The sequence below is a fragment of the Trifolium pratense genome, linkage group LG7, assembly GCF_020283565.1.
Source record: "Trifolium pratense cultivar HEN17-A07 linkage group LG7, ARS_RC_1.1, whole genome shotgun sequence".
In the NCBI taxonomy this organism is placed as follows: domain Eukaryota; kingdom Viridiplantae; phylum Streptophyta; class Magnoliopsida; order Fabales; family Fabaceae; genus Trifolium; species Trifolium pratense.
Window position 1 is genome coordinate 41,660,517 of NC_060065.1, and position 142,219 is coordinate 41,802,735.

The 142,219-nt window shown below is 32.5% G+C and overlaps 11 protein-coding genes, 9 long non-coding RNA genes and 1 pseudogene across 33 annotated transcripts; 7 read left to right on the forward strand and 14 right to left on the reverse strand.

Annotated features, from left to right (window-relative positions):
• Positions 1–764: 764 nt before the first annotated feature.
• On the forward strand, positions 765–2,602 carry LOC123896425 (annotated as a pseudogene).
• Positions 2,603–6,166: 3,564 nt separating this feature from the next.
• Positions 6,167–9,022, forward strand: LOC123894960. Of its 2 annotated transcripts, none has more exons than XM_045945124.1 (4): positions 6,167–6,448; positions 6,920–7,518; positions 7,747–8,262; positions 8,435–9,022. In XM_045945124.1, the coding sequence occupies exons 1-4, from the start codon at positions 6,187–6,189 to the stop codon at positions 8,570–8,572; spliced, it is 1,515 nt and encodes a 504-aa protein (XP_045801080.1). In that variant the 5' UTR covers positions 6,167–6,186; the 3' UTR covers positions 8,573–9,022. The 2 variants fall into 2 exon arrangements, with proteins under 2 accessions (XP_045801080.1, XP_045801081.1); XM_045945125.1 differs by having other exon boundaries at positions 6,197–6,448; positions 6,917–7,518; positions 8,435–8,599.
• On the reverse strand, positions 8,875–13,761 carry LOC123894959 (mitogen-activated protein kinase 19-like). The gene is made up of 10 exons (XM_045945123.1): positions 13,405–13,761; positions 12,285–12,693; positions 12,051–12,178; positions 11,884–11,943; positions 10,989–11,138; positions 10,718–10,873; positions 10,365–10,576; positions 10,155–10,256; positions 9,834–9,997; positions 8,875–9,511 (listed from the first exon to the last, which is right to left on the reverse strand). The coding sequence occupies exons 1-10, from the start codon at positions 13,426–13,428 to the stop codon at positions 9,063–9,065; spliced, it is 1,854 nt and encodes a 617-aa protein (XP_045801079.1). The 5' UTR covers positions 13,429–13,761; the 3' UTR covers positions 8,875–9,062.
• Positions 13,762–18,510: 4,749 nt separating this feature from the next.
• On the reverse strand, positions 18,511–19,197 carry LOC123894961. The gene is made up of 2 exons (XR_006804028.1): positions 18,993–19,197; positions 18,511–18,853 (listed from the first exon to the last, which is right to left on the reverse strand). It is a non-coding gene; the product is annotated as an uncharacterized LOC123894961 (long non-coding RNA).
• Positions 19,198–20,281: 1,084 nt separating this feature from the next.
• Positions 20,282–25,130, reverse strand: LOC123894962 (ribokinase). Of its 3 annotated transcripts, none has more exons than XM_045945128.1 (6): positions 24,715–25,130; positions 23,574–23,849; positions 22,886–23,071; positions 21,999–22,194; positions 21,795–21,901; positions 20,282–20,614 (listed from the first exon to the last, which is right to left on the reverse strand). In XM_045945128.1, exons 1-5 carry the CDS (start codon positions 25,066–25,068, stop codon positions 21,810–21,812), a joined length of 1,104 nt encoding a protein of 367 aa, XP_045801084.1. In that variant the 5' UTR covers positions 25,069–25,130; the 3' UTR covers positions 20,282–20,614; positions 21,795–21,809. The 3 variants fall into 3 exon arrangements, with proteins under 3 accessions (XP_045801084.1, XP_045801082.1, XP_045801083.1); XM_045945126.1 differs by having other exon boundaries at positions 20,282–20,692; positions 24,715–25,114; XM_045945127.1 differs by lacking the exon at positions 20,282–20,614 and adding an exon at positions 20,724–21,263 and having other exon boundaries at positions 24,715–25,114.
• A 3,257-nt stretch (positions 25,131–28,387) lies between these two features.
• On the reverse strand, positions 28,388–34,395 carry LOC123894963. Its single transcript, XM_045945129.1, has 11 exons — positions 34,114–34,395; positions 31,546–31,643; positions 31,356–31,442; positions 31,102–31,258; positions 30,456–30,935; positions 30,043–30,185; positions 29,726–29,923; positions 29,472–29,562; positions 29,212–29,377; positions 28,869–28,979; positions 28,388–28,777 (listed from the first exon to the last, which is right to left on the reverse strand). The coding sequence occupies exons 1-11, from the start codon at positions 34,261–34,263 to the stop codon at positions 28,638–28,640; spliced, it is 1,821 nt and encodes a 606-aa protein (XP_045801085.1). The 5' UTR covers positions 34,264–34,395; the 3' UTR covers positions 28,388–28,637.
• Positions 34,396–35,702: 1,307 nt separating this feature from the next.
• LOC123894964 lies at positions 35,703–42,573 on the reverse strand. 5 transcript variants are annotated; one of them, XM_045945130.1, is made up of 12 exons: positions 42,215–42,573; positions 39,967–40,076; positions 38,812–38,909; positions 38,629–38,715; positions 38,374–38,530; positions 38,028–38,237; positions 37,459–37,577; positions 37,163–37,360; positions 36,944–37,034; positions 36,688–36,853; positions 36,259–36,366; positions 35,703–36,158 (listed from the first exon to the last, which is right to left on the reverse strand). In XM_045945130.1, the coding sequence occupies exons 1-12, from the start codon at positions 42,258–42,260 to the stop codon at positions 36,049–36,051; spliced, it is 1,500 nt and encodes a 499-aa protein (XP_045801086.1). In that variant the 5' UTR covers positions 42,261–42,573; the 3' UTR covers positions 35,703–36,048. The 5 variants fall into 5 exon arrangements, with proteins under 5 accessions (XP_045801086.1, XP_045801089.1, XP_045801087.1 ...); XM_045945131.1 differs by having other exon boundaries at positions 35,747–36,158; positions 42,221–42,573; XM_045945132.1 differs by having other exon boundaries at positions 35,772–36,158; positions 39,967–40,050.
• Positions 42,574–46,480: 3,907 nt separating this feature from the next.
• LOC123894965 (nicotinate N-methyltransferase 1-like) lies at positions 46,481–55,714 on the forward strand. 3 transcript variants are annotated; one of them, XM_045945135.1, is made up of 4 exons: positions 46,481–46,996; positions 47,247–47,583; positions 49,302–49,366; positions 55,300–55,714. In XM_045945135.1, exons 1-4 carry the CDS (start codon positions 46,634–46,636, stop codon positions 55,597–55,599), a joined length of 1,065 nt encoding a protein of 354 aa, XP_045801091.1. In that variant the 5' UTR covers positions 46,481–46,633; the 3' UTR covers positions 55,600–55,714. The 3 variants fall into 3 exon arrangements, with proteins under 3 accessions (XP_045801091.1, XP_045801093.1, XP_045801092.1); XM_045945137.1 differs by lacking the exon at positions 55,300–55,714 and adding an exon at positions 52,806–52,958 and having other exon boundaries at positions 46,490–46,996; XM_045945136.1 differs by lacking the exons at positions 46,481–46,996; positions 47,247–47,583; positions 49,302–49,366 and adding an exon at positions 51,227–52,284.
• Positions 55,715–64,572: 8,858 nt separating this feature from the next.
• Positions 64,573–65,611, reverse strand: LOC123894968. Its single transcript, XR_006804030.1, has 3 exons — positions 65,378–65,611; positions 64,926–64,994; positions 64,573–64,818 (listed from the first exon to the last, which is right to left on the reverse strand). It is a non-coding gene; the product is annotated as an uncharacterized LOC123894968 (long non-coding RNA).
• Positions 65,612–67,976: 2,365 nt separating this feature from the next.
• Positions 67,977–68,535, forward strand: LOC123894967. Its single transcript, XR_006804029.1, has 2 exons — positions 67,977–68,262; positions 68,357–68,535. It is a non-coding gene; the product is annotated as an uncharacterized LOC123894967 (long non-coding RNA).
• A 1,007-nt stretch (positions 68,536–69,542) lies between these two features.
• Positions 69,543–69,956, reverse strand: LOC123894969. Its single transcript, XR_006804031.1, has 2 exons — positions 69,823–69,956; positions 69,543–69,721 (listed from the first exon to the last, which is right to left on the reverse strand). It is a non-coding gene; the product is annotated as an uncharacterized LOC123894969 (long non-coding RNA).
• Positions 69,957–74,083: 4,127 nt separating this feature from the next.
• LOC123894966 lies at positions 74,084–76,891 on the reverse strand. 2 transcript variants are annotated; one of them, XM_045945138.1, is made up of 4 exons: positions 76,723–76,891; positions 75,278–76,251; positions 74,633–74,767; positions 74,084–74,530 (listed from the first exon to the last, which is right to left on the reverse strand). In XM_045945138.1, the coding sequence occupies exons 2-4, from the start codon at positions 75,776–75,778 to the stop codon at positions 74,348–74,350; spliced, it is 819 nt and encodes a 272-aa protein (XP_045801094.1). In that variant the 5' UTR covers positions 75,779–76,251; positions 76,723–76,891; the 3' UTR covers positions 74,084–74,347. The 2 variants fall into 2 exon arrangements, with proteins under 2 accessions (XP_045801094.1, XP_045801095.1); XM_045945139.1 differs by having other exon boundaries at positions 75,278–76,237; positions 76,723–76,875.
• Positions 76,892–82,224: 5,333 nt separating this feature from the next.
• On the reverse strand, positions 82,225–84,228 carry LOC123894970 (FBD-associated F-box protein At5g27750-like). The gene is made up of 3 exons (XM_045945140.1): positions 83,120–84,228; positions 82,831–82,965; positions 82,225–82,738 (listed from the first exon to the last, which is right to left on the reverse strand). The coding sequence occupies exons 1-3, from the start codon at positions 84,002–84,004 to the stop codon at positions 82,466–82,468; spliced, it is 1,293 nt and encodes a 430-aa protein (XP_045801096.1). The 5' UTR covers positions 84,005–84,228; the 3' UTR covers positions 82,225–82,465.
• Positions 84,229–87,739: 3,511 nt separating this feature from the next.
• Positions 87,740–88,270, forward strand: LOC123894971. The gene is made up of 2 exons (XR_006804032.1): positions 87,740–87,851; positions 87,954–88,270. It is a non-coding gene; the product is annotated as an uncharacterized LOC123894971 (long non-coding RNA).
• Positions 88,271–90,135: 1,865 nt separating this feature from the next.
• LOC123894972 (11-oxo-beta-amyrin 30-oxidase-like) lies at positions 90,136–93,143 on the reverse strand. Its single transcript, XM_045945141.1, has 5 exons — positions 92,698–93,143; positions 91,945–92,162; positions 91,607–91,848; positions 91,051–91,438; positions 90,136–90,666 (listed from the first exon to the last, which is right to left on the reverse strand). The coding sequence occupies exons 1-5, from the start codon at positions 92,996–92,998 to the stop codon at positions 90,241–90,243; spliced, it is 1,575 nt and encodes a 524-aa protein (XP_045801097.1). The 5' UTR covers positions 92,999–93,143; the 3' UTR covers positions 90,136–90,240.
• A 10,975-nt stretch (positions 93,144–104,118) lies between these two features.
• On the forward strand, positions 104,119–110,377 carry LOC123894975. Of its 2 annotated transcripts, none has more exons than XR_006804034.1 (3): positions 104,119–104,571; positions 104,671–104,773; positions 110,261–110,377. It is a non-coding gene; the product is annotated as an uncharacterized LOC123894975 (long non-coding RNA). The 2 variants fall into 2 exon arrangements; XR_006804033.1 differs by lacking the exon at positions 110,261–110,377 and adding an exon at positions 105,416–105,698 and having other exon boundaries at positions 104,120–104,571.
• On the reverse strand, positions 109,176–113,621 carry LOC123894973 (F-box/LRR-repeat protein At4g14103-like). Of its 2 annotated transcripts, none has more exons than XM_045945142.1 (4): positions 113,551–113,621; positions 110,776–111,792; positions 109,887–110,021; positions 109,176–109,666 (listed from the first exon to the last, which is right to left on the reverse strand). In XM_045945142.1, exons 2-4 carry the CDS (start codon positions 111,754–111,756, stop codon positions 109,385–109,387), a joined length of 1,398 nt encoding a protein of 465 aa, XP_045801098.1. In that variant the 5' UTR covers positions 111,757–111,792; positions 113,551–113,621; the 3' UTR covers positions 109,176–109,384. The 2 variants fall into 2 exon arrangements, with proteins under 2 accessions (XP_045801098.1, XP_045801099.1); XM_045945143.1 differs by lacking the exon at positions 113,551–113,621 and adding an exon at positions 112,373–112,484.
• A 4,940-nt stretch (positions 113,622–118,561) lies between these two features.
• On the forward strand, positions 118,562–121,180 carry LOC123896426 (putative late blight resistance protein homolog R1A-10). The gene has a single exon (XM_045946811.1). The coding sequence runs from the start codon at positions 118,562–118,564 to the stop codon at positions 121,178–121,180; it is 2,619 nt and encodes an 872-aa protein (XP_045802767.1).
• Positions 121,181–127,254: 6,074 nt separating this feature from the next.
• Positions 127,255–128,287, reverse strand: LOC123894976. Its single transcript, XR_006804035.1, has 2 exons — positions 128,113–128,287; positions 127,255–128,012 (listed from the first exon to the last, which is right to left on the reverse strand). It is a non-coding gene; the product is annotated as an uncharacterized LOC123894976 (long non-coding RNA).
• Positions 128,288–133,323: 5,036 nt separating this feature from the next.
• On the reverse strand, positions 133,324–134,947 carry LOC123894977. The gene is made up of 2 exons (XR_006804036.1): positions 134,303–134,947; positions 133,324–133,509 (listed from the first exon to the last, which is right to left on the reverse strand). It is a non-coding gene; the product is annotated as an uncharacterized LOC123894977 (long non-coding RNA).
• A 1,144-nt stretch (positions 134,948–136,091) lies between these two features.
• Positions 136,092–140,778, reverse strand: LOC123894978. 2 transcript variants are annotated; one of them, XR_006804038.1, is made up of 3 exons: positions 140,390–140,740; positions 137,346–139,477; positions 136,092–136,508 (listed from the first exon to the last, which is right to left on the reverse strand). It is a non-coding gene; the product is annotated as an uncharacterized LOC123894978 (long non-coding RNA). The 2 variants fall into 2 exon arrangements; XR_006804037.1 differs by lacking the exon at positions 136,092–136,508 and having other exon boundaries at positions 139,263–139,477; positions 140,390–140,778.
• Positions 140,779–142,219: the final 1,441 nt, after the last annotated feature.

Consider the following 142,219-nt stretch of genomic DNA (forward strand, 5'->3'; position numbering starts at 1 on the left):
AACCATATCCGCTTTGACAGGGAAAACCCGAGTTGACTGAGTTTGAGTTCGGGTTTTCCCCAATTTCAAAAGATAGGGTTGGGGCGGGTACATTGATACCCACCCCGAACCCGCCCCGCTTATACTAAAAATTAGATTTCACCTCTTTTAAATTAGAATCGCTTAAACAATTTCTTAAATTACATCTTAAATTACATTCATATGTTTATTTTTTATTTTTTATTTTTAATTTGAGTATTAAACAAACAATTTTCTCTATTTTTTTATTTATTTAAAAAAATATAGTTGAGAGAAAATAATTTTGGACATTTAACTTTTTTTAATAAAAAAATACTAAAATACAATCTAAATTCATGTGAGAAGAGGCATAACGGGGATACTCGAAACTCGTTGGGGATACACGATACCCGTTGGGTATGGGTTTGGGGTTATACTTTTTATCCCCGCTCGAATATGGGATGAGTTTAATTTGGGGAAACCCGAACTTTATCGGTTTGGGTTTGGGGAGGGCAAAATCCATCTCTGCCCCATTGTCATGCCTAATCAAAATTGTGCATTGACATACGTATAGTGATCAAACTAGGTCTTATATTTTGGGAAATCAACATTCAAACAAATTGTGCAATGTTTGAAATCAATTTATGCGGTGGGATCCAAAAAAATTCATGCGGTGAGCATTCTATAAATAGATATGATTAAGGATAAATAGGACCATATAAATTATTTTGCATGTCATATAGTATACATTGCCGATTAATAAGAAAGAAAGAAAGAAAAGAAAAGAAAGAAAAAAAAAACTCTAGTAGCCAAAGGGGGCATGGAAAAAATCAAGAACCCATCAGGCACTTCTCTTTTGGTACCATCAGTTCAAGAGTTAGCTAAAGATAACAAGATTTCATGTGTTCCACAAAGATACATTCAGCCTCAACTTGAAGACTCTGCTCTCTTTGCAGTAGATACTGTCCTTCAAATTCCAGTTATTGATATGCATAGATTGGTTTCAGAAGAATTTGGGAGTTCAGAATTGGTTAAGCTTCACCTTGCTTGTAAAGATTGGGGATTTTTTCAGGTCTATATAATCATTTTTATGATAAGCATTAGATTCTTATAAACACTAAACTAATTTGTTTATCCAAACAAGATTAATTGTAAGGGATTAATGTTAGTAATGTTTATCCATTCCTTTTTATTTGTCTTTTTTAGTATAAAGTTTTTCGATCAAGGTAGTGGATTGTTGTATTCTTTTTCCAATTTTACCCTCATTAAATTTGTCATTTACTTTCTTTTTCTAAATTCCAAATGAATTTAGCATATATATTCTTTCTCTCTCCATTAAATTTTATGAAAAATGTGAAGTGTAATTATTGAGGTATGACTATAATTGACAAATTGTACTTTAAACTTTCAAAACAACAATTAAATAAGAAAAAAAATTGTTCTAAAACGACACTTAACGAGGAACGTAGGAAGTATCATTCCAATTCCACGAGGGTGTTGGCATTTCATTTTTCCATATCTTATAAGAATATTGGCAATTGAATTAATTATTGTTAATTCTTTATTGTTGTAGGTGGTAAATCATGGTGTTAGTTCCTCCTTAGTGGAGAATGTGAAGATGGAAATTCAAGATTTCTTTAACCTTCCAATGTCAGAAAAGAAAAAGTTTTGGCAAACTCCCCAACATATGGAGGGATTTGGACAAGCATTTGTTTTAAGTGAAGGCCAAATACTTGATTGGGCTGATATGTTTTATATGACAACCTTCCCAAACACTCTAGAATTCCTCACTTATTTCCACAACTTCCTCTTCCTTTAAGGTAATTCTCTCACTTACGTGTATGGTTTTTATATTAGGTTTAATGCATCTTCACAATATTGTCCTTGTATTGTAAGGTTAACAATTGTCACTTCATATAGGGAGTTCAAGTGGTAATGACTTCATTTAGGGCGAATTTGATTCTTGGGGGAATAATTTTTTGTTAGATTTTACTTACCTTTTTGGTCTTTAACTATGTTTGAAAGTAATTTTTAAGCTTCAAATCTTTTAAGGCATAACATATATTTGAAAGAAAATCATATGGCTTAAATCATATATTTGAAGCCTTAAATACATATTCAAGCATAGGAAAAGGACTAAACGATGAGAAAAAATATAAAGACGAAAACATTACATAAAAATTAAGGTAAAGAACTAAAAATGTAATTTTACCAATAATTTATAGGGTCCTATAATTTAACTAGTGTAATTCGACAAAGTACGTACTCTCGATTAATTATTTGAGGCAAACTATTTACGTCACACTTACTTCTTCTTTTTTCGTTTCTTTTGTCATGTTTTAAATCGAAGATTATAACAAACGGGACATATCAAAGTATTGAGCATCGAGCAATGGTGAACTCGGAAAAGGAAAGACTTTCGATTGCTACATTCTATAGCCCGAAGCAAGATAGTGTTGTTGGTCCTGTTGAGAGCTTAATTAGTGAACAAAACCCAGCAAGGTTCAAAAAAATTGGAGTAGAGGAGTACTTCAAGAACTTCTTTGCTCGTAAACTTGAAGGAAAGTCATTCATCGATGTCTTGAGAATAGAGCATGGCAATTGAATTTGATAAATTATACATTGTTATCATTAGTGCTTGTCATAATAAAATAAGAGAGTTGTATTGTTTCACAATAAGATAAGATGATTAACTCTCATTCTAATATATGTTTGATGTGCATTTAGTTACAAATTTGAAAATATTAATTCTCTATCGTGTGCTTGAGTTTACTCAAACAAAAATTGATAGTGCTCTCTTAAGAATAAAACCTACACAACTTTGTTTTGTGCTTTTAACTCATTTATAGTGCGCAGTTTTGAAAGACATGAACCCTCATGCTTGAACTATACATTGTCCACAATGTTCATAGATAGAGAAGGTTATGTACTCTTAATTACATGGTGTATTTTTAGCTTTCTTGCTCTAAAAGTCACTCTTTATTTATATCAAACATTGTCATGGATAAAGCTCATTGGGGCAGTTAAGTGGATTTTGAGAGGTATCTACAAGGCACCAATAAGATATTACAAAATTTTATTTTTCGTCCAAAAAGGTGATTTTTTTTTCTACAAATTTTTTATGCATGCCGTTTTAGTCATGCTATTTTTCAAAATTGTTTAATTATCCTTTAACTTTTAAATTTTTGAATAATTTTTGTTCAAGCATGTTTAGAATAATATAAAATGTTAATTTATAATACTTTAGAATTTTTTAAAGCTAGAGGAATTAAATATGAATTTTTTAAATTTTAAACGATAATGATAAAATAACGAAAAATTTCGACTTAGAAATTAAATTTTGAGTTCTTTCTTTTAATTAAAAAATTTTATAATGTTCTAAGTATGTCTATACAAAATAATCATTCAAAACTATATATTAATTTAACAATAGAGATTAAAACTACGTACATAAAAAATTTATAAAACGAAAACATATCATTTTTTTTTATAGAACGAAAAACAAAATTTTGTAATTTTTTTAAAAAGAAAAAATTTATTGTTTCACCCTATATATATCTTTGCTCTCAATATATTTTTCCTTATTGATATTCTGATTAGATAAAGATAAGGTAAAACAATGTACCCAAAAAGAAAAAAAAATAAAACAAATATATACTCAAATGTACTATTCATATGATCTACTCAAAATCTCGACCTAATTTTGACTTAGTGTATTATTCATAGATCTACTTTGACTTCTTCTACTAATATATATGCAAATATTAACATATGAAATATTGTTTGATTTGTCTCGATAAGCATTTTTATAAAATATAATTTTTATAATTTTTAATAATAAATAACTAAAAATATTAATGATCCAAATTGTATATGATAAATGTAAATCATGTCATTTATTTTGGGACAGATGAATATCTCGTATTGAATAGAGAATTATCATATCACCACTTTATTTATAAATACCAGCAGGATTATAAGCTATTCTAGTATTGTCAAGTGTGGTTATAAATTTTAATATTTCTTGTATTAAAATAAATGACGTTGGTTTATTAATTACGTGCATTATTTATCTGTTCTATTTTGACCATATTTTTTACTAATATATAAATATAAATATTATTATAAAATGTTGTTTGATTTATCTTGATAAATATTTTTCAAGATATACAATTTTATAATTTTTAATGACAATGATCAAAATTGTGTATTGAGAAATGTAAACTAATGAATTGTGTAATTTATTTTGAGATATAAAGTTAGTTTTAAGTGTTACTAATTATGAAGGACCACTTCTGAAGCACTGTAGAGTCCACCTTCTAAAACGTTAAAAACAAATTTTGGAATATAGGGATAATGATTGATGTCCTCCATATACTACATGTGTGTGTCAAACAAAAGGATTTCTATGTTTGATTTGAGATCAATTCATGCGGTGGGACTTGATCTGAAATTTTCTTGCGGTGGCCATATATATTATTTGGCTTAATGAACACTATGATATTCTTAAAAAAAACACTATGATATATTTCTTACTTGGATATATATTTTTTTTTAATGGCTAAAAGTTTATTAAACCACAAATCAAGGCATAAGAAGAGCCAAGACAACGGAAAGTAGAGCAAAAATACAATAATGGAGCAAAGTCTAGCACTACAAAGAGCATATTCGGCTAACCTCTTTAACCAAAGGAAAGGAAAAAAAACTCCTACTAAAACAAAACATAGCAGACACAAAAACTACAACAAAGAACAATAAATACCCCAACACTCTAAAAACAAGGCCAATGATCATCATCTATTAAAGCAAATTCCGGGCTCCCAAGGCCAATGATATATATTAGTATATTATATTATTGAGATGGACAATTTGGATAAGTCTAAAAATTATCCACCTATTTAAATAAGATGTGTACGAAAGAATTCATCTATTTTGCATATAGATTATTTTTCTTAACGAACACTCTAATATACTCCCTCCGTCCCAAATTATAAGGGAAAAAAGGCCATTTTTTTTGTCCCAAATTATAAGAGAAAAAATCATTTTCAAGAATGTTTTTTCCTTATTTTCATAAAATTAAATGCAAATTGCATTTAATTTCTTCTCTCTCTCATTTTCTCAATAAACAACAACCAATAAAAATTATTTTTACATCTTCCTATGCAACTTATTCCAAGGAAAACCCACAAAATCATACTTCAAATTCTCATGTTTTACTTTTTCTTAATAAGTGTGATTTTTTTATTTTCCCTTATAATTTGGGACGGAGGGAGTACTTCATAGTTGGATATATATATATATATATATATATATATATATATATATATATATTAGTACATTGATAAAAAAATCTATGTGTTTCAGCCAAAGGGGGATGGAAAATATCATTAACCCATCTGGCATTTGGAAAAAATCTAGCTATGTATTGTTTGTTACAATGAGGGAAGAATTCAAATTTTATTAGAAATGTCACATATATCGTTAATTTTGCTGATGTAGCAATTAAATTGGAAAGACTGATTTAGAATGTTTTACATCATTGTTAAAAAAAAAAGAATGTTTTACATCATATAACTTTCTTAAATTGATATTAGAAATTTAGACTAGATTAGATTAAACTAGATATAACTTGCACATTAGCTATCAAGCAAAAACCAGCATACTATCGTGCAATGCACTGAATTTTGTTACTTTTTCTTTTTTTCGGTGAAAGGTATTTTGTTACTTTATGAATTTTGTTACCTTTCTTTTGACGGAAGAAATGAATTTTTTTTTTACAAAACTTACCTGCATTTCCATACATGCATTTCTTACTTTTCCACTCACAAAGAGGTGGTTATTTGTGTTTTTTCATTTTGAAAAAAATAAAAAAAAAATTATTTTTTAATAAAAAAACTACCTCTTTGTGAGAGGAAAAGTAAGAAATGCATGTATGGAAATGCATGTAAGTTTTGTCTTTTTTTTTTACAATAAAATACTTTTGACAGAAATGAATTTTGTCACCTTATAAATATAGTATAAGAATATTTTATTATAGAAATATTTTGTTAGCTTTTCTTTACACGTGTAAAGCAGAAAAATCTAAGAAATCGCCACATTTAAATAGGACACATCAAATTTAAAATATTGAGATAAATATAAGCACAATAAATATCCCTTATATCAGAGTACATTTTTTGTTAATCCAAAATGAAGTTATGGAAGCTTAGCTTTTATGTAAAAATATATGTAGCTACTACATGTTTATTTTTAATGTTTGAAGTAAATGCAACATTGAATAGTCAAGATTATGTATCAGTTATTGGAGATCCTGGTATGAAAAGAGATGAATTAAGAGTTGCTATTGAGTCTTGGAATCAATGTAATGAAGTTGGAGAAGAAGCACCAAATATGGGAAGCCCAAGAATGGCTGATTGTTTTGATGTCAATTACAATGAACATAATAATCAAAGTAAGTAACCATTTAAATTATATTATAGATAGTTTTCGGTTAAGAAGTCTCACATTGGTTGTGAGATGGCCCGAATGTGTGTTTATAAAGTGAGGGCAATCATCATCTTACAAACCGGTTTTATAGGGTTGAGTTAGGCTCATTACTCAATTATAAGATGGTATTAGAGCATCTTCACGATCCACTAGGTTCACGATCCACTAGGCCGCCTGCTATCAAGTTATGATCGGGCCATCCACCATTCATATTCACGCCTCAAGCGCTTAGCGCGAGGGGGTGTGTTAAGAAGTCCTATGGTCCGAATGTGTGTTTATAAATTGAGGGTAATCCTCATCTTACAAGCCGGTTTTGTAGGATTGAGTTAGGCTCAATACTCAATCGTAAGAGTTTCTATTTACAATAAAGCTCAATTACATTTTTGTTCAGCTTTCTGATTTTGAATACTTAAATATTTTTTATAATCACTAGCAGAAGGGGTGGAATTGGTTCACAAGGTGCAAGAATGGCAGAACAGGTTAGGCACATCAACAAACAAGAACCTTCATTTGATGACAGAAAATCCTGACATTTTTGCAGTTTGGAAGGAGTTATACTTAGGAAAAAAATGTGAGGTTTTAGATATTCCAAAACCATGGCAATTTTGGATGATAATGCTCAAAAGTGGTAACATGGATACATTAGCTGCAATTTGTCCAAACAATGGTTTCAAATCAAAGCCATTTCCACAAACACATCAATTTCCTTGTTTTGGAAAAGGGTGTATGAATATGCCATCAATGTATCACAACTATACAAAAGTGTATGATGAAGAAAATAAGAAGATTATGAGAGGAAGTTTCTATGGTTCATGGGACTTGAATGTTCAACATGATGAAAAACTAAGTTATTTGAATGATACTTCCTATTATTATGTGACTTGGGAAAAAGAAATTGGTAATGGAAGTTGGATCTTTCACCATGTGTTGAAGACTTCTTCTAAATATCCTTGGTTGATGCTCTACTTAAGATCGGATGCTACAACCGGATTTTCCGGTGGATATCATTACGAAACAAGAGGCATGACGAAAATTGTGAGTTGTTTTCCCTCTACTTGAAGTTTATTAGCATTTTCTGAGTGAATACTCAAATTCGTATTTAAAATTATAGATTTGTATCAATCTAGTCGCACACATTATGAAATATAGATAATGCGAGAGACTAGGCTGATACTACCTACAATTTCAATTACCAATTTGAATATTTAGTCTTTTCTTTGAATAATTTCAAAGTCATCAATTTTATATAATTAAATTATGTAGGTACCAAAGTCACCAAATTTTAAGGTAAGGTTCACCCTTGATATCAAGAAAGGAGGGGGTCCAAAGAGCCAATTCTACCTCATGGACATGGGAAGTTGTTGGAAGAACAATGGAAAGCCATGCAATGGAGATGTCACATCTGATGTAACCAGATACAGTGAAATGATCATAAACCCAGAAGTTGAACCATTGTGCAAACCTAACCATCTTGAACAATGTCCTCCTTATCATACCTTCTCAAATGGCACTCGAGTTCACCGAACCGATGTGTCCAAGTTCCCCTATGACGCATACCTTCTCTATCGTGCTCCAGGAAATGCAATGTACTTGGAAAAACCAGTGATATCATCTGATCCATATAGCAACCCGCAGCCTCAAGAGATACTCCAAATTTTGCCGCACGCGGTTTGGGGCGAATATGGTTATCCAACAAAGAAAGGTGAAGGTTGGATTGGTGATCCAAGAACTTGGGAAGTTGATGTTGGAAGGCTCTCTCAATCACTCTATTTTTATCAGGCAAGTTCTCATGTTCCTTGAGTTTTTAACTTCAAAACCATCCATGATGATTCATACAACTAATATTATGAGTTCATCTATCAATTTTGGCATGATCATTGATGACAGTGATTAAAATTAGAATTACTTGGTATTTTTTTAACAATATTTTCTGGGAACATATTTAATGCAGGATCCAGGTACTACACCTGTTGAGAGACACTGGCCATCAATTGACTTGGGGACTGAAATATACATAAGTGATGGTCAACTAGCAGAATGGACAGTTAGCAACTTTGATATTATAGTTCCAAAAAATCAAGCTTATTAAAATTCCAAGAGAAACAAATTACACATTGAAATTTTATATTTATATTCATTTTTATCAGTTTTATTATGGCAAAGTATTGTCACTTATTGCCATTGAAAATTTATATTTATATTCATTTTTATCAGTTTTATGATGGCAAAGTATTGTCACTTATTGTCATGTTATTCCATCACAAGTGTATCTTAGTATCAAAACATTCCTATTTTTAGTAGTAAATTTTAAGATCAAACATTGTGGAAATAGAATTCATTTGCAATTCCATATTCTTCTTTTTTACCTTGGATGATTTATGCATCAAAAGATGGAAAGGAACATTCAATTTTTTTTTATTAACCAATTAAATGATGTACATATAATTACAGGATGACAATATGAAAGCAGAAGTAGGAAAAGAAAAAAAAAACTAAACCCAACTAAAATTTAACCAACTTTCTTCCTTCCTAACTTAGGCACAAAGGATTTATAAAACCTCTCTTTGAGAGCTCCCAATCTATGACAATCCGCACTGAAGGCCACACTGGAGTCCGCACTGGAGGCCCCCAGAATGCCTGTGAGCAGCAACAGCTACTGCTGCAGCACCAGCTGCCCCAAATTGAGATTGTGCCTGCAACAATGTCGCATCAATAACGGTGACAGGATCATTTAACAGATCATTCTTGCCCTGCTGGTGGTATGGATTGGTATTACGATCGATAGCTGGTCTGGCAGGCACATTACACTTCTGTGGTGAGCGTTGATGTTTGCCTTGTGAATTATCCTTGTATGTTTCTGGTGTAGTTTTTGCATTAGTTTGGTGCGCGTGTGCAACCCTTTGGAAACAATGTGGTGAGATTGTTTGGGGAATAGTAGTCTTTTGGCAGAAGATCCTTGCATCATAATTATCTTTTGTGCTTCTCCCATCATCATAGAGAACTGGCCCTGTAACTCTACATGGTTTCGCTGCAGTGAGGAAAGAAAATTGGGTTAATAGTAAGATACAAATAATAGAAAAACGGGTTCATACTCATTTGGTTTATTTTATGTTCATATTGCCCTTTCCTCGGTATCTAGCGGAAAGAAAGTTAAGGCAAGTAATGGTTTAAATTGCTGTCCGAAACAACAATTGCAGCCGCGATACAACGGTTTTAGAGGTCTTTGCGACATCGCAACCACAATTGCGGCCACATTTTACCTATAGAAGTTTGCAGCCTAACTGCAACCACGACTGCAAATCAAAATCATGTCTGCAATTCAAGTATCACACTAATTATATAGTTCATACCTGCTGGTGCTCTTGGGGGAGGTCGTGAACCCTTTGATTGACTTAGAGAATTTGATTCAGCTGCTCTAGGAATCTTGAATGCCTCTTGTGTGATTTGTTTGTTTGCATATGGAGGAAAAGATGGTTGCATACTCGGAGGAATTGTACTAGAGAGAACAGTGGACCTTCCAAAAACAAAAGAAATTATTATATGACATATTCATCTGCAAACATATCAAGTTTAAAAATGCAACCAAACTCAACATGCAGAACCAACACTATATACCAAGAAACTGAATTCAGTAACTAGAGTCTTTCATGGTTAGTACATGTCATTCTTACCTTGGAAGGGACACATGCTTTCTTTCTGGAGGAATCACTGGGCCAGAATTACCTTTATTCTCTTCAAGATATGCAAATTGCTTTCTGAATTGGTCTATTGCACTGCAAGTATCAGGAAAATATCTCAGTAACTAACAGGTAACATGTATATTCATACATTAGATGTGCAACTGTGCTACATAAGTAAAAAAAGTCGATTGTTAAGCTGACCTAGGATACAGGAAGTTTGTGCCTTCAGTTCCATTTATGTAATCTTTAAGCAGTTGAGGATGATATTCCAGTATTTCCCGATATATTAGTTCCTTAATGTCATCTTTTGTCAACCTCCTTCTCTCGAACTCAAACTCCATTTTTGAAATTAGCTGAGAAGAAGGTTCTCTCTCAATTTTAGCCAAACCCTTAAAGAAAGGATCAGCAAGTGCCTGCCAACCAAACAAAATGGTTTCTTTCCGAATTATATTGAAGAAAAAAAGAAGATAAATTCCAATACAAAGATCGTGAAATACACTCCACTAGATACTGCCTACATGGAGGATAATATTGCATTTTAGGTAAAGAAATACCTCTTGAGCTGTCGGACGATCCTTTGGATCAAATGCTAGAAGCCTTTGCAATAGACGAAGTGCCAATGGATCAGCATTTGGAAATTTCCGTTCAAATGGGACAGGAAGTTTCTTCCGCATCTCCATCAAGTATTTCCTTGCCTTCTCATTTCGAACCTATAAAAATTGAATAAAATTAATCGTCAAACACTTGAATAGTGTTTTCATGAATGGACAACATTAACAAGCCTGTGAGAATTAAGATTAAGCAAAAAAAAAGAGTGTTCCATACTCCTGAGATAATTTCGGGTGGTGGTGTTCCAAGAAGATCAGTAATCAAATCTAATTGATGCACAACACTTTTACCAGGAAACAATGGCTTTCCTGTCAGCACTTCTGCAAAAATGCATCCAATGCTCCATATATCAATTGCCGGTGTGTACTGCACAATAATGCTAGCAAAATCAGAATACTAAAAATGAGAAATTACGCATTACAACCAAACCACTTCAGGGAAACAAGACAAACCGACACAGTTACCTGAAGCACAGATAAATTCAACTTCCAGGAGAGATCAATAGTCCTCCCTGAACAAGAATTATTATAATCTAGGGATTACTCTTTACTATTAAACACACAGAAAGCATTTTATACAGAAATAAGTGCAACATTTTTACAAGTTAGGCAAACACATTTTCGACTTCTCCTTATGTGACAAGCATAATTTACTTCATAAAATATAAGAAAAGATAACTATCAACAACAGAAAATATACCATATTGCTACCATAAAATTTTATGAACTTTCTAACCATTCTATGACTAGCAGGCGAAGCCTAATTTCCTCCATATGCCTTCCTATTATTTTAAGGACTCAGGTCCTCAAAAATACATTTTGGAAAAAAATTATTAAATTTCCCTTCATCAACTATTACTCTGCTCTTCCATGCTGGACATCCAAAATGAACACAATACTCAAAACTCATTAATCTTCCTTACACTCCAACCTCAACTTAATTAAAACTTCAGGGGTTCACCCAATTAGGAGAACAATAAATCGAAAATACAAACCTCAGAAAAACAGACTAGTTACACAGCCAATAAATATGATATGCAATGACAATTTCGAGAATAGATGACCTTAACAAACGACATGAGTTAAATACAAAACATTTAGCCAAACTATACCTTAGCAAAGAAAGACCCACATAGTTCGGGGGCCCTATACCATCTGGTAGCAACATAATCCTGCAATATGGACCACACGAAAGCTTTAAAAACCTCAGCGTCATTCAGAATAAGTCATAACTTCAACAAGCTCTATTAAGATATTCAAATTGAATAGACCACATTACCGTCCAAAAAGTTGTTGTTGGGGTATCATTGAATGCAACTCTTGCCAGTCCAAAATCACAGACTTTGAGTTTGCAGTTTGCATTCGCCAGTATATTCTTGGGCTTAAGATCTCTGTGATATACATTTGCTGCAACAGTACAAAACATTATATATTAGCTACTAAGCGTCACTTTTATGGAAACATGACAACTAACAAGAATGCATAGAAAGGCCAAAACCAAAAGAGTAATCACCTGTATGCATAAACTTCAATGCACGAAGCATCTGATAAAGAAAAAACTGTTGGTGTTCACGAGTCAAGTCATCATTAGCTTTGATGACTTGATGAAGATCGGACTCCATGAGCTCAAAAACAACATAAATATCTTTAAATTCTCTCTTTGAAGGTGGCAACATAATCCGCTTAATCTCAACAATATCAGGGTGTCTTAAAAGTCTTAGTAACTTTACTTCCCGGAGGATTCTAATGGCATCAGAGATATGCTCAAAAACATCATGGATCTTCTTGATCGCAACTTTTCCCCCAGTGTGCGTGTCAATTGCTGCACATACAACTCCGTAACTACCCTTCCCAATAACTTCGAGAATCTTGTATCTGTTGGCGTCTCCATACTCGGTGAAAAATTTTACCTCTTTAATATCCTGCACATCAATAAATTATTCAAAATATTATGTTCCATTCAACTCTTTACCAATGCTAGAAAATAACTAGAATAAACCGGAACACAAAGTGTAGGAACCAAACATAACTAACTGCATACAAGTATGATAGGTTAACCTAATATTTCAGCTTCACATAGCCACACAGCATGCAGTTTTAACCAAAATGATTTCACAGATCATCTTCACATAACTCGAAGCAACACACAGTTTGGCCATAAAAATAAATGACTCAAATGGACTCTAAAATTATACAAAAACTCCAGCTAGGAGTAATCAAATGCTACTGAACAATATCCAACCATAAACACCAGCTATTAATCAACAAATTTAGACAGAATTTAAATCAATTAAACAGTAATAACAAAAGCTCAATCAAAACTAGAACCTCTAAACAAAAATCACATAAAGTACTTAGCACAAACCCTCAATTTCATATCCATGAACCAATTTGAAAACACAAAGCAACAATTTTTATAGCAAAACTCCCCAACAAACACAACTAATTAACCATTATCCTTAATCCATTTTAAAATGAATAAAAAACATTACTTTTCATATTTTTCTGACACCCCAGTTACCAATTTTCCATATTTTTTCACAATTTTCAGCTCCATGAGTTCAAAACCCAGTAAGAAACCCTAAATTGAAAAGGGGCAATTATAAAATCTGAAAGGAAACTAAAAAAGTAACCTTCTTGAGTTGATCTTTCTGCATCTTGTTCTTGTTTTTTTGTTCCTTCTTTTTAGAATTAAAGATGAAACAGCAAGTAATGTTTACTAGAAAAGCTAGATCGAAGATCAAGGTCACTGTTCAAAATTCAGCAAATAAAGCAAAAAAAAACTCCAAAATTGGAGAGAGAGAGCAAGAAGAACGAGTTAGGTGTGGCAGAAGCAGAAACCCTTTCAGTTGAGAAGATCTGAATTCACAGAGAGAGAGAGAGAGAGAGAGAGAGAGAGAGAGAGAGAGAGAGAGATCCAAATGAGTAGGAAGAGAGAAAGACAATTGAGACGAAGCTCGTGCGAATATTCCAACTATATAAATATTCATTTTATTTCTTTACTTATTTTATTTTTTTATTTCCTTATTTTTTAGTTTTTGTATTAACAATCTAAAGTTGCTTTTTTTAGTTCCAAAGGGCGCATGTAATAAATTTGAAATTTTTTTGTCAAATAGTTTATTGGCTAAAAAATCTATGTTAAAGGTGGATAAATAGAGTGTCTCGAATTCAAACTCGGACTCCTTCATATATAGTGTGATATCTCTATCAATTGAGATAAGCTCATAGGAACAATTAAATTTGGATTTTATTGAAGGATTGACTCTAAGCAAAGTGTATTAACCATTTAAAATTCAATGTTGTGATTATTTATTTATTTATTTATTTATTTTTGTCTAGTGAATATTTTTTGTTTAAGGTAGTGAATATATCTATTTAATTCCTTCCAATTTTTGACGATTTGATTTAATCATCACAAAAATACTACTCAAAATAGTCTCTATTATTTCCATATTAGTGACAAATTAGATCCTAATTTGTGCTTAATATAAAAATATTAAAGATTAATTTAGATTTTATTTTGTGGGTGACTGAATTGATTGTGTTATAATTGTGAAATCAAAATGGATCTTCATTTTTATTTTTTTTATTTTTTTATCATATATTTTATTTTATTTTTGTCATGTAGTTCCGTGGCCAAAAAATGTACTTTAAAGATGAATAAATAGAATATTCAAAATATAAACTTCAACTCTTATACATATAGTGTGATGTCTTTATCAAGTGAATTAAGCTTCCGGAGACTTTTATTTCTTTACTCTCCGTTACATATGGAAATGAATTGCATGCAGTAGTCAAAATTGACCACAGGGTGATCACATCCCTTAAATATATTCTAAGAAGATAAGATGTAGATTTCATAGTTTTTAATGGTCAATCATTCAATTTTCAGTCAATTTGTAATAACTTTTTGAGATTTTGTGTTCTAAACACATTAATGGCCCTCATTTGTTTGACGGTGTGAATTTAGAATTTTTATATTACAATTTTGCAAAGCAATAATGTGTGTGATATTGGTTACGAAAAATTTATTAAAGAAAACGTGATATTATTAGAGTTTGGATTTTCTTTTCAATTCTCAATACTTATTTCCTTTCTCTTTATTTCTCTCTTAATTTCTTCTCTCTTGATCAGAGATTAAAGTTAAGAGAGATAGAGATGAAGAAGAGAAATATAGAAAATTGAGAAGAAAATGATCCAATTTGAATATATAGTTAGGTTAGATATACGATGTTTTGTGTTCAAACCCAAAATCTCTTGTTTGTGTAGGATATGAACTTGGAGAATGGATTCTCCTATTTGAAAAATAAATTGAGGAAATAATGTTTATATATAAATCATTGGATCAAAAAATATGTGCTAATACTTTAATTATAAAAAAATGAAAAAAAGTTTATCAATGGTTAAGATATATAAATTGAGAGAAATTGAGGAAAAAAAATGGAGAGAATCCTTTCTCATAAACTTGTATGAACTAGTATATGTACCTGAACTAACCGTTAGAAATAATATAACTATTGATGTGGCTTTATCATAAAAGCTTAAGCTTTTGGGATAATTGGTTACTTGACATGGTATCAAAGCCTCTATAACTAAGTGGTCTAAAGTTTGATCCATGCTCATTTCACTTTCTAATTAAAAAGTGGAATTTAAGCATATGGTAGGTAGACTTATGCATTATCCACGCTTCAAGCCCAAATGAGCTCTTGCGTGAGGGGGCGTGTTAGATATAATACAAAATCATATATGTGACTCTATCCTAACAGCTTAACCTTTTGGGATAATCGGTTACTTACACTAACTACGGGATAATTTTAAAGTTTGAGAGTTCGACTCATTCAGTAGGTGTGCTTTTGAATATTTTTTTTATTCAAAATCATTTATGTGCATATTTTCTTTATTCAGAAGGAAAGACGTGTTTTTGGATATTTTCTTTATTCAAAATCATTTATGGACATATTTTTTCATCTCATTTCATTTAAATAAGTGGTTTCTGCATAGTTTAAGTTTTTCTGAAATTTAAGAATTCAAATTCTTAAAGCTTTTCGATAGAAGTTCATCTTCCTAATGCTCATATTGTCCAGCTTTGACTGCTTGTGGAGATATTTTTAGGGATACTTCGGTTGCTACTCTTGGTTGATTTGCTAAAAATCTTGGTATCTCATATGAGTTCCATGTTGAGATTTGAATGAACAATTTCAATTGTCATCATCAGTAATGATGTGATTGAAATTGTTCATTCAAATGGTTGAAATTTATTTTGAATTGAGACTGGTTCTTTAATGGTCACTCTTACTTTTAAAAATCCATTATTAATTCCTTAGCAGCTACGAAATTGTTGGTTAAATTGTATTGATATAACTGTGAAGCTTGCCCTCGAAGTGTGCAGTTTTTTGTAATAATTTTTGTTGTTGTGCATTATTTTGTGCCTTCTTATTGGTGTTTTTTTTTCTTTTCTAGTGTTTATTTGGTGCATGTTATGGTGTAAGTTACTAGTGTAGTCTCTTGGTTTTGGAGTTATTGTAATTTTGAACTTGGTGTATTTTTCTATTCATCTTTCAAACACATGATTTTTTGTACACGATAAATAGTTTAATATATAAATAGTTTAACATGTATCATTTGTTTAACACCTATGCTGAACTCATGGCCATTTATCAAGGGCTGAAATTGGCTATGAACTATGGTTGCACCTACATTTGTTGTTACTCAGATTCCAAAACAACAATTGATCTCATTTCAAAGCCTATGAATAGATTTCACTTGTATGCTCCTGTGATTATTAACATTAAAGAGTTGTTGAACTTGGATTGGGAAGTGAATTTGTCTCATACTCTAAGAGAAGGCAATGCTTGTGCAGATTTTCTAGCAAAATTTGGCTCAAGTAATGATATGAAATTGAAGATTTGAAATACCCCACCGAAAGGAATGGACGACTTGATGCGATCTGACTCTAAGGTGACGCAGTACCATCGTCACTAGTTTTCTTCTTTTTTTTTCCTTTTTGCTCTGTTCTTATTTTTGTTTCTTTCTTTAGCATTTATAAAATAAAAAAATAAAAAAAAAAAAAAAAAAAAAAACATGTTAGCATTATCCATAGTAATTATTATAATTATAATAAACCAAACAACCAAAACGGATACTTCATAGATAACATGCAAATATATAAACATTTTCTTATAATCGCCAATTTCTGTTGGTATTTATTAGATTTGGATCTGCTGCCGTAAAAGTAGCCCGCACAATTTTAGATCACATCCTTTAATTTTAGATCGGATGATTCAAGTTATATATTAATAAAATTAACTATAATCAATCTTGGTCGTCAATTTTAAATTAGACAGTTAAGATGAATAACCGTGTGACACAGTTATTGTGTCAATTCCAAGTCCATCCTTATTGGCAAGACCCTAAAAGAGCAACTCTAGCTGTTGGACTATGTATCACATATAAATCTACTTATATAACTTATTCTCATTAATTGATAGATAAATATCCTCAAAGAAAGATATAAAGTATCTCTCATTTCGTAAAATAAATAAATAAAGTATGCCTCACCAAATTCTATAGTTTGTTTATAAACACATAATATGAAATGTTTGTCATCATTTCCATGTGAGAAAAATACTTACAACTTACATCAAAAAAAGATTAAACAATTCTTCGCTGAATTGTGTTCTCACATGATGACATAAGATTAAGAGGAATATTTTTTTTCGTGGAACAAATTAAAGGGATAGATACCCCAAGTAAACATTTCTATATTTAGCAATTATTATAGCATAGGTATACAAGTTGAAGTAAACGATGGACTTGAGGTCATGGAACTAAACTTATGCATATTTTAACACTTTCTCAAAGATAGAAAAAGGTTACAAAATAAAATAATTATCTTTCCTCCCTCCACACATACTCTCTCTTGTTTGTTAAGAAAATAAAAAACTAAAGAGTAATTTGATGTCTCTTTCATTAACCTTTTAAAAAATGAGAGAGTACTATATGAATGTTAATTCTATTATATCTACCATTTCATTATTTCATATTTCAAGCTAAAAGTTAAGGAAGTTTGAGGTTTTGACTTTAAACTTAGACAAATTAGAAAACTATTAATCTAATCAATCTAATCAAGAAAACGAGTTCAAGTGGTTAGTGAGTTTATTCTAAGAAAAATTGTTGGAAGAATCAGAGTTTGATTCCTGGTAAAAACAATTTTTTGTAGACTTTACTTACCTCACGGCATAAGATTAAAAAAAACTATTAATCTAATTACTAATTATTAGTAATATTAACAATTTAAAAAGACTTTTGCAAAGATTAGTTTAGTGCTAAATTTGATAAATTAGTTATGGATGTTCACCGTACCCAACTCAATTAATTAAGATGGTAGACTCATATCCTCTCTCTGATCAAATCATATAAACTCTCTCTGATCAAATCATATAAACTCTTCACTTATGCTAATCTCTGGTTGTTGGTTAAAGTATTTTTTTTTTTTAAAATAACTGGTTGTTGGTTAAAGTGACAAAACATATAATAGAAACTAGCATTATTACAATTCAAATTAAGTTCAAATAAACTCATTTGTTCTAAAATTGTGACTTAATTGTTATTCATAAATTTTCTTCATCTTTGGTTATTATAGGTCTCTATCATATGGCCTTATTATCCGACGTAGATAATCATGTCGTTACATTGTTGTTTCCGTATCTTATAAAAACAAACTAATTTGTCAACAAAGATGAAAGATTGAAAGATTATAAATCAAAATATGAAAGTAACAATATGATTTGTAATTAAAATCATAGGTTTAGAAGTAACATACTATTTTCAACTTATCTAATGTTGCTAAATACAAAAACACATATGGTTCGAACAAATCGCTATCATTAAAGGGAAACATAAAGAATCAGGACAATTTTTGTCGCCAATACAAGGCACAGATGATCCTGTGATATAAGAAGATAGGAGTGTTAATGAAAGGGGACAAAAATTATGTAGAATGTAAGAATAAAATTTTAAATCAATCGTTGGTTCAGTAGTGATTGGCTTTGGACTTGATAGGGGGGATCACGGTTAGATTATCTGCAATTGCGATTGGAAGAGAGTTGGAACCAGCCAGAACTGACTCATGAACCAGATTAGACGGTTCAGTGAGCCGGATTTTATACTAGTGGTAAAAACAAAAAATTAAAAAATTAAAAGGATGAGAGAAAAGACTTACCTGAGTTTGCATCACTTAAAACAAAATATAGGGAAATAAAGACGTTCATAGCATAAACATATTTGAGAATTTTTGGCATATTTGTTTTTCTTCTTTTGATGTAGCACATGAATTTTTCGTATCAATTTTAATGTTTTCTTTAGGAAATCATAAAGCTAGTATAATTATTAAATGTCTTTTACGTGTATCCAAATGGTGTGGTTGCTCCTTTAGAGCACTCAATTAAGGATCAAACAAGTAAATACTAGTTTTTATAAACCTTCCATTACCATTTATTTATTTATTTATTTTATATAGCATTTCATGATGGACTCAAAGCAACAATATAATAGTATTGAATGTCGACAAGGTTAAACATATGAATAACGAACCAAAGATATGACAATATATTTGTATATATTTATACATAAATTGAATTATCGTAAGACTAAAAGTTAATGCATATCAAATAGAGATTTCCATGGTTTATTTATTAACATCATTATGATTTGTATTATTATTATTATTATTATTATGTTTAATTTTTTTTCTTTTGTCTCTCTAAATATCTCAATATACAAGCTAGTGACAACAGCTTTTTTTATTGACACAGTGACAACAACTTTTATTATAACACAAATGAAATTAAGAGGTTTAAAGTTGGACCATTTTGTTAATGGCCCGTACAAGAGGGACTCTAGTTTATATGTTTAGAGTGAACATGTGATGTTTAAATTATTTGTGTTTGCGCTTAGCATAATATATTGAGAATCAAGACGATGAGAATCAAATAAATGATGCTGAAGAAGCTGAGAATGTGAATGAAGCTAAGGAAATGGAATAGGCTTATATGAATGTTATGAAGGTCATGATTTATGGCTTGGTAATGTCAATCAAGGATGCAATCCATGGCCAAATACCTCAAATGTCAATCAAGGAAGTATTGTTGGACAAGGTGGGAATGCTTGGAAAGCTGGACAAAGTGGTGGTAACATGTTTGGGTCATATTCCAAGTGGTGACATGTCTGAGATGATCGGCTTTCATGTCATCGCTAACACAAAATCATAGAGATGTTGTACCATTTCACCAACTCTTTGTCCTTGAGCATACTTTGAATAGCTCCTCCCACTCTAGCAACTTACTTGGTGCACTCGCCACCAAGATAAAATGTACACATCACAATTGAAGAATAGTCCTTGAATTGCAATTGTATTGAAGAAAAATTATCTCATCCCATAATTGACATTCAAAACTTGCATTATACTCATAATGCAGGAGCCAAATAAAAAACATTTCGAACAAATAAAAGGAGACCGAAAGAATTATAGACAGGGAAGAGGTTTACATGCAAGTAGTCATTCTAGTGCAATTTCATAATAAACTTATTAAACAAGTTTCAAATCTAAAACATCAATTTTTTATTCAATATCCCTAAGGGCTGACCTTTCGAAATCGAAACATGACTATTAGGGTAAACCCTCCAAACTAACCCTATTTTATTGAAATGACAAACGAACTACAACCCCAAAGTGCCCGTCTACCAAAAATGCTTCTTCAGAAAAGTTGTTTTCCTTGTCATTTTCAAGGGTCTTCTCTATGCCATGCACAGTTATTCAGTTCCTGCTACCCCTTATTGTGACCTCTAACAATAAAAAGTTATTATACTTTTATCAGTCACAGGAAAGCAATTTTGCATTTCAAAATCTTCACGGATTCACAACTATTCCTTAAATTAAAAATAGTAGGTAAGAGATATTACATATTTAAGCACTAGCAGCACATACCCTGTGTGATTGAAATAACTAAAAACACAAACCAGGATCAATAGTGTAAAGAATCATTTTTATAAATACATGTGTTAATTGCAAAGGAAGTGCATCTAAGGAAATTTAATAATTGTTATAATTGAATCATGAAGGTAACAGAATGACACAGAACATTCACATATAGTCAGAAACCCAAAAATATTGTTTCCAAATAGCAAGTATACCAACAATTATATAGATGGTAAAGATACTGACACGACGTTCTTTGTCTAGAAGCCTAAACTATAGTTCTTGACTAAACAAGAACAGAAGAGTAAGAGCAATGCTAAGGACAAACTCTCTGACACACTCTATTGAACACTTCCTCTTCTATTGGTCCACGTCACCATTATTTTAAAATATGGAATTGGAGACCAAATCTACTTGTTAGAAAATATTAACCGTCAAAATTCTGATAATCTACTTCCTCCCCACTATCTCCACTCCAGTTTTATTCTTATCGGTGATATCGTCTCCCCTGTTTTCCTACAGAGACAACACACTGAAGGATGTGTAAAAGAGTAACACTTATTTGATTAGGTGGATGTCAATGAGTAAAATGTAGATAATTATTTGTCGAGAACAATATATTTACAAGTCTCCTGAACAAAAAGTATTTGTTAACTCCATCGAAAAACAATATTTAAATCGTACTATTTTCCAAATCTAGCAATGGAAAACAAATTTTCATTGTTAAGATATAAGAGAGACAAAGAAATATATAGAGAAAAAGAAATTGAAAGAACCAACTACAAGGATTTCTCCTATCAAAAGCTGCATTGTCTTGCTGAGACGACGACATGAGTTCTTCTTAATTTTTATTTTATATTTTATTTTATTAAAGGAAGTAGTGGAACCGGCAGAACCGGTCAATGGGTATAGTATTTTAAAATAATGGTGACATGGACCAATAGAAGAGGAAGTGTTCAATAGAGTGTCAGAGAGTTTGTCCTTAGCATTGCTCAAAGAGTAAATATCAAGAATAAAATAAATGAAAAGTGTCAAGCAGAAATTGACCTTTTGCAAGTATCTTCAATGATGATTAAGAAGTTCAAGAACAGATTTCCTATCCGGCATACTGGGAATGGCTCCCTTGACTTGAACACAAAGAGAAGCTGCAGCAGCTGTTGTGGTAAAATTTTCACATATCAGTTAGCCACATGTTTCCAAAGAGAAAATTCCAAAAAAGATAACAGGCAAAATAAATTCTGCCACACATACCGGCAAATCTGAGGCATTCCTTTTTGGACTTGCCCTCCACTAAGGCTACAGCAAAAGCAGCTGTAAAGGTATCGCCAGCTCCAGTTGTATCAATGACTGTTTTAGCAAAGATGGCAGGTTGCTGAATTGGTTCTTCTCCTTCTATGAAAAGGGCAGATCCTTTGGAACCAAGTTTCACAAGAACTTGCTTAACTCCCTGACATTTCAGAAATTTAAGATAAAAAACACCAGAGATGTAACCACTGAGAGATAATGTCACACACAGACATAAACAACATTTATCTATCAGCCTAACAAAATCAAACAAGACTTCTGAAGAGAAAATGACAAATTGAAGGCACATTCAACAAATACAAAATTTAATTCAATAGTTTGAAGGGGAGTGTTAGTGCAATAGTTGGAGTTACAGCCATGTGATTGGAGATTATGGGTTTGAGTTGTGGAATCAATCTCTTGCAAATGCAAGACAAGGATGTCTACAATAGATCAGCAACGGATCCAACCCTCTTCCCTGAACCGGTAATTGAGTAGTGGCCTTTTCCCCCCACAATTTCACCATGTGGTGCATTTTATCAGATTTAAGGGCAAAGATTGTCAAATCAAAATAAATCCTTCTCGCCCTTTATCAGATTGCAAAGAAAGGCAGTGAGACCCAGAAAACCAGTAGTATTACAATATATGGCAATTCTGTAGAAAGATCTCAAACGAATATTAACATGATCATTTCTTTCTGTGGTGACACTTCTAAAATGAACAGGGAAAGGATTATAAATATTTGAAAAGTTGAGTGATCTTCTTAAGATATCCTTAGGCAATGGATATAGCATTCAAGTAGAACAATGTGCAACGAATTTCAATATGATCCCTAAGGTACTACTTAAACTCACCAATTTATGGCATTTCACAGCAGCCTGTGTAATGTCTTCAAAACTTTCAGTTGGCAGTCCTGTAAGGCGAGCAAGTTCACTTTCATTAGGACTAAAAATGTCGACAAAATCCAGCAATTCTTGTGGAATTGGTGCATCAAATCCCCCAGCATCAAATATTACTGGGACACCAGCATTCCTTGCAGCCTGTATGTACCAGAGCAAAATATATTTTGGCTAGTTAAGAATCTTGTGGCTAACAAAATACATTTTGTTACACTTAGACTCATGCATATACAATGATTCATGTTTAGATATATTTGATTTTAAAAAATTAATTCTAAAGACAAAAATTTCAAATCTTAGCTTCAAGCTAGAATCAATTCTTGATACAAAATCAACTTCACTCAAGAAGACTCAAACATGTTAAAATCAATTCTATTCTTGAATTAATTTTGCCTCTGCTAATGGTGAAACTAAACATACACTCGAGCTAGACTATTTTGAAGAAACGTCCAAAAATAACTTTATAGTAATATAAATCACTTCATAACTCGAGCTAAATCATTTCAAAATCAATGATATCTACAAAATCAATTCTATTCAAAATAACTATACCAGATCAAAACTATCCATTGCATTTGTCAACAAAAAATCAAACCGAAAAGACAATTTCACATTTTCCCAAAAGAAAGTGAAAAGTACAAACCTTTGCCACTTGAACATTAACAAAATCAGGAATCTCCCTCTGCAACAGAACAATCCCAGCTGACGAAACAACCTCCAAATGCTGAGGTGGCAGAGTCTGAGGCCAACAACTCATATTAGTTCCACCAACAATAACAATAGAATTCTGGCCACTAGACTGAAGCATAACAACGGCATGACCAGTCGGGGCAGAAGGCACAACAGTAAGATAATCAAGGCGAACGCCACCGTCACGGAGAGCATTGGCGAGGAGGTTTCCGTGAGCATCATTTCCAACCTGTATTGAGAAGCACAGTAGAGTCAACAAAAAAAATTATAAAAGGAATGATTTTGTGGAATTGATAATAAAGTAAAGAACCATTTTGGTTCCTAAATATGTGAGACTCTGCCACTATAGTCAAATTGCAAACACATTCACAAGTTTTTCTTTTATTTTCTTTTATTAGCAACAAAAGAGGCACTAGGAATTTGTTTGCAATTTTGATACACTTAAAACTATAGTCTACGTAACACTGACACTTTTAGATTGAAGATGTGTCTGGTGTCTGACATGCGTCAACGTCTGACCCTAACACGACGCATGTACTAAGTATTCAATCATTTTCATTTTCTTCTGAAATTACTACTATTAATAGTGTCTACGTATCAGTATTGTGTCTGGTGTCAGTATACGTGTCAGTGTTTCAGAGAACACTATGACCTATGTAGCTCTGACACTTCAGATCGAAAATGTATCTAGTGTTTGCTTAAATTATTATCAGTATCTACGTATCTAGTATTGTGCTCGGTGTTAATATATGCGTGAGAGCTTCAGAGCACATATGACCTATGTAGCTCTGACACTTCAGATCGAAGATGTATCTTGTGTTTTCTTAAATTAACATGGTGACTACATATCAGTGTTGTGTCTGGTGTCAATATGTGTCGGTCGGTGCTTCAGAGACTATAGTAAGTTTGTAACAGCGCCTCACTCATTCAGGACCAAAATGACTATTTGTTCTTCATAGTATAGAGGAGTTGACAAATTGATGATAGAGTATAACTAATATAACCAATTTCTAAGTAATCATAACTAACTAGTAAACTACCATGGACAATGTTGAACTAATTCAAATTAATATTCAATATCTAAATGTAACAACCTGACCGACGAAGTAAGTTGGATGTGATAATTTAGCACCGCAGGAAGCTTGATTAGCACCTTTCCCGCCGGCTAAAGTCTGTCCGCTTTTAGCGGAAATAGTTTCGCCTTCCTTGGGAAGTCGGTCGATCTCTACATAGATATCGGCATTGGCGGATCCCACAACGACGACCGGTGGAACCTGTGATGAAGGGTTTACGGCGAAACGGAGTTGGAGATTTTGGTGGTTTGTGTTGCGGAATCGAAGAAATTGGATTGGATTTTTGGTGGTGAAACTGTTTGTATTTGGTTGATTTGTTTGGTGCCATTGGCTTGGTTGTGAAAGCGCTGTTTGGTTCATTGTTAGACTTTGCATGTCGTCGATCTTACCAGTTTACTACCCCTATATATGCTCACGGTGGTGGGGTTGACTTTGTTAAAAGATTAAAACAAAATGCACGGACAGTTTAAGGGTTTGGTTGGTAAAAATAAGCTATAAGCCAGCTGATAGCTGAAAAGCTAGCTTACAGCGGATAGCTGAAAAGTTAGTTTATTGAAATTAAAGTGTTTGGTAAAATTAGCTTTTAAAGTGGTTATTAAATATAAAATTACATAATTGATAGTGGGTAGTTTATTTTTTAAAGTGGGTAGTTATTAAATTAAAGGGTAAAAATGGAATAAAGTATAAAAAGCTATAAGCTATAAGCTCAAATGCTACTTGAAATAGCATATGAAAAAAAGCTATAAGCTAGTACAAAAAGCTTGTTACCAAACACCTCTAATTTTTTGAAACAAGCTTATAAGCTCATATAATAAGCTATAAGCTAGCTTATTTGTGTTACCAAACACACCCTAAATAATTAACTCAATTTTGGGTAATCCCTATCGTATCATTTCTTTCTGGTTAAAATTTTTATCCTGAACTTGAGCTGGGTTACCAGCACGATGGGATAAGAAAAAAATTGCTGATTTATTCTATAAAATATATTTTAAAATAAAAAACTCATTTGGGGTTGGTTTAGTGGTGTTGGCTTGGGTCTTTGGATTATACTCCTCTCAAGGTCTCAGGGTTCTTTTGTAATGGTGGTTTTATTATTTACATATGAGATATATCATATATTTATTTAGCTTATCTAACTTATATAATTGAGTTATTTATTTGATCATGATTCATATAAAAATAAATAATTTTTTTTTTTGAAAACTTGGTATCCGGTCTTAGGACCAACTAATCCAAGGGGAACAATCTCACCGCCCACTTGCGGGGGACCCATTTAAAGCCAGAGTTTTTTCGCTATGTATGGACTTAGCCCACCAAAATTGGCACCAGGGGAATCGAACCTGAGACCTTGAGAGGAGCATACTCCAAGGACCCAAGCCAACACCACTAGATCAACCCCAAGTGGGTTTCATATAAAAAAAAAATAATTTGTTTATTTTCTCATGATTTTTATTTAAAATTTTATAAAACTATTTGACCGGTATATTATAATTAATTTGAAATTTATATAAGTTATAACTTATTCCGTATAAAATAGATTTTTTTTAAAAAAAATTATAATTTAGAACTTGTCTCATGTATGATAATTATTTTGAAATTTTTATAAGTTAGAATTTGTCCTGTACGCATAATTAATTTGGAATTTATATAAGTTATAACTTATCCCGTATAAAATAAGTTTTTTGAATTTTTTTTATAATTTAGAATTTGTCTCAGGTATAATTATTTTGAGATTTTTATCAGTTATAATTTTTCCGGTATATGATAATTAATTTGAAATTTATATAACTCAGAACTTATCCCGTATAAAATAGTTTTTTTTTTATATATATTATAATTTAAAACTTGTCTCATGTATGATACTTATCTTCAAATTTTTATAAGTTAGAATTTGTTCCGTATATGATAATTAATTTGAAATTTATATAAGTTAGAACTCATCTCGTATAAAATAGTTTTTTTTTTTTATAATTTAGAACTTGTCTAACGTTTAATAATTATTTTGAAATTTTTATCAGTTAGAATTTGTCATATACATATAGTTAATCTGGAATTTATATAAGTTATAACTTATCCCGTATAAAATAAGTTTTTTGAAATTTTTATAATTTAAAACTTGTCTCACATATGATAATTATTTTGAAATATTTATAAGTTAGAATTTGTCTTGTATTTGATAATTAATATTTATTTGCATAAGTTATTTTCATAAGTTCAAAAATAAGTCGAATCCAAATGGAGCCGTAGTATATACTCCCTCCGTTTCAAAATTATTGTCACAATTTGACTGTGTGCACTATTAATACAAGCTACTTTGACCATATTTTACCATATTTTTTACTAATGTATAAAGATAACTATTAGCATATGAGATCTTGTTAGATTTGTCTTGATGAGTACTATCAAAATATCAATTTTCATAATTTTTAATAATATACAATTAAAAATATTAATGATTAAAATTATGCATCAACAAATGTGCAGTAGTAAAATGTGACAATTATTTTGGGACGGAGGGAATACTATCTGTTCTGGTGAACATTCAAGGGGGTTTATTTTATTGAAGAATGATGTTGTACATAGTTCTTTGTGTAAAAAAATACATGGTTTTCCAGTATGATCAGAAAGAAAAAATATATATCTTCCTTTACAATCATTCAGAGCTAGTATTTATAGGTCTTTCCTCTTCACATTGTAGTGGGTCACCTTCTCCATTCCACCACCCCACTCCTTGTTGGATCATGGGAGAGTGGGCTGTTGTTTCCTGCATCATGCGTGATCATGGAGTAGTGGGGTGATATTTTCCTGATATTGAGTATGATCATGGGAGGACAAAGTAGTGCTTCCTTGCTTGCTTGTAAACAGAGAACAGTTTCTTCCCGCCTTTTCTCTATTTGAATTCTTTGGACTTAGATGTGATGGGCCGCTTGCTATTGGGCCTATACAAAATATTTCTTGGATCGTCGTCCAGTCCACTTGTATCAAATGACTGATGAGTGAAATCTTGATCTTTGTTGAAGTCCATTGGATTGTTCAATTTACATATTTTCATACTACACCTTCACAAATCAATGTGACCGCTAAGAAGACTAAAACCATGGTTTGTTCAATTTAATTAATTTGTTAGTCCAAATCCGAAAAAGATTATTGATTTGTGTCATGGTTTTGTCTAACATGCAACACTTGATTAAGTGGTGCATGGTGTACGAAGAAAGATGAACAACTTTGCAGCAAGAAAAGTGGTTGCTTTTCATGGATAAGGAAGAAAAAAGAGTAAAGAAAGAGAAAGCCAAAGAAGGGATAATACCATATTTCTCATTAATTTTAATGTTTGTTAAATATAAGAGGCTAAAAATTGAAAAAAAAATAATAAAATAATAAAATAATATAGGCTTTCGAGAGAGAGGGTAATCTCTTTCTTCTTATACTCTCTTTCTTCGGAAATTTTGAAGTGCATTAATTATTATTTGAAAAAGAAAAGTTTAGAACAATTGCAATTTGCAAGTGAGTAGAATATATTGTGTATATATTTGTGCTACATTTTTATTTTCTTGCTATGCAATTCAATGGTCAGTTATGTTATATGTTCTGTTCTTGTCCTTTTCTCAACGGAAAATAATTATAAGCAATTTAACAAAAAAAAAATATATATTATAAGTTCATTTCTGCAAAATTCATTAAGTAAACAAACTACTTGTAAAATGTTCCATGTATTAACTTTGAAAAGATAAAAGATCAAAGTAAATTATGTAAAAGATCAAGGACTAAAGTTATATCTTCACCAAAATAGGATCATCATGCAAGAGACATACCTACATCATCTGGGATGATAAAGTTACTAACTACATTCACCCCTAAGGTAATTGGGATCCTTCATTACATTTTACAAGCATTAAATATCCCTAGCAAGCTGGCATGTAATTGGTAACCAATCTCTAAAACAATTATACTGAAACAAGCTTTGGAAACCAATCTCTCTTAGAGGAAATGTACTTGTTAACCCCGTCTTTCTGCTCGGCTCCATAAACAAACCATTTTTCATTAACTTCAAGTTCAGCGACACCTTCATCATGGATTGTCACATCTGAATGATGATATGAATTAGTAAACATGCTAGAGCCTGAATCTCAATAGTATCATTCACAAAAGTTAAGCTAATTCGTTTTAGGAATTACCTTGTAACAAGAAAGCATATTCATCATTACAGCTCCTTAATTGCCAGAATGCCTTACCACTGTTGTCGAAGTACTCAGGCTCAATTCTCACTGCATCACAACATTGGTTCCCTACAATGTTAAAAGAAAATAAAGGTCAACCATTGCAATAGCAGAACATTGAATTCTTACAAAACAAAGAGTAACCATATCACCTATTTCCTATATTTCCCTAATTAGGTATTTAGGTATTGTTTTCAAGTACATACAACCACCTAAATACTACTATCATATTGAAGACATTTATGCATGAAATTGATTTAAAGTCAGAGCATATGAAAAACTCATAAACATCACAACATACGTTTAGGAATTGTGCCTTTTGCCTCAAGCAACTCAGAATGAGCTTTAGCTGCTTCACTTTTAATTTTTGAAACAAGAGCATCACATTCTGAAATTGAGAGACTAGCCCCATTTGATATAACAGCTTTTGCCATCTCATCCTGCAACTGTTGCTTAAGACTTCTTTCCTGTAGATAACATGTACACAATATGAATAACATGCATCAGTTAGCAATTGCACCATTTCAGAAACAAAAAAGAAAGCACCTTGTGACATCATACCTTTTCCTTAGCTTCAGCAACCTTAGATTTTGCTGCTTTCTTTTCTTCAGCAATTTTTGCATTTTGATCATCAATATAACTCCTTAGATTTCTGAGCATATAAAAGCAATTAGCCAACCACTTTAAACAAGATAAAGACTATTTATTATTGAGAACACAAGCGAAGAAAGGAAAAAAAAAAACAAAGATAAGCAAACAATGAAGTAACAGGAAAATTCTAAGAATAATTTCCTGTTTAAACTTGAAATACTTACATTGTGCCTAGAGCTTCATCACAGATAAAATTTAGAATGATAAGCTTTTTAGATATGTCCAAATCATTATATCCGCTAATGCCTTTATCAAGCCAATCCAACGGAAATTCTTTTAGTCCAAGATCAGATTCAGTAATTAAGTCCTTCAAAAGTGTCAACCATGAATCTTTTCCATCACTAGCAGTTAAGGATGAAGAACTACACCAAAGTGATCAAAAATAGCAAAAGCTTATTATAAGCATACTATACAAAATAAATACTCTCGCCCTTAAAAAAAGTGAAATAAATAAAAATTCAAATGGGATAAACAGACTCACTCAGTTTCTGACTCAGATACTATCAAAGTCAACAGCTTGATTTGGAACTCAACCACTGAATTATTTTGTCCACGTCGCAAACTTTGCTTACGTATCAATGCTCTTAAAATAGCTTCAGCTTCTCCTTTCTTCACATCAAGAGCCTAATTATACATGGGAACAAATGTGAGAAAACTTGATAAAGCAACTTTGAACGGATGTAAAAACATTATGTCTAGAGAATTTAATTCAATTTAAAGGAATGAGTCAATAATGACATATTGCAAAGTAAATCTAAGGGTTGATGTTTAGATTGCATGATATTAATAAAATGGTAAGTAGTTCTGATAGGTCTGTTACTGGTATGTAGTTGATATTAATGTTTAGATTGCATGAACAACAAACTGTATTCTAATATTCATAATAACGCATACCTTTCCAAACACTCTGCAGAATTCTAAAAACTGCAACGCATTCCCAACATCTTCTGGTGCAAACTCAACGTCTAATATATTTATCATCACTGTGCCAATGGGCAAAGGAACCTCTTCCTTAATTTTTTGTGCATGCAAAACTATAGGATTTGTTTGAGACTTGGCACTAGCATTGTCACCACCACCCATCACAACAGGGCCATCGATTTGACCACGAATCATGCCATGATTCTCCTCTACTTTTGGTTCCATTTCAGCATTTGCATTTCTTTTCACTTCGCAGTCTGAAACACCATTACAAAGTTTAGGCTTTTTCAATTTGTTGTTTTGGCAAGCATCATCCACACTGTTGCCATTAGATATTTCCTTTAACTGTCCCCGCTTCATTTTCTTGGTTTTCTCATTTTCCACCTTTAAAACTTTTTTTCCACTTAATGAGTTTTCCTCCCCAGGTTCCTCTGATAGATGCACAACAAGCTCCTGTAGTATATATCAAATATGAAAATAAAAACTACGAAAATCAACACATTTTTGCTTCTGTCATATAATTTGAATTGCATACATGAAGAGGAAACTTATTAACCATCAAACAAATTAACTTATGTCTCAACTACAGAAAAAACAGAAAGAAAATCAATCGACAAACCTTTTCCAAAGTAGCTTCCTTAATAGGCAAGACAGCAGAATTGTTCAATTCCAAACCTTCAGAAGTCTTCTTGCTAAGCATTTCTGACACGGAGTTAAAACCAGAGGCCTTGGCTGTATGAACTAGTATACCAGTAGGTTGTTGACCTCTTTTTTTCCTACAAGGTCACTCTTCTTTCAGAACAAACACAAAAAATGGTACAGAATGAAAATCACAACACCAAATTCAAAACACATTTTCAAATCACAACTTACATGCATAAACTACAGTTGCAGATGCCTTTGCACTTTGGACAATTCCAATCATTCAATAGATCTACCTCTTCAGCCTTTTCCCCATATCTAAATTCGACACACAAAAATAAAAATCACACCATAAATTAATCTACCTTTGTATCCTTGACAAAATAGAATAATTCTGAAAATACAAAAAGGTGAACCAGACCTATTCAAGAGGCATTTGTGGCAGAACCTAATGAGACAAGGCTTCCCATTTCTTGGATTCTTACAACCAGCAGAAAAATCTCTTGTTTTTTGCCGGCACTTCAATGTGGAAAACAAAGCAAACAAACATGTTAGCATCAAATGAACTTTATTAAAACTGGAAATTAAAGACATACAGTTTCTAGCTAGTCAAATTAAACCTCAAAATATTATCATCCTGCAGTTACAACAACCCATCAACCAAGTTCTCATTTTTCATATAATTCCCAATGTTCCATAATAATTCCTATACCTATGTTCAAATTATGCTCTCTCCAAAAATCATCATATCTCAGAATAACAAACAAACACATAACAAAACATCAAAAAACAAGAAATCCACACAAAGAATAAACCTTCAAACATCGTCACCCTACAACCCATCAAAGAAATGATTTGATTCTACACATTAAATTTGGGTTTAAAAAAAGGTATGCAATCGTATATGGGTCATTAGCTAACAATATACTCAATGCAAACTAATTCCGACAGCCTTTTATAATGACAACACAATAAATCAAACACCAATTTTAGCCCAATAATTAAACTCCATAATCAGATTCATAGAAAAACAGAAGATCAATCTTTTCAGTAATAGCATTCACAAAAAACAGTTCATGTCCCACTTCTTGAGGGTGCCATGCCAAGTAGAAGCAACATCAAGCGCACGAACACTGTTGTTGAAAATTTTTGTTTCCTTCCTACACTCACTCACAAGTCACACACACACACACACATCTTTGTTTGCTTGTAATCTTACTTCCTAACTTCAATATATTATCTACTACCACATTAAACAGTGACAGCTCATTGGAAATCGCAACACAAACACATTACACCGGTAATAATTCGAGAAAATGGAATAATTAAATGTAACTGAATCCAAAGAATATTGTTCAATACATTATCTACAGTTACCACACTACACAATTACAGCTAATTAGAAATTACTCAACAATCTAAACTAGAGAAGATTTTGGAAAGTACACTAGAGAAGGCTCTAATAATTGAAAAAGTTCAAAATCAAAATTTTGACTTAAAGAGACAGATTGAGATCTTCCAGGCATGATTTTCTGTTTTTCCTTTACTCATCATAATGACTGATTGTTTTGTTGATCTTATGTGGTGGTAACTTGGTTTTGCATGTAATTTTTCAGGAGGAGAAAAGGACATTGGAGAGGGAACTAGCAACAGTAAAAGTTTCTGCCAATAGAATTGCAAATGTTATGGCTAATGAATGGAAGGATGAAAATAATAAGGCCATGCCTGTCAGACAATGGCTTGATGAGAGAAGGATTGTGCAGGTATGACTATATATGAATATCTTTCCATGATAATCTCTGAAGTTTGTATTAACAGTTCATCCCTAAATACTACAAATCATTTTTGTTACTCATTAGGTGATTGTATGAACAAATCATCCCTAACTATTATATCCTGAAATAAATCTATAAGGGAAAATTTTAGTTTGAGGGTGGAACGTAAACTACAATTTGCCATACAAGAAAATGTAAGGAGACTATTGTTTTTCCTCTTTGAAAGTTAAAAGTTTAGAATACATTTTCTTACAAAATGTTAAAAGTGACATTAGCACAAAGAAAAAATATTATTATATTATCAGTGTAGCTTCGTAGTAGTCCTAATATGGAACTATGATTCCACTTTTTATAATTTCATTTGCTTGATCTCATTATCTGTGTGATAAAGTCTTCTCATTTCAATAAATCATTATCCTCAACGACATTTAATTCAAGGTTATTAATTTCCCCAAATCTCAAATATTATGTTATGATATTTCTACTATTTTTGTTTTGTTATCGCTTTACTGATTGATAAAATTTTCTGCAGAGGTTGGAGTTGGATTTTGAGCTTATAGCTTGCTAACAGAAGACTAGATCATGATACTATCAAAGAGTAGGAGCAGCTTGCATATTTGTTATAGATAGATTTGTTATAGGTAGATGCATCTTTCAATATAAGAGACTAGTTATCTACAATTACCACACTACACAATTACTCAAACAATGACACAAAACTTATCATTAATCAGAACTTATCAAGCACTAACACAAAACAATGACAGTTCATTAGAAATTACTGCATAATCATTAATCAGAACAAACTAGATTTCCTGCTGTTTCTGCAGGACACTGTAAAAGTTCTGGACCATTCAATTTTAAATTAGAGGCCAATATCATTTTATGTTTAAAACTGAGTTTAAAATCTACGCAATCTGATCTCAAATCAACGAACTCAATCTACTATAGTGTAAAACTGCATTAAAATCCAAATACCGAACATTAGACTATCGCATCATCGACCCGTGCAATAATATGGTAAAATGGAATATTGGGGTTTTAGTGCTACATAGATCTGAACTAAAAAACAAAAAAATGATTAATTGAATATAAAATATATTAAGTTAAGTAAACAAATAAATATACAAAATATGTACAATCAGAAACCCTAGGAGCAGAATCAAGCAAAATAGGGAAATTATGAACTACTAGTACTATCATAGAAAACGAACCTGGTGACAAGATTTACCATTTTCAGAATCATAGATTCTGTTTCCAATAACACGAATTCCACGTGAGTTGTTACGACTAACTTGGTTTCCAGTGGCATCAACAACATTGCTCTGATTGAGCTGTAGTGAAGAAGATGAATCGAGTTCCATTGTTGATGCAACACAAACTAACTAAGAAGATTGAAAAAGAAAAAAGAGAGAGAATTTGACTTTGGATTGGAAATGAAGAGAGAGAATATAAACCCTCCTTTTACGGTGTTGGCGGGAAGATGAACGTTTGAGAATTTGATTTTCAGATTTCGGCTTAAATTTCGAATATGAACCTCCTTTTACGGAACGGCTTTTTTTATGGAACGGCTTTTTTTATGACCTTTTTTGAAATTTAGAAATAAAATGTTGTGTCTTTTAGAAGAAAAAAGATGAGTTACAACTTACAAGCTCTGTTTGGATTAGTTTAGTTTTTTTTTTTTTAATTTATGCAAAACAGCTTATAAAAACAAATATTTTATGTTAATTTATAAGTTTTCACTAACAAAAAATGTATTTTTATAAACTATTTTTTCATAAACAACCTTAATAAACTTAAAATAATACATAAAAACTTATTTATTTATACCGTATATAAAGACAAAACATTTTTTTGTGTAGCCTTTTTTCAAAAATCCAAAAATACCCTTAATGGTTTTTTATTTTATTTTTTATTCGCACTTTTCTTTAATAACTTACAAAACAAACTACTCTTTTTAACTTCCAAAACCAACTTTTAGATGAAACCAACTACACACTAGCATTTTTATTCATTTATTCCATTCTTTTAGTTTACACATTTTCTCTATATTTATTCAACAAAATTCATAAAAAGATATATATAAAAAATCTATAATACATTTTCATAGTTGTTAGCAATGATTAATCTCCATCGAAAAATCTGAGGGGCACATTAAGTGGATTCTTCCCACTCAAGCGATTTTTTTTTTTCATTTGTAGGAGCTAAGTATAACATCTGACCATCTTCTTAAGGGGCTTCGGGTCAGGATGTAGTAGGTATAGATATTTTATTTATAAAAAATCTTTCAATTAGTCCATGTGAGTTTAACACAGTTGATAAGGACATTACACTATATGTGCAGAAGTCCGGGTTCGAACCCGAGACACTCCACTTATTCACCTTTAAGGTGAATTTTCTAGCCACTAGGCTATTTGACAAAAAAAATTCTCTCAATTACTCACGAGTGATTTTGATTTTACAGGAATTAAATGAAGTTATTCGAGAGTAATTGAGAGTTTTTTTTTTTTACGAAAATGCAGACTCTCAATTACTCATGAATAAATTCTCCTTAAAGAATTGAAAATTGGAATTGAGTGATTTTGATTTTACTGGAATTAAATGAAGTTATGCATGAGTAATTGAAAGAAAGAATTGAAAATTGGAATTGAATGATTTTGATTTTACGGGAATTAAATGAAGTTATTCATGAGTAATTGACAGTCTTCATTTATTAACACTTCAATCTTCATTATAATTTTTTAAAAAATAAATAAAAAATTATGTGGAGGTTTCAACTGGGAAAATAAGATGAATGTGTAACTTTGCAAAGATGAAGGATCAAAATATATTCTATGTCAAAGTCTCAAAGATCAAACATCAAAGACTAAAATTATATTTTGGCTAGCCAAAATGGAATCATCGTGCAAAGAGAAACCAGCAATATAATAAAATTTTAATGGCAACCAATGTTGATTGAAAAACATTACACCTCCATATTTGGTCAATCAACATCCTAATTATTTCAAAAATTACAGTAAAATAATAGAAACCAGCTACAAATTGAAACTAATTACATTGAAAACTAAGGACCCTTGTCTCCATCACCAAAAGATTGGAACCCTTCTTACATTTACAAGCTTTAAATAACCCTATCATGTAATTGGTAATCAAACTCTCCTAGAAGAAATGTACTTGTTAACCTCTTCCTTCTGCTCTGGCGCATACACAAACCATTTTTCGTCAACTTCAGAAGCATCTTCATCATTGATCTTCACATCTGTATTATGATATGTATTAGTAAATTAGTGAACATGTTATAGCCTCAATCTTTTATGGTATCATTCACAAAAATTAAATGAATTTGTTTCAAAAATTACCTTGTAACAAGAAAACATCATCATTATAGCTTCTTAGTTTCCATAATGCCTTGCCATTGTTATCTATGTACTCGCGCTCAATTCTCAATGTCTCACAACATTGGTTCCCTACAATGTTCAAAGAAAAGAAAAATGTCAACCACTATATTCACATAGTTTCAATATTTCTAACTGAGTGTGCATGTACCAAATTAAGTCCAGTTTGGATGATAAGAAAGCAAATGCTCAGTCTATAATTCAATCATAGAAAAACCAAAATTCAAGTTTTTTTCATTTTCCTGTGCTGTTTATTTACTGTTACAGAAATCTTTTCAACTTAACACAACCACCTAAATACTAATCAGATATTCAGATCGAAGAAATTTATGCATGAATGATGAAGTTGACTTAAAGTTAGAGCAATTGAAAATATCAAATGTCAAAACATACGTTTAGGCATTGTGCCCTTTGCCCCAATCAACTCCGCGCGAGCTTCAGCTGCTTCACTTTTAATCTTTGCAAGTAGAGCTGCATGTGCTGAATTTGAGAGGCTATCCTCATTTGATATCACAGGTTTTGCTATCTCATCTTTTAACTTCTGTTTAAGACTTCTTTCCTATAGATACATGAACGCCACAATATGAACACCATGTGACAATTTGTTTGCAGTAGGACATATCTAGAAACAAAAAACAAACCATTTTACCTTTTCCTTAGCTTCAGCAACCTTTGTTTTTGCTGCTTTCTTTTCTTCAGCAAATATTTCATTTTGTTCATCCATATACTTCCTTAGCTTCCTGAACATATCAATCCAAGCACCCAACCACTTAAAAGATTATTATTGAGAAGGCACAGGAATGAAAAACAAATTCAAAAGTTATAAAGATAAGCAAAACAATTTTCTGTTTAAACTTGAAATACTTACAGTGTGCCCAGAGCTTCATCGCAGATAAAGTTCAGAAGGCTGAGCTTGTTCGACATATCCAAATTGCAATATCCACTATTGCCTTTTTTAAGCCAATCAACTGGAAAGTCTTTTAGCACAAGATCAGATGCAATAGTTAACTCCTCCAGAACCTTCAGCCATGAATTTTTTCCATCACTTGCAGTTTTGGGTGAAGACCTACACCAAAATGATCCAAAATAAGAACGTTTATTACAAGCATACTATAAAAAATAAATCCCTCGCACCCTTAATTTAACAGCTTGGGATAAACTTACTCAAGTTCCGAATCTATCAAATTTAATAGCTTCGTTTGGAACTCAACCACTAAGGTGTTTTGTCCACTTCGCAAAGCCCTTAAAATAGCTCCGGGTTCTTCTTTCTTGATATCAAGAGCCTAATTAACAAATGTGAGAAAACTTGGTAAACCAAAACTATTTCACCTATAGTAACACCATTATTGTCTAGAGAGTTTAATTTCATTTAAAGGTATAAATAACTGAATTGACAAATTGCAAAATAAATCTATAACATTGATTTTTAGATTACATGATGTTAAGAAAATGAAGAGTAGTCCCAATTTTATATCATGACATTTATTAATTTGATCTTAGACTCCAACATCAAGAAGTTAAGTTAGACCTACACTAAACCAAAACAAAACCTAAAAGAAAACATACATTAATTGTTGACTGAATAAACAAGCTATGGTTTGTGACCATCAACAGCATTAAAAGATTTTGTAACAATTGAAATATTCAGTTTGTCAACTATTAGATGCAGCAGTAAATTGCAATTCAAACAAAGATTTCATAATAATATTCTAATATTCATAATGAAGACATACCTTTTCAAATATTCTACAGAATTCTAGAAACTGCAAAACATTCCCGACATCTTCTTGTGTGAACTCGATGTCCAGTATTGTTGTCAACTCCATGCAAGTGGGAAAAGGAATTTCTTCCTTAATTTCCCGCTTCACTTTTTTGGATTTCACATGTTCATCCTTTAAAGCATTAATTCCATCAGGTTCCCCTGATAGGCCCGCTACAAGCTCCTGTAGTACAAAACAAATACAAAAATCAACACATTTTCGCTTCTTCCATCATTAGTCTGAATTGCAGAGAAGAAGAGGCAATGTGTTAACCATTAAACAAAGTTAACTAAAATGGGGAGAAAATCAACCTACACACCTTTTCTGAAGTATGTTCCTTAATCGGCAAATCAGCTGAATTGCTCAGTTCCAACTCTTCAGAAGACTCCTTACATAGCATTTCAGAAACAGAGGTAAAACCGCGGGCCTTGGATTTACGAGCTAGTCGACCAGTGGGTTGTTGACCCCTTTGTTTCCTACAAAGTCACTCTTTTTTCAGAACCAACACAAAATGGTAAAAAATGAAAACCACAATACAAAACTCAAAAAAACACATATTCAAATCGCAACTTACATGCAGATACTGCAGTTACAAATGCCACGGCATTTAGGACACATCCAGTCACTCAACAGATCTACCTCTTGTGCTATTTCTCCATATCTGAATTCAATAAATTATTCTAACCCTTGTACTCTTAAATAAAATGGAATAATTCTGAAAATAAAAGTAAATTAAAAATAAAAAGGTGAACCAAACCTATTCTTGAGGCAGCTGTGGCAGAACTTAAGGAGGCAAGGCTTCCCAGCTCCTGGATTCTTACAAGCAGCACAAAAAACATTTCTTTTTTGTCGGCACTTCAATGTGGAAAACCAAGCAAACAAACACGTTAGCATCAAAATGACATTATTAAAATTGGAATCAAAGTCATAGACATATTGTAGCTAGTCATATTAAACCTCAAAACATTGCCATCCTACAGCCTATCAACAAACTTCTCATTTTTTTGAAAAAGAATTCTCATTTTTTATATAATTCACATAACTAGTCATATGCCCATGTTCATATTGTCTTCTTTTCAAAATTACCACATCTCAGAATTAAAAAACACATGAACAAAAAATCAGATAACAAGAAACACACAGAAAAAGTAAACCTATAAAGAAATTGAGCTAACAACACTTGATGTAAACAAATCACAACACTTTGTTTATGCAAACAAATTATGAACTACTTGTTTATGCTCACAACACTTCAACCAATTTTAGCTCATTAATTAAACCGCATTAAACCCAATTAATCCAATTCACAAGAAAATCAGAAGATCAATCTTACTACAAACTCACAATTTTACTTCCTTAATTCAACGCATTATCTACTACCACATTATCAAACAATGGCAGTTCATTAGAAATTATTCCACAATCTAAACCTATGAAGCTCCGACACAAACATCAAACACGACACTAACACATTAGACACTGACAGTAATTTGACCGTGTGGTTCCTACACTCACAATTTTACTTCCTCGGTTCAATGATCAATACTTCAGAAATTACTCCACAATCTAAACCTATCAAGCACTGAAAGAAACACAGACATCGAACTCAATATTGACACATCAACATTGACAATAATTTGAGAAAATAGAATAATCAAATGCAACCACATATGTCAATGTCGTGTCATATAACCTCAAAGAATAAGCTTTATTGAATATATAAATAAATAAATAAATAAATAAATAAATAAACAAATATAATTTATGTACAATAACATGCTATCATCAGAAACCCTAGAAGCTGAATCAATAACATGTTATCATCAGAAACCCCAGAAGCTGAATCAATATCAAATCAAAAAATCAGAAGGAAAAAAAAAACGAAAAAACCATAGAAGCTTAAAAAATCAACCTGGTGACAACTTGTGCCATTTTCAGGATCATAGATTCTGTTTCTAACAGCACGGGCTCCACATTTGTTGTTCCGATTCAATTTCTGTCCATTGACATCAACCTCGTTCACTAATTGCACCGAAGAAGAACCAATTTCCATTGTTGAGAAGAGAAGAGATTTTAGGGTTTTCAGAGAGAAGAGAATAACAAAATGGGTTTTGAAGTTAAGTGAAAAATGATATGTCGAGAATACCAAAAGAATGGTTTTTTTTTTTAAGGAAAAAAGAATGATTATTCATAAACACTCCTCGGATTAGGCGTGTCTCAGTGTCGGACAGGCGTCGGTGTCAAACACCGACACGACACCGACACTTATAATTACATTGAATTGTGTCATATTTTCAAATTATTATCGGTGTCGACGTGTCAATGTCCGTGCTTCATAGTCTATAAGTCTAAAAAATGGGTTTCAAAATTTCGGTTTCCCTCCTTCTATGATGAGGAGGAGGGAAGGGTGAATATTTTGAAAATTAATTTGGATATTTGTCAACAAAATTGAAATTTTTATATAATTTGAAAATGAAAAGTTGTGTCTTTTTGGTTTGGAATAAAAGGAAGGAATTTTGTTTACTTTTAATGATTTTATTTTTTGGATTATATGGTAAATATAGATTTTTTATTAGAATGAAAATATAGATTTTTTATTTGTAATATTAATTATATTTAATGATTTTATTTTTTGGATTATATGGTAAATATATAATTTTTATTATAATGAAAATATAGATGTTTCTTTGTAATATTAATTACATAGAATTAGTTCCATAGTGGACTTTGATTAGGGTTTGTAAAACGGATTGAAACAGTTTAATCTAGTTTTTATTTGTGAGGTGGGTTGAGATTTCGAGTCTGCCACCACTAGTTTGTCCATCCCACCTAATCCGCTAAAAAAATGAAACAGAACTGAACAGAGTCGGCCCCAACTATCTGGAAGTCGTGCTCGAATGTTAAAAATGGACACTGATAAAAAAAAATTAAAAAGAATAATCCTTTATTACAGAATGTTATATCTAGTACTGGATTACATGAAATAATCTAAACTATAATTACAACTCAAACATCTCTATTTTATTTATATACAAGATAGTTTACAATTATAAAGATAACTATATCTAAAAGTTTTTCTCTGTGCCAAAGCTTCTGTCAATGATGTACCTGTCTTATCTGAAGAAAAAAATAGAGTGTGGGTTGAGATAAAATCTCAAACTACCCTCAACCCTTCTAACACGAATACCCGGATTTTCTAACTGCCTATCATCAGATAAAATAGTATAAGATAATTAGTCCAGTTTCTATTCAACGGTAATAAATAAAAGTTGAACACACAAGTATTATTATCTTGTCAACTTTACTCTACAAGTCAACTGAGCGTGAGCGTTCTCAGAAGCCTTGCCTATCCGGATGGAAATATCATCGCGGACATCTCCTCATGATTCTTATTTCTTTGCACTTGTAAACTTTTCATACTTATGCCTATACCAATTCTAATACTTTCTAGATCGATAAATTATTGATCTCAACATATTTATATTCACAATAATATGTCATTATTCTCTAACCACAAAGGTTCATTCTTATCTTTCCTTTAGTTATATATTAAAAGGAAACTATGCTCATTGGGGGAAAAAGGGTATCTATGAGCATTATTTCCAATTCTCTAATCAATTAACAATTTTCTATTAATAAAATTGATTCTCTTTACAATTAGTTCTAAAGTTTTGAACTAACATTATCTTGTTAAGAACCCACGTGGGGTTGGTCTAGTGGTGTTGGCTTGGGTCCTTGGAGTATGCTCCTCTCAAGGTCTCAGGTTCAATTCCCCCTGGTGCCAATTTCGGTGGGCTAAGTCCATACAGAGCCAAAAAAAACTCTGGCTTTAAATGGGACCCCCGCAAGTGGGCGGTGGGATTGGTCTCCTTGGATTAGTCGGTCCTAAAGCCGGATACCAAGTTTTCAAAAAAAAAAAAACATTATCTTGTTAAGTTTCCAAACTAAGGGAACTAGTGCTCAATGGGGAAAATTGTCTATGAGCATTATTCTAGTTGCAATCTAATTACTCTTCAACTATGATTAATATTTTAATCACTTTCTTATAGTTCTATAATTATAAGAATTAATCCTAAGTAAAGAAAACTTAGATTACTACTCTATTGTGCCTCTACTAACATTAAAACCCTAAAAATTACACAAAAATAGCAGTAACGAACCTGCACCTCTTTGGGGTTTGATGGAATGATAACTTTCATGCATCATTTTCTCTGAATCAAATCTCCTCTTGATTTCTACTTCATTCCATCTTCTCCATTTTGGTTCCCAATTAAAAACCCTAATTTAATCTTGAGTCTTTAGCCCACAACTTCTTCTTCTATCTTCTACATTGAGTCTTCTGATTAATTACCCATTGAAACTCAAAAAACCACATGATTTTGCATGTAAGGCTGTTACAATTGGAATGGAGAAGAGAATGCATTTGAGATGAAGGAGAGTATAGATCGGATTCGGTGTACAGAGAGCCAAATAGGAAGTGAAATGAATTTTCTTTTTCTTTTCCAATTCTAAATTCTAAATTAGGCTTATACGTATATATGCAACTATTTAATGACTCTTTTTTTTAACTTTAAATTAAGCTCCTTCAAAAAAAAAAAAACTTTAAATTTAATTTTTTTTTTGTTTACAAATTTAAAATATTTTGATTTTAAAAGAAAATTTTTATATTGGAAAAAATAAGATTTATTTTGTATATTAACGTGTGTCATTAAGACATAGGTTAACTTTCTCTTTTTTTTAATAGAAATTTATATTTAGGACATATAAATATATGTTATGTCTTTTTTCTATATATATTTAAAGTTTATTTTTTGATTGTAGAAATTCAATTTTATTTTTATTATAGAAATGAAATCTTTTTTTTTAGTGTGAAGTGGGATAGTTGTATTACTAAATTTTTCTGGAGGAAAAACTGCACACTCAAGGTTTGCACCCCTATAAATGTTCATGGGTTCTCGACATGTAAGATACAATCATCATAACCATTAGCTGATTTAATTTGTTGTGAAATGCTAATCATATGGGATGAAACACGTATGATGCATAAACATTGTTTTAAAGTCGTTGATTGTACTTTGAAGGATATACTACGAGTAAAAAACTTTTCATTTGGTGGAAAAATATTGGTGGATATTTTCGTCAGATTTTTTTGTTTTACCAATCGCTTAGGGCTTATTGGACCATTACTTACTGGGCGACATGGACCGGCATTCCATGGACTGGCATGGCCCAAGTGATATTGGCGTCTTTGGCCCATTTGGCGACTCCAAAAATTCTTTCGGTACACACATCAATCTCACCCCTTTATGTGAGATCCATTTCTAAAATAGTGGGACGTATGTAAAGTTTACTCAATAATAAGACTATGAATAATGCTAGCAACACACTCTTTAACAAACACACTCCAACACACTCTCTTTTATTGGTTGAAATTCACATGGGTCCCATAAAAAAATGTGAACCCATATAACTTTTATGGGACCCATATAAATTTTAACCAATAAAAGAGAGTGTGTTAGAGTGTGTTTGTTATTGGAGTGTGTTGCTAGCACTCCTCTAAAACTATATACAATGGTGAGGTTTAAACCCCAAAACAAGGGTTGACTATCAACAATGGTGAGGTTTAATATTTGGGTTGAATGACGTGGAGGGGAGAGAAGATCAAATTTTTCAACCGGTTTAAAATAGAGAAAAGAGGGAAAGAGAGAAAGTGGGAGAGTGAGAAAGTAATGCGACACGTGGCACAAGCTGAGAGGCCACCTCCAGCAAGTGTGGTGCACTTGCTCAAGAGGGAGGTGGGTCTTGATTTTTCGTTTTTTTTTTTTAAATATATATATGTCATATTTTGATTTGGTGTCTATATTTTCATTTATTTTAATACTTTCAGGGCAATTATTGCATAGTATATTTTTTTCAATTTTTATTTTTAATACTAAAATTCATAATTTTTAAAACTCTATAAATAGAGGTATGGTTTGATATACTTTCAACATAAAAAAAAAAACTCATTTTTACACTTCTTTCTCTAGTTTTTACTTGTGAAATGGATGAAAATAATTATTCGTTTAACAACCAAAACACGAATAATTATTCATTTCATAGCCAAAGTTCAATCAATTTTCCGGTGAACAACCAACCACAACCTCATAATCCATCAAATCATGGTTTTGCACCTATGTTTGGTATGTCTTCAACTTTGCCAAATTATCCACCACAATACAGATCCATGATGCATTATGGACATCATTCTTCCCAAACAACCCATTATGTTAATCCTCGTTTCTCAAACCAAAATCCAAATGTTCAAATCATTGAAATTACTGAATTTTCAACTCAAATGACGCTCAGAAACACGAGTGGTGCTAATGTTGATACTGAAGAAAATGTTGAGGAAATTCGTCCAAGTAAGAAGAAAAATGTCAAATGGACCACTGAGCAAAACTTAGTGCTTCTTAGTGGATGAATTAAATATAGAACAAATAGTGTAATTGGAAGAAATAAAAAAGAGGGACATTTTGGGAGAAAATTGCAACACACATTGCTCATTTGATTCTCAACATGATCACGTTGCGTGTAAAAATCATTATAACTATATCAACACCAAACTTGGTAGATGGAGAGGAGCATATGATGCTGCTAAGCGTATGCAACAAAGTGGGTGGTCGGAGAATGATGTTTTGGAAAAAGCTCATGTTGTATATGGAGATAATGGAAATAGTAGCTTCAATTTAATGCAAGAATGACTCAAGGTTTGTGATCAACCAAGATATATGTCTCAAGTTGGTGGAAATATTGGATCAGACAGTAGTGGGTCTAAGAGGGCTCGTGAAGGTGATGCTGTTGATTCAAGTCCTGTTGGTTCCATTGCTCGTCCAATGGGAAGGGATGCAGCTAAAAAAAAAAAGGAAAAGGGAAAGGTTCAAGAAGGGGGGAAGCATAAGAGTTAACCATGGTTGACGAAGAGTGGGATGAGTATAAACATTTCAAGGAGCAAGAATTTGAAAGATTAGACAAAATTGCTTTGGCACAACAAGAGGCAGCGAAAGCGCACAATGAGGCAACCAGAGCCCAAGAGGAGGCATCAAAAATTAAGTTGGAAGCAGTGCGTACAAAAAAGATGAAGTTATTTGCGAAGTTAAGTGTCGAGGAACATTTGAATGACTATAACAAACAACTGCTAGAAATGTTTAAAGTAGAATAATTTGAAAACCTCTAAATCAATGTATTTGTTATGTTTTATCTATAATCAATGTGTTTGTTATGTTTTATCTATTAATCAATGTCTTTGTTATGTTTCATATCTCTATTATTTATCTAGATGTGATGTTTGCAAACCATATGAATAGTTCTATAAGACAAAAAAAACTTCATTAGACAAAATATGTTGGGCGGTGTGATGGTGGAAATTGATGAATAATCCCACGTGAATGAATAGTTCTACAAGACAAAAAACTTTATTAGGCAAATACGTTTGGTAGTGTGAATGACATCAAATGCTGGAAGACAACTCAAAGTAGTGAAAGACAACTCACATTATTATGAAAAATTTGTTGGGCAGTGTGAATGACATCCAATGCTGGAAGACAACTCAAAATAGTGAAAGACAACTCACATTATTATGAAAATTTTGTTGGGTAGTGTGAATGACATCAATTGCTGGAAGACAACTCAAAAAAGTGAAAGACAACTCACATTATTATGAAAAATTTGTTGGGTAGTGTGAATGACATCAATTGCTGGAAGACAACTCAAAATAGTGAAAGACAACTTACATTATTATGAAAAATAATGCATGACATCCAATGCTCACTCTAGTATATAAATATATTATCATTGAAACTACAACTCACTTGTATGATAGCAAAACATTTCTCTGATCATTTCTATCAACTTAATATTTAGCAATTTCTCTAAAACTCTCAATTGATCAATCTCACAGAGGAGAAGGAAGGAGGAGTATCAAATGTGATATGATGTGGGAGATGTATAATAAGATGCAATGCAACTGCAAAATTTAGCCATTAATCTATGATGGTCCATGGTGGACAACTTTTTTACTTCACCATACTAAATGCCACCCTACTCCTCTCTCAATTGGATACAAATTGGTTCTAGGATGTTACAACTTCAACTCCAATTTTTTTTTATCAACTATCAACACAGAAAATATGTTTCTCATATAATATAAACTAAATACAATAATTATTTAATGTATTTAAAAAATAAATAAATATTTTTATTTTATATTAAAGTCCAAAATAACAAATGTTAAAAATGTGTGTAAAAAAATGTTACAATGTTAAAAATGTGTGTAAAAAAATATTGTTTGTGTTGTAAAAATTTGTTTGAAGTCCTGCTTAGGTTTCTCAGATGTGAAATGTATAAATATATCAGGGTGATAGTTGCTGTTCTCAACTTTTTATATCTCTCCACCTTTACCATTTTATACCTTTTTTCACCATCACCGTCTACATAAATTTGAACCCTGTGTTTGTGTTTTCTACTTTCTACTTTTCTTAAACTAAACTACCATCACAAAAAACTACACAACCTCTCATAACCACTAACCAAATCCAACAATGGCAGAACAAACCACCGAATCAAGAAAACAAGCGAGGCTAGCAATTCTAGAACTAGCAAACATGATAAGTGTTCCCATGTCTTTAAACGCTGTCGTACGTCTCAATGTTGCTGACGCAATTTGGGAAGGTGGTTCTAACGCGCCTCTCACTGCTGCTCAGATCCTTGCGCGTGTGATTCCTGACGGTGGCGGTGATGCCGAGAATCTTCAGCGCGTGCTTCGTATGCTCGCTAGTTATGGAGTTTTTGAAGAAGATATTGGGAGTGGTGAAAGGAAGTACTCGTTAACTGAGGTTGGGAAAACGCTTGTGACTGATGAACATGGGTTGTCGTATGGTGCTTATGTGCTCCAGCACCACCAGGTTAGTTCTAATTTCTTTTTAATCATTTTTTTTAATGATGTTAGAATTTAAAATCAAGTTTACAAAACAATTGGTTTGATGGATGGATTGATTCAAATGGTATGAAATTTGAGTGTTTAATCAGTGGTTAAGAAATTTGAGTGTTTAATTAGTGGTTAAGAATTTGATATTTGACTCTTGAGAGGAAAATTTCAGTGTGTTCTGCGAATTTTTGACGAAATTAGTCACCGTTAAACGACTGGGTGTGCAGGATGCATTGATGAGAGCATGGCCATTGGTCCATGAAGCAGTTGTGGACCCTTCAAAGGAGCCATTTGAGAGAGCTAATGGAGAAGGAGCATATGACTATTACTTGAAAAAACCAGAGATGAATGAGTTAATGTTGAAGGCTATGTCAGGGGTATCAGTGCCCTTCATGATAGCCCTTTTGGAGGGCTATCCTGGCTTTCAAAATGTGGAGAAGTTAGTTGATGTTGGTGGCAGTGGTGGTGATTGTCTCAAAATGATCTTGCAAAAATACCCAAATATTAAAGAAGGGTTGAACTTTGATCTTCCTGAAGTTGTGGCCAAAGCACCACAAATTCCAGGTATGTTTGTAAAATTGACACCACTAATTTTTCAATTGACCTATGTATATCTATTCCTATTTAATGTTATTTTTTCAAAAATATTTTTACATTTATTTTTCAACATTGTGAAAAGATGATCACTAAATATGGGTAGTTTAGGTCCACAAATCCTCCTTCAATTGGTTGAAAGGCTGAAATTGCTTGGTCGGATGGCATGACTGGAGTCGGGCCTGGTCATGAGTGACGTCTAACCTAACAATTTCGGCATTTTTGCCCATTGAGCTAGGACTTGTGGAAATTTTTTATATAAAAGCTAAATACATTTAACTAGTATTATCCTTAATAAATGTGAACGTAGCTAAGTTTGCTTATAATTGAGTTTAGATGAATGTTGCTAATATTACTCATTGATGAGTAGTAGTGCTAACAGCACTCTAAAGTCTATTATTTTATTGGAAAATGCTAAACGGTGCCCCCGGGGCACTGTTTAAGGAACAAAATATAGTAATATCACATTGAAGTTTGTGCAGTCAACGTCTCGAAAGTGTAAATAATGTTATTTTTAATTTTAAAATTTCCTTTTTTGGTTTCCTTAACCAGTGCCCCGGGGGCACCGGTTAGCATGACCCTATTTTATTATTGAAGGAAATTTTTTTAGTCCTACCATTTTATGTGAGACTGAGAGTCTGAGACCATTATAGGAGAGTGAATGTTGAATGATTATTAAAATGCTTTGCTTATTAATGTGTTTTTTTATTTGTAATTAGTGAGTTTTATAAATTTATTTATCCATCAAATGTGTAGCGTAGCAACACAGAGAATTTGTGTTTGATTCTTTGCTAAGCACATTTTTTGAGAGGAGTGAAGAGTTTACAGTGTCACAGAATCTTGAGCCCATTATTAGTGGTGTTTTATGAAATTTAAGCAAAAGTGAGATTTTAAAACTCAATTTTATAGAGATTTTATAAAATTAACATTAATTTAAAATGAGTTGAAAATAAATTGATTTTATGAGAGTTCAAAACTTCAAATAATTGAAGCTAGAAGAGATTTATTTTTTTCTGGATTTGAACTATGAACTTTTCAACTCACTCGGCTAAAAGAGATACCTTATGGTCTCCTTCATGAGCGAAAGCACAATTACTATCTTTTCTTTTTATAAAAAAAAATGGAATTATGTAACATAATACTCCCTCAGGTCCTTATTATAAGAAACAATTTGAATTTTTTTTTTGGTCCTTTATATAAGGAACACTCCTTAAATCTATGTTTTATTAAATAAGTAATTCCTTTTATACCCTTATTGAATTGAATTGTATACTCCAATATAACCTATTCCAATGCTTAGCATTAATTACACACACATTTCCTATAAAAAAAAATTGGAGGCAAATTTTAGTAAATAAAGAGTCACGTAAATGGTCTACCACCATTCAATCTATATATTCATGTATGAGTTACATTGAAATTAAGAATAGTGGTTTAGTATATTGATAATTACAAGAGACAACAATCAATTAAGACCAAGGTTATTTTTGGAATTAAACCTAACATTTTAGAATTTTTAATAAAAAAAAATAGGTCTCCTTGGTCTGTATGTTTTTGTCAAACTGTTCCTTATAATAAGGACCGGAGGGAGTAATATAATTATAATTTTAATTAGGCCACTAATTCCTTTGCCATTGTTGGATTTTAATTTGTGGTTGTGACATGTGAATTTCATAATAATAATATAGGTGTAACTCATGTGGGTGGTGACATGTTCAAATTCATTCCCCAAGCAGATGCTATCTTCATGAAGGTACGTCACCATCCATTCCCTCAATTACTTTTTTTTTTTTTTTTTGTATCTTTCTACTTTGATTGTTTGCCTAAATAAATTGAACAATCACGGATTGGAAAAAGACAGGGCATCGTCCTAGTTAATGAAAAACTAAAATATCTTACATAGAGACAGAGATACGGTTCAGCTTGTGATTTTTACTTGTGTGTACGAGAATGGCTTTATTCTATAAAGTAGACCCTACTCGGGAGAAAATATAGTGTGGTGGTCCTAAGACCATGTGCAATGGAAAGAAAAAAGGGTGTTGAAGGAGTGTTTCAACTGTTGAAACCATTGGAGGGAGTGTTGAAAAAATGATGTGGAGGAGTTGGGTGATGAAATGTTTCAACTGTGTTGAATCTGACGCAGGGGGCCACGCGGCGGGTTTTGTTTGGTTGCAGCAGGGCGCGTGTGATACACGCGCGGGTGAGGAGAGTGGGCGAGAGTGAAACGCGGAGAGAGAAAGAGATAAGGACACGTGTCTTTGTCTGATTGGCTCTCCGGATTCTTATCACATTAATACTTTGAACTCAATTATCTCATTGCAAATTAATTTTTTATTTTTTTATTTTTTTACCAAAATTCGTGATTTTTTTTTCTCTACAAATAGAGACTTGGTTCTATTTAAATAAGAATATGAAATAGAAAGTGGTGGGGTAGGGTGTTGAATAGAAAAATCATTGGAGAGGGTAAAAGTTGAATGTGTGTTGAATGATTAGGTGGAAGAAAGAGAAAATGATGTGGAGTGAAAAAGTGGCTGTTGAAGGTGTTGAAACCATTGTATATAGTCTAAGGCTTAACACGTCATTTTGACACAAAAAAGAGAAGAAGAAAGAAAATGAAAATATCAACATAAAAAAGAGTCTTTTTTTTTGGTTTATAACCCTCTAGTTCCTAGGGGAAATGGGCCCTAGTAGTCCAGAATTCGGCCACGAGGTAAGTAAAGCTTGACCAAGAAATTGTTCCACCCAGGAATCGAACTCGGGTAAACTGATCTTTTATTTTTATATCAAAGTAACACTAGTTATAGAGAAAATGGGATGTGCGGGACTTGAGACCACGACCTATTGTTGCGACAACCGCTCGGCCATTCATATGACATTGAATATTATTACATTATCAAATATTTAATATCTATTATTAAACATTTAGCCCCCAAAATTGGACGATTGAGCCTCAAAATTTTGGAGTCCAACTGCATAGAATGGGTGAGATTTTATACTATAATAGTATTATTTAAAATATTAACTTTTTGGTCCTTACAAATATTTGCAATTTTTTTAGTCTATAAAAAATTTCAGCAAATTTTGGTTTTTCAAATATTTTTTGTTATGATTTTTGGTTCCTGCATTTCATTTAACTTGTGTATATCATTTAAAATTTTAATTTTTTTTTTCTGTAGTCATGTTTAGTACTAGTACATTTTACGAATTTATCTTGCAAAAGTTAATTTTTTTTTTAACGATGGATAAATTAAATATGAATTTTTTAGTTTTTGCATAAAAATTCATAAATAATTCATTTTATGTTAAAAAATTCTAAATTTTTGTGGGAAATGTTCTTATAATATTATTATAAACATGAATATAAAAAATCATTCAAAAATATGAAAATACACAAGAATTGATTAAAAGTAGAAACCAAAACTTGTGACAAAAAATATTTAAGCGATTAAAAGTTGCTGAATTTTTTATAAGGATTAAAAATAAATTTTGAAATATTTATATGGATCAAAAGTTTATTTAACTCTAAAATAAATTGATTAATTTTTATTCAAAATTGAGAAGAACTGTTCTTAAATTTTAAATGAATCAAACTCAAGTTTAAAAAAAAAAATGTATCAAACACAAGTCGAATTTTGAGTTGAAACTATTTTTATCAAGTTAAAGTTAATGCGAGTTTGATTTGACTCGACTCATTTTTGGTCGTCAGTGTAGAAGTAGTTTTTGTAATGACTTACCCAAACGGGTCAGAAGTGGAAACTCTTTACTCCACAGCCATCTTATCCACTGAACTAGTTGGAAGCTATCACTTTCCAACTTTATGTGTAAACATAACCACCCATTATGGGAGTGTGAACAAAACCCTCCCTAAAGTCACTAAGCAGAAAGTTGTCCTTAGATTTCTAAGGAAGACTTTGACCAACAAAAGCTTATTACCACGCGTCTTCTTGGAAAAACACTTAAAAGTTATAACTACTATTGAAATATAAATCAATCAATAGGGTCTGTATAATTTGATGCCTATTTAGTGGACTCAAATATATCGTTATTTTCCAAGTTACTTATCCACTCATCCCCTCAAATATGTCAAGATACCAAACCTTTGTTTTTCTCATCATTTTCCATTTGATTCACCATTCATCATTTGGTTGTTTGGAAGAAGAGAAACAATCACTTATTGAACTCAAAGGAAGTTTTAATGATCCATCATTAAGATTTTCCTCTTGGGAAGGAAATGATTGTTGCAAATGGAAAGGAATTAGTTGCAGCAACATTACCAACCATGTTGTCAAAATTGACCTTAGGAATCCATGCTACCCTAAAAAAGGAGAAGATTATCAACAAAACTGTTCCTTCTCAAAATATAAGCTTGAATCTCAATATATTCACCCTTCTCTTTCAAAGTTCAAATATCTTACCTATTTGGACCTTAGTGGAAACAATTTTAATTCAAGTCCAATACCAACTTGGTTCAATTCTATTAACCAGTTACAATATCTTTCTCTCTCTGATTCTCATTTTAGTGGCATGATCCCAAATGATCTAGGAAATCTTACAAAATTGTACTTTCTTGATCTCAGCTTCAATTCTTGGTTACATTCTGATGATATCTATTGGGTTTCAAAACTTTCATTGCTTCAAAATCTTTACATGAGTGATGTTTTTCTTGGTAAGGTACAAAATTTATTCATGGTACTTAACATGCTTCCTTCTTTGTTACAATTAGACTTGATGAACTGCAGCGTAATTACCAAAATGCGCAGCGATAATCAAATTGTTAGTTACACAAATTTTTCTAGCATCGAGTCTCTAAATCTTGCAGATAATAAATTTGATGTCTCGGATTTGAATGATTTAAGACACATGAGTAGTTCAGTTAAATTTATTGACCTTACTAATAACAGTCTCAGTTCAGTTCCATTTTGGTTGAGTAATTGTGCCAAACTTGGTTCTCTTTTTCTTGGAAACAATGTCCTTAATGGCTCAATTCCACTCCCTCTTCAAAATTTGACTTCATTGATAGAGCTTGATCTTTCCCAAAATAACATTGAATCTGTTCCATTGTGGTTTGGTGGGTTACATAGTCTTCAGTATCTGAATCTATCATTGAATCATGTAAACTATATTGAGGACTCTTTACCAACATTTCTAGGAAATATGTGTAATCTTATATCACTAGATTTGTCTGGAAACAGAATTCAAGGACGCGCACTCGTCGGCAATTTGAATTTGCAGTCTCACTGCATTGAATTTGGTTTAGAGGAACTTCATTTGAGCAACAATAATTTCAATGATCAGCTGCCAGAATGGTTAGGACAACTTCAAAATATGTTAATTCTTGGACTTCATTCAGGTTTTTTCCATGGTCCTATTCCACATATTTTTGGAAAATTGTTAAACTTGCAATATTTAATCCTTTCTAACAATCACTTGAATGGATCTATTCCAAATTCTCTGGGAAAATTGGTAAACTTAAGCTTCTTAAACATTTCTAATAACCACTTGATAGGAAATTTTCCTTGTAGTATAACATCACTTGTCAATATACAGTATTTAATTCTGAACAATAATAATTTGACCGGGTCTCTTCCTAATTGTATTGGACAATTTGTCAATCTAAGCACCTTGATTATTTCTTCTAATCGTTTTTATGGTGTAATTCCTATGAGTATTGAGCAATTAGTTAGCCTAGAAAACCTTGATGTGTCAGAAAACTTTTTGAATGGTACAATCCCACAGAATATTGGTCAACTTTCAAATCTGCATACCCTTTATCTTAGTAAAAACAATTTGCAAGGGAAATTTCCTCAAAGTTTTGGTAAACTTAAGAACCTGCAAAATCTAGATTTGTCTCTCAACCATTTAGAAGGCATGTTTTCTGAGATAAAATTTCCTAAGTCACTAGCCTATGTGAACCTCACCAATAACCATATCACTGGATCACTTCCTCAAAATATTGCTCAAACATTTCCCAATCTCACTCACTTGCTTCTTGGAAACAACCTCATAAATGATTCCATTCCATATTCATTGTGCAAAATAAACTCTTTGTACCAAATTGACCTTTCAAGCAACAATTTAGTTGGCAACATTCCTGATTGTTGGAGTTCAACTCAAAGATTGAATGAGATGACCCTATCATCTAACAAACTATCCGGAGTTATTCCAAGCTCGTTTGGTAATCTTTCGACTTTGGTTTGGTTGCATTTGAATAACAATAGTCTTCGAGGGGAGTTTCCATTATTCTTGAGGAATTTAAAGCAATTGTTAATCTTAGATATCGGAGAGAACAAAATGTCAGGGACTATACCTTCATGGATAGGGGACATTTTCTCCTTAATCCAAATTCTCAGGTTAAGACAAAACAAGTTCCAAGGGTACATTCCATTACAACTTTGCAAACTTTCAGCTTTGCAAATCTTGGACCTTTCCAACAACATGTTGATAGGTTCCATCCCTCCCTGCATTGGGAATCTTACAGCAATGATTCAAGGAAACAAACCATTAGTTTCCTTAGCTCCCGGAGGGCCGAGGTATATGGAATGGTATGAACAAGATGTGAGTCAGATCATTAAAGGAAGAGAAGATCATTATACGAGAAATCTGAAACTTGTGGCCAATGTGGATTTATCAAGCAACAATTTGAGTGGATCTATTCCTAAAGGAATAACTCTTCTTACGGCTCTGCAAGGCCTAAACCTGTCGCACAATCATTTGTCCGGTGAAATTCCTACAACCATAGGGAACATGAAGTCGCTTGAATCTTTAGACCTCTCTCATGATCAACTTTCAAGCTCAATTCCTCACACCATGTCTAGTTTAACTTTTCTAAGTGCACTAAACTTGTCCTACAACAACCTTTCAGGACCAATTCCACAAGGAAACCAATTTTCAACACTTAATGATCCATTTATTTATGTTGGCAACAAATTTCTTTGTGGTGCGCCATTGTCCAATAAGTGTGATCCTGGTGAAAATGATATGGATGAAGATGAAAAAGAGGACAAGGCTGAGAAATTGTGGTTTTACTTTGTGGTAGCAATTGGTTTTGGTACTGGCTTTTGGGTTGTAGTTGGAGTTTTGTTGTTTAAGAAGTGTTGGAGGAAGGCTTACTTTAAATGCATTGATGAGACAGTACACAAGATAAAAGTCACATGCAGTAGAGAGTTAGCAAGGTTAAAGAAAACATGCATGGGAAACCCTGTTGATTAGTGAGAGATGATTGTATGCAGGTAGCTTAATTACTCATGTGATATAAAAGAATGTATCAATAAATTTTTCACCATTTGAAAAATAAATCATGATCATCAATAATGTAAATCTTGCTTCTTATTTATTTATAGGGTCATGCTAACTAGTGCCCCCGGGGCACTAGTTAAGGATACAAAAAAAGCAATTTTTACATTGGAAATGATACTTTTTATACTTTACAAACATTGACTACACAAGTTTCAATGTGATTTTACTATAATTAGTATCCTTAACTAGTGCCCTGGGGGCACTAGTTAGCATTTTCCTTATTTATATAGTCCGATCTGATAGGTCATTCTATGAAAAAGAAACACAATTATACTATAATAGTATTATTTAATTTAATTAATGAATGTGATAAGATTTTGGTCAATTCAGTGATCAAATAATATACCATTAGTCCTATAATTTTATATCACTCTGTGTTCTGTTTGGCAGTGGGTGCTAGTAACATGGACAGACAAAGAAATCAAGCACATACTGCAAAATTGTTACAAGGCACTCCCAGCAGGTGGAAAAGTAATTGCTTGTGAGCCGGTGTTGCCGGAGAATTCAGATGATAGTCACAGAACAAGGGCATTACTTGAAGGTGACATATTTGTGATGACAATTTACAGAGCTAAAGGAAAACATAGGACTGAAGAACAGTTTAAGCAGCTTGGAATTTCTGCAGGTTTCAATCTTTTCAAATCCTTTCATGTGGATTATTTCTACACTGTTCTTGAGTTTCAGAAATGAATGAAATTAAGTAACTCTAGATGTAATTCATGGATTTTCTGAACTTTGACTTTGTATGTGTAATAATTGGTAATATAATGTGGATGGCTTTTATGGCACCCGAAAATAATTTGAACTACTGATGTAGGAGGATTTCTTCTGTATATTATTATGTTAGTTAGATTTAGTTTTATTATATTTTAGGTTGATTTCTTATTTTTATATTTCACCTAGGTTAGTTATTTTTATATTTTAGGTAGATTTGTAATTTTTATTTAGCTAGGTTTGTTGTTTTTATTTTTACAATCTTTTAGGAGATTTGTTAATTTTATTTTTCACTCCTATTTAAACTAAATTATTGTAGCCTTGAAGACAACTTTTTGACTGAATAAAAATTCGGAGATTTTTCTCAAATTTGGTGGATTCCAAATTACTCTTTCTGGTGGATTCCGGAAATCTGGTGGATTCCAGAACTTTTATCTAATAGGATTAGCGTTTGCTAACCTTCACGCTTCCGTACTGCGTCAGTTGGTATCAGAGCAGGTTTCTCCTGTTCTTTTTCTAACGTGATCAGATGGGAGATCACCCGGTGACGAAAGCAGAGTTTTACGGTGCCATGACGGCTTTAACCGCGGCCATCACAGCTCTGACAACACAGGTGACAAAGTTATCCAACAACACCACCACTCAAAAAACTCAATTCAATTCCTCCGCCACCGCCTCTCTCACCATGGCCGCCGCCAACGATCCAAACAACCAAACTCAGATGGCGTTAATTCTCGGCCAAGATTCCACTCACTTCGAATCCCTAATTACAAATCTCATGTCAACCTCCAACGACCACCGTTCCCAAGCCGAAAATCTCTTCAATTTATGCAAACAAACTTACCATGATTCCTTGGTGGATATTGAAGATGATCCTGCTTGGCATGCTGCACTGACCGAGGATGAGGATGCTGGTGAGACTACTAACTATGGATTTGGACAGGAATGTTTGGACAGACTTTCAATTTCTTTGGGTGGGAACACGCTTGTGCCGGTTGCGTCTGAGTTGTTGCTGACTTACTTGGTTTCCCCTGAATGGCAAAAGCACAATGCTGCGCTCGTTGCCATCGCACAAATTGCAGAGGGTTGTTCAAAAGTGATGACAAAGAATCTGGAGCATGTATTGTCAATGGTTTTGAATTCATTTTCTCACCCACACCCTAGGGTGCGATGGACGGCTATAAACGCAATTGGGCAGTTGTCCACAGATTTAGGGCCAGACTTGCAAGTTAAATATCATCACTTAGTGCTTTCGGCATTAGCTGGTGCCATGGATGATTTTGAAAATGCTCGAGTACAGGCTCATGCTGCTTCTGCAGTGCTAAACTTCACTGAGAATTGCACCCCAGATATTCTAATACCTCATTTGGATGTGTTGACACGAGACAGGTCCTCTCACTTCTTTCAATGGGATCCAGGAGGGTGGTCTCTTGTTCATTGGAGGAGTCAACCTGCAAAGGAAGCTCTTTATCAAAACGAGAACTCGGGGTCGAGTTCTTTTAAGGTAGAGGAGACTGATGTAGGAGGATTTCTTCTGTATATTATTATGTTAGTTAGATTTAGTTTTATTATATTTTAGGTTGATTTCTTATTTTTATATTTCACCTAGGTTAGTTATTTTTATATTTTAGGTAGATTTGTAATTTTTATTTAGCTAGGTTTGTTGTTTTTATTTTTACAATCTTTTAGGAGATTTGTTAATTTTATTTTTCACTCCTATTTAAACTAAATTATTGTAGCCTTGAAGACAACTTTTTGATTGAATAAAAATTCGGAGATTTTTCTCAAATTTGGTGGATTCCAAATTACTCTTTCTGGTGGATTCCGGAAATCTGGTGGATTCCAGAACTTTTATCTAATAGGATTAGCGTTTGCTAACCTTCACGCTTCCGTACTGCGTCAACTACCAACAAGTGAAAATGAATATTTTTATTTAAATAAAAATATTCAAAAATAAATTATTTTGAATTATGTTTTTAGGTAAGAAATTGGGCTAAAGCCCGATTATATAACATATTATGGTCATTTTTGTCCGAAACTATAATAGTACTAAGACAAAATTATACATGAGGAAGATACCATAGAGGAAGTTGTCAACAATATTTGAGTACTAGGGTGAAAAGGTCGGAGACTATAAACATTCGTAATTAGCATCCTACAAATAACAACATCAGCTCGAGATCTCAACGAATCCGACTTCGAAAAACCGATCAATGGTATGTAAATGTAGATGCTAAACATGAAGAAGGTACTTCGAGTATGAAAAAAAGTATATTGAGGAAAATGAGGTTCTTTATTTGATAGCACTCTCATTTGTTTGCAGGAAAAACAGGGGTAAAAGTGGAAAAAAAGAAAAGAGTTTACAGTTGAGTTGAGTAGAAGAGAAAATTTGGTCTCTCTGTGCTTTTTCTGCTGTGTTCCAAACTGGAGAAATCCACCTTCCCTCCTCTTATTCTCTCTTCTATATCTCTCTCAAAACAAACATGCCCCTTAATGATTCCAAAACTGTTTTTGAGTCACATCAAGAAGCTGAAAATATTTTGACTACTTCACTTCGTAGGGAAAATAATATTCTACATTTTAAGTTTTCTTTTTTTTGATAGCTTCTAAATTTTAAGTTTGTATGGTTCAGATGACATTTTTTTTTTCAATTACATTTTATAATAATATTTTTATTAAATCTTATTTTAAGTTCATTTGGTTGAGTTTTTTTTTTTTTGAATCAATTTCATTTGGTTGAGTTAAAATAATGTTTTAAAATTATTATTGACTCATTCTTTAAGAGAGTATATTTTCTTGTAAAAAAAAGGAGAGTATATTTTATGAAACATTTGTACTAGGGGTGTGCATCGGGCGGGTTCGGACGGGTTCGGGCCCAAATTATCAAATCTATGTGAAACCGAGCATGCTATTTTAAGGCCCAATTTCGACCGTATAAGGGCTCGGTTTGGGCGGGTCTCGGGTTAGTTGGGTCACGGGTCAAATGGGTCGGTTGACTCGGTTATGGGCCTCAATCTATTTTTTTTATTACTTTTTTTTATGACCCAAATTTTATTGTTTTTTTTTTGGATTATTTTATGACTCGTTATGGGCCTCAATCTAAATGTTTTCATATGTTTAAGTTGAGTTTTTATTTTGTCAAAAAAAAATTTTGAGTTTTTATGAAACCTATTTATTTTTTTTATTGACTAAATGAAACCTTTTTTTTAAATAAGTTATCAATTATCATAGTGTTATGAATAATTTGGTGGATGTCCATTAAGCATTGACCCATTCCACTGGCCCATTATATTGTCCTATAAATAGGACTTGTATTGTCATGTAAACAGACACCTTGATGAGAATAATACAATCTCTATTCTTTCTCTCTTCTCTTCTTCTCTCCTCTATACTTATATATTATTACTATTACTTATATTTCATAACACGTTATCAGCACGAGCTTACCAACTGAGGTACGCAATTCTTATTCTATTTTTATGAAATCACAAGTAGTTTTTATTTTTGATTATTATATGATTATGAATCGTTTCAACCTTGTATACTTATAAAGATCAAATAATAATAATAATTAAAATTAAATAAATAAATAAGCATCATTCCTTTATGTATTTAATTGATTCAATGTTGTTTACGCTTCGTGATATCCGACATTTGTATGGTGAAGCATAACACTTTGATCATTAATATTACATAAAATGTTGATCAATTATTTATTTATTTATTTATAATATGTATTTTGGATGTTTGATATTGTTTGAGTTTCGTGACCGACAATAGTCTGGTGAAGCATCATTATGCTTCGTGACCGACACCTGTATGGTGAAACATCGACACTTCGATCATCCAAAAGAACATAAACATATTTAAGAATTCATAATCTTGGTTCCTGAAGAACCTAGAAAGTTAATACATGAATTCCCGAAGAATTCATAATCTTGGTTCCTAAAGAACCTATTCTTAGTTCCTGAAGAACTTAGACATTTAATACATGAATTCCCGAAGAATTCATAATCTTAGTTCCCGAAGAACTTAGAAAAAATTAATTTTGTTCCTGAAGAACTTACGAAATATCACCATTTATCATCATGCATCCCTAATGGATTGCACATCAAAAATATTTTTATGTGTTATATAGTTCCTGAAGAACTAATAAAACAACTTCTTTTTCTCTTCAATGAATTCTAGATGAATTCAATATTCATACATCCTTGAAGGATTGTAAATTGATAGTGATTTATTATATAGTTCCTGAAGAACTTAGTGGATAAAATTGTAAAATTCAATTGCTAAGTAAATTTCACAAAAGCATGTAGCATGAATCGCACCGTTTTTACGGCCTTACAGATTTAATTTATGAATTCCCGAAGAATTCAAAAGCATAGTTCTTGAAGAACTCAACATTATTCTATGTCAATTCCTGAAGAATTCAAAAGCATAGTTCCTGAAAAACTCATATTATTCTCTATGAATTCATAAGAATTCAAAAGGGTAGTTCATGAAGAACTCAAGATTATTCCGTGTGAATTCCAGAAGAATTCAATAATTTAGTACACTACTAATACATTCATATGTCATTCATATGTACCGTAAAAAAAAAAAGTCATTCATATGTTAATTTGGTCAATCAATCTCATTGAAAACAATTGAATGCTTTTTATTTCTTTCTTTTATTGTTTTCAATTTATTACATTATCGGTTAATGAAGTATTATGATTGATTCATTTGAAATTAAATGATTTGTTTTGAAAATAAAACTAGTTGATTTGACAAATTTTCAAATATCAATTGAAATATCATATCGTTTAATTTCTTTTGTGATTTCTATTAGCCAAATTTTTGTAATTGTGATACTACCTATTAATTTTAACCTTTTTAAATCATGAATTAATGGATTATTTATTTACATTATATTTGACAATTATGATGTTTCCTGTTACTTTCATATACTAAGTTTGAAAGTTACTAAAATAAAAGGTGTGCATGACTTAATACTTTATTCATTTTATTTTATACGATAACTTTGTACTATGTGTTATTATGAATTAATTCAGCTACTACAATGCTTAAGGTATGAATTGTGTCTTATTAAGAAAATATTTTTCTTCCATAATAAATCAATTTAATTGATATTTTTTTCTTTTGGAAATAAAATTATAATTCATACCTTAATCATATCTTTTTTCTTTTGGAAATAAATTTAATTATAATTTATACCCGGAATATTTTTTTTATATATTCAATTCAAGAATTCAAGAATATTTGTTTGATATTAATATCATATCCTTGATTTATGGAATTTGAATTTATTTTGTGAAATTTTTAAATATTTGGTGTTGATTGAATGTGAGAACTGAGAATCATATATAATTTTAAACTATATTAATCTCACGATTTGATCCTAAAATATTATATGAGAAACTTTTTTTTACTTTAAAAGTTGTAACACTAATGTTAATTATTTTGTTAAAGTGTTCTATTTGGAAATTTATTTTAGGCTCAATTTTGTTAATTATTACACCAAATTTTTTTTACGATAATTATTACACCAAATGTTATTTATATGAATATTTGTAAATATTTTGTAAATTTTATATTGTCTTGTTATTTGAATATTCACTTGCAAATTGTTATTGAAATTATTATTTTGAGGATATATTAAGACAATTGAGTATTAAATTATCCTTACATTGATTTATTATAAGAGTTTCTTTTTATTATTATTATACATTGGTTTGCCGTTGATTTGTGGCTATTTGAGATGACTTGTAAAGTCATCAAAATTTATTGGCTCCATTTGTAAGGAAAAATTCGAGTGGCAACCTGAAGTTTGCTTGGAGCTCTTTTATATAAATGTACCAATGATTGGTAAAGGCATTCACTCGCTAATATGATGAAACGTTTTTAAACGTACATAAATGACAATAGTCCCAATTGATTGCATAAGTATAATCTTCTTTCATTCATATATGAATATCAATATGGAAACAAGAAATGAAGAGATGTTGAATATCTCTATATATTACTAATTTACTACACATATTTTGGATAAACTAAGTGTAATGAAAAAGTTATAAACCAGAAGTTTATACTACACTTTTATATATAATAATGCAATTGAAGCACAAATTATTGTAAACCAGAAGTTTACAAATCATATTAAATTTATTGTTGGCAATACCGGTTGGGTCATCCCGGATTTATTATGATGCGAAAAAAAAAAACTATAAATATATAGTGAAGGGCCTGAAGTTCCTTCATTCTAATAATTTTTATAGGTTACTAATTCCCAAAAGAAATTGATAATTTGAGATTTTTGACCATTTAGATATTTTGTGACTTGAATTGATGCATCAACTAAATTGGTCACATGCATGTTTACTCACAACTAGAAGTTTGTGAGTTTGTTTTCTCAAATAGTTTTGCTAGGATCTCATTTTCTAAATTCTTAAAAAATATTTGATAAGTATCGTATGTCAGTTGAAATTGATATCGTATAGAATATGAGCATACAAGAAAATGGACCTGAAGATCCATTTTTTAGACGTCTAAAGTAATCACATGAATGATACTTATGAGATCATAACTTCTATTTTATATGTTGAAAACACTCAAACGTGTATGTTGAGATATTGATTCGCATCAAGCCAACAAGTTATTATATGCAAGTTCCCCTAAATTTACAAATGAGTTTAGGTCTATAACCTAATATTTTTCATATAAGCATTTTTGGATGTGTTGGTATGTTCCGATTGCTCCAATATAATGCACTAAGATGAAATCTTAAAGAATATTGGAAAAATGTATTTGATATGAATCTCCATCTATTATAAATTCTTGAGCCAAAAATTGGAGAATTATTTATAGCCCAGAAGGCTGATAAATTTTTGAGCAAAAATTGGAGAATTATTTATAGCCCAAAAGGCTGTTTCTCAAGTGATTAACTAGTTTTCCCAATATTAGGGAGAGGGAATAAGCAGCTGAAATTGTGAACCAGAAGTTCAATTGAATCACTTGAAATAAATTATTATTATTTTTATCTCGTTTTGATCCTCTTACAAATTAGCATGAACCAGAAGTTCTAAAGATAATTCATTTGCATAGAGTATGAAATTAATCAACAGCTGCTAATGCTCCAATCAAAATGAATGTCTCTGTTGGACAAGCAAATGAAATTTAACCACCCTGATGCGTGGTAGGCCAATCGGTTCCAAAGATGAAAATCCTCAAATAAGAAAAGGAGCTAAAAAGAAAGATGACCCAAGTGAGGATATGAAAACTTCAAAAGAGTATTTGACATAATTGAGTTTTAAGTTCCAGAAGAACTTCTCAGGTACCTGAAATTTATGATAATAAAGAGATCTTGACGAATTATGTCATGAATGAAAATTATGTCATGAATGGAATATGATGGAACCGAAAAGAAGTCAACGTTGATGATATTTTTATATATAATATAGCGCTATTTGTGAAAAGAGTTAATGAGGATCATGAAATAAATTCTATTGAGAATTATAGACAATGATTGTCTAAATGAAAACGCAATTGCTACGTAATTAAAGTCACTTTGCAAAGTGAAGATTTTTGGACCAGCAGTCCATACACCTGAAGATGTAAAACATGATAGATACGAATTAATTTTCGTGTGAATATAAAATGTTGACATACAAACATTAAAAGCTTGATTTTTTTATTCAAGCATATTGGTAAAAGTTTGCCATTGAATGTGAAGAGAAATATTCACCTGAAGTGAAATCAAAATTCTTCTCTCACTTGATTAAGTTTCTTAACACATGGAAAATTCAATTTATTTGAAAAATGTGTCACGATATATTTGTATGGCTCACTTGTTAGTGTGAATTATATAAAACTCCTTGAAGGATTTAATTTCCACGAGATATACATTTCAAACTATCGAAGAGATGACTTAATGAAATGAATAAGTCACTTTGGAAATGAATTTGTTATATGATGACATAAACTCCTGAAGAGTTCTTGAAATCTATTGATTAAAGAAAAATTTGAAATGAAATATATTTGATATTAACAAATATAATTTATTGTCACTTGATGTAAACAAAGATCATTTCATGTCTCAAGAAAATGATCACTTACTTGAATTGGTCTTGAAGGACCATATTTTAGTTCAATTGAGAATACTATTGCATTTTGTTAATTATGTATGTGATAGTATCAATAAACTCAAAGATATTGGAACAAAGTCAAGTATATAATTTGTATCTTAGAGATACAACAATATCATCCGATTATGTGGAAGTTTTAACACTACATTCAGAAAGTTCAGAGTGTGGTTTTGTTGAAGTTTGTGATTCTACACATACAAGAAATTTGAAGAAGATAATACTGCATCCACAGCTAATTCAGAGAAGATTATATTAAAGAAGAAGAATCAAATCTTTCTACAAAGTCATCATCAAGTAAAGCTTCTGATCAACTATATTGAAGATTAATTGCTCTTATTCGTCTCAGATATAATTGTCTTCACAAGGGGGAGATATAATTGTGTTCTGCACTCTTTTTCCTTTAACCATGGTTTTGTCCCATTGGGTTTTCCTGGTAAGGTTTTTAATGAGGCAGTTCAAATACAAAGGATGTTGTACTCTTTTTCCTTCACTAGAATTTTTTCCCACCGGGTTTTTTTCTAGTAAAGGTTTTAATGAGGCATATCCTCGATGGACATCCAAGGGGGAGTGTTATGAATAATTTGGTGGATGTCCATTAAGCATTGACCCATTCCACTGGCCCATTATATTGTCCTATAAATAGGACTTGTATTGTCATGTAAACAGACACCTTGATGAGAATAATACAATCTCTATTCTTTCTCTCTTCTCTTCTTCTCTCCTCTATACTTATATATTATTACTATTACTTATATTTCATAACACATAGTAAATAATATTATTAATTCCCATGATTTCTTAGCACTTGCCGGTCAATTAAGATTTTTTCTTGTTCCTCTTTAATCAGCCATGATTTCTTAGCACTCGCAAGTCAATTACTATGAGTTTTTCTTGTTCCTCTTTAATCAACCACCATGAGAGAACATGAGAGCGGTCAATAAATTAATTAACTACAGTCCCAACTGGAAAAAACAATGGCTGAAACAAACAAGTTCAATGGCATGTCTTGAGACTTGAGTTGCTGGATTAGGAGAACGACTTGCTTGAGTTCCTGAAAAATGAAGAAACCATCATCAACAAAAAAAATTGCTTAAACATAAACAAAACATAAGGAATAACATAAACATAATTTAAAAATATAAAATTAAAATAAAATACCTTTTTCAGCTATTTCTTTTCCATTTCTTTCTCCAGACTCTTTCTTCCCCCTTAGAATCAACAATAAATCTGAAATCAACCAGAGTGAACAAAAAAAACTTCAGAAATAAAACCAACAAAACTAAATAAAACAAGCAATCAATTTAGAGATGTATAAGAAGAGAAAAAAAAACTGTAACTCTTTTTATAAATCAAGTGTCATAACTCTAGGGTTTCAAAAAAAAAAACAGAAGATCAATTTTTTTTTTATAGAAATGTTGAAACATGATGATGATGATGTTTAAACTTCAAACACAACAAAACCCAACAACAGAAAATACAAAAAACCAAAACTTAAGAACAGAAAATAGAAAAATAAATAAATAAATCAAAACTCAAGAACATAAATTAGAAAGAATTGTAAACTGAAAACAGAAACAAAAAAGAGAACAAATAAAAACGAATTTACTCACAAGGTGATGCGATGAGATGACGAAAGTGAGAGATAGAGAGACGGACGAAGGAGCAGTGGCGAAGACTGAGCTATTTAGTTTGATTTCGTGTGAGTATTGAAGGTTTAGAGGTTGAGAGATGAAGGTGTAGCTGTGGCCTGTGGGTTGTCGTTCGTCATGTTCTGTTCTTGTGTTGCGCCGTTTCTGTTCTTTCTTTCTTCAGATTAGGGTTAGTTTGAGTGAGAAAAAATAAGATTGGCTTTTATATACATAGGGTTAAGTTATAGTATGAGGTTTGGACTTTGGATATGGGCTAGTTTGAGATTTGGGCTTAGTGTATATACTGTAATATAATAGCTAATATTAACTATGTCAACAAATCGGTCGGGTTCGGTCATAATGGGTTGATTATAAATAAAACCGGGCCCGATCGGTTCAACTCACCCAGACCTGATTTTTTCTGAACCGTGGCCCGGATCACCCAATTCAACCCGCCCGAATCGGTTTTCCACTCTCGGTTTTTACGGTTTCGGTCGGTTTTTTTTTTTCCTGCACACCCCTAATTTGTACATCAATTTTACTTTAGAGTATTTTTGGAATGGTGACGCTCCCTAGATAGCGGGGCAGGTGAGCTCACTATGTAACTATATGAACACGGACTCTGATACGGACACCGTGACACGACATCGATACGAACATGACGACACCGTTAATGTAAAAAATATAGGACATCAACACCGCTACATATTTATAAAAAGATAAATTGAAAGTCAAAATATATACATGTAAATCTAAGTTGAGCAAGTTATTTTTTAAAAAAAGTTTTAAAACAAGATATGATAATATTTTACCTTTAGTTATCCATCTACTATAAAAAAAAAAAACTAAAAATATTATAATCAAAATGTAGTATCTTCAATCTCTCATTGATCAACATTGTTGTTTGATACATCTTTAACACTTGTAGATATGTCTAATATGTGCTTAATGATAGTAGACCATGTGCAATGGTGATTAAATGGTGTGTTGAATGAGTGTTGAGAGTTGAAAAATGATTGGAGAGGTGTGTTGAAAGTTGATGTGGAGGAGTGAGGAGTTGAAACAATTCAACACAGTTGAGAGCCTGCCACCGAGGACACTTGGCGCGTTTCTGCTGGTCCAGACGGGCGCGTGCACGACACGCACAGACAAGCGCGAGTGAGGGGCTGGAGGACGCGGAGAGAGAAAGATTCTGTGACACATGACTGATTACGATTGGTTCTCCGGATTTTTATCCAATTAATACTTTGAACTCAATTATTTCATAGAAAATTAATTTTTAATTTTTTAATTTTTTTTACCAAAATTCATAATTTTTTTTTGTCTATAAATATAGACTTGGTTCATTTGATTTGGACACAGGAAAAAAAAAACGGATTTTTTCACTATAATAATCTTATTATTATCTTCCTATTAGTGTTAATCTTGAAGTATTAGTCTTTTTTTTAGTGAAATGGATCCCAATAATCACTTCAACAACACCCAAAATTCTTCTAATCATCCCAACAATTATCAAAATCCCAACAATTATCAAAATCCAAATCAATTTTTCAACCAACATCCTCAAAACATACCTAATTTTGGTTTAGCACCAAATTTCAACCAATCATCCTTTGTTCCAAACTTTCATCCATATTATGGATCTATGCTGAGAAATCCATCTCAAACACCCCCGTTTAATGGTTATATGCTCAATGTTGGACCGATTTTGAGCAATCTGAGGAAAGTGGATCTAGTGCACCACAACCATACTCGACAGAGGTGTTACCTGCTTTTGTAAATCATGTGCGTGCTAGATCCGAGTTCCATGATCCAAAAGGTCATCAAGAATTGCAAGCAGATTTAGTGAAGCACATATAGACAAAGTGTGGAATGGGACGTGACTGAACATGATTTGTATCGTACTGATTACGTTGCTTGTGTGTGTATCACATTTTAAATTAGAATATGAAATAAAAAGTGGTGGGGTAGAGAAAGTGATGGAATAAAGTGTTGAATGAAAAAACCATTGGAGAGTGTAAAAGTTGAATGAATGTTGAATGATTAGGTGGAGGAAAGAGAAAATGGTGTGGAGTGTTGAGAAGTGAAAAAGTGGTGTCGAATGTTTGTGACCATTGTACATGGTCGTATAAGTAAAGATAAAACAATTTTTTGGGACATTTGTCTGAAACGTGTTGTACGAGTGTTTTACAGGTGTCAAACAGCGATAAAATGAGTGTCAAAGTAAAGGAAAAATTGAATTTTTTTGGACACCTATATAAGCTATCCGACACGTCGTACGAGTGTCATACGAGTGTCGGACAGTGACACGTGTCGGACCTTGCAATACACCTAATCATAGAGGTGCTTGCTTCATATATCTATATGTACATAATGTTTTGATGCTTGTATGTTGGGTGTTCAATGTTATCTCGTAGAGTAGATGAAAACAAAATAATGTCATTATCGCATTTGATACGCATTAAATTTGATTCTATGATACTGAAAAGTGAAAACAAAATAATCTTGCGATGAATCTTCTCATCGTTAAATACCATTATTTTGTCTCATATCTATCTTGAAAGGTTAAAAAGAAGTAAAAAGTAACAAGAGGTTGCTTAAAACTATATATAGTAGTGATTAGAGGGACTAACATGAGACATATATATATATAGATATAATTTAAAATATAATAATAATAAAACAAAATTTTCTAATGGCTTTATTTTATCTCCATAAGTTCTCATAAAATTCATTATAAATTGATACAAAAACTTAATGTTTGTTACTTAAAATAAAAGAGAAAAACATGACTGCAAATGTCTTGTTTGTATATGTTATGATCATATTGATTTCTCTATTTTTTATTTTGAGTGGTGTAAGTGCTGGTAACTCCTTTTCTTCGTCCTTCACAAGTTTTAAAATTTACATTATTTATTTATCCCTTTCATTAACACTATAATCTTCTTGTTTTACACCTAGGAAAGGGTTATCGTTGCAAAGAAGACGAAGATTGTCCTATTCCTTGGTGTAGGCCTTTGTTATCCGTTTGTACTAATCATCAATGTATCTGCATGGAAGTTTAAGAGTTAAGTTGAAAATTAATGTTATGTTACTCCTAAGTTTATAGTAAATCTCATGATTACTTTCATTTTGATTTATATTCATTCTTTCCACTTTCCTTAAAGCCTTTGAAGTGTTATGTTGTTGAGTCTTTTCGGTTATGCAAGCGCGGACACCTTTGTACTTTTGGGGAGTTGTACAATATTGCGGATAATTTCCTAATTCAGTGTGATAACATGCCTCCGATTTCTGATTTCCAGTCATCCGCATCAACATGAGGCACATGGTACTTGGCGCAATGTAGTAGTGAGGATCACTCAAACGCCTATTTCCACTAGATTCGAGATTCACAAGATGAAAAATTGTGTACCACCTCAATTATATTTAGCCATGTGTACTAGTTGGTGTGTCACACATGTACAATCAAAAGTTACAAAACCCTAGAGGGTAATGGTTAGTCGGTGATAACCCAAAAGATTGAGGGCGATTTCAGGTTATCATCTGGTTAATTAGATGACCTTGAAATACGTTCCCAACACTCCCTAGATAGTAGATAGTGGTACAAGCTAGATCTACATGTACATAATGTTTTGATATTTTTTTTTTTTGAAGCATACATAATGTTTTGATGATAGCACATTAGTTCTTAAAATTTGGGATTAAATTAAATAAGTTTTTAGTTTCTAAAAATATAGCAAATTTTGAATTTAGTCAATATAAATAAAATCAGGAGGTTTAGTCCTCCCAAAGTTTTCAATTTCATTTTTTGTTCCTAAGACCGGTTTATGTCTATGTTAATGTAAATATTATGATCCTTTATTTTCAAGACTTGTCCGTGTTATGTTATGTCCATCTATTATGTCAAGCCTATGTATATTATGTTTAAAAAATGTCAATAACATATTAAAATTATGTTTATTAGGGACTAAAAGAAAAAGAAATACCAAAACCATACTGAATCGATATCAAACAAAACCGATCCAAACCAACAGCGATCCAATATCACAATTTTAAGATCCAAATAAGGAGAGACGAACAAGAAAATTAATACACTTTTGGACTAGGTGAAGAAATAAAAGTATAAAATAAAGTTTGAGAAAATAAAGAGTACCAAATGCACAACAATTTCATAGAAGAAAAGAATTGCAAGTTTGAAAGTAAGATAGATTTATTTTCAACTTAACAATATCAATTACCAACAGATACACGTATAAAAAACACACGTCTGATTTTTAGGATATATACATTCTAGTGATGTACAATCTTCATTCTTCGTGCATGATGCTATGATGTAAAATAAGAAAAATAAATGTTAGTGAAATAGAATCAATTATTTTGAATAGGGTTTAGAAGAAAGTTTGAAAAGAATGAGATATGAGATTTACCATTGACTATAGTTTCAAGAAAAAGTAGTAGAAAAATAAAGAGAATCACAACATAAGCAAACTTAAAAGTTAGAGTCATATTTTTCGTCCTTTTCATTTAATAAATAACACATTTTATTACTTTATATAGTAAAAATCTCATATGTTTACTTATATTAAATTGCTTTAGACATCATAGCTATAAAATATATTATCAAAATAGTAAAGTATGTATAACAAATGTCTTTTAGATATCCTGATGTGTCGTGTATATTGTAATAATCTAATATTATGAGTTTATATACCAACCTTTTTATTATTTTTTTATTTCTTTTCTAACTTTTCAAGATAGATAAAGGAAAACTCCCTAAACAACAATAATAGTTTTAAACAACAACGATGAAAACGGTATGAATAGCTGACGACAGACTACGACAGACTATGCAGCCGTTTACAAATGACAAAAATTAAATTAAACTATAACTAAAACTAATACTCCCTCCGTTTTCGTATAAGTGTCCAGTTCTATCATATTCAGCGTTTTTAATAAACTGTCCAGTTTGTGTTTTAAGGATACGATTTGTCAATTATACCCTTTGTCAATTATTGTTATATTTTTCAATATATTTGAAAAACTAAAGTTTTTTTTTTTGAAAAAAAAGAAAGTTTGTTTCTTCATTGTTATATTCAGATTTAAACAGAGTTTGTTACCTATAATAAATGGTTCATTGAAGCGATATATATATTTTTTAATAACAATAAATTTATTTGAAAGAGTGAAAAAAATAGGAATTTATTGGTGAATTTAGATGAGGTGCAAAAATCTACTTTCTTAATTTGGTGTTATCATTCGGACCGGACACTTACGAAAACAGCGGGAGTACTAAAGAAGAAAAGGGTGGTGGTAGTGGTGGGGGTGGGGGTTAGGTGTTTAAAGTATTTTTGAATCCTCCTGGTTGGCTAAAACAACAGCCTTTTGACCGATGCATATGACCTGACTACAGACTGGTCAACTACTTAGGTAGCGGACAACATTTTCAAAATTTCTCATTTTTATAGCGTCTGTTATCTAAGTAGCGGAAAAGTAATATAGAAAACGAGCAGGGTGCCTGAGAAGCACAGGGCCGCCAACAGAATTTTTCAAAAATATTGCTTATAAAATAAATATATTTTTGAAAATGTAGATATCTAAATTGGTGACATACCACGAATGAAAAATTCAAGCATTACTTTGATTTAATTTTTAGTGTTAATTAGTAAGACTTGTACGTTGTACCCCAAACATCATGATTTGGAAGACGAAAGTCAGAGTTCATCTTCAAAGGGGCTCATCATTGGCCACAAAGTGAAGATCATTGAGCATGACACATACTTATTGATAAGTGGATAGGTAGATTGAAGAAAGCGAAAAATGTTGTAAATTGGACAGTAGTATTTGGTGGATTTTGATCATCTCCAATTTTTCCTCATGTTTTCTCTCATTTTTCTTAATTCAAGGGTTGGTCAATTACAAAGAATAAAAAGGAGAGACAACACGAGAAAAAATTGGAGAGAATCCAAATCCCACCAAAGCGCATCATGGGTGAGTAATATTGATGCATAAAAGAATTTGACATCCTTTTTGTAGAACAAAACATACTTTGTACTATTGTCAAAAAAATAAAAATACTTTGTACCTATGTTGCCAGGGTGCGGGTACGGTACCGGTACCGGTATGAGGTACGTAATTTTTAGAAAAATTAAGGTACAGGTACGTCCCTATAATTTTTTTTTTTTTATATATATATATATATATATATATTAAATAATAGAATTATATTGTTAAAACAAATAATTAAACATAAAAAATATCACACCACACTTTAAAAGTAATTTAAATTATTCGAAACATCAAAATATAAAATTAAAAAGCAATTATCTTAAAAAGAGTCAATTGTTTCCCTCTCGATCATCACTAAAAAGAGTGACATCTAGTTAGATTCACCGTGAGAAAGACTAACGATTTCAAGAGACAGATTAGGCTCTAATTCTTCGACAATTCCAAATTCCACAACCTGGAGAGTTGATGCCAAACAATCCGGCACAACAGCAGAATTCAGAAGCTCTTGGTTGAATTTTGATATTCCCTGATGAATATTGATCATTAGTAATGAAAAAAAAAAGACCATGATGAGAGGATATATATAAAGATTAAAGTAAAATAAATTGATGCTAATTACAAACCGGCGACTTTTGAAGTAAGCTCAACAAAACCTCAACACTAACAAAGCCAAGTTGCAAATGGCTCAATAGTGCAAATTAGGTAAGCATGCCCCTATTGAGAAAAAATCGACTTTTGAGAAATATGTTAAACAGGCCCCTAATCACTCAATTTATGTTTTAAACCCCTTTGAACTTGATGGAATTCTGTATGCATAAAGCTAAACATGTATCCAATTCCAATCCTAATGAAATAACATCCAAATTTTATGTTACAGAAAATACCCGGTATTGAGTGTTCGGGTTGATTGTAATGTAAGTCCCACATTGTTAATGAAGAAAAATAAAAAGGTCAAGGAAATTACATTTGAGAAGTCTCATCACATTGCTTAGAAAAGTGAAGAGTGGAAGAACTCAATGCTATATAAAGAGATCTCAAGTTCCTTGTTTCAATGCACCAGTCGAAAATACTTTAAGTTTATATCTGACTTTTTTTTGTTTCTATCTTGTACTCTAGTATTAGAGAGTTGTGAGATGTAGTTAAGTATTTGCTTTGGAGAGTGTAGATGTACTAAGGGCCGTGGGAAGGTTGAAGGCATTCTATGTGTTGTAACAATTTTCACATAGTGATATTCTCTGGTTGTCGGTTTAAACAACGACCATGATTTTTTCTCCGATTTTAAAATTTCACGTTATATTCTTGTGTTGTAATTGTATTCTTTTTTTTTTTTGGTAAAATGTAATTGTGTTCTTTTATTTTCTCGTTTTTCCATACATTGAGTAAATAAGCTTATATAATAGAACTGTTTCAAAAAATCTTATATAATAGAATGTGTTTTCAAGCAATGATCCCAACTCAAAGCACAAAACATTTAAAGTCTTATTGGCATCCAAAACTAAAACTTTACTCTTTGCAGCCAAGAAACAAGTATAACTAACCTATGACTAAAATCAAGTAAATTTAAACATCAAACTGTTTGAGAAGAAAGATGTATTGGGGGAGTAATAAGGAGAGAAAGCAAGGACCAAAGAAGATTGTGTGACACCCATATAAGTCTATTTATTGAGGAAAACGACTAGGCAAAATTGAGAAAATTTAATCCTTATATATAGTACATATATAATTTCAAAATCCAATATCCCCTACTCACTAATTAGTAATTTTGTACACGGTAAGATTTTGATGTGCTGTGGCTTTATTATTTATTATTGTAAAGTTTTTTATTTTTGGTCAAGTAGCCTATTGGCCAGAAAATCCACCTTAAAGGTGAATAAATGGAGTGTCCGGTATTCGAACCTCGACTCCTGCACATATTTTTATTTTTATTTTTATTTTTATTTTTTTTTATTTTTTTTTTTTTTTTGAAAACTTGGTATCCGGCCTTAGACCGACTAATCCAAGGGGACCAATCCCACCGCCCACTTGCGGGGGCCCCATTTAAAGCCAGAGTTTTTTTGCTCTGTATGGACTCCTACACATATAGTGTATGGGGTTCTTCCCACATAGCTTGCTTAATATCTGATGAGGTAGCATACATTACTTACACACCTATAAAGTGACATTAGAAGGTTATACCCATCCAGAACAGTTGATTCTTAATATTGGCCATTGGCAGAGGTAGAACAAGAGCTTAGTAGTGGGAAAAATTACAAATAAAAATTGAACACACATTTCAAAGAAAACAAAATGCTCAAGGGAGGTAAACATGTAATATATTCCACCAAGAGAATTGAGCTAACAGAATATAAAAAGAATAACCAATCCAAGCAAATCAATCACAACTAATTCAAGTAGTTGACACAATTTGCAAAAGATAAAAGTGAATAAATATTCATGGGAATAAAACGAAAGTTTCAGCTATTGAACCAAGTAGTTTCTACAATAGGGCTCACATTTGTATTGAAAGCACTCTTATAGAATGAAATGCAACCAGCACACTCAGTTTTGAACAAAAAAAAATCTCAGTTTTGCCCTAAACTACCTAACCCTAAAATCCCATTTTTTTACTAGAGTCTGGGCAAGTGCCCGGGCGGTGGATCCGTCACTGACTACAAGTCAAAGAAACTTCACAAACTCGTCTATTAGATCAGAAATATGATCGAGGGTTATCTCAAAAACGTAGCATAAATCAAATATTTAGCCAATTTTAGTTTACCAACATATATTTTGCCAAAAAAGGCACCATTTGTAGATAATTACATGCAGGTACAAAATCACAGATAAGAAACATAGTACGGACTTTAACATCTGATACTGTAATCAAAAGAAACATTGTATATTTGAACCACATGCTTCCTTAAACGAGTACAACTTCTCCTTAAATTCTTCAATCAACTCTTCGTCACATCAACCTACAGCAGAGAAACTCATCCTCTCAAGCACCATACCATTTTCCATAAAAAATTTAGCCAGAGACAGATTAGGCTCTAATTCTTCGACAATTCCAAATTCCACAACCTGGAGAGTTGATGCCAAACAATCCGGCACAACAGCAGAATTCAGAAGATCTTGGTCGAATTTTGATATTCCCTGATGAATAGTGATCATGAGTAATAAAAAAAAAAGAAAAAAAGACCATGATGAGAGGATATATGAAGATTAAAGTAAAATAAATTAATGCTAATTGCAGACCTCGAAAATTAGAGTATTGAGAACCGGTGACTTTTGAAGTAAGCCAAACAAAACTTCACCACTAACAGAGCCAAGATCCAAATGGGTCAGCATTGCAAATTTAGATAGAAGAGCCACAGTTGGTTGTGTAAGAACCTGGATGACAGATTAAGGAAACTTATGTTTGAAATAAAAATAAACATCAATTTTGAGAATGAAAAATGTTATTTTAACAGGACATTGTAAGTAGTATTGATCATCTTTGGTTACATGGTTAACGATGTTCAAATACATGAAGTGCGTTAACACCATGTAATAAAACTCGCATGTATATGCAGTGTCTATGCAGAGTCAATATATTGTGTCAAAATAACAGAGTTGCTTAAACATAGTTTATGCCAAAAAAGCCACAAAATTTATGCTAAAACACTCTACAAATCTTAGCTTCAGAAATTAAATCAATACATTAATTTGTGTTCCATTATTGATGATATAATATTACATGAATGGTATGTGTAGGGGCTATAAATTGATTGCAATTTCTCAATTGATGCTCATATATAGTTAACGATTTGATCTAATTATAGAGTATATATCCAATGCTTGGCACCAACATATTCGGTATAAGATTACATAATAAAGCAAGTCCAGTGATATGATCTTTACCTCCGATGCATCAAATTTGATACACTTCACTTCACTGAATTGTTTGAGAAGGATTACGAGCTGCAGATTAATTTGATACACTAGACGATTTGTTTCTTCAAAATCCCTCCAATCATTATCCAAAATGATGGTAACGGAAGCATTACGAGCTGCAGATGAATTTGACAGAACAATGGGTTGTGGTATTGCACAACAACCGGAATAAGTGAATTCCTTGATACATGAAGCAGTAAATTTGATTTTGCAGCTACGTGGCTCACGATTTGCCGACTCGCAGTCTTGTTCTATAAAAACATTTTCAAGTAGAGGCGCTTCAATAGTTACATCATGAGCACTTAACCAAGAGCAGTTTTTCATTTCAAAGTTTTTCAATACTGAGAAACGAATAACTAAAGATTGTTCAATGGTGAATATAATTCCACACAGCTTGATGACTTTTAGGTTTCCAAAAATAAAATAACCAACCCGGCTGGGAGGAACTTTGATATCACAATCACACATCTTGAGTACCAATTCTTCTAAATTATAGGTATCATTGAAAAGGGAGTGAGATGTGAGAGCAGAGAAGGGGATTTCATAAATTGTACCAATATCAATTTTTTTTTGGTCTCCGATTCAGGATGCAAGAAATCCATGCATTAACAAGAGTTGCATCATACTTGTTAGTGATGAAAAGAGTGAAACTTTCCACTTTTTTAATAAGAAGAAGTGTCTTGTAGACAAAGTTTATAAAGTGTTGTTGATTCCTCTCGGGATATTCATCTAAGTCCACCTTGTTGATTAATGTCCAGCAATCTATCCATCTTTTCGATAACACGCTTGTACGAACTGCATCTTCTGTAGGGAGAAAAGAGAGAATGTGACTTATAAGTGAATCAGGTAGCTTGCTGATTATATCAACTTTTGCCTTTTGCTTCTTATGAGTTGAACCAACAGACGCCATTTGTAAAACAAGTCTTCCTGGAATTATTGTTCTACATTTTCAATATTAAATATTAATATGCATAGCATAACATAACATAACATAGCATGTTAATGCACTTTCAAAAAATTTGTACAGTTAACTTTTTGAATTTGTATTGTTTGGTAAAATTAGTGGTTCAACTACCTTGTACATATGAAATGACATAAACGAAATATATGTTTAATTAATATTTAATTTTTTTTTAGTAAGATGACAAGGGTAAAATTGGAAGAAAAACTGATAAGCTATAAGCTCATAAGAAATTTAAAATACAAATACAAAAAAAAAAAAAATCACTTATTTTTTAAAGATAAAACAAACAGTCCTAGATTGAAGATGAAAATTACTGGTACTTGTGTGTGTGTTAACAATGACATGACATCTATCAAGTATGAAATGAATCAAATAAAGACTGAATCTCGACCCAAACGACTCAAATAAACAAATTTGATAGATTGGAAAGTAAGTGATAGATACTAACCTTGGTCGTTTCTTCATTGCTCTGCACTTCCCCATTGCCCTGTTACTCCTGTTTGTCTTTATGTTAAGGCAGAGTTTAATCAAAGTGGAAGATTGCCCTTAGGCTAAGCGTTTCCTCCAACAATGCATCTATTTGATAAGGTAAAATTTTAGAGGTGTGATATTGGAACAACTCAAAGAAACTTTCAAGTATACAACCGTATAGAATCCCTTGAAATTCTAGTCATGCACACAAATCGAGGTGAAGAATGAAAAAAAAATGAAAAAGTAGGTGGGAAGTACTCCTTAATCCTTAATTATAAGAAAAAATTAACTTTTTAAATTTATTGAAAAATTGATGTATATGGACCGTAATATAGACCAAATATATCGGTTGTTTAATAAATCTAAAAAATGAGTACATATCACTTTTACGCTTGTAATAGTGACCAAAATTTGATTTTTTTTTTATAAATGTAACCGGACGGAGTATATATTAACATATATATATATATATATATATATATATATATATATATATATATATATATATATATATATATATATATATATATATATATTCAGAAATTGCAAAAATAAAATTGAAAAATATCTCACCGATATTATTTTTTATTATTATAAATTATTATATTATAATAATAATAATAATTAATTCGATAATTATATATAGGGATACAAGTTATGTCTTGAAATGAAATTCCAAATTACCTTTGTCTACAAACAAGGAAGCTATAAGGGCATCCACAATGGAGCTCCTCGAGTTTGAGTACTTAACTGTGTCTCACGTGTACATATCAGTCATTTATTATTTTTTAATAATGTTACTTAATAAGTATTCAATCTTTCCAACTCAGCACCTCTTAAAAAGTTCTAAATAGGTCACACTAAATTCTATATCTCGAGAGGAGATCCTCTCATGTTAAATTTTCCTTCGGTTTAATCAACACCATTCAATAATGATAGTCGGATGGTAGACTGGACAGCTTGCAGTTATTTTTCAACATGAGAGGATCCTCTCTCCTATATCTCATTAATAATTCTACATTTATAAGTAGGTCCCACAAAAATATAATGAAGAGAGAGGGTACCTCTAGTACAAAAAAACACTTGTTAAGTCGGTTTCGCATTTTGAGATCGAGTCTAGAAGGTATTTCGGTGCCATATATGGATGCAGAAATACCGATGCCAAATATGGATGCAGAAATTTGAAGGAGTTATGAGTTTTTCAACTGTGGTTTTACAAACTATTTATGGATTTTGGGTAATGCGTTTTTCAAATCTTGGAATTTGGGTAATGCGTTGTTCTTGATGTTGTTCTTGTTGTTCAACTCGGCGACGATGGTGAAGATAGCGGTAGTGGCGGAGTTTCGCCTGTCATGGAGGGGGGGGGGGGGAGAGAGAGAGAGAGAGAGAGAGAGCTTCGTGTGAAGATTTCGTGTTCTTGTTGTAATTTTTGGTTTGAAATGATCATATATAGTTCGAAGAAGATCATGATGTTGTTGTTTTGTTTTTTATATAAGCAATGACGTTGTTGTTGTTTTTACTTTTATTTTATTTTTTTTATTTAAGTGTTAACTGATGTGACATAAAAATTAAATAAAAAAATAAAAAAAATCCACATATGTGCCATGTCAAGATTTTATCCCCATCAGCTGTCTTGTTGTACTCTGAGGGGGAAAAACAAGAAATCTTCATATTGTAGGAGGATAAATCTATTTTTTTTTTGCAGGGGTAATGTAAAACTGGCCTATTTTGCAGGGCATAAAACGCTATTTACCCTTATAATTATTATACACATAATAATTTTTTAATACTAAAATGTGCCATAAAGGTACGTACTCCCTCCGATTTCATATACAAGTAAATCAATTTATAAAGCAATTTTATAATTAATATAGTTAGTCTATATTATAGGTTAAATACATCAATTATTTATTGACTAAGCCTAAAAAATAAATTTTTGTTTATACGTAAGACCAAAAGGAGACGTTTAAATCACAATCATATCATCAACAACAACAACAACCGCCAATAGAACAAAGCAACGCAAATTTGACTCACAAAAAGTGGAAGACGTTTTAAGCTCGTGGGTAGGTTCTTCATTCTCTAGCATGTCATAGGCCAGCTGCACATTACTTTCAAAATCAAGAAACTAAAGAATACGACTAGAGCTGTCAAAATGGGCTAGCCCGAATGGGCCGGCCCGCCAAGCCCGATTTTTTCCCGGGCTCGGGCCTTGAAAATCTTAGCCCGAATTATTTCCGGGCTTTTTAGCCCGGCCCGACAAAGCCCGATTAAAATATGGGTTAGCCCGAATGGGCCGCGGGCGGCCCGCAAGCCCGAAAAAATTAAAATTAAAAATAAAATAAAATATAAATATAAATATAAATATAAATAATTTGTTTCGGATGATTTGAAATTAGTTTGTAATATAAATTATAAAATACCGTCCGCTACTTAAGTAGCAGGAGTAAAAATAGGGCACCCAAGAAACTCGTAGGTAGCGGATGAGTAAAAATAGGACGCGTGAGAAACTCGTACGTAGGGGATGAATAAAAATAGGGCGCGCGAGAAACTCGTACGTAGCGGATAGAGCTGTAAAAAGGGCCTTAAGGGGCCGGCCCTTTAAGGGGCGGACCCACTTATTCCTGATTATTAATTTTATTTAAATTTTAAACAATTTTTCTAGTGTCGTGAACTTATTCTCTTTTTCTTCAATCAGCACTGTCCACGATCGGCACCCTAAAAAAACTGTGTTTAAAATTTAAATAAAATTAATAATCAGGAATAAGTGGGTCCGCCCCTTAAAGGGCCGGCCCCTTAAGGCCCTTTTTACAGCTCTAGTAGCGGATGAGTAAAAATAGGGCGCGCGAGAAAGTCGTAGGTAGCGGATGAGTAAAAATATGACGCGCGAGAAACTCGTAAGTAGCGAATGCGTAAAAATAGGGCGCGAGAAACTCGTAGGTAGTGGATGAGTAAAAATAGGGCGTGCGAGAAACTCGTACATAGTGGATGAATAAAAATAGGGCGCGCGAGAAACTCGTAGTAGCGGATGAGTAAAAATAGGGCGCGCGAGAAAGTCCTAGGTAGCGGATGAGTAAAAATATGACGCGCGAGAAACTCGTAAGTAGCGGATGCGTAAAAATAGGGCGTGAGAAACTCGTAGGTAGTGGATGAGTAAAAATATGGCGCGCGAGAAACTCGTAGATAGGGGATGAGTAAAAATACGGCGCGCGCCAATTATATAATATTTATAGCGGATGAGTAAAAAATAGGACGCGCGAGAATTATTAATGCTATTTATATAGTTGAGTTTGAGCACTAAAAGTAAAAAAAAAAAAGATAAACCGGGCCGCCCGAAAAGCCCGACTACCCGTACCGGGCCGGGCTCGGACACTAATTTTGGTAGCCCGTTTTTTATCCGGGCTTTTTAGCCCGGCCCGACGAAGCCCGAAGCCCGACCGGGCCGGCCCGAAATTGGCCGGGCCGCCCGTTTTGACAGCTCTAAATACGACGAAGAATAAGAAAGTAGTCATTATTTTGTAATTTTTTTAAATATTTTATATTTGTGATTTATTTATTTAAAAATGCACAAGACCAGCTAGCTAGCTCAAAAAAAAAATTCTAACAAGTGGGCATTTTGGTTTTTTTTTTGTTGCAACAGGGATATTGAAAAAAAAAAAAAAACTCCACTTGCTTCTACAATCTAATAATAATAATTGATGACGGATGGTCACACTCTTTAATCCATGCCTATTTGAGCAACATTAGATGCATTTTAGTTAGTTTTAAGCAATAAATTCAAGAGAAATCTACTCGGAAGCAAGGTTACTTGTTCTGCAAGAAAGCAGGAAAATGTGCAGGAAAATATAGAGTTCCACTACGCTGGGGGGTGATGGACCACGCGCAGCGTAGCAGTCTGCACCAGAGAAGCCTATTTTTACAACAATTACGCCCGACGTGGGGACCTGACCACGCGCGGCGTAATTCACTGACTAGAGAGGGGTTTTTCACCATTATAACTACGCCCGACGTGAAGAATGAGCACGCGCGGCGTGATGAAGAACTTGAACTACGCCGGGGGCGTGGGAAGCATCACGCGCGGCGCCATTGACTCAGAGTTGAAGATCAGAGCCTTCAGATGTGATCACGCGCAACGTGGGGGCAGTTAGACGCGCGGCGTAGGAGGAATATTGCAACCACGCGCGGCGTGGTAGATCTGGCGCGCGGCGTGGTTGCGTTTACTATATATTGAAAACTCATTTTCTGGTCCAGGGGTTCGAAATTCTGCTACTGTTCATCTACATTCTGATTTTCTGAGAGTTCACACCAGTTGGATCCTGATTTTCATTGGATAGCTTCAAGCACCTCAGCAGCATGGATTCTCAAGCCATGATGTTGAAGCTAGGAGGCGAACGAAGCAACATGAGGAGCTAGACTTCTTGTGGAGGTAGGATCTAGGATAGCTTAGGATGTAGATTTATTGATTGTAATCTGCTGAATTGTATGAATTTACTCTTGTAATAGTGTTTACTTAATGCAAATCTGAACTTAATGCCTTATGATCCTTCATTAGTGTTGTAATGGATTTAGATTTGAGTCACGTATGAGAATATTGATTTAATTTCTGAACTGAATTGCATTAAGCACTCGAGTGTTTCCGGTCAAGAGATTGAAACATAGAGTGTAGCGAACGATCAACGCACTTTCAAATCATTCGTTGTAGGTAGCTTACATCCGAGAGATCGGAGGAGTATCGACAACGAATAGAGTGGATTTTGACAAGAGATTGCGATTCACCATATTGTTGATCCAGTTGTAAATACTTGAGTGAATTCATATGATCCGGTAGATTGCATGAGATTAAGCTATAGACTAGGTGATTCCGATGATTCTACATCGCTTTTCCACTTATTGAATAGCACGTTTTCCTTACCGTCCAATTACTCAAACGAACCCCCAATTTATGTTTTCTTATTGCATGATGTTTATAGACACTATTATACTTGTTTAGTCGCGCAATCCCTGTGGATCGACAACTCATTTTTATTACTACGTGGCAATTTGTACACTTGCGAATAGGTCATCAATAATAATAATAATAATAATAATAATAATAATAATAATAATAATGTGAAAATTATAATTCAAGTATGGCAAAAGAGATCTCCATTCTTAAATGAGTACAACTTCTTGAATTCTTCAATGACCTTAGATTCACTCTGCCATGGATTAGCAAGGTAGAAAATTATTCTCTCAAGAACAATACCATTTTCCATGAAATATTTAGCTAAAAAAAGCTCATGTATCCATGTACATATCCAAATTTCACAACTTTGAGAGTGGATGCCAAACAATTGGGCACAACAGCAGAAATAATTTAGAAGCTCTTGGTCAAATTTTGATATTAATTTGTAACGTTAATTAGTTAATGAACTAATATGAGACCAATATATAAGTTAAGGACTAATCGTCCAATTTAGCCACATATTTTTGGGTAAACATGTAATAGGGTAAAATAAGCAATTTTTGGGTAAACATATACATTAATATCGCAGTACATAGCATAGCACCACTAGTTACATACTTGCTATTAATTTACAAACTTATCTTTTGGCCAAAAATAAAGGCACCCTTTGTGCATATAATTACTTCCAGTACAAAATTACAACCTATCTATGATCATAGATTGTAATCAAAAGACACATCGTCCAGAAGAAACATGTACAACTTGCTTTTGCAACCTAATAACGAAATTCAAGTATAGCAAAAGAGACTCCTTTCTTAAACGAGTACAACTTCTCCTTAAATTCTTCAATCAACTCTTCGTCACACCACCTTACAGCAGAGAAACTCATCCTCTCAAGCACCATACCATTTTCCATAAAAAATTTAGCCAGAAAAAGTTCATGCTCCAATCCATGGACATTTCCAAATTTCACAACCTGGAGAGTTGATGCCAAACAACCCGGCACAACAGCAGAATTCAGAAGCTCTTGGTCAAATTTTGATATTCCCTGATGAATAGTGATCATGAATAATTAAAGAAAGACCATGATGAGAGGATATATGAATATTAAAGTAAAATAAATTAATGCTAATTGCAGACCTTGAAAATTAGAGTATTGAGAACCGGGGACTTTTGAAGTAAGCCCAACAAAACTTCACCACTAACAAACTCAAGTTCCAAATGGCTCAACATTGCAAATTTAGGCAGAACAGCCACATTTGGTTGTGTAAGAACCTGGATGATAAAGATTAAGTATATATGATTACCAAGTTTTTAATTGATGCTCATGGTTAACAATATGATCTTATCTCATTAAGAGTTATATATTCAATGCTTGTCACCAACATATTCAGTACAAGGTTAAGAAAGTTAAATGATATGATCATACCTCCGATCCCTGAAATTTGATACACTTCACTTGACTAAATTGTTTGAGAAGGAGACAAAGACATGATACAGTTTCTTGAACAATACTCCTACCCCGCAAAATGAAGCAAGTGAATTCTTTCATACATGGAGCAGAAAATTTGATTGTGCAGCGACGTAGCTCACGAGTTACTGACTCATGGCCTTGTTCTATGTAAACACTTTCAAGTAGAGGTGCATCTATTTTTAGAGTGACATCATGTGCACTTAACCAAGAGCAGTTTTTTGTCTCAAACTTCTTCAATACAGAAAAAATAATACCTTGGGATTTGTCAATTGTAAATATAATTCCATACAACTTGAGAACTTTTAGGCTTCCAAAAATAAAATAACCAGAAGTACAGTTGGAAGGGACTTTGATAGCACAATCACACATCTCGAGCACCAATTCTTCTAAATCAGTAGAGTTATTGAAAAGAGTGCGAGACATAAGAGCTGAAAAGGAAAGTTCTAAATTCGAACTGATGGAAAGCTTTTTTACATCTTTGTTCAAGATGCAAGAGATCCATGTATGTAGAAGGGATACATCATATTGCTTAGTTATGACAAGAGAAACACTTTCCATACGGTATGTTTTAGAAAGATGAAGTACTCTATTAACAAAGTTTATAAAGTACTGTTTTCCGCCAGATTTCTTCTTCTTCGGAGAGTAAAACACGCTATCATTAAAATTCATCTTTGTGATTAATTTCCAGCAATCTATCCATCTTGTAGATAATACACTTGTACGAACAGCGTCTTTTGTTGGGAGAAAAGAGAGAATGTGACTTATAAGTGAATCAGGTAGCTTGCTGATTATATCTTCTTTTGCCTTTTGCTTCTTATCAGTTGAACCAACAGACTCCATGTGTTGCAACAAGAAAGAAGATCGATGATGATCAAAGTCGTTTCATTTTCTTTCAGATTTCTAATTTCTCCATTGCTCTGCACTTCCCCATTGCCCTGTTACTCATGTTTGGCTTTATAATAAGGCAGAGTTTAATCAAAGTGGAAGCGGAGGAGGTGGTGTAAGGTAGCGTGCCAGATTGCCCTAGGCTAACCTATGATGAGTTTATCTATGACATAGAGTAGTTGTAACTTGTAAGCTAGGTAGCTGCTAACATCTCTCATACCTTTCTTATTCTTGTTTTTTTTTATAAAAACCTTTCGATTTTCTCTAATAATAAATGGCTACACCTCAAATTGACCAAAATAACCACTCATACACCAATCCTGATATGACATTCTGGCCATCCGTTTACACTCTTAAAACCGCTTTCAAATACTACTTGAGCATTAGAGTGCTAACATGACTACATGTACTCGTCCTGCAACATAAAGGCCGGAATTGTCAAGCTCTCATCTCCATCATCAACACTCTACCATCAGCTCAGACGTCGCTGTTCAGAATCGACCTACTCAGCGCAACCCATTTTTGAACAACCAGTTCAAGTAAGCGGGTCGTCCCTAAGATTTTGGGCGTCATGCTCTTATTATGAACTTGATGCCCCGTTTTTTTAATTATAACATGTTACGAAGTAATTATATATTTTTTTAATTAACGACGCATGTCATATGTGGGCAATCTATCCTCTTTTGTATTGTATGTTAGTGTAAACCTTTTCTTTTTGGAGTTTATGCTTATTCTGGTACCCTGTCCGACCGCACCTCCCAAACACCCTCTGCAAGTAAGGTTTACGAAAGAGAGAGAAGCTGAAGCATGAATATAAAAAAAAGAAAGAAAAATGAGGTTTAAAAATTTATATAAAGAAGGCAATTTTGATATTATAATTAAATTTTAATGAAAATTTGGTGTAACTATTTTTTTTAGGGTGTGACTAGAAAATTTCGAACCTTTCTTCATATTCACAAGGAAAAATTAAAAAATTCACAAGTTCAAATAAAATAAGAAGAAAAAAGTTGATCATGATATTAAATTTTCTGACAATTGGTATTGATGAATATTTTGCAAGTGCACAAAATTATCGTAAGTAGTAAAAATTATCGATCCTCAGGGATTGTTGTGATTCAAACACAAATTGAATACATACTTAAACACATAAATTTAAATGTAAAAAGGGGGGGGGGGGGGGGGGGGGGGAATTTGTTTGTTTCAAATTTCGATCATAAAGATTGGAAATAACTTAAGATTAAAATCAATAGAAGAAAGGTGATTGATCCTTTTGGTTCATCTAATTATTATTTCTCTTGGTAATTTCATGTATGATTACAAATTACTTGAAATTCTGGTACACAGTAGACAAGTGTTGTCCACGATGTTCAGACACTTGTCTTAACAGAGAGAACAATAAAGCAGAGCATTAAAAACAGATACTGAAAAGCATAAATAACACACATAATTGTTAACCCAATTCAGCCTAACAGCCTAATCTGGGGGATACCAATCCAGGAGAAAATTCACTATCAGCAGTATTAATTCAGAGCTAAACTCCCCCGTTTACAACTCCTTACTTAATCCCTACCCAATGACACTTCTACCTAGGAACTCCTAGATATGAGACCCCGTCTCACTCCCCTCAACCTTACGACCAGTAAGGATTTCAATAACAACATAATGGAGACACTCTCCTTGACAAAGATGAAGACACACTTCAATGACATTAACACCTAGCCAACGACTAAGTTCACAAATTGGAGTTGCTTAAAAGCTTCCTCCAAGTACAATACTCAACTCATTACCTACAGGTTTCTGAGTGACCATCTCACAACCCGAGTGGTTCACTTTACACCAACTCTCCTAGAGAGTGGCTTAAAGACACGAAACCCTAAAAGACTACATCTTTGATATTCTATTTTTGCTTCAAGTTTCGGTAAATAAAACAGGGTTAGCAGCACCCTTTAAATAGCAGAGCCTCGTGGGCTTTTCACAATGATCCAGCTCCAAGAAATCTTCTAGATGCAAAATATATATTTTTACCAAATCTTTCTTTGCATCAAATATTCCTCCCATAAATATATTTGTTAAATATATTTTAAAATTAAATCTTCTAATCTTCTTGAAGCACAAAGATTTATTTGAAATAAATCTTTTATATTTTCTGTAGCAATCTTCACAAGATATATTTTTGAAACAAATATTATATTTTCTAAAAGTTATTTTATTCCTTTAGAAAATAGAACTAGGGTTCAGCTGCCTTCTGAAACACATTGATCACGTGCGCCTTGTTGAGTAAGAAACCACGAAACAATTCTTCAATCAAATCTTCGAAAGATTGAGTAGAAAATAAAAACGTTAGCTGGCGCGAACAATCAGACATACAAGTGTTGTTACATCTGTCTCAACACTTGGTGTACGCACATATGTCTCAACACTTGACTAAAAGATGTTTTTGCAAAATGTAGCCAACATACAAAAACCCAACATTACTCAATTTAATTTCATTATTAGATTAAATAAAAAATGATTATGCCCAATGTCTTGGTAACATAATCCTCTCCCTTGATCATCGATTCCTAATGTCTTAGGTAATCTATGATCAATTGAAGTTTACAAACTTTAATCTTTTAATCTCAATTAACAATCCAAAATGTCTTAAGTGAAAGTTAATTGATCAATCATTCCTAGATCGATCATTCATTCCTATCGTCATAGTAAAACAAATAATTGAAATCATCACACAATTGATCAAGTCATGTAAAACATTAATCACAAAGAAAAATTGAAGAAACTAACTTCGTAATTCATTGATCATAACATATGATAATCACATGGTTCAAGAGAAATAATAATCAGAATCCCTAAGGACCAATCATGGTAGTTTAGTTACACATAGTATAAAAAGACATTACAATCAAAGAAATGAAAGAAAGCATGATTACAAGATGATATAATATTAATATAATTAAAAAAAATTATTTGTATTCTTTTATTTTTTTAGCGAATCACACACCTTAAATAAGAAAGCATCACGCACGGATCCGAATTGTCTGCAGTCAAAATTGCATGCAGTTATCCAGTCATAACAGATATGGCTGTTCGATCATGATCAGATGTTTCAGATTAAAAGAAGATGTAATCAAAGTGTATAACTTTTTTAAATCTGAACCGTTCAATATCGGACGACCAAATCTACCTTAACTGCATGACTACATGCACTTTCGACTCCATACAATCCAGATCCATCACGCACCCCAAATAAAAAAGCAAGATCACCCATATCATTCTAGCAGAGAATATGATATACTATGATAAATTTGAAGAACTTAAAGCAACAAATTTAAAGAGTCATAGATTCCCTAGCATATTATCTCATGTGAATGCTCCACATGAGTCGAAGGAATCAAAATAGAATATGGCGAAACCATTGAAGTTATTTTTGCATGTTGTTTTTTTAATTGTTGAAGTCACCTTCCCATAAAATATGATTCCATATCATTCGTGATAAAGATGGATGATTAGATGAATAATTTTGATTCAACACCTAAGCCAAAGTTCGGTGGCAAAAATTATTCAATTGAGTGAGCTAAAGGGACAAAACAAACACACCCCATTGTGTGTATGTAAAATAATTTTAATAATGACACTAATTTTTCGAAGGTTTTCTTAGCTCCTTACAAATCCATTATAAATACTGATAGACAAATTTATATTTGTTATATGTAAAGAAAAATTATGCCTAAAATTTTCAAATTTGTTTATATTATTACGATCGTCTTTATTTCCTTATTTCTTGTTGTAATTTACGTCAATGCCGGTAAGCCATTTTCTTCACCCTTATAAAATTTTATTCTAGACCATGTCGCATAAAAATAATTTCCATCCCTAACACTCATATCCACTTAATTATTTTACGCAGGATTCGCTTTGGAGTGTACTATAGATTATGATTGTCTTGATACTGAAAATTTCTTATGTCACTTTCCTCGTTTGATTCCAAAGTGTGTTGGTGAGCGGTGTATCTGTGGCATGAGTAACGGTTACTATTAAGTTCAAACATAATTATATAATAATTCTTTTCTTTTCTTTTTTGGTAAAATTATATAATAATTATAATCTTATATATAATTTTTTTTTTTGTTTACAAAGAGGGCTATGAGCCCAATACATAAGTTTATTTTAGATATCATAATGTTGTAACTCTTACTATTACATTTACATTCAAATTTGAATTCATGTCACTTTATTTTGTTTAGATCGATGATACATAATTCACAAAAAAAGATGATCGAGAGAACAACACTATTCTACCATATAAGTGTTTCGATAAATAAAGACCAAATTTGTTTAGAGAAAACATTTTAAGCCGATTATAGGGCCTTTAATGCCGGTTTGGCACATGTCTTAAGATGTTTCTGCATAATATATGTGACCCCCTTTTAAGATATGGTTTCAAATCCACCACTTATAATGCTTTTGTTTTTATATCTGCTGATTTTGATAAAAGAAACCGATGTAAAATATCATTTTTAGTCTTTTTAGATTACTTGATTCATCGTTGCCAAAAAGGGTAATAGGCACTGATTTTATAGCACATAGCTAGATGTTTGCATTTTGTGCGATCTCCTACAAAAAAGTGTTGCCTATTGTAAAAAAAAAAAGTTGCCTAATCATTTTAAGCTCCGGCTGAAGAAGCACAGACGTATAAAACATTTTTTTAAGCCACAATTAATGAACCCTGCCGTTTAAAAACCGGTGTCTATTCATTTTAGACAACGGACAACGGACAACGGTTGAAAATGTTTCCTATAAACAAATTTGAGATAAAGTAATAAAATTGTGGTTAAAGATATAAAAAGAATTCACTTTCCTTTAGTAAAAGTTAAGTGGTTGCACATCATCTTTTCTTAATTTTATTTTTCATTTACCTTCTTTTGTTCTTTTCACTTTTGCATTTTTTTTTCTAATAATTTTACATCCATTTTAATCAAAAACAGAATTAAACTCTGCGATTAGGTCAATATTTGACATTTACAAGGAAAAAACTCAATAAAACAACATGTTGAAATCAAGATACATACATGTTGTTGCAGAGAGTATTGACTAATTTGTGGACTTCTTATGAAATGTGCTACAAAAAAAGAAAAACGAACGGCCTTAGTATCCCTCTCATTTCGATGTTAATTTGATTCGTTCATGTGCTCTCTTTTTAACTGGGAACTGCCTGGAGTCGCTCATTGTCTATACATGACCACCTGTTTCTGCTTGTAATAGGCGTCACATGACCACCAACTTCCGCCTGGTTCATCCCAGAACCTCATCGCATAGGGATAAGACTGGTTCATCCCATTTGAACATCACTGAATGTGTTGGCTCATGGGGGGCAGCCAATTGGATCATCCACATCGGGCTCAAAACAACTATACAAGTGAGTTGGACACCACACTTTTGCCCAAAACCTTAAGGCATTAAGTTTATGGGTCCTCTCACTTATAAAGTATTCAACCTCAATTTTCCTAAGCAATGTGAGACTTAACTCACCTCACACTTGCCACAACAGAACGTCCCCATAAAACCAGCACAAGTCTTTTCAGTTTTCTTTGTCCTCACATGGACACTTTATGTGAACTTCCTAGAACGTCACTCATCCAAAGAGTGCTCCAAGTCAAACACGCTTAATTGTGGAGATCTTATGAAATTTGCTACCAAAAGAGAAGATGCATCTTGTTGATATAAGTAGTCCAAATCAACTCTTATAAGCCTTCATTAAACCATAAAGTCTCATACCTGCACAGCCAATTCAGTTTGTTCATGTTCAAACAGTTCTGATTAATCCATTTTTAGTTGATTATTTTTTCACTGTTTTAATCTCTCAACCGTTTACTGTTGATCGGACAGCCATTAGCAGTACCTGCGTTAAATCCATTTCCTTTACACAGTAGTGGATTAAAATCGTCAAATCGTGATAGTTAAAGAGCCATAAGTGGAATTAAGCCAATTTTAAATAGGCAAAGCAAAATAACTTGATCAAGAAAAAGAAGAAACAAAGAACACAAGAAGGTTAATACTTAATACCAAAGTTATGTTGCATATACGAGGCAATTCAAAGGAGAACAATACATAAAAATTGTTAAGGTGCTGCAAATGCTGACACAACATATACAATATATATTCAAACAAAGTCCATATGCTAGATATAATTGAAATTACAATTTATGCAAAATGACGTTTGCCCCATTTTTTGGCTTCAAAGTAAGCATCATGCTAGGAACATGTGCATAATTAGGAGAAAGCTCAAATGAGAAATTCTTCAGCAACAATGATATCGCTATCTTTGCTTCTAATAAGGCAAAGTTTTGTCCAACACAAATTCTAGGACCCCATCCAAAAGGGAAATAACAAACTTGGCCTTTTGTTGCCTTTGCAATTCCTTCAGCAAACCTTTCAGGTTTGAACTCCTTTGCATCATCACCCCATATATCATTATCTTGGTGAATCAAAATTATTGGTAGGGAAACTTGTGTTCCAGAGGGTAGCAAAAGGTTTCCAACTTTCAAATCCTTTCGAAGAGCTCGGTTGACGTAAAGTACAGGCGGATATAACCTTAGTACCTCATACAAAATCATGGTTACCTAAGGAAACAAAAATAATTATCAGTTTGAACCAAAAAGAACTATGTAATAATAATCATCAAAATGAAAATGTGTGATAAAAATGGCCTTTAAAATCAAATTTTCAGGTGACATTGTTAAGGGTTATATGTATCTATCTCTTGTCGATTGATATGATCTCCCGAAATTATTTTTCACAAGGTTATACCCAGAAACCTCAAATTTGAGAGTAAACCTGCACACATTTGATCACTGCTGACCTATTGCGGCATCATCACGTCGACCTACAACCCGCTTTGGTTACCAATTATGATTCACCCTTTCGTATCCATAAAAAGAGGTAGATATAAAAATTCATATAATAAGATCATTTGAAATTTGGACATGAGAATAATGAGTACATACAATTTTAAGTTGACTTAATCCTTCAAAGTTTGGATTTTGGTTCCCAAAAACTTGCAAAACTTCCTGCCTTGCGCGTGCTTGCCATTCAGGATACCTGCCTAATAACACCATTGTCCAAACCAGCAAACTTGAGGTGGTCTCTTGCCCCGCCAGATAAAACAATTTGCATTCATCCATCACTTCTTGTGTGGTCATTCCAATACTCCTACTATTTCCATTTCCTTGTTTTTCGGCAAGATTTGATTGCAAAAGTATGCCTAATAAATCGTCATTGGTGGTTTCACCATTCTTCAATGCATTTTCTCGTTTTGTAGTGATTCCCTCGAGTGAATCATAGATTTCTCTTTCAATTTCTTTCATCTTCATCTTGGCAGTTGTTGGTAGAAGTCTAGAAAAAACATTTATCTAGTGATGTTAATTGTGATGGAATGCATTTGATTAATGATAAACTGAACATGGTTCATTTTAATTAATAGTATTTTGGATTAGGTCTAACTCAACCATAGTCGTTTAACATGAGTGGTACCCTTCCAAAATCATATTATTGCAGTCTTACCGCCATAATGGAATGTTCGTGTGTCCTGCTGTCATCACCAGATTTCCTTGCTTTTTCAGAAGTTCAAATATTTTTGTGCCTTCTTCATAGCTGCTTCCAAATGCTGTTCTAGAAATTGCATCACATGTAAGATTCTGAAGGAAAGGCCAAACATCAATCTCACATGTTCCATCTGGTGACAACAATCCCTTCCATTTGCTTATCATTTCATTGCAACTGTGAAAAAATGCAGGCAGCATACCCTACAATATAAAAAGAAAATTAGAAATTTAATTTACAAAATTGCAGGAATATATTACTTTCAATCAACCTAAATTTAAATCATTAATTAACCTTACTTTCAATTTTTCTATGTGAAATGCAGGATTGACGATCTTTCGATGTTTAGCCCATTTCTCACCCTCATAAGTTCCAAGACCATTGGTCAAATACTTAACAAGGGATGTTAGCTTTGGTTTGGGGAAGTCCTCAATCTTGTTAAAGACTTGCTTAATATGCTCAGGGTCTGTGATGATAACAGTTGGTGTTGTACCTGCCCATAAAAAGGAATTTCTTCCTGCATATCCTTTATGTTAGCACAACAAACAAGGATACAATGCTTGATTACAGAATTTAACTTTATGCATCTGTGCCTAACTCTTGGGACGAAGGTAGTATATGAAAACTGCTAACTAGTGACTCTATGACACTAGTTTTTTTTATACTTAATTAAACATTTGGTCTCTTACGTTTATTTTAGGTTTCAATTTGGTTCATTGCGTTTAAAAAGTATCAATTTGGTCTCTTACGTTTCCATTAGGTATCAATTGAGTCATTTCCGTTAATTAGTTTTGTCACTAACACCGTTTGAACTATACACGTGTCAGTGTCAAAGTGTCCACGTGTCTGGCCACATATGCAAATTGAAACTATTACGTGTAGAATCCATTCACAAACTCAACCATTAGATCATTTCAATCTTTGCATCAAATTTATCATTGATTAGTATATTACTAAATCAATATGTGAACAGATGAGTAAGTGAAGTATAAGTTGTGAAACATTTATATTAGTCTAAGAACAAAATAGAAAGAGAGAGAAGTGTCTGATACCATATTTGTGAACAGTTTGATGAAGAGGTGAAAAAATAGATGGTGCAGATTCTTTGGAAAGACCAATGGATTTAGATTTAGCTTCTTGTTGCAACTTCATCATATAAATTTGCTTTGAGTTATCCATTAATAGTGAAAGTTTATATGGGTCACCTTGAAGACCTTGAGCTATGAGAAGTTTTTCAAACCTCTTTGGTTTCAACCATAACTTGTTCAACAGATGCCATGGAATCACAGCAAGTATAACTGTCAAAAGACAGATGATTATTGTTGTTGCTGTTGGAAACATAAATTCCTCCATTTTTTTTGGTCTTGTAAGCTGTAATTGAATTGTGTATTTGTTGTGATATATAGAAGGTTTTAAATGTTGTGCGAAAGTGCCAGGCTACATGTTAGAATCTAAAAGAAAGACTGAATTGAAAGTAAAATTGCTTTCATTATTGAATTGAATGAATACAATGTGCATCTAATGATCTATATATACATGAACTAGGATCTATGCTAAGCTAAGCTACTCTAGCTATACAATAACTTGTTCTACAAGTTAGTTACAATCTCTTCATTTACATCTTGTGTTAGCTTGCATTATGTGCATCATAATTATTACTTAACAGCCTCCCACAAGCTGATGCTTGGTATATATCAAGCAATCCAAGCTTGGATATGAAATTATTGAACTTTGCAGTGGGTAGTGCCTTTGTTAGAAAATATGCTAGTTGATCCTGTGTTGAAATGGGTAGTAGCCTCATTAACCCTTCTTGTACCTTTTCTCTTACAATATGACAATCTATTTCAATATGTTTAGTCCTTTCATGAAAGACTGGATTGGAAGCTATGTGCAAGGCACTTTGATTGTCACAAAATATCACTGGCTGCTTAGAAATCTCAATGTGTAGATCCTTTAACAAGTATAAGAGCCAAGTCAGTTCACATGTTGCTGAAGATAATGCTCTATATTCTGCTTCAGAGGATGATTTGGATATGGTAGTCTGTTTCTTTGCTTTCCATGATATTAATGATGTGCCTAAGAAGAAACAATATCCAGTAGTTGATTTTCTAGTGTCTATACATCCTGCCCAGTCTGCATCTGAGTAACCAATCAATTGTAGATCTGCATTTCTGTGAAATACAAGACCTATACCAGGGTTATGTTTGAGGTATCTGATGACTCTACAAGCTGCCTTAAAATGTGTCACAGTAGGATTATGCAGAAATTGACTCAATTGCTGAGTTGCATAGGTTATATCAGGTCTAGTATTAGTGAGATATAACAGTTTACCTACAAGTCTTCTATACAAGCTGATGTCTTCAAATGGTTTACCATTGTCTTGATGAAGCTTGATAGAGGGATCCAAAGGTGTAGAAGCTGGTTTGGATCCAAGTAAGCCTGAATCATTAAGTAGGTCTAAGCAATATTTCCTCTGTGAGATACTAATGCCTTCTTTTGAATGTGCAACTTCTAATCCAAGAAAATATTTCACAACACCTAAATCTTTGATTTTGAAGTTGTGATCTAGAATAACTTTGATTCTATCAATTTCTTGCATATTAGTACCAGCTAGTATCACATCATCAACATAAATGAGCAATGCAGTAAAATGATCTTGTTGACTGAGTGTAAAAAGGGAGTAATCAGATGTTGACTGTGTATATCCTTTCCTGACTAACAAGGAGGTGAGCTTCTCATTCCATTTCCTGCTAGCTTGTTTCAGACCATACAAACTTTTGAGAAGCTTACAAACTTGATTAGGCTTGGTACATTGAACTCCATCTGGAATCTTCATATAAACATTTTCTTGCAAATCTCCATGTAAGAAGACATTATTTACATCTAATTGATGCAGAAACCACCCTTTAATTGATGCAATGGCAAGTAGCATTCTGACTGTAGTTAGCTTGGCAACATGTGAAAATGTGTCAAAGAAATCAAGGCCTTCTACCTGGTTATAACCTTTAGCAACCAACCTGGCCTTATATCTTTCAATAGTACCATCAGGTTTATGCTTAATTTTATAAAACCATTTACTACCAATAGGTTTAATGTTGGGTGGTAAGTCCACAATCTTCCAAGTACCAGTACGAGCCAAGGCCTCAAGTTCAGTATTCATAGCTTGAATCCAAGCTTTTGATTTACAAGCTTCATTATAGGTCTTAGGTTCTGTGTGTTGTGTGAGAGACATAGTGAAGACACTATATGAAGGAGACAATTGATTGAAAGAATAAAAAGAGGAGATAGGATAGAGAGTACCTGTAGATGAGGATTTTGTTGATGAACCTACTAAACTGCATACAAAATCAGACAGATAAGAAGGTCTATGTTTCATCCTATCTGGTCTAACATTAGGTGTATTTGATGAAATAGCAGGTGGATTGTCAGTCAATATAGGGATGTCACTAGCTGTTGTGTCAGTTTGGTGAGTGTCAGTGGCTGGTGCCTGAGTAGGGGAAATAGTATCTGGTGAAGGTGTTAGGGAAATGGGAGAGTCACAATCAATGGAGGTATGGTAATGCCAATGAATTTGTGGTTTATCTGTGGTGTAAGGTAGAATATGGTCAAAATGAGTTACATTTCTGGATATGAAAATTTCCTTAGACTCAAGATCATATAGAACTGTGCCTTTGACACCATGCTTGTAGCCTAAGAAAACACATTTTCTGCCTCTTGGAGACAATTTTGACCTATGAACAGTTAGAGTTGATGCATATGCAAGAGAACCAAAAACTTTTAAATCATGCAAATTTGGGAGGTCATGATGCAGCATCTCATGTGGTGATTTATTTTGAAGTACAAGAGTAGTAATTCTATTGATAATGTAAGTAGCATGTAACACTGCATAAGACCAAAAATGTTTTGGTAAATTGGATTGGTATAAGAGAGCTCGAGCAATATTCAAAATATGATGATGCTTCCTCTCCACTCTACCATTTTGTTGTGGAGATTCCACACAACTTGTTTGATGCAAAATGTCATTTGAAGAAAAAAATTCATGCATTGAAAATTCTGGTCCATTATCAGATCTTATGATTTTGACTTGATGATTATATTGTGTTTGTATCATTTTAACTAAACTAATAACATGTTGCCTTGTTTCAGCTTTAGATTTCATTAAAATGATCCAAGTAAACCTGCTATAGTCATCTACAGCAGTTAAAAAATAAGAGTGACCATGAATAGACTTTATTGAAATTGGACCTCAAATGTCAAAGTAGATTACATCATAAGCATGATTTGCTTTATTAAAACTACTACTATAAGGGAGTTTCTTAAACCTAGCAAAGTGACAAATGTCACAAATTCCATTATGATCATCAGTTACATAAGGAAATTTATTTCTTAAGCTGACTAGTCTACTATGGGAGGGGTGTCCAAGTCTGAAATGCCAAAGAGCTGATTTAGGGATAGAAGTGTGGTTAGAACCATCAATGGAAGCAACATGAGCTACTTTATCTGTAAGATTAAGGTGATACAATCCATCATGTTCATCAGCAGAACCAATCATCTTCAAGCACTTCTTGTCCTAGATTTCACAATGTGTACCATAAAAGTTAACTATGTAATTTTGGGAACTGCACAATTTAGACACAACAATCAAATTTATGGAAAATTCAGGTACACATAGAACATCAATGATAGCTAATTTGTGAGAAAATTTGACAATGCCTGAATATTTTGCAATTGCAGAATTACCATTAGGTAATTTGATACTAATAGGATTGATTTCAATATATGACTGAAACCAACTCAAGGAATTACCTATGTGATGACTAGCACCTGAATCAATAATCCAAGTACTAAGAACACATGCATTATGAGAAGAAAAATGAATACCTTTGTGAATCGCTGATTTATGATCAGTGCTCATGGAAGAACCAACCTGATTGGAGCTTGTAGAAACGGAATTTGGTGCAAGATTTGAATGCTGAAGAAGAGACATTAGCTTATCATACTGTTCCTGAGAGATTGATGGAAGAGTAACTGCATTTGAGTCATGACTGCCTCCCTCAATTGCAGCACTATGAGCAGAAGAAGATTTCTTCATATGTGGTGGCACACCATTCTTCTTGAAGCAATTCTCAACAACATGATTATCTTTACCACAATATGAACAAGTTCGAGTGGAAGGCTTGGAACTAGAAGCAAACTTTCCATTCTTAGCAGCATTAACAAGAATCTTCGAATCATCAAGTTCAGAAGAATTACCTTGGCGTTCATGTTGAATCACCAGAGAAAAAACCTTGTTGATAGGAGGAAGAGGAACCACAATCAAGATTTGTGACTTAACAGTGGAAAAACGATCATTCAAACCAGAATGAATCGAACTGTCTGAAGCAAAGAGTGATTACGTCTTGCAGAACGCATAGCTTCGCAAGAACAACGATGGTGACAAGTAGGGGTGTATGTGGGCCGGATTGGGTTGGGTTTGGCCAAAACCAAAACTCAAACCACATATGGTACTCCGGGTTGGGTTTAGTAAAATAACCACCCGTTATAACATTGGGCCGGGTTGGGTAAATCCACTAATTTCCGGGTTGGATTGTGGGTTACCCAAATTATTTTTCTATTTTTTTTTTATTAAATATCTAAATATTGAATCATCATAGTTTCTCATAAAAAATAACTCAATCAATGTATCTTCTTGAAAAATAGGGTAACTTTTTTTCACTATAAAAAATAATCACCCATTTTTTTGTGTAAATCTACTAATTTACGGGCTGGATAGCGTGTTATCCAAATGATTTTTTTGCTTTTTTTAATATCAAATGACTAAACCATGAATCACTATATTTGTTTATGAAAATTATTCAATTTTTTAAAATTTTAAAAAAATAATGCGAAAAGTTATCATATTTGTTTATAAAAATTATTCAAACTTTTTTATTTTCGTAAAAAATAATATAACTCATTTTCAATATAAAAATATTTAATAATCAAATGAAAAAAAATCTAGTATTTTGATAAAAAAAATTCAAGAAACATAGCACTAGTGGGTTAGTGGGTTTTTTGGGTTGGGTCCGGTTTTACCCAAAACCCGATTTTTTTAATGGGTTTTTCATTTTTGAAATCCATATCCACCCACTTGCCTGACCCAACCCACTTTTTTGGGTTGGGTTGGGTGGGTTTGACCGGGTCGACCGGATTTGCCCAACCCATGTACACCCCTAGTGACAAGTACAAGCAGGAATTGGAAAATACAACTCCAATTCTTCCCAAAGAGTTTTGAGATCAGAGTAGAAATCAGTAACTGAGCGAGTTTCTTGCCTCAAAGCACATATTTCTTGCTGCAGGTCTGAAATTCGAACTAAATCTACCTGAGAAAAACGTTCACGCAAATCATTCCAAATATCGTTAGCATTCTCCATGAACACTACCGATTGAGCAATTGAAGGTGAAACAGAGTTCAAGATCCATGAGGATATCAATTGATTATAGCGATGCTAAGCACGATAAGCAGGATCGAAATCATCGTTTGGCATTGCAATAGCACCGGTAACGAAATCGAATTTCATCTTCGCGCCAAGAGCACGCTTCATCGATCGAGACCACGAATGGTAGTTCGAACTGGTGAGAAGAGGAGTAACAACAACAGAGGTAGGACCGTCGCCGGGATGAACATAGTAAGGAGAAGAGTTGTCAAGAACCGGATCCGGTGGAGGACGAACCATTGAAACGAAGAAAATGCGAAAGAGAAGAGGTAGTTACGGCGAAAGCAAAAACGGTTACGGTGGTGAGAGAAAACGGTTACGGTGGATCGGTAAGGCGGTTGATACCATGTTAGAATCTAAAAGAAAGACTGAATTGAAAGTAAAATTGCTTTCATTATTGAATTGAATGAATACAATGTGCATCTAATGATCTATATATACATGAACTAGGATCTATGCTAAGCTAAGCTACTCTAGCTATACAATAACTTGTTCTACAAGTTAGTTACAATCTCTTCATTTACATCTTGTGTTAGCTTGCATTATGTGCATCATAATTATTACTTAACACTACACACGAGCAAGATTTTGAGTAGATATTTTGTATTATGTACTATGTAGGGATTTTCTCCCTTGTGACCAGAAAAAAATGTACTATGTAGGGATATTTTAAAAAAGAAGGTTTTAAAGGTGGTTGCATAGATATTTTGTATTATGTACTATGTAGGGACTTTCTCTCTTGTGACAAAAAAAAATGTATTATGTTAGGTGATGAGGACTCACATGAATGATCATTGATCCGATATTTTAATATGTGAGGTCAATATTATTATTTTTTTTTTACTAAAAACGACATTCATTCATTCAGATTAATAGAATATATTGAATAATACAATTTAAAATCGTTAAAAACTAACAAGGTGTGCATCTGCGAACAAACTCAGATTAGCACCTACATTAATAACATACAACGACAAAATGCCCATAAGTGTCACAAAGCCTACAAATATGACAAACTTGAAGTGTTCGGAATACTCATGTCTCCGAGTCTGCAACGTTGACGACGCCAAAGTCATTGATTGTTGAATATGCACTGAGTAGAATCTAATATGTCAACCGAACAAACACCGTACCAAGACGGGGCAACAAAATAACGCCGCAACAAGACGACGACCAATACAACGTCGCACTAAGACAATGAATCAGAAAGAAGAAAACTAAATATATGTGAAAATCACTTATTTAAATAAAATTCACCGTTGGATTGAAAGTCTGGTAATTGTGTATAATTTACTCAACAACTAATAAAAATTTGTTACATTAATACATTTGTACGTGGTCTTCACAATTTATTATCTACTCCACCTACAAATTTGTTTATAAAAATACTTTTCATTGCTTGTTGGACAAATAATTCTCAAATCTTCAAGGGATAATCTAAAAAAATAGTTTAAAATGATCTAATTAAATAATTTTGAGAAATTCAAAAATTCAATTATAAATTTTTAGTTGAAGAACTTATTTAAAAAAATCAAAATAATTCAAACATCTACATAATAATTAAACCAGCTGATTTTTAATATGAAAGTACAAATTGTCGTTGAAGCTATGCCGTGTGTGTCACTCTGACTACTCTCATTTTCTATGACCAACCTACTACAGTCTACATCTATAGAGAAAGGGTGCCACAACCACAAACGATTGAGACAAACAATCCTTGTCAGGATTCAAACAACACATTTCACACCTCTTGTTATCATTTTTTATGGGTATGGTTTATGTAATATAGTGAATTTCAATCGAATATATATTTGGTTTTAATTTATGTAATATGTATGTAAAAGTTTTTATTTCACAATAATATATGTAATATCTTTGCGTGAAAGAAAACAAAAATACATATTAGGGTAATTCAAAAAAAAAAATCTAAAAATATGATATTAGGACCGTGTGGAGAATGATATTTTCGCATTCTAGCATTTGAAAAGTAATTCAATCCTTATTAAAAAAAAAACCATATACTTGCCATTATTTTGAGAATTAATCTTATAACGGATTCAAAAACCTAGACTATGGGGACTTGGTGTGCCTATTAGGGTTAAAAAAAATATTACCGTACCGCATATAGGAGGAAAATAGAGTATATATGCAAAAGATTGTAAGTTTTTTTATTTAGGCTTAAATGCACTTTTGATCCCCCTATTTTCAAAAAAATGAAGTTTTGGTACCCCTATTTTAAAAACCAACTTTTTAGTCCCCAAATTTTAATTTTTTTTTAGTTTTGATCCCCTATTGCATTTTAAGGTTAATTTTGTTGATGTGACATTGTCACTAATGCATATCAGCGTCCACGTGGACAAATTTAATATCTATGTCATTATTTGTTTTTAATTCAATAGAACTTATTTTATAAAATAATTTAATTAAACCTAAGAAAGTTCATTAAAATAAAAAATCCAAAAATTCACAACCTCTAATTTATTAAACCTAAGAAAAAACAAACAATCACAACATGGACATGATCATCTTTGATTCATATCAAACAATTGCATATTGAAAGCAAGTTTTGTGTTTCAAGAACCTTCAACTTTCATCATCATCCAACTTTATATAAAACCAATCTATAATTAAACTTCAAACTTAAAACAATTTTTGGGTTTTCATTCAAACTCATCCAAAGTCATAGATAGTTTAAAGAGTATGAGTAATTTCTATTGAAACACAAAATCATCTCTAATTTCTTTTCGTTTTTAAAAATCCAAAAATTGTTGAGTTTGAACGGAAACCATAGGATTAGTGAAATCCATAAGGAAGGATTCTCTCCGACAGTGAATAAAATTCTAGTAGTTGAAGGTTTGATAATTAGGGTTTCAAATTTCATATTTTATAAGATTTAACAATTATTATTTCAGTTGAATATATAATTCTAACAATTAAAATATTTTATAAATAAAATTTTATTGAATTTAAAAATATATAATAATGACATGGATATTAAATTTGTCCACATGAATGTTGCCACATCATTAGTTACAAGGCCACGTCAACAAAATTGAAACCAAAATAGGATGGGGGATTAAAACTAAAAAAAAATGAAAATAGGGGGACTAAAAAGTTGGTTTTTAAAATAGGGGGACCAAAACTTCATTTTTTTGAAAATAGGGGGACCAAAAGTGCATTTAAGCCTTTTATTTATTTACAATGAGTCAATAAAGATTGAGTCTATAATCTCATGCATACTACTCAAATCTCTCGCTACTAAAAAAATAAAAGAATGAAAGTGTACCGGGCAACCCAGCAAGGGCCTAATTTGCTAAGGCCCATATATTAACACCCTTATTGGGCTTGTCGCGCCAAAAAGAACAGACCCAATCCAATTCGCCAAGATCCACGACCCGGCTCTCCCATGATCACATGCCTTAGACTTGAGGAAAATATGAACTGCCGGGAAGCACGTGGAGGTGCCGGTTCTCCCTCTATTTCCATGTCTTGAAATAAATTCCTAAATGAAATTCCTGGCACACAGTGGACACGGTGGACAAGTACTCTCTAAACCGCATCGATTGGGTAATTAAAGAAGTAAGCAATCCTTTCATCTGTTTTATATTTTCCAAGGGACAATTAGAGAGTTATCAATGGCTAGAATTATTGCTATCATAGAATCACTCTCAAGTCTCAACCCAAAGATTTTATCAACCTTTCTTCACAACAATCTCTATAGCCATCATCATGACTGAAATGAGTTCTACAATAAATGATAGCTCTACAAGCTGCAGTTGTTGAAATCACCCATTCAACCTCCATTTTTTCAAAAAACTTCAACAATTGTAGGAGTTTTTCTACTCAAATGAACAGCTGACATGATTAGAGATACCAGATTATCATTCATGAAGATGCAGAGAAGAATTACTAATTCTGGTTTTATTTCTTGCTAGCCAAATTGTCCAAATGATATGATGCTTGTTGGTCAAGTAATTAGGAATATGCCAGTTACCATTACCAAAAGGCTTCCCCAACCATTAATTAACCATATATTGTCACATCATAAATATTTTGTCAAAAAAAATCATTAATTAACCATGTTATAATCAACAGTGTTGAATCATCACTATTGTTTTGGGATTTTGCCTTCTCATTTTTTTTAAAGAAACAAGTAGGAAGGAAATTTTTTTGTTAATTAATTAGTGAAATTAATAACAATTTTATGATTATTTTTGAGACGGTTTAAATTTTGTACTTTAAAAATACAAGACTATAGGTTGTTGTTACTAAGCTATCTCCTCAAGTCCTGAAAGGTTATACAAGAAATAAAAATAATGAAGTTCTCAATTGATTGAGCTAGCTAATTAAAGGGACAAAAACAACACACCCCAATGTATGTATGTAAAATAATTTTAATAAAACTAATTTTTCGAAGGTTTTCTTATCTTCAAAGGAGCTAACATTATAAATTAAAGTACTGATAGACAAATTTATATTTGTTATATACAAAGAAAAAAATTATGGCTGAAATTCTCAAATTTATTTATATTACCGATCATCTTTATTTCCGTATTTCTTGTTGTAATTTACGTCAATTCCGGTAACCCTTTTTCTTCACCCTTATCAAATTTTATTCTCTACCATATCCATAATTACCATTAATCCATTTTAGGCTTTGTTTGGAATAGTTAATTTTCTGAGTCATGCGACGAAGAAGAAGATGGAGCGTTTGATGTTTTATGGGTTTCAGTTTTGTGCGATCCAGATCTCATCTTTCGAAGTTGTTTTGATTTTGGATCGTATAATACAAACCAAGCTGGATCCAAAACCAGAGGTATTTTTGGATTTTTGGGAGGTGTGGAGGCAACATGGGATGCCTAAAAGCAAAAATCATACGGTTTGGACTTTAGATTGTCGTGATATATTTTTCATGTCACTTGAATATATACATTTAAATGTTATTTTAATAAATGTTTGAGGACCGAGTCTCCGCAGGGAGGGAGATAAAATCTCGTCATCCCCATCTTCAAACTCCCTCGAAAAACTTTCTCCTCCATCCTCGCAAAAAAAATTATTCTTAAAAATGTAAAATTCTAATCACTAAAAACTATTTGACAATATATTCAATTGATGCTCATAGTTAACTATATGATCTTATTATAATGACTAATGACGAAAGTATATATTCAATGCTTGGCACCAACATATTCGGTATAAGATTAAATAAGTCTAATGATATAAATTTATCAAAAATAAAAAAAGTCGAACGATATATCTTTACCTCCTATGCATGAAATTTGATACACTTCATTCATTGCACTAAATTGTTTGAGAAGGATGAAAGCATAGGATAAAATCGTGAGCTTAGTTTAATTGACAGGAATATCACATGTTATATATAAGGATCGAAGTTTGAACTTCATACATCTCACTTATTCACCTTAAGAGTGAAATTTCTATCCACTAGATTATTTGATAAAAAAAAATGATTGGATGAATAATTTTGATTCAACACCCATGTCAAAGTTCGGTGCCAATTGTCTTTTCCTTCTTTTGGTATAATTTCGGTGGTAAATTTTTTTTGGTAATAAAAGGGGCCTAAGCCCATGTCGTGATAAATTTTAGGGATTTGTTATAACACATCCACCCATTTTTATGAAGGTGTGCATTAGCAACGTACACCTTAGGGTGTATTTAACCACTTTTTAGTTATTAGTTGCTAAAACACACCTTCTAAAAAATTAGTGGGTGTATTCTAGCAAATGCTTATAGGAGTTGCTAACGTACACCCACTTATTTTTTAGAAGGAGTGTTTTAGCAACATGCACCTCAAGGTGTATGTTACCACTTTTTAGTTATGACTTGCTAATACACACCTTCTAAAAAACAAGTGGGTGTACGTTAGCAAAAACCCACATATATATATATATATATATATATATATATATATATATATATATATATATATATCATAAACTTGACGCTAATGAGTAATGACAAATAGAATAAATAATTTATCGTTCACAAATCCTAGTTTAACTGGTAAGATTGTCGAAATTGTTAGGTTGGATATCATGATCGGGATTCGAACTCCGACCACTTCACTTTGTGTGTGAGTTTCAATTGATTTACCATTTAGTCTATAGTCACTGAGCTAACACCTCAAGTGTTAACTAATAACGAAAGCTTAAGCGTTTTGCCTTCTCGTTCTTGAAAGGTTATAAAAGAAATAAAAGGTACGTATAATTGAGTAAGCTAAAGGGACAAAAACAACACACCCCAATGTGTAAAATAATTTTTGAAGGTTTTCTTATCTCCAAAGGAGCTAAAAGAAATCATAAAATGTTAGACAATTTTATATTTGTTACATGTAAAGGAGAAAAAATATGACAAAAATGCTCAAGTTTATTTATGTTATGATCGTCTTTATTTCCTTATTTCTTCGTGTAATATATGTCAATGCCCAAGGTAAGCTCTTTTATTCACCTCTATCAAATTTTATTCTCTACCGTATATATAATTTTCATCCCATTTTAATTATTAACACTCATATCTTATTTTACATAGGATTCGCTATTCACTGTGGAGAAGACGAGGATTGTCAACCTTATCATCCTGATTCCTGAACACAATTTATGTTCCCTACCTCATTTGACTGTGAAGTGTGTTGGTAAGCGGTGTATTTGTGTAACCATTTAGAATTAATTAATTTCAAAAATAATTATATAATACCTCCTATCTTATAATTTTATTTAAGATTGTAATTCTTACCATTATTTTCAAATTTGAATTCATATTATTTTAATTTGTCACCTTTATTTTGTTTTAGATGATACAAAAAAAAACAATGTTACTATATACTTATAATTATAAATTTTGTACTTTGATAAATAAAGTAGTTCAGTGAACTCGATACTGGTAGTGAAAACAAAAATAAAAAATAAAAAATAAAACCACATTTGTTCAAAGAATACATTTTAAGCCGATTACATAGGGTCTTTATGATGGTTAAACACATATATTAGAATATCCCTTGTAACCAACAATGAATAAGAGTTTTGGTCTTTTCAAGTATGTGGTCAAATGTTAAATTCTTGATTCATGTGTACCAAAAAAATTTAGTTGAAAGGTTCAAACTATATCTCATTATAAAGTATTCAAGATTTGGAATCAGAAAAAAGCTAAATGATTACCTCCGCTCCATGAAATTTTATATACTTCACTTGACTGAATTGTTTGAGAAGGAGACAAACACTTGATCCAGTTTCTTGAACATAACTACCCGGATACCTATACAAATTGATGTTTGCAGAAGCATTACGAGCTGCTGATGGATTTGACAGAACAATGGGCTGCGACATACCACCGTAACCAGAATAAGTCAAGTATGTCATACATGAAGCAGAAAATTTGATTGTGCAGCTATGCGGCTCACGAGATACATACACAGATATGGTCTTGTACTATGTCGACACTTTCAAGTAGAGGCGCTTCTATAGTGACACCCTGGTTCTTTGTACATAACCAAGTGCAGCTCTCTGTCTCAAATGTTTGGAGGAGTGGTAAATTAAGGTTCTTTGAATATTATGTCCCACAACTTGAGGTACCTTAATTTACCACAAGGTTACACAGAAAGACAAAATCAAATTAGAGCCTAAGTGACACTCCTAAAGGGTCAGCAAACCATTCATAATACAAATAAGGCCCTTTAGATACACACTCCAAGATGTTATCCTAATCAACCCAACAACCTTGAAAGTAGATCTTAAAATTTGGGTTGGGACTAACTAAACTGGCTTATAAAGTGATAATTATCTCTACTTATAAATAGGGTGTAGTTGATAGCGCGCTATAGCGGTGGAGCAGAGCGGCAGCATAACAATATGAGAAGGCCGGCAGCAGTGCAGTTAGCGATAGCGGCCGCTCCTACCGGGATAGCGGAGGAGCGGAGCGGAGCTGTTAGCGACCGCTCCAGCCGGGATAGCCGGCTTTTGCGTTGTCATTGAGTACAAAGCTCCTTTTACGGCTGAAATTGCCAGATCGAAACCGTTACCTGATCTCTAAGTTTTAACTTGACAGTACAATATAAATAATAACAACAAAAATGATATGAGGCTGCAGTGAAAATATTTCTTATAACATTAAACAAATAACATATTAAATAATTGTAAAAATAGTATATTATATCAGTAATTATTGAATATTGTTTTTAAATAAAAAATAACTACATATACATTTAGTATAAAAATAAAAAATATTTAGAATAATATACGGTCATTATATAGTTATATATTAAATGATTCAAATAGCGGCTATCCCCTATCCCAATTTTTGGGGTTGGCCGCTCGTGTCGCTATCCGAGATTGACTACTATGCGTATAAATCCATATTTATATCTTATCTCATCCAATATAGGACTCTTAATACGCACAACCTCACACCTGGGACTGAACATCTTGAGCATGACCTGAGTGGTCTGATAACGGTGACTGAATGACAGGTGGCTCAACGAATCTTGTACAGGCTATAAGTGTAGTGAGAACATCCCCTTATCATTGTCTTCACCTTTGCATGATAACCTGTCAATGACTATGACAGTATCATTAGCAATTAATCCTAGCATCATTTGTAATTAATTATTATCCTTGACTTAACTTGATTCTAGCATGATCATTGTAACTTCAATTTAATGCATTTGTATTACCTTGTAAAGCTTGGACAGCTATAAAACCATTGTAAACCGATGAATCAAATCAAGTAAATACAGTAGCCTTTATTTTATTATATGGTATCAGTTTTGCCTCTTGCTTAACGGCCTTTTTTTTTCCGATATTACCATGGCCAATTCCTCTTCCACTATTGCTACTACTCTCTCATCCTCTGAACAAAAAGGATCTCATAGAATTTAACACAACTCATCTTCCAATCAAACTCACATCCACAAATTATCCAGCTTGGTACAAACAAGTCCATTCTCTTCTCATAACTCGTGACCGTGTCGGTTATGTCGACGGCACAACACCTTTCCCTGCTGCCACTGTTGGCTCAGGTGATTCTGCAACAGCAAATCCTGCATACTCTAAATGGATTCGTCAAGATAAACTTTTATATCTTGCTCAACCTGGATCTTGCGACTCTGAAGCATGTGCCGTTAAGGATTCTGCTGATACCTCTCACGAGGCTTGGGTTGCACTTAGTCGAGCCTTCGCCAATAGGTCTCGGTCTCGAATCATGTCGCTTAGAGAGCGTCTCAGCTCCATATCAAAAGGAAACACTACTGTTTCCACATACCTTCAACCCATTCGAAATATTGCTGATGAATTAGCGCTTATTGGCCACCCCATTGATGATCTAGAAAAGGTCATTCATGTTTTAAAGGGTCTGGGACCAGATTTTCGAGAGTTTACCACTGCTGTTCGCACTCGTGACAGTCCCATTGACTTTAATGAGTTGTATGACAAATTGGTAGATTTTGAAATGTATCGGCAACTCGAAGAGCGTCTTTCCACCAACACCCTGTAACTGCAAATCATGTCCAGCGTTGTTGCAACGTTAATGGACGAGGACGCCACTCATATCATCCAAACACTGCATCTCCCGCTTTCAATCACAAGAAACTGACATATCCTGCTCTAGTGACTTGTCAGTACTGTGAAAAACCAGGCCACATAGCCAAAAATTGCTTCGAGATACGTGGTTATCCTAAAAGCATCGCACACCAACTGTCAACCTTGCACACATGACGGCCACATCCAGCTCATCTCCCCCTTGATTGGCTTTTTGATTCTGGGGCATCTCATCACATTACCAATGATTTCAACAATCTTTCTATCATAAGTGACAATACTGGAGATGATCATCTGCAAGTTGCTAATGGTAACACACTTCCAATCACACACATAGGTTCCACAACCTCATCTAAATTATCTTCTCCATTGATACTCTCAAATACTTTATGCGTTCCCACAGTTACACAAAATTTAGTTTCAGTTTCTCAATTGTGTCAAACTAACAATATCTATTGAATTTTACTAACTTTTATGTATCTACTTGATTTGATTCATCGGTTTACCATGGTTTTATAGTTGTCCAAGATTTACAAGGTAATACAAATGCATTAAATTGAAATTACAATGATCATCCTTGAATTAAGTTAAGTCAACAATAATAATTAATTAAAAATGATGCTAGAATTAATTGCAAATGATAATGTCATAGTCATTGACAGTTATCATGCAAAGGTGAAGGCAATGATCAAGGGGATGTTCTCACTACACCTATACAGGCTCTTATAGGTCTTAAAATTTGAGTTGGACTTAATTCAACTATACAAAACCGGGATTATAAGATTAACATTGTCTCTACTTATACACTCATTCATCATGAGACAACATTATGAAACACCGACACTTATGATTACACTTAATTATGTCATTTTCTCAAATCATTATCAGTGTCGACCGTCTGTGTCCATGCTTCCTTACATTTTATTGGAGAAAATGTCCTCTTTCCACAAACCCTAGTAACCTAAACGGCAACATGACAAATCAAAAGTAACAGTCGTCAACACTATTGGATTTCTCTATCAATATACACTAATTCAGTGAAATGCATCTAAAATAGTACATGCGTGGAAAGTAAGTGATAGTGAAACTAACCTTTGTTATTAGTATTTTCTTAACGCTGAAGAAAAAGTAGAAACGTAGAGATAAACAAAAATCATCATAAAATTGAGGTTAGCGCTGGGGACAAGGTGAAGGGACGAGAGAGTGGAGGAGTGTCCGAAAATTCTAGAATGTGCGGAATATGTGGGGTGGGGAGGGAAAAAGAGAAATACAGAATTAGGAAAATTGCATTAAAAGAATGAGAAAAATAGAAAATAGGAAAAATAGTAAATATCTAAAGTATGATGGTGGTTGGTACGCAATTTTCACAACCACTTTTTAGCATTGATTAATCTCCATAAAAAAAAAACTTGCAAGACACTCAATCGAATTTTCTCTGTACGCAATAATAAAAAAAATTTAAACCACCTATCAAATCTAAAGCTTTCAAAACATATCCCCTTCAAATTCAATATCAACAATTATGGTAAACATAAAAACATAATATTGCAACCATTGTACTTGGCCAAAAAACAGAGTCACCATTTCTGAACATTACTTGCATGTACAAATTCACACTGCAATATACATTCTAACCTGTGCCACTTGCTTCTGTAACCAAAATATTATACAGCCAGCAAAAAACATTATTAATTTATACTACTTGTTTCGGTAACCTAATCATATGAAAATTCAACAATAGCGAAAGAGAAACCTTTCTTAAATGAGAATAGTTTCTCCTTAAAGTCTTCCATGATCTTCGATTTGCCTAGTGCTAGACTAGCAAGGGAGAAACTCATCCTCTCGAGCACCTTACCATTTTCCATAAAAAATTTAGCTAAACACAACTCATGTTCGAACCCACAAACTCTTGCAAATTTCACAACTTGAAGTGTTGATGCAAAACAATCGGGCACAGGAGTAGAATTCAGAAGCTCCAGGTCGAATTTAAATATTCCCTGATAATTAACCATCAAATAAAGTCTGAACAAAACTTGCAGAGGCAAGAGTATAAATATATTTGAAGAAAAACTGCTGATTGATTAGATATTCACGATAAGTTACGATCAAAACTCTACAACAGTTTCCAGTTTGTCTTGTAAGATATGCAACTGTTATTAATATATAGTGAAGCCATAAGAGCATTGCTATTTGCACTATTGAATGTAATTTACCAACCTTGAAAGTTAGAGTTTTGAGAATTGGTGACCTTTGAAGTAAGCCAAACAAAACTTCAAACCTAATTAAGCCGAGCTCCAAATGGCCTAACATTGGAAATTCAGGTAGAGCAGCCACATTTGGTTGTGGGAGAACCTGGATACCATAAAGAAACTTATTTGTATATTGCAACAACGGAGATTATGGAATACAATTTCAATATCCATTCAGAAGAAATTTCTGCTAAAAAATAAATCTCTCCTAAAGATAGCTATGTGAAAACGTATGACTAAAATTTAGACCAACACTTGTTTTATAAAAAAATAATCAACTTCGAATTAAATCATTATATTCATGATTTTTACTATAAACTAACCATTTAACTATTTGTGTAGGGTCTGTTTGGGTAGAAGGAAGATTCTGGAGGGCTAGGTTTGTATCTTAACATGCATTTGAGATTTTAAAAAAGATGAAAGAATATCATGATATATGATCATATACCCTATGAAACATGAACACTTCTCAGATTATGCATGTCCCGGCGACATGACACCGACAATTATGATTACATTGAATTATGTCATTTTCTCAAATTATTATTGGTGTCGACGTGTCAGTGTTCGTGTCGTGTCTATGCTTCATAGCATATAACAATTCAATCACATTTCATTCAGTTTTAGGAACATTTTATAGCTTGCTTAATTAAGAAAAGTAAGCCCACTTCTCTCCTCAAAAATCAACCTTCCCAAACATACCGGTAGGAGTAGGAAAAAATAAAATCGACAAGTTCTCAGTTGATGCTGATTAACACTGTGCTTGACCTCATTATAAAATATAAAGGTATTTAATGTTTGTCATTACTCCTTACCAAATGTATTCAATGTTAAAAAGGGTTGAACAACATGCGTACCTCAGACCCGTCAAATTTGATAGATTTGGCATGACTGAACTGATTGAGAAGCACAAATGCACGTAATCTTGCTTCTGGAGTTCCATCTTCATACTCACTTAAAGTTATATTAGCACGAGCATTTTGTGCTATCAATGGATCTGACATAACTACGGGTTGTGATATAGCATAACCATTAAAAGTAAATTCTTTCAGATGACAATCAGAAAATTTGATTTCACAACTACGCAGCTCGTCACGTGATGGCATAACGTCTTGCTCTATGCAAACACTTTCGAGTAGAGGTGCTTTTACAATTACACCCTTTCCAAATAACCAATCACAGTTTCTAATCTCAAACTTTTCAAGGACTGGTAAAATAAGGCTCAGATAGTCAATTGACAAGCCATTGAAAAATATGATTTCATGCAACTTAACGAATTTTAGGCTTCCAAAGTAAACATCCTTGGTGGGAACTTCAATATCACAACAAAACATCTGCAGCACTAATTCTTCTAAAAAGATGGAGTTGAACAGAGACCGAGATGCAAGAGGAGAGACGGACCATTCACATTTCGAATGGATACGAAGATTTTTTATTTTTTGTGGGATCAAGACAGAAGAGATCCATGTATTTAGAAGAGAAATATCACACTTGTTAGTCATGGCAAGTGAAAAACTTTCCAAGCTTGAACCTTTAGTGAGAAGTAGTGCACGATTGACGAAGTTTCTAAAGTGTTGAACTCCACCGGTTTTCTTCTTGGGATTATAGAACAGACTATCATCTAAGTCCAGCTTGGAGACGGAGATCCAACGGTACATCCATTTCTTAGATAACACACTTGTACGTGCTGCATCTTTTGTTGGGAGAAGAGAAAGAATGCGACTTATAAGCGGTTCAGGTAGCTTGTTGGTTATATCTTCACATTCATTTACCTTATGCTTCTTAAGAGGCTTTTCCCTTGGGGTTCTAACGCCGGATCCAGCTAAACCAAACTCCATGTTTCTAACAGTTTACTATATTAACTAATTAAGTTTCTGCATCACCAAACATTATCGAATATCATTATCAATGCATAGGATCTTCTAAAAGTAATCAAACATTTAAGTAGATAAGTGCAACTGAATAATAAAGTAAGACTCATCTTACAAAATTAAATGCCTCTAATTGCAAAAAAATATATCTTTATGCTTAGACATACAGAAATTTTATTGAAGCTAACTAAGTTGGAATAGCCAGAGCTTCTATTTGGCTTTTAGCAGGCGATAAACCTATAAACTTGTGGTTTCTTTCTTGAAAGAAACTATTTAGCTATGTAGGTAAGCAATCTTTAATGATAATACAATATAACACTTTAATTAATTTAATCTTATTAACATGCAACTATGAAACAACATAGATTGGTATTTTACCCTTTCAAACTCAACATATCTACACATATACATATACACATAGTTCGTATCAGATGGTATATAGACTTTACGCTCATGCCCTGGAAGAAACCTTACTGAACTAGGAGTACAAATAAAACAGATAACCAAATACTAAATTCAAAAAGTCCAAATCCCCTTCAAATCTAATGATGAATACTTCAAGAAAGAAATTTTGTTTACCTACCATTAAAGAAAACAGAATCTAGGCTTATATATAACACAATCTGAAAACCAACATTTGGAAGCTAAGCATTAACTTTGTGTTTTCATTTAAATAAGTCTATAACACTTTCTAATATATATATTAGACAACATGCAGTTTATAATGTAGATATGGAAGTAATCATCCACTTTCTAGTATTGTTATTTTTTGCTAATATTGAACTTTTGACCTCCTTATCACTCCAATGACCACTCCCTTACTTATCCAACCCGGTCCGTCACCAAGCCTTTCTAATATTGTGTTTGATATAATTAAAATAAATAAAACTCAAATTAGTCTCTCACATTTTCAGAAATAAAACTCAAATTAGTCTCTCACATTTTCATACTGAGGACAAACACAAACTGGTCTGGTCCCTAATTTATCATAATAGGATGACTAATTTGTCCCCAGAATGAAAATGTCAAGGACAAATTCGAGTTTTATTTTTATCTGAGACCGAGTTCTCTGGTCAGAAATTTGTGAGGGACCAAAATGGGTCTTATTTTTTTTTTGGCCCCATTTAAAGCCATAGTTTTTTTTTTTGCTATGTATGGGCTTAGTCCACCGAATTGGCACAGGGGAATCAAACCTGAGACCTTGAGAGGAGTATACTCCAAGGACCCAAGCCAACACCACTAGACCAACCTCAAGTGGGTTAATGGGTCTTCATTCTATATTTAATAACCATAACAAAACAATGCAACAACAAAGCATTGTAAAATCAGAGAAACAGAAGCAATCTTTTACATTTTAACTTCCTCTAATATATTTGAAGAATAATGGGTTTTTTTAGTAATAAATCCATAAATGACTGGAAACAGATAAATAATTCATGAATAAACTAATATTTGAATAAAAATTAAAATACTTCATATTATTGTAGCTATAAAGCGAAACAATCCCTAAAATGAAAATGCATGTTATGTTTTTCTACGGTTTTGAAAAAGGGAAGTTTTTTTTTTTGAATAACCAAAATTAGCCCACCCAAATTGGCACCATAAAGAATCGAACTTCAGGGCTCAAGAGGAGCACACTCCCGGGTTCCAAGTCAATACCGATGCACGAAGTGAGTTTTGAAAAAGGGAAGTTAAACAATAGAAGTAGAAAGCAATGGAAGTAAAAAATGTTGATGCAGTAGAAAAAGAGAGAGTACTCACTGGAAGATAGATAGAGTTTTGACGCTTAGGTTTTCGGTTTCATCCTTTTGCTTTTGTAAAAAATGAAAACTAGTGTGTTAGTGGGTGGGTGGGTGGGTGGGTTATATAGGTTGAGATCAAGTTTATTCTAATCATGTTGTAGAGATAATTTAGGAAATCTTTTAATAAAAGATTAAAAATACTTCTTTTTTTAATAAAAGATAGGCTTAAATAATTTTTTAGGTAGTTTTAAAACTCGGACATGTGTCTAATCCAAAAAAAAAAAAACTCGGACATATGATCAACCGGTCAAGACATTGATTTTATGAGTTAATAATTGGATCAGTGAGTTAATGTTTCATTCGCATGATTGTTTGTTGACTCATTCTATATTAAATACATTAAAAATTTATGACATATAAATTTAAATTTAAAAATAGATTTTCATTTAACATATGCCCTTAAGCGATTCAAAAAAAGTAGAAATTTTGTTTCGAAAAATAAATAAATATTCTCCTTATAAATAAGTCATATATTATACTAATTCTTTTTATGTCTTGAAAAAATAATTTATAACAAAAATAAGTTATTTGAATTCTAAAATAGTATAAGTTATATAAAAAAAATATGGCTTAAAATAAATTATGAGTTTATAGAAATATGAAAAATATCTTAACAAAAAAAATGAAAAGTATATATTGTGTTATGATTTATATGCAAAAGCCTTTTATAAACAAAAAAAGTTTAATTTATATAACTCATAGATGCAATAAGATAATAAATAATTGGGCTAGCGTATATGCAATCTATATATCTTTTTTGCAATCTATATATCTATATTATTCAAAAATGAATTTGGATCCTCTCATGTTTTTTTTGTGATGTCCTCTCTCATTTTCCTCATTATTCAATTTTTTTTTTCCTCATTTAAGTTTTTTTTTATTAAATAAAAACATTTTTTCAATTTTTCTAAATGAAAAAAATATATAATTACACAATCATCACTGAGTTGGCGTTTAAAAATAAATAAAAAATAAATTATTTCCACGTGTCATGCCACGTTAAGATTTTGTCCACGTCGTATGTCTACTTGTGCAGTCATGGGGTAAAGGCAAATAATCTTCGCAGGGGTGCAATCTAAAAAAAATAAAAAATTGGAGGGGTGTAAACCTATTTACCCTTATCTGAACGGGGTAAAATCCTTATTGTCTACTTGTAAGTCAATTAAGGTATGTTTGGATAAGTGAGATAATTGGGGTTCGGACCTCGACCCCCTCCATATATAATGCATTGTCTCTACCAACTGAGCTAAACTCACGAATCTGTCAATTCAATCTCTCTTTAAGATTTCTATTGTGCTCCAAATAGAGTAAAGAGCACGTTTCTTAGCAATCTCTCTTTGTTGTCTCTCTCGCATGAAACTCTCACTTATCAAACAACTTGTTATCTCATCTAATAAGACTATTAGTCTGCTAAATCATATGTATTTCACTCTAGCCACAATATTTTTTATATTCCTTCAATTTCAAATTGTATTTTCATTATTATATTTGATGAAATGAAATAAGTTATTGTTGCTTAAAAAAAAAGATCATAATTAAGTTGAAGAACATCATCAGTTAGTTTATTAACGTCAATGGGCATCAAGTAAACTCTCCCGAACATATTTTTTTTTTGTTTATAATGAGCTGGGAATCGAACCCAGAACCTATATCATACTATCCAAACCTCACACGATTAGACTAAACATAGTGGCTTCTCTCGCCAACATTTTAATCACACATGGTTTTTTTTGTGGTGCTTTTTTTAGATAGACGAATAATAAAATGATTATAAATTTACACACATAAATGGAAGAGTCGGAGTTCGAACCTCAATTCTAACCTCCAACATAACAATTTCCAATTTCTTTTGTCAATTAATTAAGTAGGAATCACCCATAGTTTCTTTTTCTAGTGTGAATATTTAATCACATGATTAAGTCAATGATACGATCGTTTGTGTGTATACACACACATTACAGTTGTCAACAACTTTATTATATACCCCCTCATAGTGATTCTTTATTGATTTTATAGGATTTCCGGATTCAAAAGCTTCCGTTAATCTAATGATTAATCGTGATTCCCCTTCCAACAAGGAGTGTGTTGACTCATCTCTATGTTATTGGGGCGCTGCATTTACCCGATATATTAAAATGACAAATATCCCATGAAATTACAAACTTAGTGTATGTTTGGTTTTAATTCTGGAGCGGTCAATGAATTGATTCTAGACATGTAGAATTGATTCTGGCTTGTTTGGTTTCTCAAAAGTAGAATTGATTCTGCCTCCAGAATTGATTCTACTTGAAGCTAAAAATTGTAGCTTCTGATTCTAAAATTGGTTTTTACACTTAAATTCTTTGTTCAACTTACTTTTGTATGAATATATCTAAACATAAATCAATTCTTTCAAACTCAATTCTATCAAAATCAATTCTGTCAAACTCAATTCTGCCAAACTCAATTCTGTCAAAATCAATTTATTCCCCCACAGAACCAAACACATACTTAGTCAGATACGCACGCTCTCAAAATTGTCAAATACACCTATACGTGTATTTGATCTGTTAAAAAACAGGGGATTGGATTGAACAACTTTTATTGTACCCTGTTTGATTTGAAATTGGTTATGTGACTGGACAAATTAGCTAGCAAGGGACAGGACAAAAACAAGAATTTTTGTCTCTCACTGAACGACAGTACAACTTTTTGTCCACAGTACAACTATAAAAAATACGAAAAATACCAATTTTATTTTCGAATATAAAAATATTATCGCTCTATATCTCTCCGATATAGTTTTGTCCTATCTTGTATTATCTTGTTCAGTCTGTACTATTTTTGCACAGTCCTTGTTGTTTTACGAATCAAACACACTCTATGAGTTTGTAAGATGTCTATCAAATACCTCATGCTTCATTTACTCCGCCTATTGTGATGACATGACTATTAACCGCATACGTGACACATGCCAACGCGACGCCACGTCACAAGGGGTAATATCTCATGCTCTATTAACTGCATTCAGACACCTGCCAACGTGACGCCACGTCACAAGGAGATAATTGACTAAAATTTGCAAAATCAAGAGGCTAATTGATTGAAATTTAATTTGCATAAAAATGAAAACAGAAAGAGGGAGAGAGGATAAAGTGTGAGAGATAGAGAGAGTTAGAGAGAAACGGGATAAAGATAGGGGAAAAAAGAGGGAGAGAGTTAGGGAGAGAAGGAAAGAGAGGGAGAATCGTTGCAACAACGATAACAATAACAACAACCATAACAAAAATCTTGTAAAATATTCAAATCAATCCCTGAATTCAACAACATTTGTGAATTCAACAATCATGACAACTTTTTATCTCTTATATTGAACAGTTCACAGTTGTTGTTATCATTGGCAGATCCACCGCCCGGGCACTTGTCCAGGCTCTGATAAAAAAATTGGTATTTTAGGGGTTAATTTATGACAAAACTGTGTTTTTTTTTTGGTTTAAAACTGAGATTTTTCAGTACGAAACTGAGTTTTTTGTATAAAACTAAGATTTTACCCAGATTTTATAAATTTTCTGGCTCTGCCACTGGTTGTTGTTGCTGCTGCAAGTATTTTCCCCTCTCTCTGTTTCTCCCTTTCCTTCTCTCTCTCTACCCCCATCTCTCTCCCTAACTTCCTCTTTTTTTCTCTCTCAGAGTAATTTGAATATTCTACAAAGTTGTTGTTAAGGTTGTTGCAGTTGTTCTCCCTCTCTTTCCGTCACTCTCTAACTCTCTCCCTCTTTCTTCTCTCTCTCTCTCTCCCTTTCTTTCTCTCTAACTCCCTCCCCCCTCTCTCTCACTCACACTCTCTCCTCCCTCTCTTTCTTTTTATGCAAATTAAATTTCAATCAATTAGACCCCTGATTTTACAAATTTTAGTCAATTACACACTGTGACATGATGTCACGTTGACAGGTGCCGCGTATGCAGTTAACGACCATGTCATCACAACAGAGGGAGTAAACGGAGCAGGAGGTATTTGATATATGTCTTACAAATTCAGGGGGTGTATTTGACTATTTTCAAAATTCACGGTGTATTTGACAAAATTTAAAATTTCAAGGAGGTATTTAGCTAATAAAAGTTGATGTATTTAGACCTCCTTAAAAGGACATTAATTATTTTTTTACCGTTTTTTCATCATGCCAAAAACAAACCTTAAACAGAGTGTGAAAATTGTATTTTCCACCACATGATCTACCACAAAACTTGGTTGAACTACGACATGAACTTAGACGTTATACAATTTGTTTATAGGCTCAACTTGAAGAGTAATGAGATAGCGTTTACCAAATGATCTTTTTTAATTTTTTTTTTAAAAGGCGTTTACCAAATGAAATTAAATTGGAATAGAATAGTACATGTATAACGTTGCATTGAGAGAGATTGATAGATTAAAAAAATTTCGATTTTCTAATATAAAATGGTTAGAAATTGCGAGTTGAGTCATAATAGATGAACTCTACATAAGCTCTCGCCTTGCCAGGCTCTCACTATAGAATCCCAATTATTTTTCTATTATTTGGTGAATTACTTTTCGTACCTTATACTACAACTCTACAAGAGTTATTTTTTTATCTTTTTTATAAAAATAAAAACTACAAGGGTTATTTAAAACTATGCAAATATTTAAAATAAATTATTGAACATATTAGTTATTCTTTTATCATCAGAAATCAAATTCAGTATCCAAAATTTACAACACTCATTTCTTAGGTAGTAAAAAAAAAAAACACTCATGTCTTAGGCACCAACTACTTGCGCTTCAATATTGTATATTAAAAGCCACGTTAATTATCATGTTTGGAACAAATGCATTAATTCTTCAAATTGAGTTTATAAATAAGGAACCACCGAGCCTTAAAAATGCACAAGCACAACACTAACCCCTTCTAGCCTCAATCAATGTCCAACTCCCCCCTTTAAAATTTAGTATCCTATCTTTGTAAGAGGTGATGGCGGATACCGTCGTTAACTTATTGCTAACAAACTTGACCCAGCTTCTTAAAGATGAAGCAAAATTGCTTTCTGGTGTTGAGGAAAAAGTCTTGTTGCTCCAACAAGAGTTGGGAAGGATAAATGCCTTCCTGAGAGGATCTGAAGGGAAGCGAGATGGGCATGAAGTGGTGAAAGCCGTGGTCGGCCAGATCAGAGATGTGGCCTATGAAGCTCAAGACGTAATTGACAACTATGTTGTTGATGTTGTCCATCACCGAATAAAAGAGGGCAATAGCCCTCTTTGTTATCAAAAAAAAAAAAGAAAAAAAGAAAAGAAAGGCAAGCCAGAAAAATTCTTTCATAACTTTAAGCATGGAACTATGCTTCATAATGTCAACAATCAGATTGAGATGATCAAGTCCAAGATTAAGGACATCTACGACAACAAAGACAAGTACGACATCAATGAAGGTGAATCTGTCGCAAGAGCAATGGAGGCACTTACAATGGCAGAGATGGTGGAAAGGCGTAGGAGGGAAGTCGAGGAGGATGAGGTTGTTGGCTTTGACAGATATGCCACTGAAATTATCAATTTGATTGTGAAAGAAAATACTTCACGCGAAGTTCTTTCCATTATTGGTATGGTCGGGTGTGGTAAGACTACCCTTGCTCGAAAAGTCTACAAAGACCCTCAAATTAGCAAGCTCTTTGATTGTTGTGCATGGGAATTCGTGACAAAAGATTTCAATGCAAAAGAACTTTTACTCAGTCTTTTAAGGAGTTTCGAGGCTATACCAGAAGATGAATTGAAACGCATTAAGAAGGAGAAGAATGAGGAAGAAAGTGAGAGTAATGCTAAAACTCAAGAGATTACTATGTTGAAGAACACGTTGCGAGACTATTTGTCAGACATGAGGTACCTCATCGTCCTTGATGACATGTGGAGTAGCCAAGTTTTGGAGGATATAGGCGATGCGTTTCCAGATGACAACATGGGAAGCAGAATATTGATCACATCCCGTTCTGAAGAGGTGGCTTCAAAAATATGTACAATTGAGCCCTACAAGCTTAAGCCCCTCAATGATGAAGATAGTTGGATACTCTTGTCCAAGAAGGTGTTCAGGGGAGAAAAATGTCCTCCTAATTTAGAGACTGTAGGTAGAATAATAGCTAATGCCTGCAAAGGATTGCCACTCTCCATTGTGGTTATAGCCAGGATCCTACGAAGTAAGGAGAAGTCAGAACGAGTATGGGAAAAAGTGACAGAAAGTGTCAATTGGTTCATCAATAAGGAAGATACCTTGGTAAAAGAGATAATACGACTCGGCTATGAAATCTTGCCTAGAAGGTTGAAGCCTTGTTTTTTGTATTTTGGTATTTATCCTGAAGACTATGAGATTCCAGTGAGACAATTGATACAATTGTGGATAGCTGAAGGGTTTATAACAGAAACTGGGAATGAGAGAATGACTGAAGAGGATGTTGCTGAAGAATACCTAGAAGAGCTCATTCGTCGTAACCTGATTCAAGCGGAAAGTAGAAGGACGGATGGAGGTGTTAAGACATGTAGGATCCACGATCTTCTTCGGGATCTTTGCATGTCTGAGAGCATAGAGGACAACTTTTCACTAGTTCGTACAGATGTCAACATTTTGAAGGAAGGAAAACCGAGGAGATTATCCCTCCATGGTAGCACATCCTATTATATGTCTGAAGGTCTTTTTGATCACTCAAGCACTCGTTCCTTGTTCATTTTCAGCAAAGATGAGTATGAAGGTCATTACTTTAAGGATTGGATTCAGAAGAATTTCAAGCTAATACAAGTGTTGGATATGGGACCAAAAGTGTTACTTTCAAGTTGTGTGCTTGAAGAAATTGAGGAGTCAATTCATCTAAGGTACTTAAGAACAGGAGAATATACTAATACTTTCTCCTTTCCAAAATCTATATACAATCTATGGAATCTAGAAACATTGGACCTTAGGGGTTCACAAGTTATTAATTTGCCTGATGGAATATGGAAGCTTAAGAAACTGCGACATCTTTATATGTCAGGATGGAACGCAACACTTCCCAACATTCCCGGGAGAAAAGTCCTTCCAAATCTCCAAACACTCTCAGTTGTTTGTCTAAATGAGAAAACCGTGGAGCAATTAGAAAAAGGTAAGTTCCCTAATCTGAAAAAATTGGGAGTTGATTGTCTCTTTTGTTACGAAACAAATCCTATTGATTATTTGCGAAGGCTCCAATGCTTAACCCATTTGAATACACTGAAAGTACTTTTTATTAGCAGTGCTTTGACAGATGTAGAAGGATTCCCACCAAACCTTACAAAGATAACATTGAATGGTGGTGATTATATGTCTGAAACTGTGAATCGTTTAGGAAGTCTTTCCAAACTCCGATACTTGAAAATTTCAGGACAACGTGTAAAATTAAAATTAGAATGCACTAAGTCTGGATGCTTCCCACAGCTGCTAGTGCTTAAGATGACAAACCTGGATTTATTGAGTTGGAATTTGGCTGAAGGTTCAATGCCTCATCTTAGACGTTTAGTCTTCAACAACTGCCAATTCACAACCAATATCCCTAGTGTCGAGTCCTTTCCTAGCTTAAAAGAAATAGAAATTTTGTAAGCTCATCGTCTATCTTGCACTGGATGATTAACAAGATTATCTTGACCTGATAAGCACTCAAGGACATTGCACTTGGTATTTAATAACTTGAATTTCAATTTGTTTTATTTCCCTTCATCATTTCAATAAGATGTAAATTTGTTGCTACATTATGTAGCTAGTTTGGCTTTAATTTGTTTGCTGCAGTGTGGTTGTGTTTAGATTTCAATGATTCAATCGTGTGTATTTGTTATGTGTAAAGTTAAGGAAAAAATCTAGTGCCCTTGTGATGTTTAATGCTTTGTAATCTTGTGCACTTTATAAGTCGAATCATGTTTGTTATACAATTCTTTAAAGTTGGTTTGTCATCTTATACCCAAATTGGAGTTAATTACATATGTATTATTTCGTCAATGGTTAAACATTCCAATACTACATATATGTTTTTTTGAAGGAATACTACATATATGTTATTATGCTTAAGAGTTTAATCTTCACACATCTCAATAACCTATGAAATTATAAAATTTAAGAGATGATTTATATGTATCTGATAAAAAATTATTCAACACTGGACACTCTCCAAATGATAGAATAGACCAATGTAACTTGGTCCCTCAATATCCATTCCAACAAGGAAACTTGACAACAATGATATTGATTCATGATATCAGTTTCTTCTTCTTAATCTTAATCAATCCAACATGCCGCATAGGCATCAAGAAGTTCAATAGCTTCTGTATGGTTTTCAAATAAAGCTCATAATTCTGGTAGAGGATAATTGATAGAGGTATTTTTTTTGAAGAAGCCAAAATGATATAATTGATAGAGGTATAAAATGGGAAAACCGTCATTTTAGTCTCTAGAAATATAACTCGTTGTTTCATTAGTCCCTAAGTCAATAGAAAATCCAATTAAATCCTCCCGTCACTTAGTCACTTTAGTCTCTAACGTTAACCACAAACAATTATGTGACTATTGACAATATGACTAAATGACATATATAGTTATGTGTATATGGATCAAAATGAAAGAAAAACAAAAATGACTGAGCAATTAAATTTGATCGTCGGGAATTCACAACAATGTAAAGAATGTTAATGGTGTTGATCTTGATATTGGTTGTGAAAGTTTAAATCTTTGGAACTAAAAAGAGGGTCAACAAGTTAGGGGGTTTGAACAAAGATATGAAAATTAGGTGAATTTTTGGGTGATGAATTTAAATTTGGATGTGGATTGGTGTATTTGGAAATGTTACTAATGGTGTGTGTGGTGTTGGTAAAGAAGATCATGGTAGTGGAGGTGATTTATGATTTTGGTAGTGATGAGTGATTGGGTTGAAGATGCTGAATGAATACTTATTATCGAAAGAAAATACTAATAATGACATGGATATTAATTTTGTCCAACTAGTTGCCATGTCAGTAAAGTTGACCCAAAAATGAGGTGATGACCAAAACTAAGGAAAAAAAATTAAAGTTTGAACCAAAAACTTGGTTTTTAAAATAAGTGAAGCAAAACTTCAATTTTTTAAAAATAGTGCATTTAAACCTACATTATTTTAATTGGGGTATATTATAATGGATATTTATTTTGTTTTGAAGGGTCGTGCGATTAGAGCATCTCTAATAGTTATATCATTTTGAGTTTTATACAGTGTTTTAAAAACCGGACCGGATCGGCCGGTCAAACCGGTCGAATCGGAAACCGGAGCCTGTCCGGTCTAATTCATATGTTGGATCGTTCATGTTGTTGGACCGGCGAGAATCGGAAAAAACCAGTGAACCGGCGGTTTTCCCGAACCGTCGGTTTGATTACACACGCGTTTTATTTCACCCAAAATGCCAAAACAAGTCATTTTGTTATTATTATTTATTTAAAAAAAAAGAAATAGAAGAAGCTACACGTATAACACATTATGGTACAGAAGCAGCAAAAAATAGAAAAAATTCTTGCATCCAATAAAATAGAAGAAGAAAACACAACAGAAAGAAAATAGAGAAGAACATAGTTGCTAAGAAGATGCAGGACACAGAAGAAGAAGGATGAATTCAAGGAAAAGAGGAAGAAGAATGAACTAAGTGCAGAGAAACTAAAAGTGTTTGTGGCGGCAAAAAAAAATGATATACAGTAGCAATTAGGTTTTCTTTAACAGTTAACACATTTTGAACTTTTTAGCTTTATTCTATGGTTTAACTTTGGGCTTTTTACCATATGGCCCGACTGTTATTTTGTATTTTTTTTTTCTTCCATTAAACTTGCATCAATCAAGTAAACAAGGAAATTTTTTTTTCTACCCCTACATTTATCACTTTACCCCAACATATTTTAAAATATTCCTATTTTACCCTTATCTTATTCTAGTAATTTTTTTTTCGGTATATTAATTTTACCGGAACACTTTTGACAAGTGTTCCGGTGTACAAAAATTTTGGGAATTGTTTTCTTTTTACCGGAACACTTTAAAAAAACTGTTCCGGTACATATTATAACCAGAATTACATACCGGAACATTGATGTAGTGAAAATTGGAGAATTTTTTAACTATTACCGGAACACTTTTAAAAGTGTTCCGGCATGTTTTGCAACAATTGATTTCAGCTTTACCGTGTGAAAATACCTGTAACTTGCGGTTGTCCCGGAACACTTGATTTGGCTTTGTTATAGGTTGAAGGGGAATGTTGTTTAAGTTACAGGGTGAAAAGGTTCTATCCACCAATATTCACCGCAGCATGTAGCACCTGCAAAAAAATATACAAATTTTAAAACCATGACATCAAATCAGCATAATAGAAAGACATAGATGAATGATGAATACCCGCTTTGTTCTCTCAAGGTCAAACTCAACGGACTTTATTCTATCCAAGGAATCCATAAGCATTTGCTCCTTCTCCAAAGGCATGCCGTCAGGTTTGTTGTTAAGTTCGTTAAATACGTTTTCTAGCCTCTGAAGACGTTGTTCGCAAGGAAGAATATAATCTCGTTCAGTACTTGCTTCAATAGCCACTGAATGATTATTAATGTTGCGTTCGGTGGAATTTGATGGGTGAACAATGTTCTGTGTTCTCCCATAAAATGTTAGATCAATTACTCAACAATATTGGTGGATATCCGTGGATTTGTAGGAACTCTTGGCTAATTGTTCAACCATGGGATGGGATGGGATAGGGACACTGATCCGCAAACCCTTGTTTTCAATCATGTCCTTATCTGGATACAAAATTAATGGGGGAAAGAAAGCCTTGGTGCTCTAATGGGTGGGAAAAGTGGAAGCTTCAGAACTCTATGAAGTATGAATATCCAATTTAATGGGGGAAAGAAAGCCTTGGTGCTCTATCTGGATACAAAATTAACTTGCGGTTGTCCCTGAAATCAATTGTTGCAAAACATACCGGAACACTTTTAAAAGTGTTCCGGTAATAGTTAAAAAATTCTTCAATTTTCACTATACCAGTGTTCCGGTATGTAATTCTAGTTATAATATGTACCGGAACAGTTTTTTTTAAAGTGTTCCGGTAAAAAGAAAATAATTCCCAAAATTTTTGTACACCGGAACACTTGTCAAAAGTGTTCCGGTAAAATTAACATACCGAAAAAAAAAATTACTAGAATAAGATAAGGGTAAAATAGGAATATTTTAAAATATGTTGGGGTAAAGTGATAAATGTAGGGGTAGAAAAAAAAAATTTCAGTAAACAAACATAGCATATATATAACGATAAAAAATAATTTCATTCCCAAACTGTTTTTATTTTTGGCTCTAATATTCTAAATTAGTTAAAGAAAATCTAAAGTATTATTTTTGTTAAAAAGCAATACTTTTATTAAAATATAAAGTATTATTAATGTTCTACAAAATTGCATCCCAAAATTCTTTAAAAAAAAAAATTGCATCCAAAATGAGAATGTATAGGATTTGAATTTAAGAAATTGTGACTTTATGGCATTTTTAAATTTTTTAAGTGTTATTATTTTTTTAAAAGACCAAGTTATCCGGTTTAATAACTATATTTGAATAACATTTTTCATTATAGAGACCGGTTTTATCCGGTTTAGTCATGCGGTTCGACCAGTGACCCAGTGGTTCGACCAGTGAACCAATGACCTAGTACCCTCACCGATTTGATGACCGGTCTCAGTGGCGGAACCAGGAAATAAAATTCGGGTGGGCCGCTAATAAGCACAATTTTATTTTTTTTAAAAAAAATTGTTCATAAAAAAAGTAAATTGCATACTTTAAATAATATTCCAGATGTGTTAAGCAGCTTGAAATTATCAATAACTTACTTTAAACTAATATTTGCACAAAATTGATTATCAAAAAATAATATATTTTATTATATTATATAAAAAATAATGATTGGTTTTTAATTCAAAATAGTTTGTGTATTTTTAGAAAAAAATAAATAAATAGAAACTATCCATTTTTTGTACTGAAAATCAACTGTTTTGTTTTTTTGTACCTATAAATAAATAAAATATCTTTTTTGGAATCCAAAAATTGTGGCCGGAGAGTGTTTTTTTAACGAGGAAAACATAAAAAATTCAAAAATTAATGCTGGTGAGGGTTGAACCAGCGCCCTTTGGGTAAACAAGCGTCCCAATCCGCTGGGCTACACCATCAACTTTGTAATTTTACGCTTCATTTAATATATATACAGTATATATTTTAAATTTTATAAATTTTACCAAGGGTATTTAAGTAATTTCATATTTTTTTTGGGGTGGGCCATGACCCTCCCAAGCCACCCCCTGGGTCCGCTACTGACCGGTCTGGTTTTTAAAACATTGATTTCATATATTACTAACAATAGTTCCTACAATGTCATGTTAATCTTGATAGCATTTTAACAAGAGTTTAATTGTTGTGCACCGTCGGTGTAAAAGTTTTTTACACATACATCCAATAACGCGTTGCCACATCACTTAATGAATGTGACACTTCATGTGTTTTTAATTACCATACATGATGTGTCGTTATACTATTGGACGAATGTGCAAAATATCTTTACACCGACGGTGCATATAAATTAAATTCTTTTAACAAATGTACTAAATTAATGAATTAATAAAAAGTTCGTAACCACATGAATTGAGATTAATTCTAAAAACTAACAATTACAAAGTTTACTTATTGAAAGTTTACTTATGTAATAAAATAAGGAGGTTTGCAAATTTGGAGGGTAAAATAATTAAAAATAACAATGATTAAAATGATTAGGACTTTCGAATCCCCTCTTTTTCACTACTTGGTAATAAATATTTATCTAGAATCATGATAATTTATAAAAATAGATGAAATTTCTTACTAACTAATTTTTTTATTTCGTTATGGTTACCTAATTATATCTTCGTTAATGAAAGTGTTCCTTTCCGACAATTTTATTAAAAAAATGTTAGTTCTTGCACAAAGTAGCAATATTCATCTTCTTCATTCGATTATTCTTCATCTTCGTCAAACCAAACCCAAATATTTTTTTAAAGCAATCAAAACTCAGTTACATTCTTCTTCTTCTTCAATCAAACCCACTTCAAACAGTCCTAGCAAAAACAACTCAAATCTACAAAATTTTAACTCTTTCAAAATCTCAAATCTTCAAACAAAATTTATAAATCCCTAAATCTCCAAATTAATTGTCATCTAAAATATTTATTGAGGTCTATGGTAGATTGTCTGCAATATTGGACACCTTATAAATTTGGAGTTAAAAGTGTTGTTGTGTTGGGTCATGAGGGGTCCGAGGATTTTCACATCGGGCCTTAAACAAACACAAGTGAGGTGAACACCATATTTTTACTCCAAACCTTAAGACATTAGATTTATGGGTCCTCTCACTTATAAACCATTCAACATTCACTTTTTCATCGACGTGAGACTCAATTCACACTTGAAATACCAACAAAAGTTAACGGAAGTAACCAATTTGATTACCGGTATATAGTTAAGGGATCTAAACTGACATTTATTAATTAAGAGACCAAAGTGAAACCAACAATTTAATTAAGAACCAAAAGAGTAATTCAACCTAAATGATTTCTTTTAGTTCGGTTCATAAATTGCCAAAATATGAAAAACATTAAAGACAAGGAATAACTGATTCTAAACTTTTAATTACATATGAGTAAACTTATTAATTCATCACATAGTTCAAGTAGTTCTTAAGAGGATAATCTAATATCCTAATCTTTAGATACATTATAATAATACAAACATTGCAAAAGAGTTCAGAAATGTATAGGGATGAACTGTGGTCTTCAATCTTGCTTACAAGAAATGAATCCTAGGTCTTCATCCTTCATAAATGCTCCAATAATAATTTTTTCTTCCAAAATTCAGAACCCTTTCACTGATTTAACAATTTTCTTTTACAGAAAAATTAGGGACACATGTGCTCGCCTCGTGGATAGAACCACTTGCCTCGCGAGTTTGAAAATAGACACCTGACACTTTGTCATTGAAACCTAGTTGCGAGGCAGGTCAAATCGCTCACGAGGCGAATAAGGCAAGGAGTAGAGGCTGAACATCACGAACAAACTCACCTCGCGAACATTCACACTCGTAAGCCAGATGAAACATAAAAAAAAAAATAGCTGTCACCTATTTCTTCACAATTCATCAAAATTTAAAACTCTTTGCAAAGCTAAGCTAAAACTTTAATGAAAATATAAAAAATCTATCTAAAATCTCTATAAACACATATTCAAGCCATCTCGCAACCGATGTGGTACTTCTTAATAGTTACGACAGTGAGTCATCACCTGCATTTACAGATATTATCAATGCATAACCCTATTCGGGGAGGGTGACAATAACCTATACATTGCCAATCTTTCATACATTTCCCATTAACTGCTGCAATTTAAAACAAGAATAAATAAATGTGTGTTACTGAATTGGCAGATAGATTTGAAGGTTCCTAAACTATTTAAGGATAAGAAAAGGTCTTACGTACCAACGCTGGTTACAACAAGAAATATGTAAAAGAGAATAATAGCCTTAAAAAACTTGATAATTTGTGCCATATGTTTCCACGTTCTGCAAGTAACAAATTGAAAATTGTTTAATTAATCACTATAATTTATACTGTAAAATCCTATGTATTCAATATTGTTCAATTAATTACTTTATAGTAGCTCTTTGCACTCATGGAGTTCCAATGTAATCCTTTAAAAAGTCAATTAATTAAATCACTTTGATAATTAAATCACTTTGATAATTTTTTTGACCTTTAGCTCACTCAATTTATCATATCACTTAATTAATAAGAATAAACAAGTGAATAAGAATAAACAAGTGAAAAATTCTATTTTTATTTGTCATAATATATGTTTATCCTTTCATTATTTTTATTTCTTTGTTAGTGTAAAGAAGTCTCATATCGATTGCGAGATGACCTGAATGTGTGTTTATAAAGTGAAACAATCTTCACCTTAATTACAAGCCGGTTTTGTAGGGTTGAGTTAGGCCTCATCAGAGCTTCTCCATATGATCCGATAGGCCACCTGTTATCAGGTTTCCGCTATCGGATCATCCACCTTTTATATCCACGCATCAGATTCAATAGTGTTGGGCGTGAGGGGGTGTGTTAAAAAGTGTCACATCGGTTATGACATGGCCTGATTGCGTGTTTATAAATTGAGAACAATTCTCACCTTACAAGCCGATTTTATAGTTTTGACTTAGCCCCGATATTCATTTCTAATAGTTAGTCTTCCATATAAATAAGAGAAAATGATATATTTTTATTATTTATAATTACTAATCTTTCAGGCTTTCACTATTGTTATTTGTTAGCCTTTCATGACATACAAAGGCAAACTAGCTCTTTATGACGAGTCCATAAAAAAGAAAAAGAGTCTTCATGATGAGGGAATTGTTTTAGGTAATGTAGTTTGAATGGGTTTCAATTCTTTAGATATAAATTTGGATAATTTTTAAAATGAAGGGGTTTGATTGTTGAGGTAAAATACAAATTTGATATTTAAAAATAACAAATATTTTAATTACATCTTTAATAAATATGATCTAACATGGGCTCTTGATTGTTTTAAATCATAGATAAATTTCGGTTTTGATCGATAACACATGCAAAAGAATGGTTTATTACTTTAAAAATATTGAAGTAGAGAATGTTCTATCAATGAATAATCAAGCATCAAGTTGTACAAACACCCAAGTCAACTTAATATATATAAGAGAAGAATTAACATTATTTCATATGTTATTTTTATGATTCAATGCAGTAAAAAAGTTAGGGTCTTGTTAACATGTGCCCTTAAGGCACACATGTTAAGATATACCAAAATAGAAATTTAACATTTAATGATACAAGAAATTTAATGCTTCAAAAGTTAAAATGCACAAATTAGCATTTAATAATTTCTATTTTTGCTTTCTTAACATGTGCCTTAAGGGCACAAGTTAACATTCTCCAAAAAGTTATTTATGGTTGAGATTGATTTATGACATTCTTAAAATCCTTAATTTATGACACTACATAAAGATAAATTGCCAAGGTGACCAATGACTGATCAACAACAAAAGAAGTTCAACATTCTCCAAAGAAGTACAAAAGTAGAAGGTGACTTTTCAAACATATCTTCAAAGACAAGGTTTTGAAAGGTCATTACCATCTTCATAAGTCATAACCGAAAAATATTCTCAAACACTACCTCATTACTTGTAGTTTTAACTACCCTCAAGCCTCAAGTCATTCCTTTATTTCTTTGAGCATATATAGTAAAAAAGTCATTCCCTCTTTAGAATTATGGCCCAATTGGTTCGAGGTAGATGAAGGGGGTAATCTTGACAAAAAAAAATTTTGTTTTTTATTTTTTTTTGGTAAAAAAAAAATGTTTTTATTAAATCATTTTTTTTTTAAAAAAAGTTTTTTATTAAATCATTTTTTTTTAAAAAAAAAAGTTTTTTATTCTTGAAAAAAAAATTAAAAACAAAAACAAAAAATCTCAATTATTAGAAAGATTTGATTGGTTAAAAAAACGTTTCAAATTGGCAAAAGAAATATTTTAAATTCATAGAACATTTAAAATTGTGAGAGAACATTTTAAAAAAATTTGCTTTTAAATTTTGTTTCTTTTTTTCAAGAGTAAAAAACGTTTTTTTTTTTTTGAAAAAATAATTTAATTAAAAGAAATTTTTTTGTGTCAAGATTACCCCCTTCATCTCCCCTCTCCTCCATCTACCTCGAACCAATTGAACCCTTAAGGTCTGTTTGGTTCGGGGTAAATGAAGGGGAGGCGAGGGAATATTTGATATTTTTTGTGTTTGGTTCAATTTTTAAGAAGGGAGAGGAGGGGAAGGTCCTAATAGCACTTTTTGCTTCCCCCCAAATTGGGGGGATTTGGAGGGGACGAGAGTGAAGGAAATATTTGTTCTTTAAAATTCCAAAATTATCCTTAGTTTTATTTTGGCTTAAATGCAGTTTTACCCCCTATTATGAAATAATCGGAATTTTTCCCCTCTTATTTTAAAATCCGGAATTTTACCCCCACCCCCCAATTTTAAATTTTTTTGGATTTTGCCCCCCCAAAATTCTGCACAAAATCTGTTTTCGAGTCTCAGCTTCAAAGCTTCGAACAAAACTCAATTTGGATCAATAATTCACTAAAATGATACCTAAATGACTGTAATCGAGTTGGTTTTTCACAGAATCAAACCCCACTAAATTGGAGTTACAGAGAGAGATTAATTATCATTTGAGTGAAGGTCTGTCCCCAAAAATTCTGCTCAAAATATGCTTTCGAGTCTTAATTTCAAAGCTTCTCACAGAACTCAATTTGGATCGATAATTAACTAAACTGATACCAAAATGACCGTAATCGAGTTAGATTTCCACAGAACCAAACCCCACTAAATTTGGAGTTACATAGAGAGATTAATTGCCGTTTGAGTGAAGGTCAGTCCCCACAAAATTCTGCTCAAAATCTGTTTTCGAGTCTCAATTTCAAATCTTCTCACATAACTCAATTTCGATCAATAATTCACAAAAATGATACCGAAATAACCATAATCAAGTTAGCTTTCCACATAATGAAATCCCACTAAATTTGGAGTTACAGAGAGAGATTATTTACCGTTTGAGTGAAGATCTGTCCAATTACTAATTGTGGAGAAATCTACTTATGACCTCCAAATTCAACATCGTCTACCGAACCCATCGTAACTCTAAATTCGACGAAATTGAAATGCCAACAAAGGTAATTTCATTAGCTTTCCAGACATGTAAATACTATTAAAAATGAGCTAAAAGGTGAGAGAAATGATGAAAATGCCAGTAGTAGTTCTATGCGATAAGTAATTTGGATAAACCTTCACTAAAATGGTAATTAATCTCTCTCTGTAACTTCAAATTTATTGGAGTTGGATTATGTGTAAAACTAACTCGATTACGGTCATTTCGGTACCAGTTTGGTGAATTATTGATCTAAATTAAGTTCTGTGCGAAGCTTTGAACTTGAGTCTCACAAACAGATTTTGTGCAGAATTTTGGTAGGGGGTAAAATTCGGGATTTTAAAATAGGAAGGTAAAATTCCAATTTTTTCAAAATAGGGGGGATAAAACTGCATTTAAGCCTTTTATTTTTAAATTCCAAATTTAACCTTTACTAAATTCTTAGATTATCTCACTTTCTATTTGTGTTCTGTTGTTTTGCTTACATTACATCGTCGTTGTTTCACTGTTCTTGTATTGCATATTTTTTTTACCAATCTTGTAGGAGTATTGCTTTCTTATTATTGTATTTTCTATACAAATCCTTTACGTTTTTAAGAAACAATACAATTCCTTTAAGATGCTATTTTTTTATAATGTCTTTGATTTTGTTTTAAAAACTGAAAGTGTTCTAATTTTGCCTTGTCGTCTACGATGACATCTATCTGTTTGTTTATTTATTTTATATTTTGTGTATTATATTATATTATATATATAATAATAATATCTATAAAAAAATTAATAATAATGATTTATCTAGAATTGAATTTTATAAATATTATATAGGGTTAGATGAATCATTAATCGAAAAAAATTGAGTTTAATTTGTATGCACCGTCGGTGTAAATTTTTTACACAAGAATCCAATGATGTGTTGCCACATCATTTAATGAATGTGACATACATGATGTGTTAGTATATTATTAGACGTATGTGTAAAATAACTTTACACTGACGGTGTATATAAATTAAATTCAAAAAAATTTATTAACGGATGAATGAATGTAATTATAAAATGAATAATAGTTTTAAAATCATGTGATTTTTGTAAAATTATAAGGACAATAATGTAAATTAGTTATAAAATTTCTCCCCTCCCCTCGTGAACCAAATATATTTGTGATTAAAATGCCTCCACTCCCCTCCCCTTCCCTCATTTGAACCAAACAAATATGTAATTCATTTTTTCTTAGTAATGGATAGAAGTTTTTTCTTCTAAATTTTTGTGTGAAATAAAAAGCTAATATATTCAAATTATTTATGTATACAATTTTGGATATTTGTTTTGTTGTGAAGGATCATACAATTGGTTGCCTTGGTCTTGGAGGTGTTGTATGCATTGGATCAAGAGTTAGAAAATATAAATCATACGAATAACAAGTATTTTGGCGTGCAAATAACATTATAATTTTCTTTTTTATAAATTATTAAATGAAACATTATTATTAATAACGATGACATAAATAGTCATTTTTATAACTATTATTACATATTGAATTTGAACTTATTTCTTAAAGTTACAAAGTCACACTCTTAATACTAAGTTGAAATATACACCATCCGTTCATTTTTAAGTGTCGTTTGAGAATCGTGCGCACTATTCGTATAATCTACTTTGATCGTAATTTTTTATTAATATATAAAAATAAATAATAGCATATAAAATATTGTTCAATTTATATCGACGAGTACTTTCAAAATATAAAATTTTTAAATTTTATTTATAATAAATAATTAAATATATTTCTGATCAAAGTTGTGCATTGACATATGTGCAACAATCTAAAACAACACTTAAAAAGGAACTGAGAGAGTAATAAACAAGTACATTTGTTTATAAAGAAAATTTATGACGAAGAAATGGTGCCACAATTCAACACAGGGAAGACTTTATATAAGGGGAACTAGCGGAGCTAAAATCTGTCTTTTTACCCAGACCAAACTCGTGGATTTTAATGGACAAGTACATTATAAATTTAGAAGTAACATACAATGATATTTTTAAACTCAACTCCTACTAAAATGTGCATCTACATATGCCCGCAAGGCATAACCCATAGTTGGGAAAGAAACAAAAATCCATACAGTGTCTGTCTTGCTTACATTTTCTAATATATGCTGCAATTTAAAACAAGAACAAAGAATGTATTAGTAAGTGCTTCTATATGTGAAAATAAATTTATAACTAGATATTTTTTGTGATGCTTTTTATTTTTCTATTCTTTTCGTATTTTTATACAATTTTTTGTTTTTTCCTATTATCTTGTAGTATATAAAAAATATTAAAGAATCGGCCCGTTTAAGGACAGGTCCGCAACCCATATAGCACCAGACTCAGAAAGTATATTTAGCGCATATTTTTAATCAGACTTTTTTGCCCAATCTGATTAAAATCGTGACCCATTAGATATATACACTCCCTGGTCATTATTATAAGTAAAAAATCACTTTATTTTAAAAAGTAAAAAAATCACTTGGAAAATTGATCTATGTAACCTATATTATTGACTAAATACAACAATTTTTCAATAAATCTAAAAAGTTATTTTTTGCTTATAATAATGATCGGAGGAAGTATATTTTAATGGTGTGTTGGGTAGCTCAACTAGTTTGAACTAAGAGTAAAGGGCCAGGTTCGAGTCTTGACAGGTCCAAGGTTCGAATCCTAAGATTAATAACTTTAACTGAATTCAGAATCTTTAACATAGTACACAAACCAAATTTAGCTGGCGACTTAGTTTTAATATTTTTATTTTTAACAACATATAAGATACACTCCATGATTTAATTAATATACGTTGCAATAAAGAACAAGATTAAATGTTAACGGATTATGTATAAGTATAACTTAACAGATCACAGATAGGTTAAAGAATATACGTATTTGACAAGAATGAAAAAAAGACCTTACCACCATTGGTTACAACAGTAAATAGGAAAAGAAAGAGAATAATAGCCTTTAAAAACATGACAATGTCAATGTGAGCCATATGTTCCCCACCTCTACTTATAACAAATGTAGTATAGGAAATTGTTTAACCACTTTATAGTTATACTGTAAAATCTATTGTATTTGATTTTTACATCATTTTTTTTTACACTTTTTATAAAGTTACAAGTAATTTTTCCAAAAGTCATAATGATTATTAAATGTCTCTTAACTAACTATATTATTGAATCGTTGGTTCATCTTTAACTCACTCAATTAATCATTTCACCTAATATAAAAAGATAAACAAGTGAAAATCCAATTTTCACTTGTCACAAGGGTTAACCTTACACACTTTGTTTTTAGCCTTCCGTGATAAAAAAAAGGCTAAAATCTTACTTTTATTATTCAAATAATTATTAACTTTTTACTATTTTACTCTATCAGGCCACTTAAAACTTTTTAAGAGGTATTGAATTGGAGAGATTGAATGCTTATTAAATAATCTATTAATAATATATTAAAATCGATTACCACCAAAGTTACTAATTTATCCTTATTACTTTTAACCACGTTACAAGTTTTATATTTAATTTCACTAAAATAATATAGAAATATGATATGCTAAAAAATCAGGGCCGGCCCAAGCCCAAAGCAAGTGAAGTTAGGGCTTTAGGCCCCCAAAATTTGGGCCAAGAAATAGGCCTCAATTGTTTTTTTTTTGTTGGGGAAATAGACCTCAATTTTTAATATAGAGATATTTGTTCCTAATTGTTGACAGTATTTTAGTAATAGCGCAGCGGCTGAAGGCCTTGCATTTTTTAGCTCTTCGTCACAGGATCGAAACTTAACCGTAGCATTTTCAATTTATTTTTCCAAAAATTATTAATAAGCCTCATTTTCCAATGTTTGAATAATAACACACCACCACCACCGTAATTGCTTTCTTGGTGAGCAGTACACCAATATAATTAATTCACTAACAAAGTTAATTTTTTGACCTGATGATTTATTATAATTATTCATAAGTGATTAAATTATATTTTACAAAAAATATCAAAAAAAACTATTTTTTACAAAATTACCTATAACTTCTTTTCTTTTTTTTTTTAAAACTTGATATCCGGCCCTAGGATCGACTAATCAAAGGGACCAATCCCACTATTTTTTGAAAACTTGAAAAAAGTAATTAAAAATAATATTAGAAATAAAACAATTGTTAAAACAATTGTTTTAGCCGAGGTGTGACAACTATTATTGTATAAAAGGATTAATATTTTTTTTTTATCATTTCTTTTATTTTTTTTGACAAACTTTTTTTTTAATCATTTCTAAAAGGCCTCATTTAATTTTTCGCTTTAGGCCTCAACATATGTTGGGCCGGCCCTGTAAAAAATAGGAACAAAGCATAACAATCTATACATAAAAATAGGAAGAAAAAAACAATAAAAAAATTATAGAAAGTTTACAATAAAAAATATAGAAAGAATATAGAAAAAACAATTAATAATAATATAATAAAGTTAATTAGTATCAAACTTATTAAATTATTCTAAATATTCCTAATAAAATTTCTAATTTTTTATTAAAAATATACATGAGACCATCATTTGTCACCGAAACATAAAAAATTGAATAAATAAGTTTACAAGAAATAAGTAACACAATAATTCCACTTATATTTTAACAAAATTATATAACAAATTTTTAAATATTTAATTTTAAATAAATTGTCTACATTAATATATAGTAACAAACTCAAATATCGAATAAAACTCAATAGACCCGTGCGAATGCAAGGGTCTTTAAACTAGTATTATTAAAAAATTATAAATAAATAATGTGTACACGTGAGAGTACTATCTGAGCCTCTGAACAACCTGTGATTTCTTTTCGTCCACACAATCCATACGCTAGCAAGCCAAATGAGACCGGTGTGCTCTAGATCCACCAGCTGAGAGAGCAAACTGAACAAAGTGATCTCAGATAGAAGTGAAACCCGTCGGTGAAATGTCAATCCAAGTGTGAACTAAAGCCCAAAGAGAACCAAAAGTGCTGCAAGAGATGAATATGTAATGAGCTGAATCTGCCATCCCACATTCAGCTACGAAAAAATGAGCCTAGGGAGATAATATGCCTCGGGTGACTAGGTTTGACTCAGTGGGTAACCTGTCACGTGATGGTGGCTCTGCAAGTGTACAAAATCGCTATCAAGTAAAAAAGTAGTAAGTTATCGTCTCCACATGGATTGTGCCAAGGCGACTAGTTTCGTTTAGGAATTAGGATAGTTTTACTTTCGCTTTGTTTGTTTGAAAAAGGTTTTGAGACAGAGTTAGATAATATAAGACTAAAGATAAAAGAAAGAGTTCAAGATGATAAAAGTATGTTAAGTGCTTTCGAATCACTCCCATATTTCTGTTTGGTAACTGTCACTATATCTGCTCACTATTGAAGTATTATCTAGGGATTAGTTTCTATTAAAGTAAGCCTAGTATAACTATACTTACTTTTATTGCAATCTGTTTAGGTCGAACCAATTAAGCTAGGTTTAGCCTTCGTTATCTCACGTCCTTACCTTTAACGGGTTCAACCTCGAATGGGCGTCGTTACCTTTAGAGGTTCAAAATTTAACAAGTTCTCTAGCATGCTTGGTTTCCTAATATCATTACAGAATTTAATTATGTGTAAATCTTAATCTCAAACCTAACCGCAGATACTGAATTTAATGGTCTCATATTTGTAAGTTATAGTATCTCTTTGATTCAGTAGTCTTAGATGTGTCACGATATCCACTTCGACCCTAGTTACTAATAGAATATGCGCGCGTTCATATATGCTAGTGTATAAACAATAAATAGATATAGTAACAGATAATAAATGAATAACAATTGTAAATAGTCTTGGAATATAACCAGATTACATGTTTCAAGCATTCTTAGGGGAGTTCATCTACTTGACCTAATCTAAAGGGACTTAGCTACTATTAAGCATATTGGACAATAAAGATAACATGCATAAAAATAACCTTGATTCCTTGCGGAGGATGTTCGCCTCCTAATGGTGGGGGAGAGTCTCCCTCTCTTGAGAGCTCCTTGGCCCTCCTTGCTCCTCCTCCTTTGCTCCTTAGAGAGCTTATAGTTCTCTGAACCTCTGAATGAATAATTGTGAAGGAGGAGGACTCTATTTATAGTTTTTTAGATGGATTTGGGCTTTTTCCTTCGACCCATCGTATCCATCGTAGCCACGATGGCGTTCAAATTCACCTCAACGTGGCCACGATGGATCTTATCATGGCACGATGAAATATTTGATTCAGATATTCTTTGTTGTTAAACCGCCTTTCATCGTGTTGCGATCAATCTCATCGTTGGTACGATGGAATCAAGTTTGTTGCGCAGTTTGTTCTTCTCATCGTGGCCACGATGTAATCCATCGTAGCCATGATAGCGTCCATAATTTGATTTTTTCTTCAACATGAAAGTTGTATCTCTTTGTCTTAGCTTTCCAACGCATGGTCACGGACCTCGATCCGACAATCATATCTCAAGTTATGGTGTTTTTGGTACGATGTGGTATTTTTTCATCGTTCTACGATGGTCATCCATCGTGGTGCGATAGATTCTTCAATTTCTTCATTTTTTTGCCCTTCTTTATGCATTTTCCACGTTTCTTGATTCTTGGGCAAGTAACTTCGTATCTTTAGGTTTTTGCTTGCATTTGGTCTTCAATTGCTACGGAAACTACTCTAAAATAGTACTAAAAACATCATATAATTGATTGTCATCATCACACAATAAACGCGACGCAAAAATTGAGACCTTCAAGGGAACCTGAGGGTGCCAAATGAGGTGATCCGCCTCGTCCAGAGTAATCGAGTCAAGAGTAGTCAAGAGGTGATATGTGCCCCTTACAATGTAGCTTGTATCGGGGTCTGGCTGCCACTGCCACCTATCTGAAGACTGTGCCTGAAAAGAAAAGTTAGAAAGTAAAGACTGACACGCCCTCAACTGCCTCTGCCACACCCAGGTCGTCCCCTCCGTCCCCCACTCTAAAGAGAACATCTCAACCACCGTACGCGGTTTTGTCTCGGCGCCCAAAACAAACAAGCGCCCAAACCCCTCACATAGAGGTACTCCATCCAACCATGGATCTGTCCAGAAAAAAGTATCGGCCCCGTTTCCCACTCTCCTGACAACATGATCCCCAATCCATCTGCCCCCTATACCGCTCCACCACCCTCCCTAATACTCGCTATCTCTCGCCACCACAAAGACCCTCGCCTCTCTCCCTCCATCCCATACCGATCGAGCTGCCAACACTCTAAACCACATTTCCTCTCGATCCACTAGCATCCTCCAACACCATTTGCCTAAAAGTGTCAAGTTAAACTCTCTTAACTGCCTAACCCCCAGACCTCTATACAATTAACATAACATTGTAATACTAACAACTAATATTACTTATAAAAAAAAGTTAAGTACCAAAAAATAAGTACCTCCATTGTGGATGCTCTTATTTATAAAACACTTATATGCACAATTACTACTCATATTGATTTTTGTCTTTTTTTTCTTCTTTCACCACCAGTTTAATCTGGTTCGAGGGTCAATATATTCAGGCATCAAGTGGTTTCAGCCCCCTCCCGATCGCAGTTGCAGGAGATCGAACTATGATCTTCTCTACTAAGTTCAGCACCAATTACCACCAAACCAACTAATGATTGGTTACTCATATTGAATTTTGTCCTAATAGAATTTGAATTGTTGAATTAAGAGTGAAGTGAGTATATTAATTAGGGTTCCTATTAATTAAACAAGGAGAGTAGGATAAAAGTAATTAATGACAAGATCATTTATTTTGAGATGATAATATTTTTTTGCAAAAATGCCAATTATTTTGAGCAGAAGGGAGTACGTGAGAGTAATCATACAAGTAACAAGCATTGCGACGTCCAAATAAAATTATAATTATGTTAATGGTGATATGTTTTGAGCCAACATCTCATAAAATTATTGTAAGTTTAGAAATAACATACAATTATGTTATAAATTAGCTGTTAGAATACACATCTACATATATCCTTGATGCATAACCCATATGAAGGAAAGAAACAATAACCCAAACAGCCCATGGAATCCTTACAATTTTTAATATATGCTGCAATTTAAAACAAGAACAAAGAGTGTTAGTCACTGTAAAAAAATAAAAAAAATAAATGGTAGATATATATTATATATAAGGTAAACAATATTTGTACTTTTGGTTCACGGTCACGGTTATTATAAATAAAGGTTAAATATATTTTTGTTTCTCTAAATATACCCAATTTCATTTTTAATCTCTTTAAAAAATTTCTTCGAATTTAATCCCTATAAATTTTCAGTCCTCTATATAATTTTTCTGCATGATCTTATAATTTCTGACTTCCTCCTGTGTACTTTTTCACATGTGACATGTTATCCACTATTTTTTTTTGTATATTATCATTAAGAAAATTGAAAGGTCTAGTTGGACACTAAACTGCCTCTAGTGAAAATTTCATCGAAGAGGATCCACCCTCCTCTACTTAAATAGTACGAATGTCATACAAAAAATCTATTTTTTAGGGTTTGTTTAATAGGAACCTCCAAAAAGATTCGAATGTACACACATACCATTTTTTATTAATTTTTTTATATAATATATAAAATAGAGTAAGCTGGTACATGTAATATTTTATTAAAATATTTATTTGATTTTTACCGTAAAATATTTATTTTTATAATAATAAAAGAGGGAAAGGTATGTAATATTTTATTAAAATTTAGTAAACAGTGGTATAAGGGTCCACTTTTAAAAGAAATTTAACATCCATATTAGATATCCCCATGCATAATTTAATGTAGTAATATAGCATGCATGCTTGAATATCCACATAATAAGTGTATCGAAGAATTCACCTCAATGTAAAACAAGAATGGATGAATTTTTTATTATAAATTAATGATACTAACTGATTATGTATAATTATAATAAATAGATCACGTAAGTGAAAGAAGATTATTTGATAACGAAGAGAAAATGCCTTACCAGCATTGGTTGCAATAAGAAATATGAAAAGAAAGAGAATAATAGCCTTAAAAAACTTGATAATGTGTGTCATATGTTCACCACACCTCTTCATGTAGCAAATAAATAAAATAAAATAAAATAATCACTTTATAGGGTAAATTCCCTTGTACTCAATTTACCAGCTCTTTGCACACTTATGAGTTGCAAATAATCATTTCAAAATCATACCAATGATTATTACATGTCTAGTATTTGACCTTTAGCTTAATTGATCTTTTCACCAGATTTAATAATAAGGATACAAGTGAAGAATCTTATTTTCATTTGTCATAATGTTTAACCTTCCACTATTTTTATTTCTTTGTTAGCCTTCCATGATAGAAAAGGGTAAAATCCTATTTCTATGATTTATTGACACCAACTAGTTTGACACCAAATGTTACACCTCTCAATAACGTTTTAACCGATATAAATTTTATAAAATCCACTGTTGGATTGAAAGTTTACATTATATAGATCATTTGTGTAAAATTTCAGACAAATCCAAAATCATTTGATATGCTATTGAGACACATAAAGATTAACGGCATTTAAAAAAATACAAAAACCGTTAATTTTGATGTATCTCAATAACATATCAAATGATTTTGGATTTATTTGAAATTTTACACAAATGATCTATATGATGTAAACTTTCAATCCAACGGTGGATTTTATAAAATTTATATCGGTTAAAACGTTATTGAGAGGTGTAACATTTGGTGTCAAACTAGTTGGTGTCAACGGATCCTGACTCTTAATCTGTCACTATTTTTATTTCTTTCTTATCCTTTGATGGTAAACAAAGGACAAAATCTCTAGGATGAGGGAATTGTTTTTAGCAATGCAATTTTAGAGTAGATTCAATTCTTATATGTAAAATCTATTATTTAGTTTTTTTAAAGATAACAAAATTAAATGAATTTTGGATAATTTTCAAAATGAAGAAATTTTTTTATATTTTTTTTAATCAACCAAATAAATTTTATTATTCAAGAAAAGTCTCAAATTGATATTTTTTTTTATAAATTAAGAGCATCTAGATATGAAGGTAGGAATAGATATCCCAACTGCGTTGACACCCTTATTTGTCCCCGTCGTCTCCACCTATAGCTCATATTATTATTAAAAAAAGAAAAATAAGATAATAATTACAAGGGGGATTAGGCCTTACCCCAGGAAAATGAACGTAGAACATTGAAGCACAAACTCCTATTTAATCCTCAAATTGAAATTTTAAAGATAACCGATATTTTAATTATATTCCAATTTTGATCCATACATAAAACACTCAAAAGAATGATTCAAGAAAATTCTCAAATTGAAACTTTAAAGATATAACAATAGTTAAACACAATTCACTAAAAACAAATAAAAAAAAATTGAAACACATAACATTATGTGCATTAAAGACATCATTTATGTTTGAGATCGATGATGCTAGAACTAACCCTCGAATTAGATTAAGCGGTCAAATGGGTCGGATTATGGTGGTGAGAACAAAAACAAAAAAGAAAATACTTTACAAAAAATAATCGTTAGTTGGTTCAGTGGTGATTGACACTGGACTTGGTAGGAAGGACAACTGTTCGATCCACCGCAACTGCGATCGGGACGGGTCTGGAACCACTTGGTGTCAGAACTGACACTCATACCAGATTAAGCAGTCCAGTGAGCTGAATATTAGTGGTGAAAAAAAAAATTACCAAAAAATACAGCAATGGCACCACTATCTAACATAGCTCAATGGTTCTGTCTTTACCCATCAGACTCTAATCTCAACTTTGATGAATATAGTGATGAAGAAAA

What these genes read in the sequence shown, in the direction of transcription:
- LOC123894973 (XM_045945142.1), bottom strand. Translation starts at nt 111,756, where the DNA reads ATGGAGTTTGGTTTAGCTGGATCCGGCGTTAGAACCCCAAGGGAAAAG. An exon ending in TCAAATTTGACGGGTCTGAG is followed by an intron (nt 110,022 to 110,775) that starts GTACGCATGTTG and finishes TATGGTATCCAG; the next exon opens with GTTCTCCCACAACCAAATGT. An exon ending in TCAAAACTCTAACTTTCAAG is followed by an intron (nt 109,667 to 109,886) that starts GTTGGTAAATTA and finishes GTTAATTATCAG; the next exon opens with GGAATATTTAAATTCGACCT.
- LOC123894959 (XM_045945123.1), bottom strand. Translation starts at nt 13,428, where the DNA reads ATGCAGAAAGATCAACTCAAGAAG. An exon ending in AGAAAGATCAACTCAAGAAG is followed by an intron (nt 12,694 to 13,404) that starts GTTACTTTTTTA and finishes ATTGATGTGCAG; the next exon opens with GATATTAAAGAGGTAAAATT. An exon ending in CACCCGAAATTATCTCAGGA is followed by an intron (nt 10,874 to 10,988) that starts GTATGGAACACT and finishes CAATTTTTATAG; the next exon opens with GTTCGAAATGAGAAGGCAAG.
- LOC123894966 (XM_045945138.1), bottom strand. Translation starts at nt 75,778, where the DNA reads ATGTGTGATTGTGATATCAAAGTTCCTCCCAGCCGGGTTGGTTATTTT. An exon ending in TCAAATTTGATGCATCGGAG is followed by an intron (nt 74,768 to 75,277) that starts GTAAAGATCATA and finishes TCTGTCATCCAG; the next exon opens with GTTCTTACACAACCAACTGT. An exon ending in TCAATACTCTAATTTTCGAG is followed by an intron (nt 74,531 to 74,632) that starts GTCTGCAATTAG and finishes ACTATTCATCAG; the next exon opens with GGAATATCAAAATTCGACCA.
- LOC123896426 (XM_045946811.1), top strand. Translation starts at nt 118,562, where the DNA reads ATGGCGGATACCGTCGTTAACTTATTGCTAACAAACTTGACCCAGCTT.
- LOC123894972 (XM_045945141.1), bottom strand. Translation starts at nt 92,998, where the DNA reads ATGGAGGAATTTATGTTTCCAACAGCAACAACAATAATCATCTGTCTT. An exon ending in TTCACATAGAAAAATTGAAA is followed by an intron (nt 91,849 to 91,944) that starts GTAAGGTTAATT and finishes TTTATATTGTAG; the next exon opens with GGTATGCTGCCTGCATTTTT. An exon ending in GATTAAGTCAACTTAAAATT is followed by an intron (nt 90,667 to 91,050) that starts GTATGTACTCAT and finishes TTGTTTCCTTAG; the next exon opens with GTAACCATGATTTTGTATGA.
- LOC123894960 (XM_045945124.1), top strand. Translation starts at nt 6,187, where the DNA reads ATGAAGTTATGGAAGCTTAGCTTTTATGTAAAAATATATGTAGCTACT. An exon ending in CAATGAACATAATAATCAAA is followed by an intron (nt 6,449 to 6,919) that starts GTAAGTAACCAT and finishes AATCACTAGCAG; the next exon opens with AAGGGGTGGAATTGGTTCAC. An exon ending in CAAGAGGCATGACGAAAATT is followed by an intron (nt 7,519 to 7,746) that starts GTGAGTTGTTTT and finishes TAAATTATGTAG; the next exon opens with GTACCAAAGTCACCAAATTT.
- LOC123894962 (XM_045945128.1), bottom strand. Translation starts at nt 25,068, where the DNA reads ATGCAAAGTCTAACAATGAACCAAACAGCGCTTTCACAACCAAGCCAA. An exon ending in CAACTTACTTCGTCGGTCAG is followed by an intron (nt 23,850 to 24,714) that starts GTTGTTACATTT and finishes TTCTCAATACAG; the next exon opens with GTTGGAAATGATGCTCACGG. An exon ending in CTGTGAAATGCCATAAATTG is followed by an intron (nt 22,195 to 22,885) that starts GTGAGTTTAAGT and finishes CTGAAATGTCAG; the next exon opens with GGAGTTAAGCAAGTTCTTGT.
- LOC123894965 (XM_045945135.1), top strand. Translation starts at nt 46,634, where the DNA reads ATGGCAGAACAAACCACCGAATCAAGAAAACAAGCGAGGCTAGCAATT. An exon ending in CAAAGCACCACAAATTCCAG is followed by an intron (nt 47,584 to 49,301) that starts GTATGTTTGTAA and finishes ATAATAATATAG; the next exon opens with GTGTAACTCATGTGGGTGGT. An exon ending in CAGATGCTATCTTCATGAAG is followed by an intron (nt 49,367 to 55,299) that starts GTACGTCACCAT and finishes TCTGTTTGGCAG; the next exon opens with TGGGTGCTAGTAACATGGAC.
- LOC123894964 (XM_045945130.1), bottom strand. Translation starts at nt 42,260, where the DNA reads ATGATGCATGAAAGTTATCATTCCATCAAACCCCAAAGAGGTGCAG. An exon ending in CACAGCTGCCTCAAGAATAG is followed by an intron (nt 38,716 to 38,811) that starts GTTTGGTTCACC and finishes TATTGAATTCAG; the next exon opens with ATATGGAGAAATAGCACAAG. An exon ending in TGTAACTGCAGTATCTGCAT is followed by an intron (nt 38,531 to 38,628) that starts GTAAGTTGCGAT and finishes GTGACTTTGTAG; the next exon opens with GAAACAAAGGGGTCAACAAC.
- LOC123894963 (XM_045945129.1), bottom strand. Translation starts at nt 34,263, where the DNA reads ATGGAACTCGATTCATCTTCTTCACTACAGCTCAATCAGAGCAATGTT. An exon ending in CACAAATGCCTCTTGAATAG is followed by an intron (nt 31,443 to 31,545) that starts GTCTGGTTCACC and finishes TGTCGAATTTAG; the next exon opens with ATATGGGGAAAAGGCTGAAG. An exon ending in TTGCTGAAGCTAAGGAAAAG is followed by an intron (nt 29,378 to 29,471) that starts GTATGATGTCAC and finishes TGTTATCTACAG; the next exon opens with GAAAGAAGTCTTAAGCAACA.
- LOC123894970 (XM_045945140.1), bottom strand. Translation starts at nt 84,004, where the DNA reads ATGGAGTCTGTTGGTTCAACTGATAAGAAGCAAAAGGCAAAAGAAGAT. An exon ending in TCAAATTTCAGGGATCGGAG is followed by an intron (nt 82,966 to 83,119) that starts GTATGATCATAT and finishes TTTATCATCCAG; the next exon opens with GTTCTTACACAACCAAATGT. An exon ending in TCAATACTCTAATTTTCAAG is followed by an intron (nt 82,739 to 82,830) that starts GTCTGCAATTAG and finishes ACTATTCATCAG; the next exon opens with GGAATATCAAAATTTGACCA.